This window comes from Oncorhynchus masou, unplaced genomic scaffold, assembly GCF_036934945.1.
Source record: "Oncorhynchus masou masou isolate Uvic2021 unplaced genomic scaffold, UVic_Omas_1.1 unplaced_scaffold_617, whole genome shotgun sequence".
Lineage (NCBI taxonomy): Eukaryota > Metazoa > Chordata > Actinopteri > Salmoniformes > Salmonidae > Oncorhynchus > Oncorhynchus masou.
This window is the reverse complement of record NW_027012598.1, coordinates 261347-399033: the sequence shown is the minus strand read 5'-3', so window position 1 is coordinate 399033 and position 137687 is coordinate 261347. Positions and strand designations below refer to the sequence as shown.

Genomic DNA, 137687 nt, shown 5'->3' with positions numbered 1-137687 from the left:
GAAGAGTCTGGCTGACTGGCAGATCTGGAAGAGTCTGGCTGACTGACAGATCTGGAAGAGTCTGGCTGACTGGCAGATCTGGAAGAGTCTGGCTGACTGGCAGATCTGGAAGAGTCTAGCTGACTGGCAGATCTGGAAGAGTCTGGCTGACTGGCAGATCTGGCTGACTGGCAGATCTGGAAGAGTCTGGCTGACTGGCAGATCTGGAAGAGTCTGGCTGACTGGCAGATCTGGCTGACTGGCAGATCTGGAAGAGTCTGGCTGACTGGCAGAGTCTGGCTGACTGGCGGATCTGGAAGAGTCTGGCTGACTGGCGGATCTGGAAGAGTCTGGCTGACTGGCGGATCTGGAAGAGTCTGGCTGACTGGCGGATCTGGCTAACTGGCGGATCTGGAAGAGTCTGGCTGACTGGCAGATCTGGAAGAGTCTGGCTGACTGGCAGATCTGGCTGACTGGCAGATCTGGAAGAGTCTGGCTGACTGGCAGAGTCTGGCTGACTGGCGGATCTGGAAGAGTCTGGCTGACTGGCGGATCTGGAAGAGTCTGGCTGACTGGCGGATCTGGAAGAGTCTGGCTGACTGGCAGATCTGGAAGAGTCTGGCTGACTGGCAGATCTGGAAGAGTCTGGCTGACTGGCAGATCTGGAAGAGTCTGGCTGACTGGCGGATCCTGGCTGACTGACGGCTCTGGCTGCTTCATGCTGACTGACAACTCTGGCTGCTCCATGCCTACTGGCGGCTCTGGCTGCTCCATGCAGATTGACAGCTCTGGCTGCTTCTTGCAGACTGACAGCTCTGACTGTTCCATGCAGACTAACAGCTTTGGCAGCTCCTTGCAGACTGGCAGCTCCTTGCAGACTGGCAGCTCCTTGCAGACTGGCAGCTCCTTGCAGACTGGCAACTCCATGCAGACTGGCAACTCCATGCAGACTGGCAGCTCCATGCAGACTGGCAGCTCCATGCAGACTGGCAGCTCCATGCAGACTGGCAGCTCCATGCAGACTGGCAGCTCTGGCTGCTCCAAGCAGACTGACATCTCTGGCTGCTCCATGCAGACTGGCAGCTCTGACTGCTCCATGCAGGCTGACAGCTCTGACTGCTCCATGCAGGCTGACAGCTCCTTGCAGACTGGCAGCTCCTTGCAGACTGGCATCACCTTGCAGACTGGCAGCTCTGGCTGCTTCATGCTGACTGGCAGCTCAGGCAGGAGGCTCCGGCAGCGCTGTAGAGGAGGAAGGCTCTAGAAGCGCTGAACAGGCGGGAGACTCCGGTAGCGCAGGAGAGGGAGAAAGCGCTGGCTGCGCTGAACAGGCGAGGTGCACTGAAGGCCTGGTGCGTGGTACTGGAACTGGTGGTACTGGATCGAGGACACGCACAGGAAGCCTGGTGCGGGGAGCTGCCACCGGAGGACTGGTGTGTGAAGGTGGCACAGGATGGACTGGACTGTGAAGGTGTACTGGAGAGCCTGAGAGCAGGACTGGCACAGGACGTGCAAGGCTAGGTAGGTACACAGGAGGCCTAGTGCGTGAGGCTGGCACATTTTTCACCAGCCGACTAACACGCACCTCAGGACTAGTATGGAGAGCTGACCCAGGTGCCATTAAATCCCCGACACGCTCCGTCGGACGAATCTTGTACCTAAAGCACCAAACTAGCAACTCCCTCATTACTCTCTCCTCCAATTTCCCCATTAACTCCTTCACAGTCTCTGCTTCGCTCACCTCCAACACCGGTTCTGGTCTCCTCCTTGGCGCCTCACGATAAACTGTTATTTTATTTATTTTGCTCCAGTTGTAAATGACAACTTGTTCTCAACTGTCCAACCTGGTTAAATAAAGGTGAAAAAATAATAATTTAAAACTCAGGCGAGCAGAACCTTGAGACTTCCTTAATATTAGAGATCAGTTCTTGTTAAAGAGACCCCCTCCCCCACCTGAGCTGCTCCGACACCACCGTTCTGTCCTGCCGATCTATAAAAACAACAGTTAGATATATATTTACATTAGATTTCGTCAGATCACTTTGATAGGATAGTCTCAAACAGAGTTCATCCAGTTTATTCTCCAGTGATTGCACGTTTGCCAATAGAACGAAGGGTAAAGGCGATTTAACCACTCTCCGAAGTAGTCTCTTCAGGTATCCCGCATGCCGGCCTCTATAGCACCATCCGTCTCTTCCTCCTTCGAGTGTCGGGGATGTGGGTCTGGTCCGAAATAGTCAATATGTCTTTCACCTCTGACTTATTGAAGTAGAAGTTCTCATTCAAAACTAGGTTAGGCTGTTCTGATGTACTATAAGGAAATTAGTTAATTGAAATGAATTCATTAGGCGCTAAACTATGGATTTGTCATGACAGGGTAGGGCCCACCCACTGGGGAACCAGGCCCAGCCGATCAGAAGGAGTCTTTCGCCACAAAGGGGCTTTATTACAGAAAGAAACAGTCCTCAGTTTCATCAGATGTCCGTGTGGCTGGTCTCAGACTATCTCGCAGGTGAAGAAGCCCGGATGCGGAGGTCCTGGGCTGGCGTGGATACATGTGGTCTGCGGTTGTGAGGCCGGTTGAACGTACTGCCAAATTCTCAAAAATGACGTTGGAGGCGGCTTATGGTAGAGAAAATAAATATGTAATTCTCTAGCAACAGCTCTGGTGGACATTCTTGCAGTCAGCATGCCAACGTTTTCTGGCAGATCTGCTTTAAACAAATCCTTTTTCTCACTGTGATGAGATGCTGTGACAGCGACGTTCATTCTCATTCATTTTCTGAATCAAATTTATTTATTTCTGGGATGAAACCCTTCACTTTAATCAAATCCTTTCCACACTGTGAAATTAGATGCGGTGATGGCCTACCAATGATGTATAGGCCATATACCAATTAGTGCTGGAATGGAAAGAAAAGCTGCATTGTAAATAAACAACTTGGAAAGCTTAACGAAGCCTTCATAATGCCTATAGATACTTCACGTTATTTACAACAATTTCACACGTGTGAGATCCTGAAGCCTACGTCCTGAGGCCTATGTCCTAAAGCCTACATTGTTATTTAAAAAGGAAATGCTAATTAAACATGTTTTGCACAACTGACTAAAGTTAAGGAAACGTTAAATTAAAAAATGAGGGGACATGAACATAAGGTGTTATGCAACCAGGTCCTGACACTCAGCCTGTACTGTCCCACTGTTCAGTAGCAGAGTGTCGTCTGACTGGCCTGTACTGTTCAGTAGCAGAGTGTCGTCTGACTGGCCTGTACTGTCCCACTGTTCAGTAGCAGAGTGTTGTCTGACTGGCCTGTACTGTCCCACTGTTCAGTAGCAGAGTGTCGTCTGACTGGCCTGTACTGTCCCACCGTTCAGTAGCAGAGTGTCGTCTGACTGGCCTGTACTGTCCCACTGTTCAGTAGCAGAGTGTTGTCTGACTGGCCTGTACTGTCCCACTGTTCAGTGGCAGAGTGTCGTCTGACTGGCCTGTACTGTCCCACTGTTCAGTAGCAGAGTGTTGTCTGACTGGCCTGTACTGTCCCACTGTTCAGTAGCAGAGTGTCGTCTGACTGGCCTGTACTGTCCCACTGTTCAGTAGCAGAGTGTCGTCTGACTGGCCTGTACTGTCCCACTGTTCAGTAGCAGAGTGTTGTCTGACTGGCCTGTACTGTCCCACTGTTCAGTAGCAGAGTGTTGTCTGACTGGCCTGTACTGTCCCACTGTTCAGTAGCAGAGTGTTGTCTGACTGGCCTGTACTGTCCCACTGTTCAGTAGCAGAGTGTTGTCTGACTGGCCTGTACTGTCCCACTGTTCAGTAGCAGAGTGTCGTCTGACTGGCCTGTACTGTCCCACTGTTCAGTAGCAGAGTGTCGTCTGACTGGCCTGTACTGTCCCACTGTTCAGTAGCAGAGTGTTGTCTGACTGGCCTGTACTGTCCCACTGTTCAGTAGCAGAGTGTCGTAAGACTGGCCTGTACTGTCCCACTGTTCAGTAGCAGAGTGTCGTAAGACTGGCCTGTACTGTCCCACTGTTCAGTAGCAGAGTGTCGTCTGACTGGCCTGTACTGTCCCACTGTTCAGTAGCAGAGTGTCGTCTGACTGGCCTGTACTGTCCCACTGTTCAGTAGCAGAGTGTCGACTGACTGGCATGTACTGTCCCACTGTTCAGTAGCAGAGTGTCGTCTGACTGGCCTGTACTGTCCCACTGTTCAGTAGCAGAGTGTCGACTGACTGGCCTGTACTGTCCCACTGTTCAGTAGCAGAGTGTTGTCTGACTGGCCTGTACTGTCCCACTGTTCAGTAGCAGAGTGTCGTAAGACTGGCCTGTACTGTTCAGTAGCAGAGTGTTGTCTGACTGGCCTGTACTGTTCAGTAGCAGAGTGTCGTCTGACTGGCCTGTACTGTCCCACTGTTCAGTAGCAGAGTGTCGTCTGACTGGCCTGTACTGTTCAGTAGCAGAGTGTTGTCTGACTGGCCTGTACTGTCCCACTGTTCAGTAGCAGAGTGTCGTCTGACTGGCCTGTACTGTTCAGTAGCAGAGTGTTGTCTGACTGGCCTGTACTGTCCCACTGTTCAGTAGCAGAGTGTCGTCTGACTGGCCTGTACTGTTCAGTAGCAGAGTGTCGTCTGACTGGCCTGTACTGTTCAGTAGCAGAGTGTCGTCTGACTGGCCTGTACTGTCCCACTGTTCAGTAGCAGAGTGTCGTCTGACTGGCCTGTACTGTCCCACTGTTCAGTAGCAGAGTGTTGTCTGACTGGCCTGTACTGTCCCACCGTTCAGTAGCAGAGTGTTGTCTGACTGGCCTGTACTGTTCAGTAGCAGAGTGTCGTCTGACTGGCCTGTACTGTTCAGTAGCAGAGTGTCGTCTGACTGGCCTGCACTGTTCAGTAGCAGAGTGTCGTCTGACTGGCCTGTACTGTCCCACTGTTCAGTAGCAGTGTCGTCTGACTGGCCTGTACTGTTCAGTAGCAGAGTGTCGTCTGACTGGCCTGTACTGTTCAGTAGCAGAGTGTCGTCTGACTGGCCTGTACTGTCCCACTGTTCAGTAGCAGAGTGTCGTCTGACTGGCCTGTACTGTCCCACTGTTCAGTAGCAGAGTGTCTTCTGACTGGCCTGTACTGTCCCACTGTTCAGTAGCAGAGTGTCGTCTGACTGGCCTGTACTGTTCAGTAGCAGAGTGTTGTCTGACTGGCCTGTACTGTCCCACTGTTCAGTAGCAGAGTGTTGTCTGACTGGCCTGTACTGTCCCACTGTTCAGTAGCAGAGTGTCGTCTGACTGGCCTGTACTGTCCCACTGTTCAGTAGCAGAGTGTCGTCTGACTGGCCTGTACTGTCCCACTGTTCAGTAGCAGAGTGTCGTCTGACTGGCCTGTACTGTTCAGTAGCAGAGTGTCGTCTGACTGGCCTGTACTGTTCAGTAGCAGAGTGTTGTCTGACTGGCCGGTACTGTCCCACTGTTCAGTAGCAGAGTGTTGTCTGACTGGCCTGTACTGTCCCACTGTTCAGTAGCAGAGTGTAGTCTGACTGGCCTGTACTGTTCAGTAGCAGAGTGTCGTCTGACTGGCCTGTACTGTTCAGTAGCAGAGTGTTGTCTGACTGGCCGGTACTGTCCCACTGTTCAGTAGCAGAGTGTCGTCTGACTGGCCTGTACTGTTCAGTAGCAGAGTGTCGTCTGACTGGCCTGTACTGTTCAGTAGCAGAGTGTTGTCTGACTGGCCGGTACTGTCCCACTGTTCAGTAGCAGAGTGTCATCTGACTGGCCTGTACTGTCCCACTGTTCAGTAGCAGAGTGTCGTCTGACTGGCCTGTACTGTTCAGTAGCAGAGTGTCTTCTGACTGGCCTGTACTGTTCAGTAGCAGAGTGTCGTCTGACTGGCCTGTACTGTCCCACTGTTCAGTAGCAGAGTGTCGTCTGACTGGCCTGTACTGTTCACTAGCAGAGTGTCTTCTGACTGGCCTGTACTGTTCAGTAGCAGAGTGTCGTCTGACTGGCCTGTACTGTTCAGTAGCAGAGTGTTGTCTGACTGGCCTGTACTGTCCCACTGTTCAGTAGCAGAGTGTCGTCTGACTGGCCTGTACTGTCCCACTGTTCAGTAGCAGAGTGTTGTCTGACTGGCCTGTACTGTCCCACTGTTCAGTAGCAGAGTGTCGTAAGACTGGCCTGTACTGTCCCACTGTTCAGTAGCAGAGTGTTGTCTGACTGGCCTGTACTGTCCCACTGTTCAGTAGCAGAGTGTTGTCTGACTGGCCTGTACTGTCCCACTGTTCAGTAGCAGAGTGTTGTCTGACTGGCCTGTACTGTCCCACTGTTCAGTAGCAGAGTGTCGTCTGACTGGCCTGTACTGTTCAGTAGCAGAGTGTTGTCTGACTGGCCTGTACTGTCCCACTGTTCAGTAGCAGAGTGTTGTCTGACTGGCCTGTACTGTCCCACTGTTCAGTAGCAGAGTGTTGTCTGACTGGCCTGTACTGTCCCACTGTTCAGTAGCAGAGTGTCGTCTGACTGGCCTGTACTGTCCCACTGTTCAGTAGCAGAGTGTCGTCTGACTGGCCTGTACTGTCCCACTGTTCAGTAGCAGAGTGTTGTCTGACTGGCCTGTACTGTCCCACTGTTCAGTAGCAGAGTGTCGTAAGACTGGCCTGTACTGTCCCACTGTTCAGTAGCAGAGTGTCGTAAGACTGGCCTGTACTGTCCCACTGTTCAGTAGCAGAGTGTCGTCTGACTGGCCTGTACTGTCCCACTGTTCAGTAGCAGAGTGTCGTCTGACTGGCCTGTACTGTCCCACTGTTCAGTAGCAGAGTGTCGACTGACTGGCCTGTACTGTCCCACTGTTCAGTAGCAGAGTGTCGTCTGACTGGCCTGTACTGTCCCACTGTTCAGTAGCAGAGTGTCGACTGACTGGCCTGTACTGTCCCACTGTTCAGTAGCAGAGTGTTGTCTGACTGGCCTGTACTGTCCCACTGTTCAGTAGCAGAGTGTCGTAAGACTGGCCTGTACTGTTCAGTAGCAGAGTGTTGTCTGACTGGCCTGTACTGTTCAGTAGCAGAGTGTCGTCTGACTGGCCTGTACTGTCCCACTGTTCAGTAGCAGAGTGTCGTCTGACTGGCCTGTACTGTTCAGTAGCAGAGTGTTGTCTGACTGGCCTGTACTGTCCCACTGTTCAGTAGCAGAGTGTTGTCTGACTGGCCTGTACTGTTCAGTAGCAGAGTGTTGTCTGACTGGCCTGTACTGTCCCACTGTTCAGTAGCAGAGTGTCGTCTGACTGGCCTGTACTGTTCAGTAGCAGAGTGTCGTCTGACTGGCCTGTACTGTTCAGTAGCAGAGTGTCGTCTGACTGGCCTGTACTGTCCCACTGTTCAGTAGCAGAGTGTCGTCTGACTGGCCTGTACTGTCCCACTGTTCAGTAGCAGAGTGTTGTCTGACTGGCCTGTACTGTCCCACCGTTCAGTAGCAGAGTGTTGTCTGACTGGCCTGTACTGTTCAGTAGCAGAGTGTCGTCTGACTGGCCTGTACTGTTCAGTAGCAGAGTGTCGTCTGACTGGCCTGCACTGTTCAGTAGCAGAGTGTCGTCTGACTGGCCTGTACTGTCCCACTGTTCAGTAGCAGTGTCGTCTGACTGGCCTGTACTGTTCAGTAGCAGAGTGTCGTCTGACTGGCCTGTACTGTTCAGTAGCAGAGTGTCGTCTGACTGGCCTGTACTGTCCCACTGTTCAGTAGCAGAGTGTCGTCTGACTGGCCTGTACTGTCCCACTGTTCAGTAGCAGAGTGTCTTCTGACTGGCCTGTACTGTCCCACTGTTCAGTAGCAGAGTGTCGTCTGACTGGCCTGTACTGTTCAGTAGCAGAGTGTTGTCTGACTGGCCTGTACTGTCCCACTGTTCAGTAGCAGAGTGTTGTCTGACTGGCCTGTACTGTCCCACTGTTCAGTAGCAGAGTGTCGTCTGACTGGCCTGTACTGTCCCACTGTTCAGTAGCAGAGTGTCGTCTGACTGGCCTGTACTGTCCCACTGTTCAGTAGCAGAGTGTCGTCTGACTGGCCTGTACTGTTCAGTAGCAGAGTGTCGTCTGACTGGCCTGTACTGTTCAGTAGCAGAGTGTTGTCTGACTGGCCGGTACTGTCCCACTGTTCAGTAGCAGAGTGTTGTCTGACTGGCCTGTACTGTCCCACTGTTCAGTAGCAGAGTGTCGTCTGACTGGCCTGTACTGTTCAGTAGCAGAGTGTCGCCTGACTGGCCTGTACTGTTCAGTAGCAGAGTGTTGTCTGACTGGCCGGTACTGTCCCACTGTTCAGTAGCAGAGTGTCGTCTGACTGGCCTGTACTGTTCAGTAGCAGAGTGTCGTCTGACTGGCCTGTACTGTTCAGTAGCAGAGTGTTGTCTGACTGGCCGGTACTGTCCCACTGTTCAGTAGCAGAGTGTCATCTGACTGGCCTGTACTGTCCCACTGTTCAGTAGCAGAGTGTCTTCTGACTGGCCTGTACTGTTCAGTAGCAGAGTGTCGTCTGACTGGCCTGTACTGTCCCACTGTTCAGTAGCAGAGTGTCGTCTGACTGGCCTGTACTGTTCACTAGCAGAGTGTCTTCTGACTGGCCTGTACTGTTCAGTAGCAGAGTGTCGTCTGACTGGCCTGTACTGTTCAGTAGCAGAGTGTTGTCTGACTGGCCTGTACTGTCCCACTGTTCAGTAGCAGAGTGTCGTCTGACTGGCCTGTACTGTCCCACTGTTCAGTAGCAGAGTGTTGTCTGACTGGCCTGTACTGTCCCACTGTTCAGTAGCAGAGTGTTGTCTGACTGGCCTGTACTGTCCCACTGTTCAGTAGCAGAGTGTCGTCTGACTGGCCTGTACTGTTCAGTAGCAGAGTGTCGTCTGACTGGCCTGTACTGTTCAGTAGCAGAGTGTCGTCTGACTGGCCTGTACTGTCCCACTGTTCAGTAGCAGAGTGTCGTCTGACTGGCCTGTACTGTCCCACTGTTCAGTAGCAGAGTGTCTTCTGACTGGCCTGTACTGTCCCACTGTTCAGTAGCAGAGTGTCGTCTGACTGGCCTGTACTGTTCAGTAGCAGAGTGTTGTCTGACTGGCCTGTACTGTCCCACTGTTCAGTAGCAGAGTGTTGTCTGACTGGCCTGTACTGTCCCACTGTTCAGTAGCAGAGTGTCGTCTGACTGGCCTGTACTGTCCCACTGTTCAGTAGCAGAGTGTCGTCTGACTGGCCTGTACTGTCCCACTGTTCAGTAGCAGAGTGTCGTCTGACTGGCCTGTACTGTCCCACTGTTCAGTAGCAGAGTGTCGTCTGACTGGCCTGTACTGTTCACTAGCAGAGTGTCTTCTGACTGGCCTGTACTGTTCAGTAGCAGAGTGTCGTCTGACTGGCCTGTACTGTCCCACTGTTCACAAGCAGAGTGTCGTCTGACTGGCCTGTACTGTTCACTAGCAGAGTGTCTTCTGACTGGCCTGTACTGTTCAGTAGCAGAGTGTCGTCTGACTGGCCTGTACTGTTCAGTAGCAGAGTGTCGTCTGACTGGCCTGTACTGTTCAGTAGCAGAGTGTTGTCTGACTGGCCTGTACTGTCCCACTGTTCAGTAGCAGAGTGTCGTCTGACTGGCCTGTACTGTCCCACTGTTCAGTAGCAGAGTGTTGTCTGACTGGCCTGTACTGTCCCACTGTTCAGTAGCAGAGTGTCTTCTGACTGGCCTGTACTGTCCCACTGTTCAGTAGCAGAGTGTCTTCTGACTGGCCTGTACTGTTCACTAGCAGAGTGTCTTCTGACTGGCCTGTACTGTTCAGTAGCAGAGTGTCGTCTGACTGGCCTGTACTGTTCAGTAGCAGAGTGTCTTCTGACTGGCCTGTACTGTCCCACTGTTCAGTAGCAGAGTGTTGTCTGACTGGCCTGTACTGTCCCACTGTTCAGTAGCAGAGTGTCTTCTGACTGGCCTGTACTGTCCCACTGTTCAGTAGCAGAGTGTTGTCTGACTGGCCTGTACTGTCCCACTGTTCAGTAGCAGAGTGTTGTCTGACTGGCCTGTACTGTCCCACTGTTCAGTAGCAGAGTGTCGTCTGACTGGCCTGTACTGTCCCACTGTTCAGTAGCAGAGTGTCGTCTGACTGGCCTGTACTGTTCAGTAGCAGAGTGTTGTCTGACTGGCCTGTACTGTCCCACTGTTCAGTAGCAGAGTGTCGTCTGACTGGCCTGTACTGTCCCACTGTTCAGTAGCAGAGTGTTGTCTGACTGGCCTGTACTGTCCCACTGTTCAGTAGCAGAGTGTCGTCTGACTGGCCTGTACTGTCCCACTGTTCAGTAGCAGAGTGTTGTCTGACTGGCCTGTACTGTCCCACTGTTCAGTAGCAGAGTGTCGTCCGACTGGCCGGTACTGTCCCACTGTTCAGTAGCAGAGTGTTGTCTGACTGGCCTGTACTGTCCCACTGTTCAGTAGCAGAGTGTCGTCTGACTGGCCTGTACTGTCCCACTGTTCAGTAGCAGAGTGTTGTCTGACTGGCCTGTACTGTCCCACTGTTCAGTAGCAGAGTGTCGTCTGACTGGCCGGTACTGTCCCACTGTTCAGTAGCAGAGTGTTGTCTGACTGGCCTGTACTGTCCCACTGTTCAGTAGCAGAGTGTCGTCTGACTGGCCTGTACTGTCCCACTGTTCAGTAGCAGAGTGTTGTCTGACTGGCCTGTACTGTCCCACTGTTCAGTAGCAGAGTGTCTTCTGACTGGCCTGTACTGTTCAGTAGCAGAGTGTTTTCTGACTGGCCTGTACTGTTCAGTAGCAGAGTGTCATCTGACTGGCCTGTACTGTCCCACTGTTCAGTAGCAGAGTGTTGTCTGACTGGCCTGTACTGTCCCACTGTTCAGTAGCAGAGTGTCTTCTGACTGGCCTGTACTGTTCAGTAGCAGAGTGTCGTCTGACTGGCCTGTACTGTCCCACTGTTCAGTAGCAGTGTTGTCTGACTGGCCTGTACTGTCCCACCGTTCAGTAGCAGAGTGTTGTCTGACTGGCCTGTACTGTTCAGTAGCAGAGTGTCGTCTGACTGGCCTGTACTGTTCAGTAGCAGAGTGTCGTCTGACTGGCCTGCACTGTTCAGTAGCAGAGTGTCGTCTGACTGGCCTGTACTGTCCCACTGTTCAGTAGCAGTGTCGTCTGACTGGCCTGTACTGTTCAGTAGCAGAGTGTCGTCTGACTGGCCTGTACTGTTCAGTAGCAGAGTGTCGTCTGACTGGCCTGTACTGTCCCACTGTTCAGTAGCAGAGTGTCGTCTGACTGGCCTGTACTGTCCCACTGTTCAGTAGCAGAGTGTCTTCTGACTGGCCTGTACTGTCCCACTGTTCAGTAGCAGAGTGTCGTCTGACTGGCCTGTACTGTTCAGTAGCAGAGTGTTGTCTGACTGGCCTGTACTGTCCCACTGTTCAGTAGCAGAGTGTTGTCTGACTGGCCTGTACTGTCCCACTGTTCAGTAGCAGAGTGTCGTCTGACTGGCCTGTACTGTCCCACTGTTCAGTAGCAGAGTGTCGTCTGACTGGCCTGTACTGTCCCACTGTTCAGTAGCAGAGTGTCGTCTGACTGGCCTGTACTGTTCAGTAGCAGAGTGTCGTCTGACTGGCCTGTACTGTTCAGTAGCAGAGTGTTGTCTGACTGGCCGGTACTGTCCCACTGTTCAGTAGCAGAGTGTTGTCTGACTGGCCTGTACTGTCCCACTGTTCAGTAGCAGAGTGTCTTCTGACTGGCCTGTACTGTGCAGTAGCAGAGTGTTGTCTGACTGGCCTGTACTGTCCCACTGTTCAGTAGCAGAGTGTTGTCTGACTGGCCTGTACTGTCCCACTGTTCAGTAGCAGAGTGTTGTCTGACTGGCCTGTACTGTCCCACTGTTCAGTAGCAGAGTGTCTTCTGACTGGCCTGTACTGTTCAGTAGCAGAGTGTTGTCTGACTGGCCGGTACTGTCCAACTGTTCAGTAGCAGAGTGTCGTCTGACTGGCCTGTACTGTTCAGTAGCAGAGTGTCTTCTGACTGGCCTGTACTGTTCAGTAGCAGAGTGTCGTCTGACTGGCCTGTACTGTCCCACTGTTCAGTAGCAGAGTGTCGTCTGACTGGCCTGTACTGTCCCACTGTTCAGTAGCAGAGTGTCGTCTGACTGGCCTGTACTGTTCAGTAGCAGAGTGTTGTCTGACTGGCCTGTACTGTCCCACTGTTCAGTAGCAGAGTGTTGTCTGACTGGCCTGTACTGTCCCACTGTTCAGTAGCAGAGTGTCGTCTGACTGGCCTGTACTGTCCCACTGTTCAGTAGCAGAGTGTCGTCTGACTGGCCTGTACTGTCCCACTGTTCAGTAGCAGAGTGTCGTCTGACTGGCCTGTACTGTTCAGTAGCAGAGTGTCGTCTGACTGGCCTGTACTGTTCAGTAGCAGAGTGTTGTCTGACTGGCCGGTACTGTCCCACTGTTCAGTAGCAGAGTGTTGTCTGACTGGCCTGTACTGTCCCACTGTTCAGTAGCAGAGTGTCTTCTGACTGGCCTGTACTGTGCAGTAGCAGAGTGTTGTCTGACTGGCCTGTACTGTCCCACTGTTCAGTAGCAGAGTGTTGTCTGACTGGCCTGTACTGTCCCACTGTTCAGTAGCAGAGTGTTGTCTGACTGGCCTGTACTGTCCCACTGTTCAGTAGCAGAGTGTCTTCTGACTGGCCTGTACTGTTCAGTAGCAGAGTGTTGTCTGACTGGCCGGTACTGTCCAACTGTTCAGTAGCAGAGTGTCGTCTGACTGGCCTGTACTGTTCAGTAGCAGAGTGTCTTCTGACTGGCCTGTACTGTTCAGTAGCAGAGTGTCGTCTGACTGGCCTGTACTGTCCCACTGTTCAGTAGCAGAGTGTCGTCTGACTGGCCTGTACTGTTCACTAGCAGAGTGTCTTCTGACTGGCCTGTACTGTTCAGTAGCAGAGTGTCGTCTGACTGGCCTGTACTGTTCAGTAGCAGAGTGTTGTCTGACTGGCCTGTACTGTCCCACTGTTCAGTAGCAGAGTGTCGTCTGACTGGCCTGTACTGTCCCACTGTTCAGTAGCAGAGTGTTGTCTGACTGGCCTGTACTGTCCCACTGTTCAGTAGCAGAGTGTTGTCTGACTGGCCTGTACTGTCCCACTGTTCAGTAGCCGAGTGTCGTCTGACTGGCCTGTACTGTTCACTAGCAGAGTGTCTTCTGACTGGCCTGTACTGTTCAGTAGCAGAGTGTCGTCTGACTGGCCTGTACTGTCCCACTGTTCACTAGCAGAGTGTCTTCTGACTGGCCTGTACTGTTCAGTAGCAGAGTGTCGTCTGACTGGCCTGTACTGTCCCACTGTTCAGTAGCAGAGTGTCGTCTGACTGGCCTGTACTGTTCAGTAGCAGAGTGTTGTCTGACTGGCCGGTACTGTCCCACTGTTCAGTAGCAGAGTGTTGTCTGACTGGCCTGTACTGTCCCACTGTTCAGTAGCAGAGTGTTGTCTGACTGGCCTGTACTGTTCAGTAGCAGAGTGTCGTCTGACTGGCCTGTACTGTCCCACTGTTCAGTAGCAGAGTGTTGTCTGACTGGCCTGTACTGTTCAGTAGCAGAGTGTCATCTGACTGGCCTGTACTGTTCAGTAGCAGAGTGTCGTCTGACTGGCCTGTACTGTTCACTAGCAGAGTGTCTTCTGACTGGCCTGTACTGTCCCACTGTTCAGTAGCAGAGTGTCTTCTGACTGGCCTGTACTGTTCAGTAGCAGAGTGTCGTCTGACTGGCCTGTACTGTCCCACTGTTCAGTAGCAGAGTGTCGTCTGACTGGCCTGTACTGTTCACTAGCAGAGTGTCTTCTGACTGGCCTGTACTGTTCAGTAGCAGAGTGTCGTCTGACTGGCCTGTACTGTCCCACTGTTCACAAGCAGAGTGTCGTCTGACTGGCCTGTACTGTTCACTAGCAGAGTGTCTTCTGACTGGCCTGTACTGTTCAGTAGCAGAGTGTCGTCTGACTGGCCTGTACTGTCCCACTGTTCAGTAGCAGAGTGTCGTCTGACTGGCCTGTACTGTCCCACTGTTCAGTAGCAGAGTGTCGTCTGACTGGCCTGTACTGTTCAGTAGCAGAGTGTTGTCTGACTGGCCTGTACTGTCCCACTGTTCAGTAGCAGAGTGTCGTCTGACTGGCCTGTACTGTCCCACTGTTCAGTAGCAGAGTGTTGTCTGACTGGCCTGTACTGTCCCACTGTTCAGTAGCAGAGTGTCGTCTGACTGGCCTGTACTGTCCCACTGTTCAGTAGCAGAGTGTTGTCTGACTGGCCTGTACTGTCCCACTGTTCAGTAGCAGAGTGTCGTCTGACTGGCCTGTACTGTCCCACTGTTCAGTAGCAGAGTGTCGTCTGACTGGCCTGTACTGTCCCACTGTTCAGTAGCAGAGTGTCGTCTGACTGGCCTGTACTGTTCAGTAGCAGAGTGTCGTCTGACTGGCCTGTACTGTTCAGTAGCAGAGTGTTGTCTGACTGGCCGGTACTGTCCCACTGTTCAGTAGCAGAGTGTTGTCTGACTGGCCTGTACTGTCCCACTGTTCAGTAGCAGAGTGTCGTCTGACTGGCCTGTACTGTTCAGTAGCAGAGTGTCGTCTGACTGGCCTGTACTGTTCAGTAGCAGAGTGTTGTCTGACTGGCCGGTACTGTCCCACTGTTCAGTAGCAGAGTGTCGTCTGACTGGCCTGTACTGTTCAGTAGCAGAGTGTCGTCTGACTGGCCTGTACTGTTCAGTAGCAGAGTGTTGTCTGACTGGCCGGTACTGTCCCACTGTTCAGTAGCAGAGTGTCATCTGACTGGCCTGTACTGTCCCACTGTTCAGTAGCAGAGTGTCGTCTGACTGGCCTGTACTGTTCAGTAGCAGAGTGTCTTCTGACTGGCCTGTACTGTTCAGTAGCAGAGTGTCGTCTGACTGGCCTGTACTGTCCCACTGTTCAGTAGCAGAGTGTCGTCTGACTGGCCTGTACTGTTCACTAGCAGAGTGTCTTCTGACTGGCCTGTACTGTTCAGTAGCAGAGTGTCGTCTGACTGGCCTGTACTGTTCAGTAGCAGAGTGTTGTCTGACTGGCCTGTACTGTCCCACTGTTCAGTAGCAGAGTGTCGTCTGACTGGCCTGTACTGTCCCACTGTTCAGTAGCAGAGTGTTGTCTGACTGGCCTGTACTGTCCCACTGTTCAGTAGCAGAGTGTTGTCTGACTGGCCTGTACTGTCCCACTGTTCAGTAGCAGAGTGTCGTCTGACTGGCCTGTACTGTTCACTAGCAGAGTGTCTTCTGACTGGCCTGTACTGTTCAGTAGCAGAGTGTCGTCTGACTGGCCTGTACTGTCCCACTGTTCACTAGCAGAGTGTCTTCTGACTGGCCTGTACTGTTCAGTAGCAGAGTGTCGTCTGACTGGCCTGTACTGTCCCACTGTTCAGTAGCAGAGTGTTGTCTGACTGGCCTGTACTGTTCAGTAGCAGAGTGTCATCTGACTGGCCTGTACTGTTCAGTAGCAGAGTGTCGTCTGACTGGCCTGTACTGTTCACTAGCAGAGTGTCTTCTGACTGGCCTGTACTGTTCAGTAGCAGAGTGTCGTCTGACTGGCCTGTACTGTCCCACTGTTCAGTAGCAGAGTGTCGTCTGACTGGCCTGTACTGTTCACTAGCAGAGTGTCTTCTGACTGGCCTGTACTGTTCAGTAGCAGAGTGTCTTCTGACTGGCCTGTACTGTTCAGTAGCAGAGTGTCGTCTGACTGGCCTGTACTGTCCCACTGTTCACAAGCAGAGTGTCGTCTGACTGGCCTGTACTGTTCACTAGCAGAGTGTCTTCTGACTGGCCTGTACTGTTCAGTAGCAGAGTGTCGTCTGACTGGCCTGTACTGTTCAGTAGCAGAGTGTCGTCTGACTGGCCTGTACTGTTCAGTAGCAGAGTGTTGTCTGACTGGCCTGTACTGTCCCACTGTTCAGTAGCAGAGTGTCGTCTGACTGGCCTGTACTGTCCCACTGTTCAGTAGCAGAGTGTTGTCTGACTGGCCTGTACTGTCCCACTGTTCAGTAGCAGAGTGTCTTCTGACTGGCCTGTACTGTCCCACTGTTCAGTAGCAGAGTGTCTTCTGACTGGCCTGTACTGTTCACTAGCAGAGTGTCTTCTGACTGGCCTGTACTGTTCAGTAGCAGAGTGTCGTCTGACTGGCCTGTACTGTTCAGTAGCAGAGTGTCTTCTGACTGGCCTGTACTGTCCCACTGTTCAGTAGCAGAGTGTTGTCTGACTGGCCTGTACTGTCCCACTGTTCAGTAGCAGAGTGTCTTCTGACTGGCCTGTACTGTCCCACTGTTCAGTAGCAGAGTGTTGTCTGACTGGCCTGTACTGTCCCACTGTTCAGTAGCAGAGTGTTGTCTGACTGGCCTGTACTGTCCCACTGTTCAGTAGCAGAGTGTCGTCTGACTGGCCTGTACTGTCCCACTGTTCAGTAGCAGAGTGTCGTCTGACTGGCCTGTACTGTTCAGTAGCAGAGTGTTGTCTGACTGGCCTGTACTGTCCCACTGTTCAGTAGCAGAGTGTCGTCTGACTGGCCTGTACTGTCCCACTGTTCAGTAGCAGAGTGTTGTCTGACTGGCCTGTACTGTCCCACTGTTCAGTAGCAGAGTGTCGTCCGACTGGCCGGTACTGTCCCACTGTTCAGTAGCAGAGTGTTGTCTGACTGGCCTGTACTGTCCCACTGTTCAGTAGCAGAGTGTCGTCTGACTGGCCTGTACTGTCCCACTGTTCAGTAGCAGAGTGTTGTCTGACTGGCCTGTACTGTCCCACTGTTCAGTAGCAGAGTGTCGTCTGACTGGCCGGTACTGTCCCACTGTTCAGTAGCAGAGTGTTGTCTGACTGGCCTGTACTGTCCCACTGTTCAGTAGCAGAGTGTCGTCTGACTGGCCTGTACTGTCCCACTGTTCAGTAGCAGAGTGTTGTCTGACTGGCCTTACTGTCCCACTGTTCAGTAGCAGAGTGTCTTCTGACTGGCCTGTACTGTTCAGTAGCAGAGTGTTTTCTGACTGGCCTGTACTGTTCAGTAGCAGAGTGTCATCTGACTGGCCTGTACTGTCCCACTGTTCAGTAGCAGAGTGTTGTCTGACTGGCCTGTACTGTCCCACTGTTCAGTAGCAGAGTGTCTTCTGACTGGCCTGTACTGTTCAGTAGCAGAGTGTCGTCTGACTGGCCTGTACTGTCCCACTGTTCAGTAGCAGTGTTGTCTGACTGGCCTGTACTGTCCCACCGTTCAGTAGCAGAGTGTTGTCTGACTGGCCTGTACTGTTCAGTAGCAGAGTGTCGTCTGACTGGCCTGTACTGTTCAGTAGCAGAGTGTCGTCTGACTGGCCTGCACTGTTCAGTAGCAGAGTGTCGTCTGACTGGCCTGTACTGTCCCACTGTTCAGTAGCAGTGTCGTCTGACTGGCCTGTACTGTTCAGTAGCAGAGTGTCGTCTGACTGGCCTGTACTGTTCAGTAGCAGAGTGTCGTCTGACTGGCCTGTACTGTCCCACTGTTCAGTAGCAGAGTGTCGTCTGACTGGCCTGTACTGTCCCACTGTTCAGTAGCAGAGTGTCTTCTGACTGGCCTGTACTGTCCCACTGTTCAGTAGCAGAGTGTCGTCTGACTGGCCTGTACTGTTCAGTAGCAGAGTGTTGTCTGACTGGCCTGTACTGTCCCACTGTTCAGTAGCAGAGTGTTGTCTGACTGGCCTGTACTGTCCCACTGTTCAGTAGCAGAGTGTTGTCTGACTGGCCTGTACTGTCCCACTGTTCAGTAGCAGAGTGTCGTCTGACTGGCCTGTACTGTCCCACTGTTCAGTAGCAGAGTGTCGTCTGACTGGCCTGTACTGTCCCACTGTTCAGTAGCAGAGTGTCGTCTGACTGGCCTGTACTGTTCAGTAGCAGAGTGTCGTCTGACTGGCCTGTACTGTTCAGTAGCAGAGTGTTGTCTGACTGGCCGGTACTGTCCCACTGTTCAGTAGCAGAGTGTTGTCTGACTGGCCTGTACTGTCCCACTGTTCAGTAGCAGAGTGTTGTCTGACTGGCCTGTACTGTCCCACTGTTCAGTAGCAGAGTGTTGTCTGACTGGCCTGTACTGTCCCACTGTTCAGTAGCAGAGTGTTGTCTGACTGGCCTGTACTGTCCCACTGTTCAGTAGCAGAGTGTCTTCTGACTGGCCTGTACTGTTCAGTAGCAGAGTGTTGTCTGACTGGCCGGTACTGTCCAACTGTTCAGTAGCAGAGTGTCGTCTGACTGGCCTGTACTGTTCAGTAGCAGAGTGTCTTCTGACTGGCCTGTACTGTTCAGTAGCAGAGTGTCGTCTGACTGGCCTGTACTGTCCCACTGTTCAGTAGCAGAGTGTCGTCTGACTGGCCTGTACTGTTCACTAGCAGAGTGTCTTCTGACTGGCCTGTACTGTTCAGTAGCAGAGTGTCGTCTGACTGGCCTGTACTGTTCAGTAGCAGAGTGTTGTCTGACTGGCCTGTACTGTCCCACTGTTCAGTAGCAGAGTGTCGTCTGACTGGCCTGTACTGTCCCACTGTTCAGTAGCAGAGTGTTGTCTGACTGGCCTGTACTGTCCCACTGTTCAGTAGCAGAGTGTTGTCTGACTGGCCTGTACTGTCCCACTGTTCAGTAGCAGAGTGTCGTCTGACTGGCCTGTACTGTTCACTAGCAGAGTGTCTTCTGACTGGCCTGTACTGTTCAGTAGCAGAGTGTCGTCTGACTGGCCTGTACTGTCCCACTGTTCACTAGCAGAGTGTCTTCTGACTGGCCTGTACTGTTCAGTAGCAGAGTGTCGTCTGACTGGCCTGTACTGTCCCACTGTTCAGTAGCAGAGTGTCGTCTGACTGGCCTGTACTGTTCAGTAGCAGAGTGTTGTCTGACTGGCCGGTACTGTCCCACTGTTCAGTAGCAGAGTGTTGTCTGACTGGCCTGTACTGTCCCACTGTTCAGTAGCAGAGTGTTGTCTGACTGGCCTGTACTGTCCCACTGTTCAGTAGCAGAGTGTCTTCTGACTGGCCTGTACTGTTCAGTAGCAGAGTGTTGTCTGACTGGCCGGTACTGTCACACTGTTCAGTAGCAGAGTGTTGTCTGACTGGCCTGTACTGTCCCACTGTTCAGTAGCAGAGTGTTGTCTGACTGGCCTGTACTGTCCCACTGTTCAGTAGCAGAGTGTCTTCTGACTGGCCTGTACTGTTCAGTAGCAGAGTGTTGTCTGACTGGCCGGTACTGTCCAACTGTTCAGTAGCAGAGTGTCGTCTGACTGGCCTGTACTGTTCAGTAGCAGAGTGTCTTCTGACTGGCCTGTACTGTTCAGTAGCAGAGTGTCGTCTGACTGGCCTGTACTGTCCCACTGTTCAGTAGCAGAGTGTCGTCTGACTGGCCTGTACTGTTCACTAGCAGAGTGTCTTCTGACTGGCCTGTACTGTTCAGTAGCAGAGTGTCGTCTGACTGGCCTGTACTGTTCAGTAGCAGAGTGTTGTCTGACTGGCCTGTACTGTCCCACTGTTCAGTAGCAGAGTGTCGTCTGACTGGCCTGTACTGTCCCACTGTTCAGTAGCAGAGTGTTGTCTGACTGGCCTGTACTGTCCCACTGTTCAGTAGCAGAGTGTTGTCTGACTGGCCTGTACTGTCCCACTGTTCAGTAGCAGAGTGTCGTCTGACTGGCCTGTACTGTTCACTAGCAGAGTGTCTTCTGACTGGCCTGTACTGTTCAGTAGCAGAGTGTCGTCTGACTGGCCTGTACTGTCCCACTGTTCAGTAGCAGAGTGTCTTCTGACTGGCCTGTACTGTTCAGTAGCAGAGTGTCGTCTGACTGGCCTGTACTGTCCCACTGTTCAGTAGCAGAGTGTTGTCTGACTGGCCTGTACTGTTCAGTAGCAGAGTGTCATCTGACTGGCCTGTACTGTTCAGTAGCAGAGTGTCGTCTGACTGGCCTGTACTGTTCACTAGCAGAGTGTCTTCTGACTGGCCTGTACTGTTCAGTAGCAGAGTGTCGTCTGACTGGCCTGTACTGTCCCACTGTTCAGTAGCAGAGTGTCGTCTGACTGGCCTGTACTGTTCACTAGCAGAGTGTCTTCTGACTGGCCTGTACTGTCCCACTGTTCACTAGCAGAGTGTCGTCTGACTGGCCTGTACTGTTCACTAGCAGAGTGTCTTCTGACTGGCCTGTACTGTTCAGTAGCAAAGTGTCGTCTGACTGGCCTGTACTGTTCAGTAGCAGAGTGTTGTCTGACTGGCCTGTACTGTCCCACTGTTCAGTAGCAGAGTGTCGTCTGACTGGCCTGTACTGTCCCACTGTTCAGTAGCAGAGTGTTGTCTGACTGGCCTGTACTGTCCCACTGTTCAGTAGCAGAGTGTCTTCTGACTGGCCTGTACTGTCCCACTGTTCAGTAGCAGAGTGTCTTCTGACTGGCCTGTACTGTTCACTAGCAGAGTGTCTTCTGACTGGCCTGTACTGTTCAGTAGCAGAGTGTCGTCTGACTGGCCTGTACTGTTCAGTAGCAGAGTGTCTTCTGACTGGCCTGTACTGTCCCACTGTTCAGTAGCAGAGTGTCGTCTGACTGGCCTGTACTGTCCCACTGTTCAGTAGCAGAGTGTCGTCTGACTGGCCTGTACTGTCCCACTGTTCAGTAGCAGAGTGTCGTCTGACTGGCCTGTACTGTTCAGTAGCAGAGTGTTGTCTGACTGGCCTGTACTGTCCCACTGTTCAGTAGCAGAGTGTCGTCTGACTGGCCTGTACTGTCCCACTGTTCAGTAGCAGAGTGTTGTCTGACTGGCCTGTACTGTCCCACTGTTCAGTAGCAGAGTGTCGTCCGACTGGCCGGTACTGTCCCACTGTTCAGTAGCAGAGTGTTGTCTGACTGGCCTGTACTGTCCCACTGTTCAGTAGCAGAGTGTCGTCTGACTGGCCTGTACTGTCCCACTGTTCAGTAGCAGAGTGTTGTCTGACTGGCCTGTACTGTCCCACTGTTCAGTAGCAGAGTGTCGTCTGACTGGCCGGTACTGTCCCACTGTTCAGTAGCAGAGTGTTGTCTGACTGGCCTGTACTGTCCCACTGTTCAGTAGCAGAGTGTCGTCTGACTGGCCTGTACTGTCCCACTGTTCAGTAGCAGAGTGTTGTCTGACTGGCCTGTACTGTCCCACTGTTCAGTAGCAGAGTGTCTTCTGACTGGCCTGTACTGTTCAGTAGCAGAGTGTTGTCTGACTGGCCTGTACTGTTCAGTAGCAGAGTGTCATCTGACTGGCCTGTACTGTCTTACTGTTCAGTAGCAGAGTGTTGTCTGACTGGCCTGTACTGTCCCACTGTTCAGTAGCAGAGTGTCTTCTGACTGGCCTGTACTGTTCAGTAGCAGAGTGTTGTCTGACTGGCCTGTACTGTTCAGTAGCAGAGTGTCATCTGACTGGCCTGTACTGTCCCACTGTTCAGTAGCAGAGTGTTGTCTGACTGGCCTGTACTGTCCCACTGTTCAGTAGCAGAGTGTCTTCTGACTGGCCTGTACTGTTCAGTAGCAGAGTGTTGTCTGACTGGCCTGTACTGTCCCACTGTTCAGTAGCAGAGTGTCGTCTGACTGGCCTGTACTGTTCAGTAGCAGAGTGTCTTCTGACTGGCCTGTACTGTTCAGTAGCAGAGTGTCGTCTGACTGGCCTGTACTGTTCAGTAGCAGAGTGTCGTCTGACTGGCCTGTACTGTTCAGTAGCAGAGTGTTGTCTGACTGGCCTGTACTGTCCCACTGTTCAGTAGCAGAGTGTTGTCTGACTGGCCTGTACTGTCCCACTGTTCAGTAGCAGAGTGTCGTCTGACTGGCCTGTACTGTCCCACTGTTCAGTAGCAGAGTGTTGTCTGACTGGCCTGTACTGTCCCACTGTTCAGTAGCAGAGTGTCGTCTGACTGGCCTGTACTGTCCCACTGTTCAGTAGCAGAGTGTCTTCTGACTGGCCTGTACTGTTCAGTAGCAGAGTGTCGTCTGACTGGCCTGTACTGTCCCACTGTTCAGTAGCAGAGTGTCTTCTGACTGGCCTGTACTGTCCCACTGTTCAGTAGCAGAGTGTCGTCTGACTGGCCTGTACTGTCCCACTGTTCAGTAGCAGAGTGTTGTCTGACTGGCCTGTACTGTCCCACTGTTCAGTAGCAGAGTGTCGTCTGACTGGCCTGTACTGTTCAGTAGCAGAGTGTCTTCTGACTGGCCTGTACTGTCCCACTGTTCAGTAGCAGAGTGTCTTCTGACTGGCCTGTACTGTCCCACTGTTCAGTAGCAGAGTGTCATCTGACTGGCCTGTACTGTCCCACTGTTCAGTAGCAGAGTGTTGTCTGACTGGCCTGTACTGTTCAGTAGCAGAGTGTTGTCTGACTGGCCTGTACTGTTCAGTAGCAGAGTGTCATCTGACTGGCCTGTACTGTTCAGTAGCAGAGTGTCGTCTGACTGGCCTGTACTGTTCAGTAGCAGAGTGTCATCTGACTGGCCTGTACTGTCCCACTGTTCAGTAGCAGAGTGTCATCTGACTGGCCTGTACTGTTCAGTAGCAGAGTGTCTTCTGACTGGCCTGTACTGTCCCACTGTTCAGTAGCAGAGTGTCATCTGACTGGCCTGTACTGTTCAGTAGCAGAGTGTCATCGGACTGGCCTGTACTGTCCCACTGTTCAGTAGCAGAGTGTCATCTGACTGGCCTGTACTGTCCCACTGTTCAGTAGCAGAGTGTTGTCTGACTGGCCTGTACTGTTCAGTAGCAGAGTGTTGTCTGACTGGCCTGTACTGTTCAGTAGCAGAGTGTCTTCTGACTGGCCTGTACTGTCCCACTGTTCAGTAGCAGAGTGTCATCTGACTGGCCTGTACTGTTCAGTAGCAGAGTGTCATCGGACTGGCCTGTACTGTCCCACTGTTCAGTAGCAGAGTGTCATCTGACTGGCCTGTACTGTCCCACTGTTCAGTAGCAGAGTGTTGTCTGACTGGCCTGTACTGTTCAGTAGCAGAGTGTTGTCTGACTGGCCTGTACTGTCCCACTGTTCAGTAGCAGAGTGTCGTCTGACTGGCCTGTACTGTCCCACTGTTCAGTAGCAGAGTGTTGTCTGACTGGCCTGTACTGTCCCACTGTTCAGTAGCAGAGTGTCTTCTGACTGGCCTGTACTGTTCAGTAGCAGAGTGTTGTCTGACTGGCCTGTACTGTTCAGTAGCAGAGTGTCATCTGACTGGCCTGTACTGTCTTACTGTTCAGTAGCAGAGTGTTGTCTGACTGGCCTGTACTGTCCCACTGTTCAGTAGCAGAGTGTCTTCTGACTGGCCTGTACTGTTCAGTAGCAGAGTGTTGTCTGACTGGCCTGTACTGTTCAGTAGCAGAGTGTCATCTGACTGGCCTGTACTGTCCCACTGTTCAGTAGCAGAGTGTTGTCTGACTGGCCTGTACTGTCCCACTGTTCAGTAGCAGAGTGTCTTCTGACTGGCCTGTACTGTTCAGTAGCAGAGTGTTGTCTGACTGGCCTGTACTTTCCCACTGTTCAGTAGCAGAGTGTCGTCTGACTGGCCTGTACTGTCCCACTGTTCAGTAGCAGAGTGTCTTCTGACTGGCCTGTACTGTTCAGTAGCAGAGTGTCGTCTGACTGGCCTGTACTGTCCCACTGTTCAGTAGCAGAGTGTTGTCTGACTGGCCTGTACTGTCCCACTGTTCAGTAGCAGAGTGTTGTCTGACTGGCCTGTACTGTCCCACTGTTCAGTAGCAGAGTGTCTTCTGACTGGCCTGTACTGTCCCACTGTTCAGTAGCAGAGTGTCGTCTGACTGGCCTGTACTGTCCCACTGTTCAGTAGCAGAGTGTTGTCTGACTGGCCTGTACTGTCCCACTGTTCAGTAGCAGAGTGTCGTCTGACTGGCCTGTACTGTTCAGTAGCAGAGTGTCATCTGACTGGCCTGTACTGTTCAGTAGCAGAGTGTCGTCTGACTGGCCTGTACTGTCCCACTGTTCAGTAGCAGAGTGTCTTCTGACTGGCCTGTACTGTCCCACTGTTCAGTAGCAGAGTGTCGTCTGACTGGCCTGTACTGTCCCACTGTTCAGTAGCAGAGTGTCTTCTGACTGGCCTGTACTGTTCAGTAGCAGAGTGTTGTCTGACTGGCCTGTACTGTTCAGTAGCAGAGTGTCATCTGACTGGCCTGTACTGTCCCACTGTTCAGTAGCAGAGTGTTGTCTGACTGGCCTGTACTGTCCCACTGTTCAGTAGCAGAGTGTCTTCTGACTGGCCTGTACTGTTCAGTAGCAGAGTGTTGTCTGACTGGCCTGTACTGTCCCACTGTTCAGTAGCAGAGTGTCGTCTGACTGGCCTGTACTGTTCAGTAGCAGAGTGTCTTCTGACTGGCCTGTACTGTTCAGTAGCAGAGTGTCGTCTGACTGGCCTGTACTGTCCCACTGTTCAGTAGCAGAGTGTTGTCTGACTGGCCTGTACTGTCCCACTGTTCAGTAGCAGAGTGTTGTCTGACTGGCCTGTACTGTCCCACTGTTCAGTAGCAGAGTGTTGTCTGACTGGCCTGTACTGTCCCACTGTTCAGTAGCAGAGTGTTGTCTGACTGGCCTGTACTGTCCCACTGTTCAGTAGCAGAGTGTCGTCTGACTGGCCTGTACTGTCCCACTGTTCAGTCGCAGAGTGTTGTCTGACTGGCCTGTACTGTCCCACTGTTCAGTAGCAGAGTGTCTTCTGACTGGCCTGTACTGTTCAGTAGCAGAGTGTCTTCTGACTGGTGAGTCCTCTAAAACGTGTGGTTCATTTAAAGTGCTGTCTAATTTGGGCCTTTTGTGTTCCAAATGACACCCTATTCCCTATATAGGGCACTACATGGCACCCTATTCCCTATATAGTGTACTACATGGCCCCCTATTCCCTATACAGTGCACTACATGGCACCCTATTCCCTATATAGTGCACTACATGGCACCCTACTCCCTGTATAGTGCACTACATGGCACCCTACTCCCTGTATAGTGCACTACATGACACCCTACTCCCTATATAGTTTGCTAGTGCATGCAGGATATACCGTTTGGTCCATTTGGAACATCCCTGTAGGTCTGACTTGGACCTATTGTCTCCCAGAGTGCCTCAGACAGACACCTTATCCACCATTAATACCACAACATCTATAAAGATGATCACACTAACTGAGGAGCTAAGGCCCAAGGTCTGTGCTGCTTCTCACCACCCAGGCTATATAACCACACACACACGTATCCATTTATTTCATCCACTTCCAGATGGTACCAGTAGACGAGGCTGTTGCAGGCTGTGGTATAGTCTGCCCTCTGCTGGTCAGATGTGTATTAACAACCAGAAAAACAGAAACATCCTCCAGACAAAATGTGTTTTATTGACATGCAATACAGATGGAACAGATGGGAAAGGACTTGACAGAAGCTCTGACAAGCAGTTACTATGAAGCCAGACAGGAGCACAGAGTCAGAAGGACCCTAGAACCACTAGAGTTCTCTTACAGAACCCACCCTATGGTTTAGAACCATTAGAGTAATAGAGAACCCACCCTATGGTTCAGAACCATTAGAGTAATATTATAGAACCCACCCTATGATTCAGAACCATTAGAGTTCTATTAGAGAACCCACCCTATGGTTCAGAACCATTAGAGTAATATTATAGAACCCACCCTTGGTTCAGAACCATTAGAGTTCTATTAGAGAACCCACCCTATGATTCAGAACCATTAGAGTAATATTATAGAACCCACCCTATGATTCAGAACCATTAGAGTTCTATTAGAGAACCCACCCTATGGTTCAGAACCATTAGAGTTCTATTATAGAACCCATTCTGTTTTCAGCCATCTCCGTCTCAGTGAAGGACCGTTTATTTGTGGTCGGTCTTAGAAAATTTATACATAATATATATATTAATAATGTTCTTCATGTAGTTACCCCCTTCAAACCTTCATTTGAAAGAAATGTAGACCGCATCCCAAATGTGCACTATGTAATGGCTCGGGTGCCATTTGGGAAGCGATGGTAGTAATGCCTACGTGCTTTTAAAAGATGATAGAACAGAAAGCTCAATCAAGTCCCAACCGTGTCATGACTGCCCCACCCGTTGCCCAGGACAGGACAGCATGCCGGCCATGGAACATCAAGTCCCAACCGTGTCATGACTGCCCCTCCCGTTGCCCAGGACAGGACAGCATGCCGGCCATGGAACATCAAGTCCCAACCGTGTCATGACTGCCCCACCCGTTGCCCAGGACAGGACAGCATGCCGGCCATGGAACATCAAGTCCCAACCGTGTCATGACTGCCCCTCCTGTTGCCCAGGACAGCATGCCGGCCATGGAACATCAAGTCCCAACCGTGTCATGACTGCCCCTCCCGTTGCCCAGGACAGGACAGCATGCCGGCCATGGAACATCAAGTCCCAACCGTGTCATGACTGCCCCACCCGTTGCCCAGGACAGGACAGCATGCCGGCCATGGAACATCAAGTCCCAACCGTGTCATGACTGCCCCTCCCGTTGCCCAGGACAGGACAGCATGCCGGCCATGGAACATCAAGTCCCAGACAACCTAAGATCATTCCATATCTACGTTTTATGGTTCTGTGACAGTTCAGAGGGTTCTAACAGAACATGGAACCATTGGTGCTAAGCTAACAGTTCAGAGGGTTCTAACAGAACATGGAACCATTGGTGCTAAGCTAACAGTTCAGAGGGTTCTGACAGAACATGGAACCATTGGTGCTAAGCTAACAGTTCAGAGGGTTCTGACAGAACATGGAACCATTGGTGCTAAGCTAAGAGAACCAAGTGCTGAAGAGTAGTAGAATATGGGAATTAGTTTACTATGTGCAGACTGTGTTTACGATCTTTGGAATTAGTTTACAGTCTTTGGGAATTAGTTTACTATATGTTGCCTGTGTTTACGGTCTTTGGGAATTAGTTTACTATGTGCAGACTGTGTTTACGGTCTTTGGGAATTAGTTTACTATGTGCAGACTGTGTTTACGGTCTTTGGGAATTAGTTTAATATATGTTGACTGTGTTTACGGTCTTTGGGAATTAGTTTAATATATGTTGACTGTGTTTACGGTTTTTGGAATTAGTTTACTATGTGCAGACTTCACGGCCTTTGAGATCACCTTGCATATCAAATAACTATGTATTCAAGTTATTTTCAACTATTATTTGATCAAGATGAGAGATTCTGTGCCTCGCTTTGCTCAAACTAATCCCCTGAAACACTATTCACATGCTGGGAATGCATCTGTTCTGCATGTCATTACTTTACTGTGTGTTTACCATAGATATCTGTCTCTCTCTGTCTCTCTCTGTCTCTCTCTGTCTCTCTCTGTCTCTCTCTCTCTGTCTCTCTCTCTGTCTCTCTCTGTCTCTCTCTCTCTGTCTCTCTCTCTGTCTCTCTCTGTCTCTCTCTCTCTGTCTGTCTCTCTCTCTCTCTCTCTCTCTGTCTCTCTCTCTGTCTCTCTCTCTGTCTCTCTCTGTCTCTCTCTCTCTGTCTCTCTCTCTCTGTCTCTCTCTGTCTCTCTCTCTCTCTCTGTCTCTCTCTCTCTGTCTCTCTCTCTGTCTCTCTCTCTGTCTCTCTCTCTGTCTCTCTCTCTGTCTCTCTCTCTGTCTCTCTCTCTGTCTCTCTCTCTGTCTCTCTCTCTGTCTCTCTCTGTCTCTCTCTGTCTCTCTCTGTCTCTCTCTGTCTCTCTCTCTGTCTCTCTCTGTCTCTCTCTGTCTCTCTCTCTGTCTCTCTCTCTGTCTCTCTCTCTGTCTCTCTCTCTGTCTCTCTCTCTGTCTCTCTCTGTCTCTCTCTCTGTCTCTAATAAGGCAAAGGAAAGTCATAAATAGCAGCAGCATCAACTTCATTTAATAAACCCTTGATAGTGATCATAAGACGATTAAAATCTATCGGATAAGGTTCTTTTAGAATTCATAGAAATGCCAGGGGTCACCAATTGAACAGTATTGAATATTGAACTATCTGTTGGCTGTGTGTCCCCCCCCCCTTCCTTCACTACAGAGTCATCTAGAGGAGGAGGAGATGTCTGTTACAGGGGGGAACCTCCCCTTCCTTCACTACAGAGTCATCTAGAGGAGGAGGAGATGTCTGTTACAGGGGGAACCTCCCCTTCCTTCACTACAGAGTCATCTAGAGGAGGAGGAGATGTCTGTTACAGGGGGGAACCTCCCCTTCCTTCACTACAGAGTCATCTAGAGGAGGAGGAGATGTCTGTTACAGGGGGGAACCTCCCCTTCCTTCACTACAGAGTCATCTAGAGGAGGAGGAGATGTCTGTTACAGGGGGGAACCTCCCCTTCCTTCACTACAGAGTCATCTAGAGGAGGAGGAGATGTCTGTTACAAGGGGGAACCTCCCCTTCCTTCACTACAGAGTCATCTAGAGGAGGAGGAGATGTCTGTTACAGGGGGGAACCTCCCCTTCCTTCACTACAGAGTCATCTAGAGGAGGAGATGTCTGTTACAGGGGGGAACCTCCCCTTCCTTCACTACAGAGTCATCTAGAGGAGGAGGAGATGTCTGTTAAGGGGGGAACCCCCCCCCTTCCTTCACTACAGAGTCATCTAGAGGAGGAGGAGATGTCTGTTACAGGGGGGAACCTCCCCTTCCTTCACTACAGAGTCATCTAGAGGAGGAGGAGATGTCTGTTACAGTGGGGAACCTCCCCTTCCTTCGCTACAGAGTCATCTAGAGGAGGAGGAGATGTCTGTTACAGGGGGGAACCTCCCCTTCCTTCACTACAGAGTCATCTAGAGGAGGAGGAGATGTCTGTTACAGGGGGAACCTCCCCTTCCTTCACTACAGAGTCATCTAGAGGAGGAGGAGATGTCTGTTACAGGGGGAACCTCCCCTTCCTTCACTACAGAGTCATCTAGAGGAGGAGATGTCTGTTACAGGGGGAACCTCCCCTTCCTTCACTACAGAGTCATCTAGAGGAGGAGGAGATGTCTGTTACAGGGGGAACCTCCCCTTCCTTCACTACAGAGTCATCTAGAGGAGGAGGAGATGTCTGTTACAGGGGGAACCTCCCCTTCCTTCACTACAGAGTCATCTAGAGGAGGAGGAGATGTCTGTTACAGGGGGAACCTCCCCTTCCTTCACTACAGAGTCATCTAGAGGAGGAGGAGATGTCTGTTACAGGGAGGAACCTCCCCTTCCTTCACTACAGAGTCATCTAGAGGAGGAGGAGATGTCTGTTACAGGGAGGAACCTCCCCTTCCTTCACTACAGAGTCATCTAGAGGAGGAGGAGATGTCTGTTACAGGGGGGAACCTCCCCTTCCTTCACTACAGAGTCATCTAGAGGAGGAGGAGATGTCTGTTACAGGGGAACCTCCCCTTCCTTCACTACAGAGTCATCTAGAGGAGGAGGAGATGTCTGTTACAGGGGGGAACCTCCCCTTCCTTCACTACAGAGTCATCTAGAGGAGGAGGAGATGTCTGTTACAGGGGGGAACCTCCCCTTCCTTCGCTACAGAGTCATCTAGAGGAGGAGGAGATGTCTGTTACAGGGGGGAACCTCCCCTTCCTTCACTACAGAGTCATCTAGAGGAGGAGATGTCTGTTACAGGGGGGAACCTCCCCTTCCTTCACTACAGAGTCATCTAGAGGAGGAGGAGATGTCTGTTACAGGGGGGAACCTCCCCTTCCTTCACTACAGAGTCATCTAGAGGAGGAGATGTCTGTTACAGGGGGGAACCTCCCCTTCCTTCACTACAGAGTCATCTAGAGGAGGAGGAGATGTCTGTTACAGTGGGGAACCTCCCCTTCCTTCACTACAGAGTCATCTAGAGGAGGAGGAGATGTCTGTTACAGGGGGGAACCTCCCCTTCCTTCACTACAGAGTCATCTAGAGGAGGAGGAGATGTCTGTTACAGGGGGGAACCTCCCCTTCCTTCACTACAGAGTCATCTAGAGGAGGAGGAGATGTCTGTTACAGTGGGGAACCTCCCCTTCCTTCACTACAGAGTCATCTAGAGGAGGAGATGTCTGTTACAGGGGACGTCAACAACGTGCAGCTTTGAGAGAGGAGCCAATCAAATCACTGACACGATGTGAATTTGGCGGGATCCTAGGGTTCGGAGGTTAATCAATCACTCAATCTGATCGTCATAGAAAAAAAATAGCAAAAACAGAAAGGAAATGTTTTTAAGCTCCACAGAAGAAACGCAAGAGTGAGAGAAATCCCATTTCATCTTTACAGCGATGAATCAGTAGTGTACACTATTCTTTACAGCGATAAGTATCAAACTAAAACATGAATCAGTAGTGTACACTATTCTTTACAGCGATAAGTATCAAACTAAAACATGAATCAGTAGAGTACACTATTCTTTACAGCAATAAGTATCAAACTAAAACATGAATCAGTAGAGTACACTATTCTTTACAGCGATAAGTATCAAACTAAAACATGAATCAGTAGTGTACACTATTCTTTACAGCGATAAGTATCAAACTAAAACATGAATCAGTAGTGTACACTATTCTTTACAGCAATAAGTATCAAACTAAAACATGAATCAGTAGAGTACACTATTCTTTACAGCGATAAGTATCAAACTAAAACATGAATCAGTAGTGTACACTATTCTTTACAGCGATAAGTATCAAACTAAAACATGAATCAGTAGTGTACACTATTCTTTACCTCCCCTTCCACCCCTGTAGAAACCTCTAGATTTATTATCTCCTTCCACCCCTGTAGAAACCTCTAGATTTATTATCCCCTTCCACCCCTGTAGAAACCTCTAGATTTATTATCCCCTTCCACCCCTGTAGAAACCTCTAGATTTATTATCCCCTTCCACCCCTGTAGAAACCTCTAGATTTATTATCCCCTTCCACCCCTGTAGAAACCTCTAGATTTATTATCTCCTTCCACCCCTGTAGAAACCTCTAGGTTTACCTCACCATCCACCCCTGTAGAAACCTCTAGATTTATTATCTCCTTCCACCCCTGTAGAAACCTCTAGGTTTACCTCACCATCCACCCCTGTAGAAACCTCTAGATTTATTATCCCCTTCCACCCCTGTAGAAACCTCTAGGTTGAGTTGGGAACAGATTCTCTCCAGAACCAGAAGAAGCTGTGAGAAGTCTTGAGAAGGAGGGCAGCGTTGAGTTGGGAACAGATTCTCTCCAGGCCAGAAGAAGCTGTGAGAAGTCTTGAGAAGGAGGGCAGCGTTGGAAGGAGGTTCTGGTAACATGGGGAGAAACCTGGACACCAGGAGGCTCCACCTCTCCTTCATCTCTCACCATCTCCTGTTTTCCAGTCATCAGACATCAGTGAGCCAAGGGGAAGAGTCACTATTAAACTGACGTTTTAAAATCTAATTCCATTACAAAGTGGAGATGGAAATAGTGAAGAGTAAATTGTTTATTGCAATGTGAAAATGATATACAAGCTGAAGAGAGGAAGATGATGTCTATTGACCTGCTGTGTGTTGTGTTGGAGTGTCATCTACTCCTTCACGCAGCGGCTTTACGATCCCATTCTCCTGGAACGCAGTGGCAGGTACATGCTGCTCCTCACCAGGAGGAAGTCTGGAGTCAGCAGGGAGAACAATCACCTCCTCAAACAACCCGTTCTCCCTGACACAGAGAGAGACAGAGACAGACACATAGAGACAGAGACAGACACAGAGAGAGAGAGAGACAGAGAGAGAGAGACAGAGAGACACAGACAGAGACACACAGAGAGACAGAGACAGAGAGAGAGACAGAGACAGAGACAGAGAGAGACAGAAACAGAGAGAGACAGAGACAGAGAGAGAGACAGAGAGAGAGACAGAGAGAGAGACAGAGAGAGAGACAGAGAGAGAGACAGAGAGAGAGACAGAGAGAGAGACAGAGAGAGAGACAGAGACAGAGACAGAGAGAGAGAGAGAGAGAGAGAGAGACAGAGACAGAAACAGAGAGACAGACACACAGAGAGAGAGGCAGAGACAGAAACAGAGAGAGAGAGTGAGAGACACACAGAGAGACACACAGACAAACAGAGAGACAGACACACAGACACACAGAGAGACAGACACACAGACACACAGAGAGACAGACACACAGACACACAGAGAGAGAGGAATATCCTTTATTAGATGTTCTAGTTGCAGTGTATTATTAGTAGTAGTGTGTCCTACCTCTCGTCAGCAGGTGGCAGCAGTGCTGTGCTGGGGTCAGTGTTGAGGCTGGGGTCAGTGTTGAGGCTGGGGTCAGTGTTGAGGCTGGGGTCAGTGTTGAGGCTGGGGTCAGTGTTGAGGCTGGAGGCTCCATTGCGGTCGCTGTGCTCGGCCCCGACAGGCTCACTGAGGGGCCCGGAGAATCACAGTTTGACGCTGGAGAAAAACACACGCAACAGATCACAAAAACACAGAGATACTCATTATAAAAAGAACAGTGAATATGGGACTGAACCTATACTATGGTATTATAAGAATTGACCACTTAGAGGACAGATGTGTAAGGAGTTACCTGATTCGTCTATGTTCTTTTGAGGGGTGGCTTTCTAGAGAGAGGAGAGAGAGAGAGATCATTTGAATCCTGGTGAAACACATACCCTATCCAGTTATATAGCAATAGTGGTTCCTACCTTCTCCACTTTATCTGAGCGACGCGTCCTCTTCATGATCTCCTCCAGCCGCTGGGAGATGAGAGGTAGGAGAGAAATGACACTCAATACACCATAATGAACAGCTTTGGGTAGAATCGTAAACACAGGGTACCTGCATTTGGAAGTAAACACAGGGTACCTGCGTTTGGAAGTAAACACAGGGTACCTACATTTGGAAGTAAACACAGGGTACCTACATTTGGATTTAAATACAGGGTACCTACATTTGGAAGTAAACACAGGGTACCTGCATTTGGAAGTAAACACAGGGTACCTGCATTTGGAAGTAAACACAGGGTACCTGCATTGCTCATATTATCACGTCGCTGTGCTATTTTAGCATTAAGCATTCTGATGTAGCCTGATGTAGCCTGATGTAGCATAGTGGCTAGGCTGTAGACGTCTGAAGCATGGGGATAATCCATCGGCATTTATTTAGGCTACTAATCATTAGCTGGATCACAAATTATTGTCGATACCAATAACAGCTCAGTATAATAATATTGAGTATCATAACGATACCACAGAGAGAGAGAAAAAAAATGCCCGAAAGTCAAATATACAGAAGTGTTACTGTATAAAATATGGTGGTTCATCCTCCATGTGGAGAGCAACTGGGTCAGCCCTGCTCAAAACACACCAGCTTCAGGCCCTGCTCAAAACACACCAGCTTCAGGCCCTGCCCAAACACACCAGCTTCAGGCCCTGCTCAAAACACACCAGCTTCAGGCCCTGCTCAAAACACACCAGCTTCAGGCCCTGCTCAAAACACACCAGCTTCAGGCCCTGCTCAAAACACACAAGCTTCAGGCCCTGCTCAAAACACACAAGCTTCAGGCCCTGCTCAAAACACACCAGCTTCAGGCCCTGCTCAAAACACACCAGCTTCAGGCCCTGCTCAAAACACACCAGCTTCAGGCCCTGCTCAAAACACACCAGCTTCAGGCCCTGCTCAAAACACACCAGCTTCAGGCCCTGCTCAAAACACACCAGCTTCAGGCCCTGCTCAAAACACACCAGTCTGATGCGTACAGTCTGATCTGAGTGTTTGAACAACAGTAACACCCAGCAGCGCTCCAGAAAGGGGAATATTAGATGTTGTAGCCTCTTTCATGACCCTGCAACAAGAACATGGTATAAACCAGTGTCCTCCTTCAGTGTCCTCCTTCAGTGTCCTCCTTCAGTGTCCTCCTTCAGTATTACACATCTATACTGTTGGCTGCATGGGAGGCATGTGTCCATTATGTTCCGATAAAAATATCTCTCTGGTTATCAGAAAGACAGGTTTTAAACGGTGCCAAATGCATTTCTGAAATCACAATATTGATCGATCAAAAGAAGCGATTCACAAACAGAGTAAGCATGGTTTAAAAAGGCACCCGTTCATGAGTGTCGGCCATTCGTGGATATGAGTGTGTCGGCCATTCGCGAGAACCGCTGAGAAGTTTTTTTTAGGACATGACATTAATTCATGCTAATAATAGCTGGCTAAAAAGTTAACTAGACAAGCTACAAGCTGTTTTGAATTGGCTATGTACTCTAGCATCTCTAAAGCGTAGATACCGTAGCTCTAGCATCTCTAAAGCGTAGATACCGTAGCTCTAGCATCATGAAAGCGTAGATACCGTAGCTCTAGCATCTCTAAAGCGTAGATACCATAGCTCTAGCATCATGAAAGCGTAGATACCGTAGCTCTAGCATCATGAAAGCGTAGATACCGTAGCTCTAGCATCCCTAAAGCGTAGATACCGTAGCTCTACCATCTCTAAAGCGTAGATACCGTAACTCTACCATCTCTAAAGCGTAGATACCGTAGCTCTACCATCTCTAAAGCGTAGATACCGTAACTCTAGCATCTCTAAAGCGTAGATACCGTAGCTCTACCATCTCTAAAGCGTAGATACCGTAGCTCTACCATCTCTAAAGCATAGATACCGTAGCTCTACCATCTCTAAAGCGTAGATACCGTAGCTCTAGCATCATGAAAGCGTAGATACCGTAGCTCTAGCATCTCTAAAGCGTAGATACCATAGCTCTAGCATCTTGAAAGCGTAGATACCGTAGCTCTACCATCTCTAAAGCGTAGATACCGTAACTCTAGCATCTCTAAAGCATAGATACCATAACTCTACCATCTCTAAAGCGTAGATACCGTAGCTCTACCATCTCTAAAGCGTAGATACCGTAGCTCTAGCATCATGAAAGCGTAGATACCGTAGCTCTAGCATCTCTAAAGCGTAGATACCATAGCTCTAGCATCTTGAAAGCGTAGATACCGTAGCTCTACCATCTCTAAAGCGTAGATACCGTAGCTCTAGCATCTCTAAAGTGTAGATACCGTAACTCTAGCATCTCTAAAGCGTAGATACCGTAGCTCTACCATCTCTAAAGTGTAGATACCGTAGCTCTAGCATCTCTAAAGCGTAGATACCGTAACTCTAGCATCTTGAAAGTGTGCCTCGGTAGGAGTATCTTTTGACGTTTTAGCAGTCGCCATGGTAACAACTTAGCAGCGGCACAATATAACGGAAACACCAAACACCATCTCCGGTTTTAGTTGTCGCCATGGAAACACCATCTCCGGTCGCATTCTGTTAAGATGGGAAGCCCTGTAACGCGTTACCTTCTTCCTCTCCAACCTTTCTGTTAAGATGGGAAGCCCTGTAACGCGTTACCTTCTTCCTCTCCAACCTTTCTGTTAAGATGGGAAGCCCTGTAACGTGTTACCTTCTTCCTCTCCAACCTTTCTGTTAAGATGGGAAGCCCTGTAACGCGTTACCTTCTTCCTCTCCAACCTTTCTGTTAAGATGGGAAGCCCTGTAACGTGTTACCTTCTTCCTCTCCAACCTTTCTGTTAAGATGGGAAGCCCTGTAACGTGTTACCTTCTTCCTCTCCAACCTTTCTGTTAAGATGGGAAACCCTGTAACGTGTTACCTTCTTCCTCTCCAACCTTTCTGTTAAGATGGGAAGCCCTGTAACGTGTTACCTTCTTCCTCTCCAACCTTTCTGTTAAGATGGGAAGCCCTGTAACGTGTTTCCTTCTTCCTCTCCAACCTTTCTGTTAAGATGGGAAGCCCTGTAACGTGTTACCTTCTTCCTCTCCAACCTTTCAGCCTCTTCTTTCTGAAAATGTTTCTCTCTCTCCTTCCTCAGTCTGTCTGCATCCTCCCTCTGACGACATTCCTCCTCCTCTCTCTGAGAACACAGAGAGACAGAAATATGGGAGTATGAGTAAAGATCATAACGTCAACAGGCCGGGCGACCCCTCTACAGGCCGGGCAGAGTGTGTCTGACCTGTTTCTGCTGTCGCTCTGCCTCCTCTCTCTCCTGCTGGGCTCTCTCCTCCTCCTCCTCCTCCCTCCTTCTCTCCTCCTCCTCCTCTCTCCTCTGTCTCTCCTCGGCCTTACCACACCTGGATACACACAGAGTAGTTACACACACACACAATACGCACACACACACACACACACAGTACACACACAGTACACGAACAGTACGCACACACACACAGTACGCACACACACACAGTACGCACACACACACAGTACGCACACACACACAGTACGCACACACACACAGTACGCACACACACACAGTACGCACAGACAGTACGCACAGACAGTACGCACAGACAGTACGCACACACTGTACGCACACACAGTACGCACACACAGTACGCACACACTGTACGCACACACAGTACGCACACACAGTACGCACACACAGTACGCACACACAGTACGCACAGACAGTACGCACACACAGACAGAACACACAGTTGTACCTCTCTGCCTCCTCCTGTATCCCTCTCCTCTCCTCCCCTCTCTCCCTCTGTTCCCGGGCTTGTCTGCGTTTCTCTGCCAGGACCCGTGTGGCCTCCTCTGGGTCTGTGGTGCCTGCAGTAGACCTATGGGCTGGGGAACTGCCCACACTCTCTAAACACGCACACACACACACACACGTCATGTGGCTGTACAATGCTGCAGTAACAGACCAGACCAGCTGCAGTAACAGACCAGACCAGCTGCAGTAACAGACCAGACAAGCTGCAGTAACAGACCAGACCAGCTGCAGTAACAGACCAGACCAGCTGCAGTACCAGACCAGACCAGCTGCAGTAACAGACCAGACCAGCTGCAGTAACAGACCAGACCAGCTGCAGTAACAGACCAGACCAGCTGCAGTAACAGACCAGACCAGCTGCAGTAACAGACCAGACCAGCTGCAGTAACAGACCAGACCAGATGCAGTAACAGACCAGACCAGCTGCAGTAACAGACCAGACCAGCTGCAGTAACAGACCAGCTGCAGTAACAGACCAGACCAGCTGCAGTAACAGACCAGACCAGCTGCAGTAACAGACCAGACCAGCTGCAGTAACAGACCAGACCAGCAGCAGTAACAGACCAGCTGCAGTAACAGACTAGACCAGCTGCAGTAACATACCAGCTGCAGTAACAGACCAGACCAGCTGCAGTAACAGACCAGACCAGCAGCAGTAACAGACCAGCTGCAGTAACAGACCAGACCAGCTGCAGTAACAGACCAGACCAGCTGCAGTAACAGACCAGACCAGCTGCAGTAACAGACCAGCTGCAGTAACAGACCAGCTGCAGTAACAGACCAGCTGCAGTAACAGACCAGCTGCAGTAACAGACCAGCTGCAGTAACAGACCAGACCAGCTGCAGTAACAGACCAGACCAGCTGCAGTAACAGACCAGACCAGCTGCAGTAACAGACCAGCTGCAGTAACAGACCAGACCAGCTGCAGTAACAGACCAGACCAGCTGCAGTAACAGACCAGCAGCAGTAACAGACCAGCTGCAGTAACAGACCAGACCAGCTGCAGTAACAGACCAGCTGCAGTAACAGACCAGCTGCAGTAACAGACCAGACCAGCTGCAGTAACAGACCAGACCAGCTGCAGTAACAGACCAGACCAGCTGCAGTAACAGACCAGACCAGCTGCAGTAACAGACCAGCTGCAGTAACAGACCATCAGCAGTAACAGACCAGCTGCAGTAACAGACCAGCTGCAGTAACAGACCAGCAGCAGTAACAGACCAGACCAGCTGCAGTAACAGACCAGCTGCAGTAACAGACCAGACCAGCTGCAGTAACAGACCAGCTGCAGTAACAGACCAGCTGCAGTAACAGACCAGACCAGCTGCAGTACCAGACCAGCTGCAGTAACAGACCAGACCAGCTGCAGTAACAGACCAGACCAGCTGCAGTAACAGACCAGACCAGCTGCAGTAACAGACCAGACCAGCAGCAGTAACAGACCAGACCAGCTGCAGTAACAGACCAGCTGCAGTAACAGACCAGCTGCAGTAACAGACCAGCTGCAGTAACAGACCAGACCAGCTGCAGTAACAGACCAGCTGCAGTAACAGACCAGACCAGCTGCAGTAACAGACCAGCTGCAGTAACAGACCAGCTGCAGTAACAGACCAGCTGCAGTAACAGACCAGACCAGCTGCAGTAACAGACCAGACCAGCTGCAGTAACAGACCAGCTGCAGTAACAGACCAGACCAGCTGCAGTAACAGACCAGCTGCAGTAACAGACCAGACCAGCTGCAGTAACAGACCAGCTGCAGTAACAGACCAGCTGCAGTAACAGACCAGACCAGCTGCAGTAACAGACCAGACCAGCTGCAGTAACAGACCAGACCAGCTGCAGTAACAGACCAGCAGCAGTAACAGACCAGACCAGCTGCAGTAACAGACCAGCTGCAGTAACAGACCAGACCAGCAGCAGTAACAGACCAGACCAGCTGCAGTAACAGACCAGACCAGCTGCAGTAACAGACCAGACCAGCTGCAGTAACAGACCAGACCAGCAGCAGTAACAGACCAGACCAGCTGCAGTAACAGACCAGACCAGCTGCAGTAACAGACCAGACCAGCTGTAGTAACAGACCAGACCAGCTGCAGTAACAGACCAGCAGCAGTAACAGACCAGACCAGCTGCAGTACCAGACCAGACCAGCTGCAGTACCAGACCAGACCAGCTGCAGTACCAGACCAGCTGCAGTAACAGACCAGACCAGCTGCAGTACCAGACCAGCAGCAGTAACAGACCAGACCAGCTGCAGTACCAGACCAGCTGCAGTAACAGACCAGACCAGCTGCAGTAACAGACCAGACCAGCTGCAGTACCAGACCAGCAGCAGTAACAGACCAGACCAGCTGCAGTACCAGACCAGCTGCAGTAACAGACCAGACCAGCAGCAGTAACAGACCAGACCAGCAGCAGTAACAGACCAGACCAGCAGCAGTAACAGACCAGACCAGCTGCAGTAACAGACCAGCTGCAGTAACAGACCAGACCAGCTGCAGTACCAGACCAGCTGCAGTAACAGACCAGCTGCAGTAACAGACCAGCTGCAGTAACAGACCAGCTGCAGTAACAGACCAGACCAGCTGCAGTACCAGACCAGCTGCAGTAACAGACCAGCTGCAGTAACAGACCAGACCAGCTGCAGTAACAGAACAGACCAGCTGCAGTAACAGACCAGACCAGCTGCAGTAACAGACCAGACCAGCTGCAGTAACAGACCAGCTGCAGTAACAGACCAGACCAGCTGCAGTAACAGACCAGACCAGCTGCAGTAACAGACCAGCAGCAGTAACAGACCAGCTGCAGTAACAGACCAGACCAGCTGCAGTAACAGACCAGACCAGCTGCAGTAACAGACCAGACCAGCAGCAGTAACAGACCAGCTGCAGTAACAGACCAGACCAGCTGCAGTAACAGACCAGCAGCAGTAACAGACCAGCTGCAGTAACAGACCAGACCAGCTGCAGTAACAGACCAGACCAGCTGCAGTAACAGACCAGACCAGCTGCAGTAACAGACCAGACCAGCTACAGTAACAGACCAGACCAGCTGCAGTAACAGACCAGCTGCAGTAACAGACCAGCTGCAGTAACAGACCAGCTGCAGTAACAGACCAGCTGCAGTAACAGACCAGACCAGCTGCAGTAACAGACCAGACCAGCTGCAGTAACAGACCAGACCAGCTGCAGTAACAGACCAGCTGCAGTAACAGACCAGACCAGCTGCAGTAACAGACCAGACCAGCTGCAGTAACAGACCAGCTGCAGTAACAGACCAGCTGCAGTAACAGACCAGCAGCAGTAACAGACCAGCTGCAGTAACAGACCAGACCAGCTGCAGTAACAGACCAGCTGCAGTAACAGACCAGACCAGCTGCAGTAACAGACCAGCTGCAGTAACAGACCAGACCAGCTGCAGTAACAGACCAGACCAGCTGCAGTAACAGACCAGCTGCAGTAACAGACCAGACCAGCTGCAGTAACAGACCAGCTGCAGTAACAGACCAGACCAGCTGCAGTAACAGACCAGCTGCAGTAACAGACCAGACCAGCTGCAGTAACAGACCAGCTGCAGTAACAGACCAGACCAGCTGCAGTAACAGACCAGACCAGCTGCAGTAACAGACCAGACCAGCTGCAGTAACAGACCAGCAGCAGTAACAGACCAGACCAGCTGCAGTAACAGACCAGCTGCAGTAACAGACCAGACCAGCAGCAGTAACAGACCAGACCAGCTGCAGTAACAAACCAGACCAGCTGCAGTAACAGACCAGACCAGCTGCAGTAACAGACCAGACCAGCTGCAGTAACAGACCAGCAGCAGTAACAGACCAGACCAGCTGCAGTACCAGACCAGACCAGCTGCAGTACCAGACCAGCTGCAGTAACAGACCAGACCAGCTGCAGTACCAGACCAGCAGCAGTAACAGACCAGACCAGCTGCAGTAACAGACCAGACCAGCTGCAGTACCAGACCAGCAGCAGTAACAGACCAGACCAGCTGCAGTACCAGACCAGCTGCAGTAACAGACCAGACCAGCTGCAGTAACAGACCAGACCAGCAGCAGTAACAGACCAGACCAGCAGCAGTAACAGACCAGACCAGCAGCAGTAACAGACCAGACCAGCTGCAGTACCAGACCAGCTGCAGTAACAGACCAGACCAGCTGCAGTACCAGACCAGCAGCAGTAACAGACCAGACCAGCTGCAGTAACAGACCAGACCAGCTGCAGTACCAGACCAGCAGCAGTAACAGACCAGACCAGCTGCAGTACCAGACCAGCTGCAGTAACAGACCAGACCAGCTGCAGTAACAGACCAGACCAGCAGCAGTAACAGACCAGACCAGCAGCAGTAACAGACCAGACCAGCAGCAGTAACAGACCAGACCAGCTGCAGTAACAGACCAGCTGCAGTAACAGACCAGACCAGCTGCAGTACCAGACCAGCTGCAGTAACAGACCAGCTGCAGTAACAGACCAGCTGCAGTAACAGACCAGCTGCAGTAACAGACCAGACCAGCTGCAGTACCAGACCAGCTGCAGTAACAGACCAGCTGCAGTAACAGACCAGACCAGCTGCAGTAACAGACCAGACCAGCTGCAGTAACAGACCAGACCAGCTGCAGTAACAGACCAGCTGCAGTAACAGACCAGACCAGCTGCAGTAACAGACCAGACCAGCTGCAGTAACAGACCAGACCAGCTGCAGTAACAGACCAGCAGCAGTAACAGACCAGCTGCAGTAACAGACCAGACCAGCTGCAGTAACAGACCAGACCAGCTGCAGTAACAGACCAGACCAGCAGCAGTAACAGACCAGCTGCAGTAACAGACCAGACCAGCTGCAGTAACAGACCAGCAGCAGTAACAGACCAGCTGCAGTAACAGACCAGACCAGCTGCAGTAACAGACCAGACCAGCTGCAGTAACAGACCAGACCAGCTGCAGTAACAGACCAGACCAGCTGCAGTACCAGACCAGCTGCAGTAACAGACCAGCTGCAGTAACAGACCAGCTGCAGTAACAGACCAGACCAGCTGCAGTAACAGACCAGACCAGCTGCAGTAACAGACCAGACCAGCTGCAGTAACAGACCAGACCAGCTGCAGTACCAGACCAGCAGCAGTAACAGACCAGACCAGCTGCAGTACCAGACCAGCTGCAGTAACAGACCAGCTGCAGTAACAGACCAGACCAGCTGCAGTAACAGACCAGACCAGCTGCAGTAACAGACCAGCAGCAGTAACAGACCAGCTGCAGTAACAGACCAGACCAGCTGCAGTAACAGACCAGACCAGCTGCAGTAACAGACCAGACCAGCAGCAGTAACAGACCAGCTGCAGTAACAGACCAGACCAGCTGCAGTAACAGACCAGCAGCAGTAACAGACCAGCTGCAGTAACAGACCAGACCAGCTGCAGTAACAGACCAGACCAGCTGCAGTAACAGACTAGACCAGCTGCAGTAACAGACCAGACCAGCTGCAGTAACAGACCAGCTGCAGTAACAGACCAGCTGCAGTAACAGACCAGACCAGCTGCAGTAACAGACCAGACCAGCTGCAGTAACAGACCAGCAGCAGTAACAGACCAGACCAGCTGCAGTAACAGACCAGCTGCAGTAACAGACCAGACCAGCAGCAGTAACAGACCAGACCAGCTGCAGTAACAGACCAGACCAGCTGCAGTAACAGACCAGACCAGCTGCAGTAACAGACCAGACCAGCTGCAGTAACAGACCAGCAGCAGTAACAGACCAGACCAGCTGCAGTACCAGACCAGACCAGCTGCAGTACCAGACCAGCTGCAGTAACAGACCAGACCAGCTGCAGTACCAGACCAGCAGCAGTAACAGACCAGACCAGCTGCAGTACCAGACCAGCTGCAGTAACAGACCAGACCAGCTGCAGTAACAGACCAGACCAGCTGCAGTACCAGACCAGCAGCAGTAACAGACCAGACCAGCTGCAGTACCAGACCAGCTGCAGTAACAGACCAGACCAGCTGCAGTAACAGACCAGACCAGCAGCAGTAACAGACCAGACCAGCAGCAGTAACAGACCAGACCAGCTGCAGTAACAGACCAGCTGCAGTAACAGACCAGACCAGCTGCAGTACCAGACCAGCTGCAGTAACAGACCAGCTGCAGTAACAGACCAGCTGCAGTAACAGACCAGCTGCAGTAACAGACCAGACCAGCTGCAGTACCAGACCAGCTGCAGTAACAGACCAGCTGCAGTAACAGACCAGACCAGCTGCAGTAACAGACCAGACCAGCTGCAGTAACAGACCAGACCAGCTGCAGTAACAGACCAGCTGCAGTAACAGACCAGCTGCAGTAACAGACCAGACCAGCTGCAGTAACAGACCAGACCAGCTGCAGTAACAGACCAGCTGCAGTAACAGACCAGACCAGCTGCAGTAACAGACCAGACCAGCTGCAGTAACAGACCAGACCAGCAGCAGTAACAGACCAGCTGCAGTAACAGACCAGACCAGCTGCAGTAACAGACCAGCAGCAGTAACAGACCAGCTGCAGTAACAGACCAGACCAGCTGCAGTAACAGACCAGACCAGCTGCAGTAACAGACCAGACCAGCTGCAGTAACAGACCAGACCAGCTGCAGTAACAGACCAGCTGCAGTAACAGACCAGCTGCAGTAACAGACCAGCTGCAGTAACAGACCAGACCAGCTGCAGTAACAGACCAGACCAGCTGCAGTAACAGACCAGACCAGCTGCAGTAACAGACCAGCTGCAGTAACAGACCAGACCAGCTGCAGTAACAGACCAGACCAGCTGCAGTAACAGACCAGACCAGCTGCAGTAACAGACCAGCTGCAGTAACAGACCAGCTGCAGTAACAGACCAGCAGCAGTAACAGACCAGCTGCAGTAACAGACCAGACCAGCTGCAGTAACAGACCAGCTGCAGTAACAGACCAGACCAGCTGCAGTAACAGACCAGCTGCAGTAACAGACCAGACCAGCTGCAGTAACAGACCAGACCAGCTGCAGTAACAGACCAGACCAGCTGCAGTAACAGACCAGCTGCAGTAACAGACCAGACCAGCTGCAGTAACAGACCAGACCAGCTGCAGTAACAGACCAGACCAGCTGCAGTAACAGACCAGCTGCAGTAACAGACCAGACCAGCTGCAGTAACAGACCAGCTGCAGTAACAGACCAGACCAGCTGCAGTAACAGACCAGCTGCAGTAACAGACCAGCTGCAGTAACAGACCAGACCAGCTGCAGTAACAGACCAGACCAGCTGCAGTAACAGACCAGACCAGCTGCAGTAACAGACCAGCAGCAGTAACAGACCAGCTGCAGTAACAGACCAGCTGCAGTAACAGACCAGACCAGCAGCAGTAACAGACCAGACCAGCTGCAGTAACAGACCAGACCAGCTGCAGTAACAGACCAGACCAGCTGCAGTAACAGACCAGACCAGCTGCAGTAACAGACCAGCTGCAGTAACAGACCAGCAGCAGTAACAGACCAGACCAGCTGCAGTACCAGACCAGACCAGCTGCAGTACCAGACCAGCTGCAGTAACAGACCAGACCAGCTGCAGTACCAGACCAGCAGCAGTAACAGACCAGACCAGCTGCAGTACCAGACCAGCTGCAGTAACAGACCAGACCAGCTGCAGTAACAGACCAGACCAGCTGCAGTACCAGACCAGCAGCAGTAACAGACCAGACCAGCTGCAGTACCAGACCAGCTGCAGTAACAGACCAGACCAGCTGCAGTAACAGACCAGACCAGCAGCAGTAACAGACCAGACCAGCAGCAGTAACAGACCAGACCAGCAGCAGTAACAGACCAGACCAGCTGCAGTAACAGACCAGCTGCAGTAACAGACCAGACCAGCTGCAGTACCAGACCAGCTGCAGTAACAGACCAGCTGCAGTAACAGACCAGCTGCAGTAACAGACCAGACCAGCTGCAGTACCAGACCAGCTGCAGTAACAGACCAGCTGCAGTAACAGACCAGACCAGCTGCAGTAACAGACCAGACCAGCTGCAGTAACAGACCAGACCAGCTGCAGTAACAGACCAGACCAGCTGCAGTAACAGACCAGCTGCAGTAACAGACCAGACCAGCTGCAGTAACAGACCAGACCAGCTGCAGTAACAGACCAGACCAGCAGTAACAGACCAGCTGCAGTAACAGACCAGACCAGCTGCAGTAACAGACCAGACCAGCTGCAGTAACAGACCAGACCAGCAGCAGTAACAGACCAGCTGCAGTAACAGACCAGACCAGCTGCAGTAACAGACCAGCAGCAGTAACAGACCAGCTGCAGTAACAGACCAGACCAGCTGCAGTAACAGACCAGACCAGCTGCAGTAACAGACCAGACCAGCTGCAGTACCAGACCAGCTGCAGTAACAGACCAGCTGCAGTAACAGACCAGCTGCAGTAACAGACCAGACCAGCTGCAGTAACAGACCAGACCAGCTGCAGTAACAGACCAGACCAGCTGCAGTACCAGACCAGCTGCAGTAACAGACCAGACCAGCTGCAGTAACAGACCAGACCAGCTGCAGTAACAGACCAGCAGCAGTAACAGACCAGCTGCAGTAACAGACCAGACCAGCTGCAGTAACAGACCAGACCAGCTGCAGTAACAGACCAGACCAGCAGCAGTAACAGACCAGCTGCAGTAACAGACCAGACCAGCTGCAGTAACAGACCAGCAGCAGTAACAGACCAGCTGCAGTAACAGACCAGCTGCAGTAACAGACCAGACCAGCTGCAGTAACAGACCAGACCAGCTGCAGTAACAGACTAGACCAGCTGCAGTAACAGACCAGACCAGCTGCAGTAACAGACCAGCTGCAGTAACAGACCAGACCAGCTGCAGTAACAGACCAGCTGCAGTAACAGACCAGCTGCAGTAACAGACCAGCTGCAGTAACAGACCAGACCAGCTGCAGTAACAGACCAGCTGCAGTAACAGACCAGACCAGCTGCAGTAACAGACCAGACCAGCTGCAGTAACAGACCAGCTGCAGTAACAGACCAGAACGCTAGCTGTCGATGTGTGTGTGGCCTCCACTCACCGCTGACTGCTGACAGTGTGTCCTTTGTGTCTGTGCAGGGGCAGGCTTTGGGTTGGCCCAGGCTCTGGGGGCGTGGCTGGGAGGGGGTCACAGCCCCCTGGTCTCCCTCAGGTCCTCCTGCCTGTAGTCCAATCAGAGACAGGCTCTCTGGCACTGTCCTACTGGGCCTGAGGTTCCCCAAGTCCTCTCCAATGGGAGACCGTAGCTGCTTGGGGGTGGAGGGGCGAGGGGGCAGCTTCTGGGGGGGTCTGGAGGGAGGTAGGGGAGAGCGTATTTGGCTGCTCTGAAATGGCACTCTATTCCCTATATAGTGCACTACTTTTATTTATATTTAACCTTTAAGTCAGTTAAGAACACATTGTAATTTACAATGACAGCCTAGGAATAGTGGGTTATCTGCCAGAATGACAGATAGTTACCTTGTCAGTTCAGTTATCAGATCTAGCAACCTTCTGGTTACAGTCCCAACGCTCTAACCACTAGGCTACCTGCCACCCCTATACTCTAACCACTAGGCTACCTGCCACCTCTACACTCTAACCACTAGGCTACCTGCCACCACTACACTCTAACCACTAGGCTACCTGCCACCTCTACACTCTAACCACTAGGCTACCTGCCACCACTACACTCTAACCACTAGGCTACCTGCCACCACTACACTCTAACCACTAGGCTACCTGCCACCTCTACACTCTAACCACTAGGCTACCTGCCACCACTACACTCTAACCACTAGGCTACCTGCCAACACTACACTCTAACCACTAGGCTACCTGCCTCCCCTACACTCTAACCACTAGGCTACCTGCCTCCTCTACACTCTAACCACTAGGCTACCTGCCACCCCTACACTCTAACCACTAGGCTACCTGCCACCCCTACACTCTAACCACTAGGCTACCTGCCACCACTACACTCTAACCACTAGGCTACCTGCCACCTCTACATTCTAACCACTATGCTACCTGCCTCCCCTACACTCTAACCACTAGTCTACCTGCCAACACTACACTCTAACCACTAGGCTACCTGCCTCCCCTACACTCTAACCACTAGGCTACCTGCCTCCTCTACACTCTAACCACTAGGCTACCTGCCACCCCTACACTCTAACCACTAGGCTACCTGCCACCCCTACACTCTAACCACTAGGCTACCTGCCACCAATACACTCTAACCACTAGGCTACCCTGCCACCACTACACTCTAACCACTAGGCTACCCTGCCACCCCTACACTCTAACCACTAGGCTACCCTGCCACCCCTACACTCTAACCACTAGGCTACCTGCCACCACTACACTCTAACCACTAGGCTACCTGCCACCACTACACTCTGACCACTAGGCTACCTGCCACCACTATACTCTGACCACTAGGCTACCTGCCACCCCTACACTCTAACCACTAGGCTACCTGCCACCCCTACACTCTAACCACTAGGCTACCTGCCACCCCTACACTCTAACCACTAGGCTACCTGCCACCACTACACTCTAACCACTAGGCTACCTGCCACCCCTACACTCTAACCACTAGGCTACCTGCCACCACTACACTCTAACCACTAGGCTACCTGCCACCTCTACACTCTAACCACTAGGCTACCTGCCACCCCTACACTCTAACCACTAGGCTACCTGCCACCTCTACACTCTAACCACTAGGCTACCTGCCAACACTACACTCTAACCACTAGGCTACCTGCTACCCCAACACTCTAACCACTAGGCTACCTGCCACCTCTACACTCTAACCACTAGGCTACCTGCCACCCCTACACTCTAACCACTAGGCGACCTGCCACCTCTACACTCTAACCACTAGGCTACCTGCCGCCCCTACACTCTAACCACTAGGCTACCTGCTACCCCAACACTCTAACCACTAGGCTACCTGCCACCTCTACACTCTAACCACTAGGCTACCTGCCACCCCTACACTCTAACCACTAGGCGACCTGCCACCTCTACACTCTAACCACTAGGCTACCTGCCGCCCCTACACTCTAACCACTAGGCTACCTGCCGCCCCTACACTCTAACCACTAGGTTACCTGCCACCGCTACACTCTAACCACTAGGCTACCTGCCGCCCCTACACTCTAACCACTAGGCTACCTGCCACCTCTACACTCTAACCACTAGGCTACCTGCCACCCCTACACTCTAACCACTAGGCTACCTGCCGCCCCTACACTCTAACCACTAGGTTACCTGCCGCCCCTACACTCTAACCACTAGGCTACCTGCCGCCCCTACACTCTAACCACTAGGTTACCTGCCACCGCTACACTCTAACCACTAGGCTACCTGCCGCCCCTACACTATAACCACTAGGTTACCTGCCACCGCTACACTCTAACCACTAGGCTACCTGCCGCCCCTACACTCTAACCACTAGGCTACCTGCAGGGCCTTTAACCAGGGCCTTTAACCAGGGCCTTTAACCAGTCTTAGAGCAATGTTAGTGGGTCAGAACCTAACAGTTACTAACACTAGAGATGAGCTAGTTCAGGAGACGGTCCATAGAATGACATACAAAGTCATAGTATAGATAGAGGACAACTCTAGGATCTCTATGAGCTGCTATTCCACCAACCTGCCAGGTGAGGGCGCTGTCACTCTACTCTGCTGTTTCCCTGGTGACCGGAACCTCTTGGTAGTAGGCGTGGTCAGAGGAGGTGTGGTCAGAGGCAGGGAGAGGTTGCTCCAAGACTTCCTGACAAAATCCTTATGTTTATCCTTAAACACACACAGACGGATGGAACGATCTTCAATTAATGTGGAACTGCCTCCTCTTCCTCTGACACCACATGACTGAAGGGGGTCCAAACTGACTGACGGTAGCGTATTGATGCTAACATGGGACAGTGGGGGGGGTCCTGACGGTAGCGTATTGATGCTAACATGGGACAGTGGGGGTCCTGACGGTAGCGTATTGATGCTAACATGGGACAGTGGGGGTCCTGACGCAGCGTATTGATGCTAACATGGGACAGTGGGGTCCTGACGGTAGCGTATTGATGCTAACATGGGACAGTGGGGGTCCTGACGGTAGCGTATTGATGCTAACATGGGACAGTGTGGGGGTCCTGACGGTAGCGTATTGATGCTAACATGGGACAGTGGGGGTCCTGACGGTAGCGTATTGATGCTAACATGGGACAGTGGGGGTCCTGGACGGTAGCGTATTGATGCTAACATGGGACAGTGGGGGTCCTGACGGTAGCGTATTGATGCTAACATGGGACAGTGGGGGTCCTGACGGTAGCGTATTGATGCTAACATGGGACAGTGTGGGGGTCCTGACGGTAGCGTATTGATGCTAACATGGGACAGTGGGGGTCCTGACGGTAGCGTATTGATGCTAACATGGGACAGTGTGGGGGTCCTGACGGTAGCGTATTGATGCTAACATGGGACAGTGTGGGGGTCCTGACGGTAGCGTATTGATGCTAACATGGGACAGTGTGGGGGTCCTGACGGTAGCGTATTGATGCTAACATGGGACAGTGGGGGGTCCTGACGGTAGCGTATTGATGCTAACATGGGACAGTGGGGGGTCCTGACGATAGCGTATTGATGCTAACATGGGACAGTGGGGGGGGTCCTGACGATAGCGTATTGATGCTAACATGGGACAGTGGGGGGTCCTGACGATAGCGTATTGATGCTAACATGGGACAGTGGGGGGGTCCTGACGGTAGCGTATTGATGCTAACATGGGACAGTGGGGGTCCTGACGGTAGCGTATTGATGCTAACATGGGACAGTGGGGGTCCTGACGTATTGATGCTAACATGGGACAGTGTGGGGGTCCTGACGGTAGCGTATTGATGCTAACATGGGACAGTGGGGGGGTCCTGACGGTAGCGTATTGATGCTAACATGGGACAGTGTGGGGGTCCTGACGGTAGCGTATTGATGCTAACATGGGACAGTGGGGGTCCTGACGATAGCGTATTGATGCTAACATGGGACAGTGGGGGGGTCCTGACGGTAGCGTATTGATGCTAACATGGGACAGTGGGGGTCCTGACGGTAGCGTATTGATGCTAACATGGGACAGTGGGGGTCCTGACGGTAGCGTATTGATGCTAACATGGGACAGTGGGGGGGTCCTGACGGTAGCGTATTGATGCTAACATGGGACAGTGGGGGTCCTGACGGTAGCGTATTGATGCTAACATGGGACAGTGGGGGTCCTGACGGTAGCGTATTGATGCTAACATGGGACAGTGTGGGGGTCCTGACGGTAGCGTATTGATGCTAACATGGGACAGTGTGGGGGTCCTGACGGTAGTGTATTGATGCTAACATGGGACAGTTGTCGTCATCACGGGATATCTTACCGGCGCGGGTTGTTGTCATCACGGGATATCTTACCGGCGCGGGTTGTTGTCATCACGGGATATCTTACCGGCGCGGGTTGTTGTCATCACGGGATATCTTACCGGCGCGGGTTGTTGTCATCACGGGATATCTTACCGGCGCGGGTTGTCATCATCACGGGATATCTTACCGGCGCGGGTTGTTGTCATCACGGGATATCTTACCGGCGCGGGTTGTTGTCATCACGGGATATCTTACCGGCGCGGGTTGTTGTCATCACAGGATATCTTACCGGTGCGTTGCAGGTGGTCCTCCTGCGGTTGGTCATGTCCCCGGGGAGGCGTGGCTCTTGGCTGCGGCAGACGGTCAGAGGCTGGGACTGGATGGACTTGAAGGACATAGATCCCATAGGGTGGCAGGACACCGAGCGAGGACATACAGGCATGGCTCCTGTCACACGGTCACCACCAATCAGGGGTTAGACATGGACAGGATGGGTGACAGGAGCGATGGATCGGGTGGAGCAGAGGGAGAGAGGCGTCGAGGGGAGAGGGAGGCGGTGAGGGGGAGAGAGAGGCGGTGAGGGGGAGAGAGAGGCGGTGAGGGGGAGAGAGAGGCGGTGAGGGGGAGAGAGAGGCGTCGAGGGGGAGAGAGAGGCGTCGAGGGGGAGAGAGAGGCGGTGAGGGGAGAGGGAGGCGGTGAGGGGAGAGGGAGGCGGTGAGGGGGAGAGAGAGGCGTCGAGGGGAGAGAGAGGCGTCGAGGGGGAGAGAGAGGCGTCGAGGGGGGAGAGAGGCGTCGGGGAGGGGGAGGGGAGGCGCGAGGGGGAGAGAGAGGCGTCGAGGGGGAGAGAGAGCGTCGAGGGGGAGAGAGAGCGTCGAGGGGGGGAGAGAGGCGTCGAGGGGGAGAGAGAGGCGTCGAGGGGGAGAGAGAGGCGTCGAGGGGGAGAGAGAGGCGTCGAGGGGGAGAGAGAGGCGTCGAGGGGGGAGAGGCGGCGAGGGGGAGAGAGAGGCGGCGAGGGAAGAGAGAGGCGGCGAGGGGGAGAGAGAGGCGCGAGGGGGAGAGAGAGGCGGCGAGGGGGAGAGAGAGGCGGCGAGGGGGAGAGAGAGGCGGCGAGGGGGGAGAGAGCGGCGAGGGGGAGAGAGGCGGCGAGGGGGAGAGAGAGGCGGCGAGGGGGAGAGAGGCGGTGAGGGGAGAGAGGCGGTGAGGGGGAGAGAGAGGCGGTGAGGGATGGAGCAGAGGGAGAGAGAATAAGAGAAGGAAAATTTGTTGATACTGGTCAGGACCTAAACCCATCAGTAGATCAGACAGGTTAGTGATGTAACCAATCAGAGCTCACTGCACCCATCAGTGAGATATAGTTGGTGTGTGTGTGTTCAGGTGTGTTACCTGTGTCTCCAGACAGGCTCATGGCGCTGCGGCTGCGTGCCAGGTAGGAGTGTGTGGGCTGGAGCAGACGATTGACCACTGTGTTCTCCCATGGGGTCAATGGCATACAACGCATGCCTGGAACGAACACACACACAGATCGTTAGTTGAGATGCAAATGCAGTAAGGGGAGGATCACCATAGTAACGTGCGGTAAGGGGGGAATCGCCATAGTAACACGCGGTAAGGGGGGAATCGCCATAGTAACGTGCTGTAAGGGGAGGATAGCCATAGTAATGTACAGTAAGGGGGGAATCGCCATAGTAACGTGCAGTAAGGGGGGATCGCCATAGTAACGTGCGGTAAGGGGGGAATTGCCATATTAACGTGAGGTAAGTGGAGGATCGCCATAGTAACGTGCAGTAAGGGGGATCGCCATAGTAACATGCAGTAAGGGGGATCGCCATAGTAACGTGCAGTAAGGGGGGGATCGCCATAGTAACGTGCAGTAAGGGGGGGATCGCCATAGTAACGTGCAGTAAGGGAAGGATCGCCATAGTAACATGCAGTAAGGGGAGGATCGCCATAGTAACTGAGAAAACGTGCAAAAGAACATGGTGAATTAAGTGAACCGTTCTGTGCTTTAACCAGTGTGACAGGATCCGTGTCCTTATGGGTTTCATTTGAGATGCAGACATCATGGGGGATAGATCCACTTCCCAGAGTCCCTTTCATTCATTATCCAATTACTCAATACATGATTTACTGAAAGACAGAGCTGGTGTGAGTGATCTGGTGTGTGCACAAGGTGATGCCAACAAGCCATGCTGAAGCTCTTAGCGGCGCGTCTGGGACAGACGGGACCTGGGGGTCTGGGGACAGACGGGACCTTGGGGTCTGGGGACAGACGGGACCTGGGGGTCTGGGGACAGACGGGACCTTGGGGTCTGGGGACAGACGGGACCTGGGGGTCTGGGGACAGACGGGACCTTGGGGGTCTGGGGACAGACGGGACCTTGGGGGTCTGGGGACAGACGGGACCTTGGGGGTCTGGGGACAGACGGGACCTTGGGGGTCTGGGGACAGACGGGACCTTGGGGACAGACGGGGGGGTCTGGGGACAGACGGGACCTTGGGGGTCTGGGGACAGACGGGACCTTGGGGGTCTGGGGACAGACGGGACCTTGGGGGTCTGGGGACAGACGGGACCTTGGGGGTCTGGGGACAGACGGGACCTTGGGGTCTGGGGACAGACGGGACCTTGGGGGTCTGGGGACAGACGGGACCTTGGGGGTCTGGGGACAGACGGGACCTTGGGGTCTGGGGACAGACGGGACCTTGGGGGTCTGGGGACAGACGGGACCTTGGGGGTCTGGGGACAGACGGGACCTTGGGGGTCTGGGGACAGACGGGACCTTGGGGGTCTGGGGACAGACGGGACCTTGGGGGTCTGGGGACAGACGGGACCTTGGGGGTCTGGGGACAGACGGGACCTTGGGGGTCTGGGGACAGACGGGACCTTGGGGGTCTGGGGACAGACGGGACCTTGGGGGTCTGGGGACAGACGGGACCTTGGGGGTCTGGGGACAGACGGGACCGGGGGGGTCTGGGGACAGACGGGACCTTGGGGGTCTGGGGACAGACGGGACCTTGGGGTCTGGGGACAGACGGGACCTTGGGGGTCTGGGGACAGACGGGACCTTGGGGGACTGGGGACAGACGGGACCTTGGGGGCCTGGGGACAGACGGGACCTTGGGGGCCTGGGGACAGACGGGACCTTGGGGGCCTGGGGACAGACGGGACCTTGGGGGCCTGGGGACAGACGGGACCTTGGGGGCCTGGGGACAGACGGGACCTTGGGGGCCTGGGGACAGACGGGACCTTGGGGTCCGGGGACAGACGGGACCTTGGGGTCCGGGGACAGACGGGACCTTGGGGTCCGGGGACAGACGGGACCTTGGGGTCCGGGGACAGACGGGACCTTGGGGTCCGGGGACAGACGGGACCTTGGGGTCCGGGGACAGACGGGACCTTGGGGTCCGGGGACAGACGGGACCTTGGGGTCCGGGGACAGACGGGACCTTGGGGTCCGGGGACAGACGGGACCTTGGGGTCCGGGGACAGACGGGACCTTGGGGTCCGGGGACAGACGGGACCTTGGGGTCCGGGGGACAGACGGGACCTTGGGGTCCGGGGACAGACGGGACCTTGGGGTCCGGGGACAGACGGGACCTTGGGGTCCGGGGACAGACGGGACCTTGGGGTCCGGGGACAGACGGGACCTTGGGGTCCGGGGACAGACGGGACCTTGGGGTCCGGGGACAGACGGGACCTTGGGGTCCGGGGACAGACGGGACCTTGGGGTCCGGGGACAGACGGGACCTTGGGGTCCGGGGACAGACGGGACCTTGGGGTCCGGGGACAGACGGGACCTTGGGGTCCGGGGACAGACGGGACCTTAGGGTCTGGGACAGACGGGACCTTAGGGTCTGGGACAGACGGGACCTTAGGGTCTGGGACAGACGGGACCTTAGGGTCTGGGACAGACGGGACCTTAGGGTCTGGGACAGACGGGACCTTAGGGTCTGGGACAGACGGGACCTTAGGGTCTGGGACAGACGGGACCTTAGGGTCTGGGACAGACGGGACCTTAGGGTCTGGGACAGACGGGACCTTAGGTCTGGGACAGACGGGACCTTAGGGTCTGGGACAGACGGGACCTTAGGGTCTGGGACAGACGGGACCTTAGGGTCTGGGACAGACGGGACCTTAGGGTCTGGGACAGACGGGACCTTAGGGTCTGGGACAGACGGGACCTTAGGGTCTGGGACAGACGGGACCTTAGGGTCTGGGACAGACGGGACCTTAGGGTCTGGGACAGACGGGACCTTAGGGTCTGGGACAGACGGGACCTTAGGGTCTGGGACAGACGGGACCTTAGGGTCTGGGACAGACGGGACCTTAGCGGGGCGCCTGGGGACAGACGGGACCTTGGGGTCTGGGGACAGACGGGACCTTGGGGTCTGGGGACAGACGGGACCTGGGGGTCTGGGGACAGACGGGACCTTGGGGTCTGGGGACAGACGGGACCTGGGGGTCTGGGGACAGACGGGACCTTAGCGGGGCGTCTGGGGACAAGACAGGATCAGTGGACATAACAGGGATAACAGTCTGACATGCAGGATTCAGAACAAGCTTCCCAGACAAAACACCTCTGAACAGATGCACACAGGCTGGAAACTATCCAGTCAACTGTATAGGCCTGCTTCCCCCGATGATCCAGGCCCGGTCTCAACTGCATAGGCCTGCTTCCCCTGATGATCCAGGCCCGGTCTCAACTACATAGGCCTGCTTCCCCTGATGATCCAGGCCCGGTCTCAACTACATAGGCCTGCTTCCCCCGATGATCCAGGCCCGGTCTCAACTGCATAGGCCTGCTTCCCCTGATGATCCAGGCCCGGTCTCAACTACATAGGCCTGCTTCCCCTGATGATCCAGGCCCGGTCTCAACTACATAGGCCTGCTTCCCCTGATGATCCAGGCCCGGTCTCAACTGCATAGGCCTGCATCGTCAGTATCCTAGACCACCTAGAACTACATTATCATCTATCTCCTAGAACTACCTTATCGTCCGTCTCATAGAACTATATTATCGCCAGTCTCCTAGAACTACATTATCGCCAGTCTCCTAGAACTACATTATCGTCAGTCTCATAGACCACCTAGAACTACATTATAGTCTGTCTCCTAGATCACCTGGAACTACATTATCGCCTGTTTCCGAGACCACCTAAAATTACATTATCGCCTGTATCCTCAACCACCTAGAACTACATTATCATCAGTCTCCAAGACCTCCTTGAACTACATTATCAGCTGTCTCCTAGACCACCAAGAACTACATTGTCAGTCTCCTAGACCATCTTGTGTGTAAATGATAATAAATGCAACAGATTGATTTTCATATAAACACAGTAGCAAAAAGGAGCTTTAAAAATGTTTCAAGAACATGTAATGTGGTCTGTATTAAAAACCTCTAACGGAATAATGACTGAGAACTAATGTGTTGGTAGAATGTGTTGGGATAACGGATTTTAATGATTGAAAAATGTCCATCCTCAGATAAATAAATGTAAATAATAATAAATAAATTACAATAAAGTTATATTGTAATTTGAAGAGATCAGTTTCCAGCCTGTGATGTGATAGGTGGGAGTGAGGGTGATAAGAGTAAAAATTCCCTATTTTTCCCAGAACCACCTTGGGGTTTGTAGTGGGCGGTCTTTCCCCCTGGTAGGCGGAGTTTGGACTGTGATTTGTTAAGTAAGGGTGAAGAGGAGGTCCTTTTCTGTAACACTGAGAGGAGCAATGACAAATCACCACACTTTCTATAATATATACATTAAAACACACCACACAGCTGAAATTAGAATATCAAATATCATGCCACAACACGGCAGGAAGCCTACATGTAAACACCACACTGTGAACATGCAACATTTAGTCAGATTATGGCACATTTACACAACAATTTTTACAACGATGTTAGCCAATGTAAACTTTACTCGACAAACCAACCAATGAGAACTTAGAGATGAAACAAACACTGTAGTAACAGCAATAGTTTATTAATACCTTCTTCTGTACAATATGATCATCTGTGTGCACACCTAAAATATAAACGCAACACGCAACAATTAAACATATTTTACTGAGTTACAATTCATATAAGGAAATCAGTTAATTAAATGAGATTCATTAAGTCTTTATCTATGGATTTCACATGACTGGGCAGGGGTTCCTCAGCCCCCCTGCTTCCAAATTCACTAAAATTATATTGGAGGCGGCTTATGGTAGAGAAATTAACAATTCTCAATTCTCTGGCAACAGCTCTGGTTGACATTCCTGCAGTCATCATGCCAATAGCACGCTCCCTCAAAACTAGAGACATCTGTGGCATTGAGTTGTGTGACAAAACTGCACATTTTAAAGTGGCCTTTTATTGTCCCTAGCACAAGGTGCATCTGTGTAATGAACATGCCGTTTAATCAACTTCTTGATATGCCACACCTGTCAGGTGGATGGGTTATCTTGGCAAAGGAGAAATGCTCAGGGATGTGAACACATTTTTTTGTACAATTTCCGGGATTTTTTTTTTGAGATCATGAAACTTGGGACCAACACGTTACATGTTGCGTTTATATTTTTGTTTAGTGTATACACACGTGTGTGTGTGTTTACCTCTGTCTGGAGAATTTAAGAGGGTGGCAGAGGAGTAGGACAGTCTCTTGGTTATAACTGGATCAGCTGCATGCTTAGAAAGGTTCATGGTCGACACAGACCGTCTGTCAGCATCTACAGACACAGACACACAGACAGAACAGATATCAGATAACAAACTGACAGAGAGAGAGGGGGGAGAGCTGACAGAGAGAGGAGGGAGAGCTGACAGAGAGAGGGGGGAGAGCTGACAGAGAGAGGGGGAGAGCTGACAGAGAGAGAGGGGGGAGAGCTGACAGAGAGAGGGGGAGAGCTGTCAGAGAGAGGGGGAGAGCTGAGAGAGAGAGGGGGGAGAGCCGACAGAGAGAGAGGGGGAGAGCCGACAGAGAGAGAGGGGGAGAGCCGACAGAGAGAGGGGGAGAGCCGAGAGAGAGAGGGGGAGAGCTGACAGAGAGAGGGGGAGAGCTGACAGAGGGGGAGAGCTGAGAGAGAGAGGGGTGAGAGCTGAGAGAGAGGGGGAGAGCTGAGAGAGAGAGGGGGAGAGCTGAGAGAGAGAGGGAGAGCTGACAGAGAGAGAGGGAGAGCTGACAGAGAGAGGGGGAGAGCTGACAGAGGGGGAGAGCTGAGAGAGAGAGGGGTGAGAGCTGAGAGAAAGGGAGGGGGAGAGCTGAGAGAGAGAGGGGGAGAGCTGAGAGAGAGGGGGGAGAGCTGACAGAGAGAGGGGAGAGCTGACAGAGAGAGAGGGGAGAGCTGAGAGAGAGAGGGGTGAGAGCTGAGAGAGAGAGGGGGAGAGCTGAGAGAGAGAGGGGGAGAGCTGAGAGAGAGAGGGAGAGCTGACAGAGAGAGAGGGGAGAGCTGACAGAGAGAGGGGGGAGAGCTGACAGAGAGGGGGGAGAGCTGAGAGAGAGAGGGGTGAGAGCTGAGAGAAAGGGAGGGGGAGAGCTGAGAGAGAGAGGGGGAGAGCTGAGAGAGGAGAGCTGAGAGAGAGGGGGAGAGCTGACAGAGAGAGGGGGAGAGCTGACAGAGAGAGGGGGAGAGCTGACAGAGAGAGGGGGAGAGCTGACAGAGAGAGGGGGAGAGCTGACAGAGAGAGGGGGGAGAGCTGACAGAGAGAGGGGGAGAGCTGACAGAGAGAGGGGAGAGCTGACAGAGAGAGGGGGAGAGAGAGAGAGAGAGGGGGAGAGCTGACAGAGAGAGGGGAGAGCTGACAGAGAGAGGGGAGAGCTGACAGAGAGAGGGGGAGAGCTGACAGAGAGAGGGGGAGAGCTGACAGAGAGAGGGGGAGAGCTGACAGAGAGAGGGGGAGAGCTGACAGAGAGAGGGGAGAGCTGACAGAGAGAGGGGGAGAGCTGTCAGAGAGAGGGGAGAGCTGACAGAGAGAGGGGGAGAGCTGACAGAGAGAGGGGGGAGAGCTGACAGAGAGAGGGGGAGAGCTGACAGAGAGAGGAGGAGAGCTGACAGAGAGAGGAGGGAGAAAGTGAAAACGAGAAAACAAAGGGAGCGCAAGAGAGCTTTCCAGCCAACACACTCTAGAGGTGCTACTGCTCTATTCTATGACAAAACCAGGTCTGTTAGCATACTGGAACCAACAGCATTATGGTGCTAGCATCTGGGGGCTAGCTCAGAGGAAAGGGCACCCATACCTAATGATGGTAGCTAGCTTTAGTCAGATATCTGCCATTGTTTAGCAGTTTTGTAATGACTTGTGAATCAACTTGGAGCTCATTGGTGAAGTCCTGGTGACCTGGACCTGGACCGGCCTTCTCGTGACTTGTAACCACTCGTACTGGACAGGCTACTATGACAAGCAGAATATTAGTAGCACTGAGCAGCGTAGGTTCTGTTCTCTAGCAGTGGGAAGAACGTGCCACACAGACTCCACCAGGGGGACTTCCTCCACCAGGGGGACTTCCTCCACCAGGGGGACTTCCTCCACCAGGGGGACTTCCTCCACCAGGGGGACTTCCTCCACCAGGGGGACTTCCTCCACCAGGGGGACTTCCTCCACCAGGGGGACTTGGGAATCCATTCGGACTCAAGGTGTAGTGATTACTACAACACTGATGTTTAGCGCTAATGATGAGGGAACTAGCTACTGTTCTCTACCGCTAACCAATAGGGATACATACTCACATAACACACCGACATGCTAATGCTAATTCATTATCATTTTGCTCACGCTAATCAAGCAGAACATTCACATTCAGTTCAACTAGCTACCAAGCTAATGCTAACTAGCTAATGCTAGGTAGCAGGCTAGTGCTAGCTGAGAGTGATATATTCACATTGGTGGCTCAGGCCGTATCTGCGGTAGACACTGAATGCACCTTGGAGATGGTGCTCCAGCCCTGCTAGGTCGAGGGGATAGAGGAACGACGACTCGACAAAACCTGCAACAGGACAAAACAACCAGAGAGCAGAGAGAGGTAGAGACAGGGGGAAGTGGGGAGGAGGGCAGCGAGCGATAGAGTGTTTGTGTGTGTGTACAGTGTGGGGAGAGAGAGAGAGAGCATGGTATGAGTCAGCATAAACACCAGCCAACAAATAGGATGAACATGCAACAGACTCAACTTAATAAAAATAAAACACACAAACACAAAGAGGCACACTCTCCGGGAACAGAAAGGTAATGGAATTGAATGAATGTAGATATGTATTCCACCCATGGGGTGCAACAGGTGTTTACGCCCCAGGGTGTGGTGGGTGTTTACGCCCCAGGGTGTGGTGGGTGTTTACGCCCCAGGGTGTGGTGGGTGATTACGCCCCAGGGTGTGGTGGGTGATTACGCCCCAGGGTGTGGTGGGTGATTACGCCCCAGGGTGTGGTGGGTGATTACGCCCCAGGGTGTGGTGGGTGATTACGCCCCAGGGTGTGGTGGGTGATTACGCCCCAGGGTGTGGTGCGTGTTTACGCCCCAGGGTGTGGTGCGTGTTTACGCCCCAGGGTGTGGTGGGTGATTACGCCCCAGGGTGTGGTGCGTGTTTACGCCCCAGGGTGTGGTGCGTGTTTACCCCCGGGTGTGGTGCGTGTTTACCCCCGGGTGTGGTGGGTGATTACGCCCCAGGGTGTGGTGTGTGTTTACCCCCGGGTGTGGTGCGTGTTTACGCCCCAGGGTGTGGTGGGTGTTTACGCCCCAGGGTGTGGTGCGTGTTTACGCCCCAGGGTGTGGTGGGTGATTACGCCCCAGGGTGTGGTGCGTGTTTACCCCAGGGTGTGGTGCGTGTTTACCCCCGGGTGTGGTGTGTGTTTACCCCCGGGTGTGGTGCGTGTTTACGCCCCAGGGTGTGGTGCGTGTTTACCCCCGGGTGTGGTGGGTGATTACGCCCCAGGGTGTGGTGTGTGTTTACCCCCGGGTGTGGTGGGTGATTACGCCCCAGGGTGTGGTGTGTGTTTACCCCCGGGTGTGGTGGGTGATTACGCCCCAGGGTGTGGTGGGTGTTTACCCCCAGGGTGTGGTGTGTGTTTACCCCCGGGTGTGGTGTGTGTTTACCCCCGGGTGTGGTGTGTGATTACGCCCCAGGGTGTGGTGGGTGTTTACCCCCGGGTGTGGTGGGTGATTACGCCCCAGGGTGTGGTGTGTGTTTACCCCCGGGTGTGGTGGGTGATTACGCCCCAGGGTGTGGTGCGTGTTTACCCCCGGGTGTGGTGGGTGATTACGCCCCAGGGTGTGGTGTGTGTTTACCCCCGGGTGTGGTGGGTGATTACGCCCCAGGGTGTGGTGTGTGTTTACCCCCGGGTGTGGTGTGTGTTTACCCCCGGGTGTGGTGGGTGATTACGCCCGGGTGTGGTGGGTGATTACGCCCCAGGGTGTGGTGCGTGTTTACCCCCGGGTGTGGTGGGTGATTACGCCCCAGGGTGTGGTGGGTGATTACGCCCCAGGGTGTGGTGGGTGATTACGCCCGGGTGTGGTGGGTGTTTACCCCCGGGTGTGGTGGGTGTTTACCCCCGGGTGTGGTGGGTGTTTACGCCCCAGGGTGTGGTGTGTGTTTACCCCCGGGTGTGGTGGGTGATTACGCCCCAGGGTGTGGTGTGTGTTTACCCCCGGGTGTGGTGGGTGTGTTTCCAGGCAGTGCTCCGCCCCAGGACCAGTGGTTGGGTGTGTGTTTGGCTCTCTGACTTCTCTCCACCGTCCGACGCATCACCGCCTCATGACGGGCCTACACAACAACAACCATCGCAGTCAACCAACCAGAACATGTCAACAACGTCAACAGGAAATCTGTGTCACGTTCAGATTGTGTCCCTCTTCCTGAATGAGTTCTCATTGCTACAATCAACATTCAGGTATTCCAGTGATGTGTGTGTGTGTGTGTGTGTGTGTGTGTGTGTGTGTGCTGGCCAACATAAAACAGCCAGATAGGTAGAAGCAGCCACAACACAGGTGAACAGTGAAACGCCAACAGAGATGAAAGTGGGAGTGGGTCTACTGTAGACTAGTAGGGATCTTCTCTCTATTAGAAACGCCTCTCTCCCACCAGCATTCTTCACCCTCGTAGCATTTTTACACCTAAAGCAGGTGTGTATGTGTTACAGTGTTTGTCTGTGCGTACAGTGTCTGTGTGTGTGTGTGTGTGTGTATACACACGTGTACACAGTTTTCCCACGACTTCAACACCATCATTAAGTTTGTTGACTAAACGACAGTGGTAGGGCCTGATCACCGACAACAACGAGACAGCCTGTTTACTGTCAGAGACCTGGCCGTGTGGTGCCAGAAAAACATCCTCTCCATCAACGTAACCAAGACTACGGAGATGATTGTGGACTACAGGAAAAGGAGCACCGAGCCACGCCCCCATTCTCATCGATGGGGCTGCAGTGGAGCAGGTTGAGAGCTTCAAATTCCTTGGTGTCCACATCACCAACAAACTAACATGGTCCAAACACACCAAGACAGTCATGAAGAGGGAACGACAAAACCTATTCCCCTCAGGAGACTGAAAAGACTTGTCAGGGGTCCTCAGATCCTCAAAAAGGCACCGTCGACCCACCACTTTACCTACAACAGCCTAACCTCCACTACCATTCAAAAGTTTGGGGTCACTTAGAAGTATTCTTGTTTTTGAAAGAAAAGCACATTTTGGTACCTTAAAATAACATCAAATTTATCAGTGTAGACATTGTTAATGTTGTAAATGACTGTTGTAGCTGGAAACGGCTGATTTTTAATGGAATATCTACATAGGTGAACAGAGGCCCATTATCAGCAACCATCACTCCTGTGTTCCCAATGGCACGTTGTGTTAGCTAATCCAAGTTTATCATTTTAAAAGGCTAATTGATCATTAGAAAACCCTTTTGCAATTATGTTAGCACAGCTGAAAACTGTTGTTCTGATTAAAGAAGCAATAAAACTGGCCTTTAGAATAGTTGAGTATCTGGAGCATCAGCATTTGAGTTCGATTACAGGCTCAAAATGGCCAGAAACAAAGACCTTTCTTCTGAAACTCATCAGTCTATTCTTGTTCTGAGAAATTAAGTCTATTCCATGCGAGAAAATGCCAAGAAACTGAAGATCTCATACAACGCTGTGTACTACTCCCGTCACAGAACAGCGCAAACTGGCTCTAACCAGAATAGAAAGAGGAGTGGGAGGCCCCGGTGCACAACTGAGCAAGAGGATAAGTACATTAGAGTGTATGAGAAACAGACGCCTCACAAGTCCTCAACTGGCAGCTTCATTAAATAGTACCCTCAAAACACCAGTCTCAATGTCAGCAGTGAAGAGGCGACTCTGGGATGCTGGTTTTTGAGGCAGAGTTGCAAAGAAAAAGCCATCTCTCAGACTGGCCAATAAAAATAAAAGGTTAAGATGGGCAAAAGAACACAGACACTGGACAGAGGAACTCTGGCTAGAAGGCCAGCATCCCAGAGTCTCCTCTTCACTGTTGACGTTGAGACTGGACAGAGGAACTCTGCCTAGAAGACCAGCATCCCGGAGTCACCTCTTCACTGTTAACGTATTGTCAAAGGTCACTTTGGAGTTCCTTTGTCCAGTCTTTTGCACATCTTAATCTGATCTGAGTTTCTTTGCAACCAGAGTCGTCTCTTCACTGTTGAGACACCACAGTGTGTGTCCAGTGTATTCAGTGTGTGTAGTGTGTGTGTCCAGTGTATTCAGTGTGTGTGTGTAGAGTGAGGGTGTGTAGTGTGTACAGTGTGTGTATAGAGTGAGTGTACAGTGTATCCAGTGTGTAGAGTGTGTGTGTGTGTGTGTGTGTACAGTGTGTGTAGTGTGTGTGTACAGTGTATCCAGTGTGTAGAGTGTGTGTGTGTGTGTGTGTGTGTACAGTGTGTGTAGTGTGTGTGTACAGTGTGTGTAATGTGTGTGTATAGAGTGTGTAGTGTGTGTGTATAGAGTGTGTAGTGTAGTGTGTATAGAGTGTGTAGTGTAGTGTGTGTGTACAGTGTGTGTAGTGTGTGTGTATAGAGTGTGTAGTGTGTGTATAGAGTGTGTAGTGTGTGTATAGAGTGTGTAGTGTAGTGTGTGTGTACAGTGTGTGTAGTGTGTGTGTATAGAGTGTGTAGTGTGTGTATAGAGTGTGTAGTGTGTGTGTGTGTGTGTGTGTGTGTACAGTGTGTGTGTGTGTGTGTGTGTGTGTGTGTAATGTGTGTGTAGTGTGTCCCTCACCTTCTCCTCCTCCAGGTTCTGTCTTCTCTTCTCCTCCACAGCAGATCGTCTCCTGTCCTCCTTCCTCCTCTGTTCCTCCATCTTCCTCTTCCTCTCCTCCAGGTGTTTGTCATAGTAGTGTCTGGCCCTCTCCTCCCTCTCCTGCCACACAGCCTCCCTGGCAGCTGACACACAGTAAGGCTTGGTGTTGGGGGTCAGGTAGTAGACAACAGTCTGATGTAGTAGTGTAGCTCCTCTCTCTACATGACTAAGGGAATGTGGTATGTAGTAGTGTAGCTCCTCTCTCTACATGACTAAGGGAATGTGGTATGTAGTAGTGTAGCTCCTCTCTCTACATGACTAAGGGAATGTGGTATGTAGTAGTGTAGCTCCTCTCTCTACATGACTAAGGGAATGTGGTATGTAGGAGTGTAGCTCCTCTCTCTACATGACTAAGGGAATGTGGTATGTAGTAGTGTAGCTCCTCTCTCTCAACATGACTAAGGGAATGTGGTATGTAGTAGTGTAGCTCCTCTCTCTACATGACTAAGGGAATGTGGTATGTAGTAGTGTAGCTCCTCTCTCTCAACATGACTAAGGGAATGTGGTATGTAGTAGTGTAGCTCCTCTCTCTACATGACTAAGGGAATGTGGTATGTAGTAGTGTAGCTCCTCTCTCTACATGACTAAGGGAATGTGGTATGTAGGAGTGTAGCTCCTCTCTCTACATGACTAAGGGAATGTGGTATGTAGTAGTGTAGCTCCTCTCTCTACATGACTAAGGGAATGTGGTATGTAGTAGTGTAGCTCCTCTCTCTCTACATGACTAAGGGAATGTGGTATGTAGTAGTGTAGCTCCTCTCTCTCTACATGACTAAGGGAATGCGGTATGTAGTAGTGTAGCTCCTCTCTCTCTACATGACTAAGGGAATGTGGTATGTAGTAGTGTAGCTCCTCTCTCTACATGACTAAGGGAATGTGGTATGTAGGAGTGTAGCTCCTCTCTCTACATGACTAAGGGAATGTGGTATGTAGTAGTGTAGCTCCTCTCTCTCTACATGACTAAGGGAATGTGGTATGTAGTAGTGTAGCTCCTCTCTCTCTCTACATGACTAAGGGAATGTGGTATGTAGTAGTGTAGCTCCTCTCTCTCTACATGACTAAGGGAATGTGGTATGTAGTAGTGTAGCTCCTCTCTCTCAACATGACTAAGGGAATGTGGTATGTAGTAGTGAAGGTTCACTGCCCCGTTACCATGGTACCCAGGTTACATAAAGGGGGACATGGGGTTGTGTGTGGGGGGCGACGACTGTGAACGGGATGCTTTGGCGTGCGTGTGTGCACCTAGCAGAGAGGGATTGTCTTTGTGTTGTTCAGGACTAAAGCCTCGTCACATGACCCACAGCTGGCGATTCAGAAAGCTGCTCCAGGCCTCTGGGTGTGTTTATAGCCTCCCCATCCCCCAAAAGACAATCACACACAGTTTGCAGTATACACACCGGTCTGTTTCTCCCGCTCCTCTCGACGCTCCCGGGCCAGCCTCTGTCGCTCGTCGATCTTGAGGACCAACGGCTCTGTAACATAAACACAACGTTTAGAGAGTGGAACACGCACACTCTAGATCTAAGTTTCCAACTGTACACACACACAGAAAGAGGGATAGACACACAGACAGACAGACAGACAGACAGACAGACAAGGAAGAGGGGCAGGCAGGCAGACAGATCAGGAAGAGGGGCAGACAGATCAGGAGGAGGGGCAGACAGATCAGGAGGAGGGGCAGACAGATCAGGAGGAGGGGCAGACAGATCAGGAGGAGGGGCAGACAGATCAGGAAGAGAGGCAGACAGATCAGGAAGAGAGGCAGACAGATCAGGAAGAGAGGCAGACAGATCAGGAGGAGGGGCAGACAGATCAGGAGGAGGGGCAGAAAGATCAGGAAGAGGGGCAGACAGATCAGGAAGAGGGGCAGACAGATCAGGAGGAGGGGCAGACAGATCAGGAGGAGGGGCAGACAGATCAGGAAGAGAGGCAGACAGATCAGGAGGGGCAGACAGATCAGGAGGAGGGGCAGACAGATCAGGAAGAGAGGCAGACAGATCAGGAAGAGGGGCAGACAGATCAGGAAGAGGGGCAGACAGATCAGGAAGAGGGGCAGACAGACAGACAGAGAGAGAGATAAGGAAGAGGTGATAAAAGGCGGATAGAAAAGGAGGTTAAAGGTCACCTGGTTTGTTAGCAGCATTGTTGCTGTCAGTAGGTGATAATGTTACGGTCGGGGTGGAGGACTGGGTCTGACCCGACCATCTCCTCTCCTCTGCTTTGGTCTGAGAGTCAGAGACTGAGGACAGACAGAAACACAGCGGTCAGCTGACTATGACAGGGAGGTGTATTGATCAGCTGACTGGTTGACTATCGGAGGGCAGTGTATTGATCGGCTCGTAGAGTGCTCCATGACTTCAACCACTGTCATGACTCTCCTGTGGGGATCCAGAGGATCAGCTCTACTCTCGCGCAGAGAGGGACAGGGGGTTTTATGAATGATGAAATATGGAAAATGTATGCATATTTTGTGATGTCATTAAAAAGTTGCTTGAAGGAAAAAAAACATTGTAACTTAAGAGAGTTTTCATACAATGTTTATCAGGTTGACTTTCCGTTGAAATTATTGATTAGGCGTCCTCAGAAGAACCCTCTCCCAGAAAGAGTGCAAGTAAACAGACAACTCAGAGAAAGGACATTGTGACACCTTGGAGACAATCAGAGACAAACATCGAGGAAAAGGCCCTTTCTCACCAAGCGGAACTCTGCCTACGAAGGCTTCAACACGTAAATATACGGATTACATCTTACCCAAAAGAGCGGCAGTTCGGAGCAAGGTATTAGGGTTATTGTGAGCGTAGTCTGTATGTATGAATGACTCTCTCTCTCCCGCCCCTCTCCAAGTGTCATATTGTGGTAATACAACGACAACAAGTCCCGAGTGGACTAAGTATCTAACCAATAGCTGACACTGTGTGTGTATCCCATGTTATCTTATCATTTAGCATTGTTAGTAAATAAATAATGTGTAGTACTGAATATTCAGAAGGGTTCTTGCGGATCCAACGATGATGTGACGTTCAGAATGAGACCGATGAGGTAATATTGATTTATTGAAGATCTGTTCAATTCAGGAGACGGCAACTCTTCTCCCCAGATTCCTAATAAGTTAATTGTTACATGATTGATAAATTTAAACAATAAAAAAATGCATTTACATTAAAAAAATAATAATTTAACGTAGGTCATTATTTGATCAAATTAAAGTCATGACATTAACGTCAGGACAACACACAGAGCAGCCAGCCAGCCAGCCACGCAGAGCAGCCAGCCAGCCACGCAGAGCAGCCAGCCAGCCACCCACGCAGAGCAGCCAGCCACCCACGCAGAGCAGCCAGCCAGTCACGCAGAGCAGCCAGCCACCCACGCAGAGCAGCCAGCCACCCACCCACGCAGAGCAGCCAGCCACCCACCCACGCAGAGCAGCCACCCACCCACGCAGAGCAGCCAGCCACCCACCCACGCAGAGCAGCCAGCCACCCACCCACGCAGAGCAGCCAGCCACCCACCCACGCAGAGCAGCCAGCCACCCACCCACGCAGAGCAGCCAGCCACCCACGCAGAGCAGCCAGCCAGCCACGCAGAGCAGCCAGCCAGCCACGCAGAGCAGCCAGCCACCCACGCAGAGCAGCCAGCCACCCACGCAGAGCAGCCAGCCACCCACGCAGAGCAGCCAGCCACCCACGCAGAGCAGCCAGCCACCCACGCAGAGCAGCCAGCCACCCACGCAGAGCAGCCAGCCAGCCACGCAGAGCAGCCAGCCAGCCACGCAGAGCAGCCAGCCACCCACACAGAGCAGCCAGCCAGCCACGCAGAGCAGCCAGCCAGCCACGCAGAGCAGCCAGCCAGCCACGCAGAGCAGCCAGCCACCCACACAGAGCAGCCAGCCAGCCACGCAGAGCAGCCAGTCACCCACACAGAGCAGCCAGCCAGCCACGCAGAGCAGCCAGCCAGCCACACAGAGCAGCCAGCCACCCACACAGAGCAGCCAGTCACCCACACAGAGCAGCCAGCCAGCCACGCAGAGCAGCCAGCCAGCCACACAGAGCAGCCAGCCAGCCACGCAGAGCAGCCAGCCAGCCACGCAGAGCAGCCAGCCACCCACACAGAGCAGCCAGCCACCCACACAGAGCAGCCAGCCACCCACGCAGAGCAGCCAATCTTCCCTGTGAACAGCCAGCCACCCACGCAGAGCAGCCAGCCACCCACGCAGAGCAGCCAGCCACCCACACAGAGCAGCCAGCCACCCACGCAGAGCAGCCAGCCACCCACGCAGAGCAGCCAGCCACCCACACAGAGCAGCCAGTCACCCACACAGAGCAGCCAGCCAGCCATGCAGAGCAGCCAGCCACCCACGCAGAGCAGCCAGCCACCCACACAGAGCAGCCAGCCACCCACGCAGAGCAGCCAGCCACCCACGCAGAGCAGCCAATCTTCCCTGTGAACAGCCAGCCACCCACGCAGAGCAGCCAGCCACCCACGCAGAGCAGCCAGCCACCCACACAGAGCAGCCAGCCACCCACGCAGAGCAGCCAGCCAGCCACACAGAGCAGCCAGCCACCCACACAGAGCAGCCAGCCAGCCACGCAGAGCAGCCAGCCACCCACACAGAGCAGCCAGCCAGCCACGCAGAGCAGCCAGCCAGCCACGCAGAGCAGCCAGCCACCCACACAGAGCAGCCAGCCACCCACACAGAGCAGCCAGCCACCCACACAGAGCAGCCAGCCACCCACACAGAGCAGCCAGTCTTCCCTGTGAACAGCCCTGTCTGGAACTGTGAGGAGTAACAGCCTAACCTACACTAACGTTCAAAAGTTTGGGGTCAATTAGAAATGTCCTTGTTATTGAAAGAAAAGCTAATTTTTTTGTCCATTAAAATAACATCAAATTGATCAGGAATACAGTGTAGACATTGTTAATGTTGTAAATGACTATTGTAGCAAGAAACAGCAGATTTTTTATGGAATATCTACATAGGCGTACCGAGGCCCATTATCAGCAACCATCACTCCTGTGTTCCAATGACACGTTGTGTTAGCTAATCCAAGTTGATCCTTTTAAAAGGCTAATTGATCATTAGAAAACCCTTTTGCAATTATGTTAGCACAGCTGAAAAATGTTGTCCTGATTAAAGAAGCAATAAAACTGGCCTTCTTTAGACTAGTTGAGTATCTGGAGCATCAGCATTTGTGGGTTCGATTACAGGCTCAAAATGGCCGGAAACAAAGACCTTTCTTCTGAAACTCGTCAGTCTAGTCTTGTTCTGACAAATGAAGTCTATTCCATGTGAGAAAATGCCAAGAAACTGAAGATCTCATACAACGCTGTGTACGACTCCCTTCACAGAACAGCGCAAACTGGCTCTAACCAGAATAGAAAGAAGAGTGGGAGGCCCCGGTGCACAACTGAACAAGAGGACAAGTACATTAGAGTGTCTAGTTTGAGAAACAGACGCCTCACAAGTCCTCAACTGGCAGCTTCATTAAATAGTACCCTCAAAACACCAGTCTCAATGTCAGCAGTGAAGAGGCGACTCCGGGATGCTGGTTTTCTAGGCAGAGTTCCTCTGTCCAGTGTCTGTGTTCTTTTACCATCTTAATCTGTTATTTTTATTGGCCAGTCTGAGATATGGCTTTTTCTTTGCAACTCTGCCTAGAAGGTCAGCATCCTGGAGTCGCCTCTTCACTGTTGACGTTGAGACTGGTGTTTTGCGGATACTATTGAAGCTGCCAGTTGAAACCTCTTGGCGCACCCATCCCATTAGCGGGATCATTTTCATCAACACCCTCTGAATTGCAGAGCGCCAAATTAAATTACAAAAATATTTAATTTTCATGAAATCACAAGTGCAATATACCAAAACACAGCTGAGCTTGTTGTTAATCCATCTGGCGTCTAGGATTTCAAAAAAGCTTTACACACGAAAGCAAACCAAGCGTTTATGTCTCTCTCAGCAGACAAAACATTACAAGCAGCTAGCAGCAAAGTAGATTGGTCACGAAAGTCAGAAAAGTAATAAAAATTAATAGTATCCGTAAAGTTCGTAGAAACATGTCAAACGTTTTTTATAATCAACCCTCAGGTTATTTTTACAATGAATAATCGATAATATTTCAACCGGACGGTAGCTTTTTCAATAGGAGAGAGAGAGAAAAGGTCTGCTCCAAGCTGCTCGTGCATGCAAAACTCTGGGGACACACAGCTATCAACTGACACAATGTGATCATTCTCGATCATTCTTCAGAATAAAAGCCTGAAACGATGTCTAAAGACTGTTCACACCATGTGGAAGCCACAGGGAAAGGAATCTGGTTGATATCCCTTTAAATGGAGGGAAGGCATGCAATGGAGCAGAGAGGTTTCAGGAAAACAGCACTTCCTGGTTGGATTTTCCTCAGGTTTTCACCTGCACTATCAGTTCAGTCTTTGGTCTGTTGTGTGTGTGTGTGTGTGTGTGTGTGTGTATGTTCAGTCTTCAGTCTGTTGTGTGTGTGCATGTGTGTGTGTTCAGTCTGTTGTGTGTGTGTGTGTGTTCAGTCTTTGGCCTGTTGTGTGTGTGTGTGTGTGTTCAGTCTTCGGTCTGTTGTGTGTGTGTGTGTGTGTGTGTGTGTTCAGTCTTCGGTCTGTTGTGTGTGTGTGTGTGTGTGTTCAGTCTTCGGTCTGTTGTGTGTGTGTGTGTTCAGTCTTCAGTCTGTTGTGTGTGTGCATGTGTGTGTGTTCAGTCTGTTGTGTGTGTGTGTGTGTGTTCAGTCCTCGGTCTGTTGTGTGTGTGCATGTGTGTGTGTTCAGTCTGTTGTGTGTGTGTGTGTGTGTGTTCAGTCTTCGGTCTGTTGTGTGTGTGTGTGTTCAGTCTTCGGTCTGTTGTGTGTGTGTGTGTGTGTTCAGTCTTCGGTCTGTTGTGTGTGTGTGTGTGTGTTCAGTCCTCGGTCTGTTGTGTGTGTGTGTGTGTTCAGTCTGTTGTGTGTGTGTGTGTGTGTTCAGTCTTCGGTCTGTTGTGTGTGTGTGTGTTCAGTCCTCAGTCTGTTGTGAGTAGAATAGCCTAGCCTGGTCTATCTGGTCCGTCTTAGTAGCCTACTATATGTTGCTGAGTGGGTGGAAGTGTTTTTGTCTAAATATGGAAAGACAGTTTACCGGTAGCCTGTATCGATTATTATCGATTACCTTCTAAGACATAATGGAATGCGGCACCTTGAAAGCACAGCATTTCTTTTTTTAAATGACGAAACCTTCTTTGGAGAAAGGACATTTTACATGAGCATGAGCGAGAGAACGAGAACGAGAGAGAGAGAGCGAGAGAACGAGAGGACGAGAGAGTACGAGAGAGAACGAGAGAGAACGAGAGAGAACGAGAGGACGAGAGAGAACGAGAGAGAACGAGAGAGAACGAGAGAGAACGAGAGCGAGCGTTACATAGGTAAAGGAATGACACTTCTGACGTGCGACTAACGTCCATCACCAGGCAACGAGAACTGTTAAATTAAATCAAGTTGCCTGCGTGCAGACCAATCTACCCTAAAACAGTACTTCAGTGTGTTAAATACTGTTACTGTTAGGAAGATACATTACTGTAGCACTGTAGTACTTCAGAGTTCTGTCTGTAGAGGGTTGTGGTAGATATCACTACATTACTGTAGCTGTGTCCTGTCTGTAAAGGGTTGTGGTAGATATCACTACATTACTGTAGCTGTGTTCTATCTGTAAAGGGTTGTGGTAGATATCACTACATTACTGTAGCTGTGTTCTATCTGTAAAGGGTTGTGGTAGATATCACTACATTACTGTAGCTGTGTTCTGTAAAGGGTTGTGGTAGATATCACTACATTACTGTAGCTGTGTTCTGTAAAGGGTTGTGGTAGATATCACTACATTACTGTAGCTGTGTCCTGTCTGTAAAGGGTTGTGGTGATATCACTACATTACTGTAGCTGTGTTCTGTAAAGGGTTGTGGTAGATATCACTACATTACTGTAGCTGTGTTCTGTAAAGGGTTGTGGTAGATATCACTACATTACTGTAGCTGTGTTCTGTAAAGGGTTGTGGTGATATCACTACATTACTGTAGCTGTGTTCTGTAAAGGGTTGTGGTAGATATCACTACATTACTGTAGCTGTGTTCTATCTGTAAAGGGTTGTGGTGATATCACTACATTACTGTAGCTGTGTTCTGTAGAGGGTTGTGGTAGATATCACTACATTACTGTAGCTGTGTTCTATCTGTAAAGGGTTGTGGTAGATATCACTACATTACTGTAGCTGTGTTCTATCTGTAAAGGGTTGTGGTAGATATCACTACATTACTGTAGCTGTGTTCTATCTGTAAAGGGTTGTGGTAGATATCACTACATTACTGTAGCTGTGTTCTGTAAAGGGTTGTGGTAGATATCACTACATTACTGTAGCTGTGTTCTGTAAAGGGTTGTGGTAGATATCACTACATTACTGTAGCTGTGTCCTGTCTGTAAAGGGTTGTGGTGATATCACTACATTACTGTAGCTGTGTTCTGTAAAGGGTTGTGGTGATATCACTACATTACTGTAGCTGTGTTCTGTAAAGGGTTGTGGTAGATATCACTACATTACTGTAGCTGTGTTCTATCTGTAAAGGGTTGTGGTAGATATCACTACATTACTGTAGCTGTGTTCTGTAAAGGGTTGTGGTGATATCACTACATTACTGTAGCTGTGTTCTGTAAAGGGTTGTGGTAGATATCACTACATTACTGTAGCTGTGTCCTGTCTGTAAAGGGTTGTGGTGATTTCACTACATTACTGTAGCTGTGTTCTGTAAAGGGTTGTGGTGATATCACTACATTACTGTAGCTGTGTCCTGTCTGTAAAGGGTTGTGGTAGATATCACTACATTACTGTAGCTGTGTCCTGTCTGTAAAGGGTTGTGGTGATATCACTACATTACTGTAGCTGTGTTCTGTAAAGGGTTGTGGTAGATATCACTACATTACTGTAGCTGTGTTCTATCTGTAAAGGGTTGTGGTAGATATCACTACATTACTGTAGCTGTGTTCTGTAAAGGGTTGTGGTAGATATCACTACATTACTGTAGCTGTGTCCTGTCTGTAAAGGGTTGTGGTGATATCACTACATTACTGTAGCTGTGTTCTGTAAAGGGTTGTGGTGATATCACTACATTACTGTAGCTGTGTTCTGTAAAGGGTTGTGGTGATATCACTACATTACTGTAGCTGTGTCCTGTCTGTAAAGGGTTGTGGTAGATATCACTACATTACTGTAGCTGTGTTCTGTAAAGGGTTGTGGTAGATATCACTACATTACTGTAGCTGTGTTCTGTAAAGGGTTGTGGTGATATCACTACATTACTGTAGCTGTGTTCTGTAAAGGGTTGTGGTGATATCACTACATTACTGTAGCTGTGTTCTGTAAAGGGTTGTGGTAGATATCACTACATTACTGTAGCTGTGTTCTGTAAAGGGTTGTGGTGATATCACTACATTACTGTAGCTGTGTTCTGTAAAGGGTTGTGGTGATATCACTACATTACTGTAGCTGTGTTCTGTAAAGGGTTGTGGTAGATATCACTACATTACTGTAGCTGTGTTCTGTAAAGGGTTGTGGTAGATATCACTACATTACTGTAGCTGTGTCCTGTCTGTAAAGGGTTGTGGTAGATATCACTACATTACTGTAGCTGTGTTCTGTAAAGGGTTGTGGTAGATATCACTACATTACTGTAGCTGTGTCCTGTCTGTAAAGGGTTGTGGTAGATATCACTACATTACTGTAGCTGTGTTCTATCTGTAAAGGGTTGTGGTAGATATCACTACATTACTGTAGCTGTGTTCTGTAAAGGGTTGTGGTAGATATCACTACATTACTGTAGCTGTGTTCTGTAAAGGGTTGTGGTAGATATCACTTCCAGTAGTAACATGTTGGTTAATCACTGACTACTGTGTCCAACAGACTCATCCTGTAGCTGACCTTGAACCCCAGCTTTAGTTGTACAGAGCCTGTAGACACATTGGATGAAAGCTTTCAGCCTGGAATGAACAGAGTTTATAAACCAGACATACCGTACTGTCTCATCACAGAGTTTATAAACCAGACATACCGTACTGTCTCATCACAGAGTTTATAAACCAGACATACCGTACTGTCTCATCACAGAGTTTATAAACCAGACATACCGTACTGTCTCATCACAGAGTTTATAAACCAGACATACCGTACTGTCTCATCACAGAGTTTATAAACCAGACATACCGTACTGTCTCATCACAGAGTTTATAAACCAGACATACCGTACTGTCTCATCACAGAGTTTATAAACCAGACATACCGTACTGTCTCATCACAGAGTTTATAAACCAGACATACCGTACTGTCTCATCACAGAGTTTATAAACCAGACATACTGTACTGTCTCATCACAGAGTTTATAAACCAGACATACCGTACTGTCTCATCACAGAGTTTATAAACCAGACATACCGTACTGTCTCATCACAGAGTTTATAAACCAGACATACTGTACTGTCTCATCACAGAGTTTATAAACCAGACATACTGTACTGTCTCATCACAGAGTTTATAAACCAGACATACCGTACTGTCTCATCACAGAGTTTATAAACCAGACATACCGTACTGTCTCATCACAGAGTTTATAAACCAGACATACCGTACTGTCTCATCACAGAGTTTATAAACCAGACATACCGTACTGTCTCATCACAGAGTTTATAAACCAGACATACCGTACTGTCTCATCACATAGTTTATAAACCAGACATACTGTACTGTCTCATCACAGAGTTTATAAACCAGACATACTGTACTGTCTCACCACAGAGTTTATAAACCAGACATACTGTACTGTCTCATCACAGAGTTTATAAACCAGACATACTGTACTGTCTGATCACAGAGTTTATAAACCAGACATACTGTACTGTCTCATCACAGAGTTTATAAACCAGACATACTGTCTCATCACAGAGTTTATAAACCAGACATACTGTACTGTCTCATCACAGAGTTTATACACCAGACATACCGTACTGTCTCATCACAGAGTTTATACACCAGACATACCGTACTGTCTCATCACAGAGTTTATACACCAGACATACCGTACTGTCTCATCACAGAGTTTATAAACCAGACATACCGTACTGTCTCATCACAGAGTTTATAAACCAGACATACCGTACTGTCTCATCACAGAGTTTATAAACCAGACATACCGTACTGTCTGATCACAGAGTTTATAAACCAGACATACCGTACTGTCTCATCACAGAGTTTCTAAACCAGACATACCGTACTGTCTCATCACAGAGTTTCTAAACCAGACATACCGTACTGTCTCATCACAGAGTTTCTAAACCAGACATACCGTACTGTCTCATCACAGAGTTTCTAAACCAGACATACCGTACTGTCTCATCACAGAGTTTCTAAACCAGACATACCGTACTGTCTCATCACAGAGTTTCTAAACCAGACATACCGTACTGTCTCATCACAGAGTTTCTAAACCAGACATACCGTACTGTCTCATCACAGAGTTTATAAACCAGACATACTGTACTGTCTCATCACAGAGTTTCTAAACCAGACATACCGTACTGTCTCATCACAGAGTTTCTAAACCAGACATACCGTACTGTCTCATCACAGAGTTTATAAACCAGACATACTGTACTGTCTCATCACAGAGTTTATAAACCAGACATACTGTACTGTCTCATCACAGAGTTTATAAACCAGACATACCGTACTGTCTCATCACAGAGTTTATAAACCAGACATACCGTACTGTCTCATCACAGAGTTTATAAACCAGACATACCGTACTGTCTCATCACAGTTTATAAACCAGACATACCGTACTGTCTCATTACAGAGTTTCTAAACCAGACATACCGTACTGTCTGATCACAAGAGTTTATAAACCAGACATACTGTACTGTCTCATCACAGAGTTTCTAAACCAGACATACTGTACTGTCTCATCACAGAGTTTCTAAACCAGACATACCGTACTGTCTCATCACAGAGTTTCTAAACCAGACATACCGTACTGTCTGATTACAGAGTTTATAAACCAGACATACCGTACTGTCTCATTACAGAGTTTATAAACCAGACATACTGTACTGTCTCATCACAGAGTTTCTAAACCAGACATACCGTACTGTCTCATCACAGAGTTTATAAACCAGACATACCGTACTGTCTCATCACAGAGTTTATAAACCAGACATACTGTACTGTCTCATCACAGAGTTTATAAACCAGACATACTGTACTGTCTCATCACAGAGTTTATAAACCAGACATACCGTACTGTCTCATCACAGAGTTTATAAACCAGACATACCGTACTGTCTCATCACAGAGTTTATAAACCAGACATGCTGTACAGTCTTTGATCATTGCAATGAATGCACGTCCTCGTCACCAACCTGATGTTTTTAAAGAGACAGTGTATTTTTAAATGTAATGTGTAAAATGTTCTCAACAGGAACGTTTTCTTTTTTGCAGTGTAGAAACCTCATGTTCCACAAATGACTCATGACCATGTCAGGTACTCATATAAACAATGAATCTTTTATAATAAACAGTTTTCAGTAAGTGCTTCAAAAGTAACTTGAATTCATGTCGGCTGTCTCTCTCTTTTCCCCTGGTGCACCTAAATGGAATGTACCTTTTAATGTTGGTCCGGTCCGATCATGATCAGTCTTTATGTCTCACATCCTCGTGATCAGTCTTTATGTCTCACATCCTCGTGATCAGTCTTTATGTCTCACATCCTCGTGATCAGTCTGTCTTTCACATCCTCGTGATCAGTCTGTCTTTCACATCCTCGTGATCAGTCTGTCTTTCACATCCTCGTGATCACTCTTTATGTCTCACATCCTCGTGATCAGTCTGTCTTTCACATCCTCGTGATCAGTCTATGTCTCACATCCTCGTGATCAGTCTATGTCTCACATCCTCGTGATCAGTCTTTATGTCTCACATCCTCGTGATCAGTCTTTATGTCTCACATCCTCGTGATCAGTCTTTATGTCTCACATCCTCGTGATCAGTCTTTATGTCTCACATCCTCGTGATCAGTCTTTATGTCTCACATCCTCGTGATCAGTCTTTATGTCTCACATCCTCGTGATCAGTCTTTATGTCTGACATCCTCGTGATCAGTCTTTATGTCTGACATCCTCGTGATCAGTCTTTGTCTCACATCCTCGTGATCAGTCTTTTTGTCTCACATCCTCGTGATCAGTCCGTCTTTCACATCCTCGTGATCAGTCTTTATGTCTCACATCCTCGTGATCAGTCTTTATGTCTCACATCCTCGTGATCAGTCTTTATGTCTCACATCCTCGTGATCAGTCTTTATGTCTCACATCCTCGTGATCAGTCTTTATGTCTCACATCCTCGTGATCAGTCTTTATGTCTCACATCCTCGTGATCAGTCTTTATGTCTCACATCCTCGTGATCAGTCTTTTTGTCTCACATCCTCGTGATCAGTCTTTATGTCTGACATCCTCGTGATCAGTCTTTGTCTCACATCCTCGTGATCAGTCTTTTTGTCTCACATCCTCGTGATCAGTCCGTCTTTCACATCCTCGTGATCAGTCTTTATGTCTCACATCCTCGTGATCAGTCTTTATGTCTCACATCCTCGTGATCAGTCTTTATGTCTCACATCCTCGTGATCAGTCTATGTCTCACATCCTCGTGATCAGTCTTTATGTCTCACATCCTCGTGATCAGTCTTTATGTCTCACATCCTCGTGATCAGTCTTTATGTCTCACATCCTCGTGATCAGTCTTTATGTCTCACATCCTCGTGATCAGTCTTTATGTCTCACATCCTCGTGATCAGTCTTTTTGTCTCACATCCTCGTGATCAGTCTTTATGTCTGACATCCTCGTGATCAGTCTTTGTCTCACATCCTCGTGATCAGTCTTTTTGTCTCACATCCTCGTGATCAGTCCGTCTTTCACATCCTCGTGATCAGTCCATCTTTCACATCCTCGTGATCAGTCTTCATGTCTTTCACATCCTCGTGGTCAGTCATCATGTCCTCGTGACCAGTCCGTCTTTCACGTCCTCGTGATCAGTCTTTATGTCTCACATCCTCACGATCGGTCTGTCTTTCACATCCTCGTGATCGGTCCATCTTTCACATCCTCGTGATCAGTCTGTCTTTCACATCCTCGCGATCGGTCCGTCTTTCACATCCTCGTGATCAGTCTGTCTTTCACATCCTCGTGAACAGTCCGTCTTTCACATCCTCGCGATCGGTCCGTCTTTCACATCCTCGCGATCGGTCCGTCTTTCACATCCTCGCGATCGGTCCGTCTTTCACATCCTCGCGATCGGTCCGTCTTTCACATCCTCGCGATCGGTCCGTCTTTCACATCCTCGCGATCGGTCTGTCTTTCACATCCTCGCGATCGGTCTGTCTTTCACATCCTCGTGATCGGTCTGTCTTTCACATCCTCGTGATCGGTCTGTCTTTCACATCCTCATGAACAGTCCGTGTTTCCAGGAGACTTGCAGCACAAACTAATCTAAGTAAACCCCCACTACTTCAGGGAGAGGATTATCCACTGGGCTGTGGAGCAAGATGGTCGGCTAATATACAGTAGAAGACAAATATATATTACTACATGTTGCTAAGTTTACTTTCCCTGGTAGGTCACTCTAAAATGGTAAAAACGATAAATAAAATGGTTTTAAGGCGACAATGTGGAAACAGGTGCAGAAAAGATTGCGCTGCAGAGAAGGATAGACCAAGCACTTTTGTTTGTACATAATATTTCTGCCATAATTTCCCATCAACAAAATTAGCTTCTGGAGATCAGTACAGTGAGTCGGCAGCAGTGGCTGTACTGTGGCTGTACTGCTCAACTTGGACCAGGAGCGTCATAATCCCGCTATGATTGCTGGCGAGCCATCAAACAGGTTAACATTCACAGGGCCAGACAGATTTCCAGGATGTGTAATCAGAGCATGAACCTGACCAGCTGGCAACTGTCTACACTGACATTCTCAACCGGTCCCTGACCCAGTCTGTACTACCAGCATGTTTCAAGCAGACCGCCCTCGTGCCTGTGCCCAAGAACACTAAGGTAACCTGCCTAAATAACTACCAACCCGTAGCACTCACGTCTGTAGCTATGAAGTGCTTTGAAAGACTGGTCATGGCTCACATCAACACCATTTATCCCAGAAACCATAGACCCACTCCAATTTGCATACCGACCAAACAGATCCACAGATGATGCAATCTCCATTGCAATCCACACTGCCCTTTCCCACCTGGACAAAAGGAACACCTATGTGAGAATGCCATTCATTGACTACAGCTCAGCATTCAACACCATAGTACCCTCAAAGCTCATCACTAGGATAGGGACCCTGGGACTAAACACCTCCCTCTGCAACTGGATCCTGGACTTCCTGACAGGCCACCCCCAGGTGGTGAGGGTAGGCAACAACACACACACACACCACCCTGACCCTCAACACGGGGGCCCCGCAGGGGTGCGTGCTTTGTCCCCTTCTGTACTACATCACATAAGCCTGTGGGGCAACGCGCAACTCCAACAGCATCATTAAGATTGCTAACGACCTGAGGGTGATTAGTCTCATTGTCAGTGATCAGGTCATAGGGAGGTGGTCAGTACGGTGCCAGGACAACCACTCCCGCAACTGAGGCAAGACGAAGTGTGTGATCGTGGACTACAAGAAACATCCCCATAACACAGTGGACCTCATATATATATACCCCCATAACACAGTGGACCTCATATATATATATATATATACACACACCACCATAACACAGTAGACCTCATATACCCCCATAACACAGTAGACCTCATATATATATATACCCCCATAACACAGTAGACCTCATATATATATATACCCCCATAACACAGTAGACCTCATATATATATATATATACCCCCATAACACAGTAGACCTCATATATATATATATATATATATACCCCCATAACACAGTAGACCTCATATATATATACCCCCATAACACAGTAGACCTCATATATATATACCCCCATAACACAGTAGACCTCATATATATACCCCCATAACACAGTAGACCTCATATATATATACCCCCATAACACAGTAGACCTCATATATATATACCCCCATAACACAGTAGACCTCATATATATATATATATACCACCATAACACAGTAGACCTCATATATATACCCCCATAACACAGTAGACCTCATATATATATATATATATATATATATACACACACCACCATAACACAGTAGACCTCATATATATATATATATATATACCCCCATAACACAGTAGACCTCATATATATACCACCATAACACAGTAGACCTCATATATATACCACCATAACACAGTAGACCTCATATATATACCACCATAACACAGTAGACCTCATATATATACCACCATAACACAGTAGACCTCATATATATACCACCATAACACAGTAGACCTCATATATATACCACCATAACACAGTAGACCTCATATATATACCACCATAACACAGTAGACCTCATATATATACCCCCATAACACAGTAGACCTCATATATACACCACCATAACACAGTAGACCTCATATATACACCACCATAACACAGTAGACCTCATATATATACCCCCATAACACAGTGGACCTCATATATATATATATATACCCCCATAACACAGTAGACCTCATATATATACCCCATATATACACCCCCATAACACAGTAGACCTCATATATATACCACCATAACACAGTAGACCTCATATATATACCACCATAACACAGTAGACCTCATATATATATATATATACCCCCATAACACAGTAGACCTCATATATAGTGGGGCAAAAAAGTATTTAGTCAGCCACCAACTGTGCAAGTTCTCCCACTTAAAAAGATGAGGCCTGTAATTTTCATCATAGGTACACTTCAACTATGACAGACAAAATGAGAAAAAAAAAGAAAATCACATTGTAGGATTTATGAATTTATTTGCAAATTATGGTGGAAAATAAGTATTTGGTCACCTAAAAACACAGTAAACACATACCCCCATAACACAGTAGACCTCATATAATAGCACCATAACACAGTAGACCTCGTATATACCCCCATAACACAGTAGACCTCATATAATAGCACCATAACACAGTAGACCTCATATAATAGCACCATAACACTGCAGACCTCATATAATAGCACCATAACATGGTAGACCTCATATATAGCACCAAAGGACAATGGCGCTGTCTGTCTCTGCCAGGCCGGTTCCCCTCTCTCCACTGGGATCTCTGCCTCTAACCCTATTACAGGGGCTGAGTCACTGGCTTACTGGTGCTCTTCCATGCAGTCCCTAGGAGAGGTGCGTCACTTGAGTGGGTGGAGTCACTGCCGTGGTTTTTCTGTCCGGGTTGGCGCCCCCCTCATGCCGTGGCAGAGATCTTTGTGGGCTATACTCGGCCTTGTCTCAGGATGGTAAGTTGGTGGATGAAGATATCCCTCTAGTGGTGTGGGGGCTGTGCTTTGGCAACGTGGGTGGGGTTATATCCTTCCTGTTTGGCCCTGTCCGGGGGTGTCCTCGGATGGGGCACAGTGTCTCCCGACCCCTACTGTCTCAGCCTCCAGTATTTATGCTGCAGTAGTTTGTGTGTCAGGGGGCTAGGGTCAGTTTGTTATATCTGGTGTACTTCCTGTCCTATTCGGTGTCCTGTGTGAATTTAAGTGGGCTCTCTCTAATTCTCTCTTTCTCTCTCTCGGAGGACCTGAGCCCTAGGACCATGCCTCAGGACTATCTGGCCTGATGACTCCTTGCTGTCCCCAGTCCACCTGGCCGTGCTGCTGCTCCAGTTTCAACTGTTCTGCCTGTGGATATGGAATCCTGACCTGTTCACCGGACGTGCTACCTGTCCCAGACCGGCTGTTTTCAACTCTCTAGAGACAGCAGGAGTGGTAGAGATACACTGAATGATCGGCTATGAAAAGCCAACTGACATTTACTCCTGAGTTACTGACCTGTTGCACCCTCTTCAACCACTGTGATTATTATTATTTGACCATGCTGGTCATTTATGAACATTTGAACATCTTGGCCATGTTCTGTTATAATCTCCACCTGGCACAGCCAGAAGAGGACTGGCCACCCCACATAGCCTGGTTCCTCTAGGTTTCTTCCTAGGTTTTGGCCTTTCTAGGGAGTTTTTCCTAGCCACCGTGCTTCCACACCTGCATTGCTTGCTGTTTGGGGTTTTAGGCTGGGTTTCTGTACAGCACTTCGAGATATCAGCTGAGGTAAAAAGGGCTTTATAAATACATTTGATTGATTGATTGGCGACTCGCCCCTGCTGCGCTGGTGTCAGCACACACCTAGTCACATACAGGGCAGTCGCTCCCCAAGAACAAACAGGAACCACACACACCAGCCACGCAACGTTCTACTGCAATACGACATAGTCACCGCTACTCCACCACTAAACACAGTCCCAGTATCATCACTAGCCTGTTGATAGGGGGAAGTTGTTGTGACAGACTGAATTAACAGGACTCTGGTGACTGATGGACTATATCATCCCTTCTCTCTCCACAGTTCTCTGCCCCAGATACAGCCTGGCACACCCCCCCCCCAGCATCACACACCCCCCGGTGTCATCTCCTCTGCATCACACACCCCCCGGTGTCATCTCCTCTGCATCACACACCCCCCAGGTGTCATCTCCTCAGCATCACACACCCCCCGGTGTCATCTCCTCTGCATCACACACCCCCCGGTGTCATCTCCTCTGCATCACACACCCCCCGGTGTCATCTCCTCTGCACCACACACCCCGGTGTCATCTCCTCAGCATCACACACCCCCGGTGTCATCTCCTCTGCATCACACACCCCCGGTGTCATCTCCTCTGCATCACACACCCCCGGTGTCATCTCCTCTGCATCACACACCCCGGTGTCATCTCCTCTGCATCACACCACACCCCCGGTGTCATCTCCTCAGCATTACACCACACCCCCCCCCCCGGTGTCATCTCCTCTGCATCACACCACACCCCCCCGGTGTCATCTCCTCTGCATCACACCACACCCCCGGTGTCATCTCCTCTGCATCACACCACACCCCCCGGTGTCATCTCCTCTGCATCACACCACACCCCCCCGGTGTCATCTCCTCAGCATTACACCACAACCCCCCCCCCCCCGGTGTCATCTCCTCTGCATCACACCACACCCCCCCCGGTGTCATCTCCTCTGCATCACACCACACCCCCCCGGTGTCATCTCCTCTGCATCACACCACACCCCCCCGGTGTCATCTCCTCTGCATCACACCACACCCCCGGTGTCATCTCCTCTGCATCACACCACACCCCCCGGTGTCATCTCCTCAGCATCACACCACACCCCCCGGTGTCATCTCCTCAGCATCACACCACACCCCCCCGGTGTCATCTCCTCAGCATCACACCACAGACACCCCCGGTGTCATCTCCTCAGCATCACACCACACCCCCCGGTGTCATCTCCTCTGCATCACACCACACCCCCCCGGTGTCATCTCCTCAGCATCACACACCCCCGGTGTCATCTCCTCAGCATCACACACCCCCGGTGTCATCTCCTCAGCATCACACCACAGACACCCCCCGGTGTCATCTCCTCAGCATCACACCACAGACACCCCCCGGTGTCATCTCCTCAGCATCACACACCCCCGGTGTCATCTCCTCAGCATCACACACCCCCGGTGTCATCTCCTCAGCATCACACACCCCCGGTGTCATCTCCACAGCATCACACACCCCCCGGTGTCATCTCCTCAGCATCACACACCCCCCGGTGTCATCTCCTCTGCATCACACCACAGACACCCCCCGGTGTCATCTCCTCTGCATCACACCACACCCCCCCCGGTGTCATCTCCTCAGCATCACACCACAGACACCCCCCGGTGTCATCTCCTCTGCATCACACCACAGACACCCCCGGTGTCATCTCCTCAGCATCACACCACAGACACCCCCCGGTGTCATCTCCTCAGCATCACACACCCCCCGGTGTCATCTCCTCAGCATCACACCACAGACACCCCCCGGTGTCATCTCCTCAGCATCACACACCCCCCGGTGTCATCTCCTCAGCATCACACACCCCCCGGTGTCATCTCCTCAGCATCACACACCCCCCGGTGTCATCTCCTCAGCATCACACACCCCCCGGTGTCATCTCCTCTGCATCACACCACAGACACCCCCCGGTGTCATCTCCTCAGCATCACACCACACCCCCCCCCCCGGTGTCATCTCCTCTGCATCACACCACAGAAACCCCCGGTGTCATCTCCTCTGCATCACACCACACCCCCCCCGGTGTCATCTCCTCTGCATCACACCACACCCCCCCGGTGTCATCTCCTCAGCATCACACACCCCCGGTGTCATCTCCCTCAGCATCACACACCCCCGGTGTCATCTCCTCAGCATCACACACCCCCGGTGTCATCTCCTCAGCATCACACACCCCCGGTGTCATCTCCCTCAGCATCACACACCCCCGGTGTCATCTCCCTCAGCATCACACACCCCCGGTGTCATCTCCTCAGCATCACACACCCCCGGTGTCATCTCCTCAGCATCACACCCCCGGTGTCATCTCCTCAGCATCACACACCCCCGGTGTCATCTCCCTCAGCATCACACACCCCCGGTGTCATCTCCTCAGCATCACACCCCCGGTGTCATCTCCTCAGCATCACACACCCCCGGTGTCATCTCCTCAGCATCACACCCCCGGTGTCATCTCCTCAGCATCACACACCCCCGGTGTCATCTCCTCAGCATCACACACCCCCGGTGTCATCTCCCTCAGCATCACACACCCCCGGTGTCATCTCCTCTGCATCACACCACAGACACCCCCGGTGTCATCTCCTCTGCATCACACCACAGAAACCCCCCGGTGTCATCTCCTCAGCATCACACACCCCCGGTGTCATCTCCTCAGCATCACACACCCCCGGTGTCATCTCCTCAGCATCACACACCCCCGGTGTCATCTCCTCAGCATCACACACCCCCGGTGTCATCTCCTCAGCATCACACACCCCCGGTGTCATCTCCTCAGCATCACACACCCCCGGTGTCATCTCCTCAGCATCACACACCCCGGTGTCATCTCCTCTGCATCACACCACAGACACCCCCGGTGTCATCTCCTCAACATCACACCACAGAAACCCCCGGTGTCATCTCCTCTGCATCACCACACCCCCCGGTGTCATCTCCTCTGCATCACACCACACCCCGGTGTCATCTCCTCAGCATCACACACCCCCGGTGTCATCTCCTCAGCATCACACACCCCCGGTGTCATCTCCTCAGCATCACACACCCCGGTGTCATCTCCTCAGCATCACACACCCCCGGTGTCATCTCCTCTGCATCACACCACAGACACCCCCAGTGTCATCTCCTCTGCATCACACCACACCCCCCCGGTGTCATCTCCTCAGCATCACCACCCCCCCCGGTGTCATCTCCTCAGCATCACACCACACCCCCGGTGTCATCTCCTCTGCATCACACCACACCCCCCCGGTGTCATCTCCTCAGCATCGCACCACAGACACCCCCCGGTGTCATCTCCTCAGCATCACACACCGCCCGGTGTCATCTCCTCAGCATCACACACCCCCCGGTGTCATCTCCTCAGCATCACACCCCCCGGTGTCATCTCCTCAGCATCACACCCCCCGGTGTCATCTCCTCAGCATCACACCCCCCGGTGTCATCTCCTCAGCATTACACCACACCCCCCCCGGTGTCATCTCCTCTGCATCACACCACACCCCCACCGGTGTCATCTCCTCTGCATCACACCACACCCCCGGTGTCATCTCCTCTGCATCACACCACACACCCCGGTGTCATCTCCTCAGCATCACACCACACCCCCGGTGTCATCTCCTCTGCATCACACCACACCCCCGGTGTCATCTCCTCAGCATCACACCACAGACACCCCCGGTGTCATCTCCTCAACATCACACCACAGACACCCCCGGTGTCATCTCCTCAACATCACACCACAGACACCCCCGGTGTCATCTCCTCAACATCACACACCCCCGGTGTCATCTCCCTCAGCATCACACACCCCGGTGTCATCTCCTCAGCATCACACACCCCCGGTGTCATCTCCTCAGCATCACACACCCCCGGTGTCATCTCCTCAGCATCACACCCCCGGTGTCATCTCCTCAGCATTACACCACACCCCCGGTGTCATCTCCTCAGCATCACACACCCCCGGTGTCATCTCCTCAGCATTACACCAGACTCTTCCCCCCACTGTCACCCCCCACAAAAACAACTAAAGCAGACAAATAAAAATTCCAATATAATGATTTTTAACTTCTTCACTGATGGAAACACCAGTCGATGGAAGTATATTTGAACCGGTCATGCTTAGTCTCTAGGTTGCATTATTAACGTGGAATTAAATTGGCGTGCGTATTTTTCGATAATCTTTACGCATCTTATTTATCACAAGCGCACAGCATACAGGTACAGAGCCTGTGTTTGAGCCAAACATCAGACAGAATCTATCAGTACTGCTGCATTTTAAATAAATAGGAGATTAAATGGGCATTATTTAGAGCCCCCCAAAATGTTACCTTTATTGCATTCAATATGTCTGACAGCCCCCCTGGACCTCTTGTAATACACACTCATTCTACATTCCTAAAAGAGACATTTTCATCTGTCAAATGAAACAGACAATGTACAGACAACAGTGTTATTTATCCAAGCTAATTGCATTACGGAACAAACATTGATGCGGTGCCCTACTGCCTTGTGGACATTGCTTTATGTGAAGAAATAGTTTAACATGTTATGCTAAACTGTTCTGATCTGTTGCATCAGACTCATGTTTTTATTTATTTTATGTAGCCTAGGCTTACTGGTTGTATGTTTCCTTCTCAACAAGCTGACCAATAGTAGAAAGGTTGGATCTATTCTATTGGGGATAGTAGACTGACATAGGCTAGTGATGATGCCGTTTATTACTCGTCTTGTTGGCAGAGGAAAAGTCAAATGTGGAAAGTCTTCAAAGTTCAGAATTGAGTAAAAACGTTACACTGTTGCATCCTGGAGTTGCATGTTCTGTTAAGATGAATTACCAGAATGTAAATGTGGTCTCCCATCACCGGGGGTGGGCGCCCTAGCCGGGTCTCAGTCACAGGGGCTGGGGGCCCTAGCCGGGTCTCCGTCACCGGGGGTGGGGGCCCTAGCCGGGTTAAGCACCCAATGCATATGGGTCTGGTGGTTTTTCAGTTATTTAATATGTTGCCTGTCAAACGTCCGAAACCCTGACACACACCAGTCTTCTATTTTCCTGTTGATACCCCACCAGTGACCCCTGAACACCCCAGCCCTCCCCTCCTCTCCATCCCCACAACATACCTCTTTTCCTCCTCTGTGACCCCTGAACACCCCAGCCCTCCCCTCTATCCCCTCCATCCCCACAACATACCTCTTTTCCTCCTCTGTAACCCCTGAACACCCCAGCCCTCCCCTCTATCCTCTCCTTCCCCACAACATACCTCTTTTCCTCCTCTGTGACCCCTGAACACCCCAGCCCTCCCCTCTATCCCCTCCATCCCCACAACATACCTCTTTTCCTCCTCTGTGACCCCTGAACACCCCAGCCCTCCCCTCTATCCTCTCCATCCCCACAACATACCTCTTTTCCTCCTCTGTGACCCCTGAACACCCCAGCCCTCCCCTCTATCCCCTCCATCCCCACAACATACCTCTTTTCCTCCTCTGTGCTCCTATTCCTTTCTGTCCTTCCTCTTCCTCATTGATGGTAAAGAGGGCAGGGATGACAGACCGGCTGCCCCCCTTCCTCAGCTTCTCCTTGCGCACTGGTCCCCTTACACAGCCCCCTGGCATCCCTCTGTCCCAGCACCCAGTCTGGCTAACCCTGGGAGCAGGAAACAACACCCCTCCGCAAGCTGCTGGAGGGGTGGAGATAAAGTCCCCCCACACCACCACAACTGAAGTCCTGCCAGGCTAAAGGCTAACAGACAATGCTAGCTAGCTGCAGGCTAACCTCCTCTGTCGGAGGCACATCTCAGCTGTTCTCCTCCGAGTGCGTCAGGTAGGTAGGGCGAGAGAGAGCGAGCGAGAGGCAGTCTGCAACAGTAGTGGCGAGAGAGAGCGAGAGGCAGTCTGCAACAGTAGTGGCAGGAGAGAGAGAGAGAGGCAGTCTGCAACAGTAGTGGCAGGAGAGAGAGAGAGAGGCAGTCTGCAACAGTAGTGGCAGGAGGAGAGAGAGAGAGAGAGAGAGAGAGAGAGAGAGAGAGAGAGAGAGGCAGTCTGCAACAGTAGTGGCAGGAGAGAGAGAGAGAGAGAGGCAGTCTGCAACAGTAGTGGCGAGAGAGAGAGAGAGAGAGAGGCAGTCTGCAACAGTAGTGGCAGAAGAGAGAGCGAGGGAGAGCGAGCGAGAGAGCGAGGCAGTCTGCAACAGCAGTGGCAGGAGAGAGAGAGCGTGCGAGTGAGCGAGAGAGAGGCTATGTGCTCACTGCCCACAAAATGAGGTGGAAACTGAGCTGCACTTCCTAACCTCCTGCCCAATGTATGACCATATTAGAGAGACATATTTCCCTCAGATTACACAGATACACAAAAAATTTTTAAACAAATCCAATTTTGATAAACTCCCATATCTACTGGGTGAAACTGTGTGCCATCAGAGCAGCAAGATTTGTGACCTGTTGCCACAAGAAAAGGGCAACCAGTGAAGAACACACACCATTGTAAATACAACCCATATTTATGCTTATTTATTTTATCTTGTGTCCTTCACCATTTGTACATTGTTAAAACACTATGTATGTATGTATGTATGTATGTATGTATGTATGTATGTATGCATGTATGCATGTATGCATGTATATGACATTTGCAATGTCTTTATTGTTTTGAAACTTCTGTATGTGTAATGTTTGCTGTTAATTTTGTTTATTTCACTTTATATATTATCTACCTCACTTGCTTTGGCAATGTTAACACGTTTCCCATGCCAATAAAGCCCTTGAATTGAATTGAGAGAGAGAGAGAGGCAGTCTGCAACAGCAGTGGCAGGTGATATGAGAGAGAGAGAGAGAGGCAATCTGCAACAGTAGTGGCAGGTGATGAGAGAGAGAGAGAGAGAGAGAGAGGCAGTCTGCAACAGCAGTGTCAGGTGATATGAGAGAGAGAGAGGCAGTCTGTGACAGCAGTGGCAGGTGATATGAGAGAGAGAGAGGCAGTCTGTGACAGCAGTGGCAGGTGATATTGGTGATAGTGGCAGCCCAGGAGAGCAGAGCAGAGCAGGCCAGAGCAGGAGAGCAGAGCAGGCCAGAGCAGGCCAGCAGAGCAGAGCAGGCCAGCAGAGCAGAGCAGGCCAGCAGAGCAGAGCAGGCCAGGAGAGCAGAGCAGAGCAGGCCAGGAGAGCAGAGCAGGCCAGGAGAGCAGAGCAGAGCAGGCCAGGAGAGCAGAGCAGAGCAGGCCAGGAGAGCAGAGCAGCCCAGGAGAGCAGAGCAGAGCAGCCCAGGAGAGCAGAGCAGACCAGCCCAGGAGAGCAGAGCAGACCAGCCCAGGAGAGCAGAGCAGACCAGCCCAGGAGAGCAGAGCAGAGCAGCCCAGGAGAGCAGAGCAGAGCAGGCCAGGAGAGCAGAGCAGAGCAGGCCAGGAGAGCAGAGCAGAGCAGGCCAGGAGAGCAGAGCAGAGCAGAGCAGGCCAGGAGAGCAGAGCAGAGCAGAGCAGGCCAGGAGAGCAGAGCAGAGCAGGCCAGGAGAGCAGAGCAGAGCAGGCCAGGAGAGCAGAGCAGAGCAGGCCACGAGAGCAGAGCAGAGCAGGCCACGAGAGCAGAGCAGAGCAGGCCACGAGAGCAGAGCAGAGCAGGCCACGAGAGCAGAGCAGAACAGGCCACGAGAGCAGAGCAGAGCAGGCCACGAGAGCAGAGCAGGCCACGAGAGCAGAGCAGACCACGAGAGCAGAGCAGACAAGGAGAGCAGAGCAGACAAGGAGAGCAGAGCAGACCAGATTGTAGAGTTTTAACCCTGCTTCTAAACCTGTCCTGTACACACCCCTTGTTACTGTGTCTCTCCCATTCAACTCTCACAGTTCAATCTGATCTTTGTCCCCATGCAGAAAACAATGTAACCCTGTACTGACACGTGAACCCTGCTCACACACCAAGCCCATTCAGACCGCAGACCTTAAGCCTCTATTCAGGAAGTGATCTTCTGACCAATAAACCTTTGTTAAGAGCCCCAGCGCTCCTCCTGAACATTAACGCAGTACGGTTTTAGAAACATATGGAACGTATCTGTCATATCAGTGAGAAACAATTTTAATAAAGACAGTGACACTCCACCTGGGGGGCTAGACAAGGTGACACTCCACCTGGGGGGGGCTAGACAAGGTGACACTCCACCTGCCTGGGGGGGGGGGGGGGGCTAGACAAGGTGACACTCCACCTGCCTGGGGGGGGGGCTAGACAAGGTGACACTCCACCTGCCTGGGGGGGGGGCTAGACAAGGTGACACTCCACCTGCCTGGGGGGGGGGCTAGGCAAGGTGGAACTTTTTGTGTCAGTAATAAGAGACATGGTGCTGGAAACCTTAACGTGCAAATATTGATATAAAACCATCCTATAGGTAGTAAGTCATGGAGTCATGTGATGACGTGGTCCTCCCACTATGACTCAGGAAAGCATGCAGTTTATTAGGCTACAGATTAAATCAATTAATGCTGAACTTCACAGGGTGGTGAAAGTGCACAGTGATACATATCGACGGTCTTATTCTGGTGACGTGATCAGAGACGCTTGGCTGCCGTTTGCCAAATAAAAATAATCTCGCTCTTTGGTCCGTAATAATCTCATCTATACCCAGCTGTTGGCTAGAGAGCACATACCAGAGTATTGTGACAAAAATATGTTTTCATCGCATTTTCAACTGATGGTTAACATTTTTTTAGGGGGAACAGTGCGTTAACTGCCTCGCTCAGGGGGAACAGTGTGTTAACAGTGCGTTAACTGCCTCGCTCAGGGGGAACAGTGTGTTAACAGTGCGTTAACTGCCTCGCTCAGGGGGAACAGTGTGTTAACAGTGCGTTAACTGCCTCGCTCAGGGGGAACAGTGGGTTAACTGCCTCGCTCAGGGGGAACAGTGTGTTAACAGTGCGTTAACTGCCTCGCTCAGGGGGAACAGTGTGTTAACAGTGCGTTAACTGGCTCGCTCAGGGGGAACAGTGCGTTAACTGCCTCGCTCAGGGGGAACAGTGCGTTAACTGCCTCGCTCAGGGGGAACAGTGTGTTAACAGTGCGTTAACTGCCTCGCTCAGGGGGAACAGTGCGTTAACTGCCTCGCTCAGGGGAACAGTTAACCTTCAAAAATGGAAGGCAGTTAGCCTGGGTATGGGGCTCTTTAGCTAATCCACTCTCTGTACTCCATGCCATCTGCCAAAGAAAAACACCACCTGCTAGACAAAACAGATTTAGGGCCCAGTTATCCCTCTCTCTTCACCTCTTCCTCTCTGGTGTAAACTCAAGACGTTTCAGGGCATTACCATAGATCCCGTCTTGGGACAATCAGTGTAATTTAGTAAATACCGCATCTCTACGGCAACCAAGATGCCACTGTAGCTCGCTTAAGGCTAGGTTGAAGAAGCCACTGTAGCTAGCTTAAGGCTAGGTTGAAGAAGCCACTGTAGCTAGCTTAAGGCTAGGCTAGGTTGAAGAAGCCACTGTAGCTAGCTTAAGGCTAGGTTGAAGAAGCCACTGTAGCTAGCTTAAGGCTAGGCTAGGTTGAAGAAGCCACTGTAGCTAGCTTAAGGCTAGGTTGAAGAAGCCACTGTAGCTAGCTTAAGGCTAGGCTAGGTTGAAGAAGCCACTGTAGCTAGCTTAAGGCTAGGTTGAAGAAGCCACTGTAGCTAGCTTAAGGCTAGGTTGAAGAAGCCACTGTAGCTAGCTTAAGGCTAGGCTAGGTTGAAGAAGCCACTGTAGCTCGCTACCTACACCTAATAATTATCATCAAAAACAAAACTTCATTACCAACATAAAACGGGAGGAAACAGTCATATTATAATTGTCTTAACAGCCAATGTATTACGTAGCATTGACCAATAGAAACAGGGGGATTTAGCCGTCACCGAACACCACATCTCCATCTTCCCGGTTTGGTAAAATCCTATTCTTTGATGGACTCTGGCTGGACTGAATATATGGAGCCAGATAGCTGCCAAAAGGTTGAAGCTACGTATCGTTAGGATCATAAGAAAAGCCATGCGTTAAACGTAAATGTGACATTTAATCTGTGAACATATACAAACGTGACCATTACGGACTAACATTTTAGGCTTGTTGACGTACAATAATTACCGTTCAGAGTTTTGACAGTTTCATCTCACCAACAAATAAAATGAAGTACACAAAAGGAGTGCTAACACTAACAAGCGTAAACACAGTATATAAAAAAAAACAGAGGTCAGGGAAACAGGGAAACAGGTACCCTGCACGTTTTCAAGTTAAAAGTCTTCATTCTCTATTACTCCTCAGTTGAGTTTACTTCACATTTCGGTAGCTAATGTCATGGATTAGCTACCAACCTTTGTTTGCCAGCCAAAGTCTACATAGTACTAGTTGGTCTGTTAGGTGTCTCACTGCAGCATGGGCATATCTCTGGGTGACGTGGACATCCCCATGCACCTTAACAACAAAGAAATGACTCATTCAATATTGCGCCATCCCATTCTCTGGGCTCTGTCTGCAATCATAACCAGTAGTATATACCAGGAATATTGAATCATAATAATAGATGTTTGAAGAATCTATGAATTATGTATGACCACAAGTGTCTTCGACACTCAAAATATTTTCGTATAATAAAAAAAATGTATTTCATCACTCAATCTTGCCAAAGCACATTCTGAAGGAGGGGTTAATATGAATTCAAACTAATTAGACATGACTTATATGAATCGGGTCATGTGACTCACCTCAGGAAACAAGGCGTATGTCACTACTAGGAGAGCCATTTGAGCGCAAACCTATTTTTTTTAGGGGGGGGCAGAAATGTCTTCTGGAACATGTGAGCTTTCATGTGCCTTAATAACAAACTTGTATGTCATCTGTAAATACAAATGATATGTTAAATTAAGAGCCTAGTTGGTTTAGCCACAGAAAAAGTCAGGAACCTTCCCGCTAGTCATGATTGGATGAGATAATGAGTGGGCTGGATATGCCGAGAGATGGGTTCGGATTGGTCTGCCATGTAGCACGCTTCTGTCTATTTGAGCTGGTCAGTATGTGTAGGTAATCTAACGCAGCTTTTTATTTTATGTATTGCTTAGTAGAACTGCATAAGTGTTTATCTCCACTTTCTGGACAACCGAGTTTTGAAATCAGTGGAATTAAAGTATGATGACTAAGGACATGGAGAAAACACCTGTCTCCGGATTACATCTTCAAACTAAGGGCAACAGTGGCATCTGCAACAGTGCCAGAGAGGGAGAAGCGTTCATCCATGGATACGGGTAAGAGAGTCTAGCTAGCTACATTCAGAAATTAGACGTTTCTAATTTTGTCAGAAAGTCATTTTCATTAAGTTAGTGTACTGTTAAAGTATACAAGCTAGCTAGCTACGTCTTAACAAAAGACTCCATGGTCTGTCTACATGCGTTGAATTTGGACTTGCAGCGCGATGTGCATCACAAATAGAACTGACTTCTATTTTAGTCCTTGGCAACGCAGACGCTCGTTGTCGCACACGAGAGCAATGTGGGTGCAATAATTGAATAATATATAGATTTCTACATTTATTTTGCACCGCTGGTACACGCGACGCGAGCATTGTAGTCAGCCAGTTAGGCCTACAGTCCGTGCTCCCAAATACTGGGGAAAAAGTATGATTCATTAGGTTACATCATTACCCCCACAGTAGCCCCACATGGCTATAAAAATGTATTACGCAACCAGATGGCCATTAAACACACAACAGCATGGCATATTTAGATAGTGGAATAGGCCTAGACTAAATCATATTTACTTTCTATTTTACAGCTCAGGCGGTTATTCTCGACAAGGCTCTTCTTTGTCTTCAGAGTATCATTCTCACACAAGTCATTTGCTGATGGCCCCAAGCCTATACTACGCCATCTACTGGTATAACGTCATTATCAAATGCCGTTCTAAAACAAGCTTGCAAAGCAACTAACATCTGGGCTAGAGTTGAGTGATTAGTTAACTTTGACTAGCTACATTCACTTCCTGTCCTTTGCAGATGCCACATTCGTGACAAAAGTTTGTACGTATAGAGAAGATCTGTAACTACTGAGTAAAGGGAGACAAATTAAGACTTGAATATGTAAATCTTAAATAATAGTCGTAACACAGGGTTTGTACGTTTACAGATCTAATTTTACGTGGTTACGTTTCATGCATGGCTTCTCTTACAATCCTAACAATTTACGTATAGATTTCCTTACGATTCTAACAATACATACGTTCAACTTTTTGGCAGGTATTTGGCTCCATATGAACGCAGCCCAAAGTTTGGAAAATGTCAAAGTATGCAGCGTGAGTCTCACAACGGAGCCTTCAACCACAAGGGGGCGCTGCGATTCCACGCCAACGGAGCCTTCAACCACAAGGGGGCGCTGCGATTCCACGCCAACGGAGCCTTCAACCGCAAGGGGGCGCTGCGATTCCACGCCAACGGAGCCTTCAACCGCAAGGGGGCGCTGCGATTCCACGCCATTGTGGGCATCCACATTGAAATAAATGACATCCGGTGCAACACAAAGTGCTTATGGGTAATGTAAGGCTTCAACATAAATGAGACGGACAGAGAGGATCCATAGTTTAATCTCAAAATGGAGTACAAAAATGTCATACTATTTCATCACCAGACGCAGAGAACGATTTGAGATTGATTAGGACTGGGGAGGTATAGGTTAGTGGGTCTGGGCCCCCATCGAACCGCCACGCTGGGCCTGGGCCCCATCGAACCGCCACTCCGGGCCCCATCGAACCGCCACTCCGGGCCCCATCGAACCACCACGCTGGGCCTGGGCCCCATCGTACTAGGCATATACTCCTTATTCCTGGGAACAATATAATACATCAAATGGCCAAAAACTAGATTCTAGGCCATGATGCAAAACACATAGCCTAATACTGAAACCAAATCTCTTCCACAGTAGGCTAAACCTCTTCATCCTATCAGCAGGCAGTGCTTGGATTTGGTCACTACACTGCCTGGAATTCAACTCGGGCACAAATGAGCGTTTGAGTCAGGACGCGTTCCTCTCAAGACCTCAACAAGTCAGAATGTTGAATACAATGATATATTTTTAAATATCCTAGTAGAGGTCGGGAGAGTAGTTTCCTTATTCTAACGCTAATTTCTATTTGACGTAGAATAGAATGCAACGTCGTGTTTCCAGGCAAGGCACGACAGTGCAACAAAGCCATAATCCCTTTATGTAATCTATAGCCACCCATTTGATAGCCTGGGCGCAACATTAGTTCCCTTGTCTGGGTTGGAACAATTCAGTAGTGTGCCGAACATGACAGGGATACTGTGTAATAGAGATTCAACATTAACGATATATGCGGGTTACAAAATCCGGGGCTGTTCCCACCCGCTACACCTGTCATATCAACTCAGCGGGGAACACCGGGAATTCTACCGCAACAGGCATTCCGAACTGCGCGGTGTAACATCCCCAGCCAACAGGTGTATCTAGTCTCGTGCCCCAATTCGTGTGGAGAACGACCAAACAGCTCGTTAAAAAGTAGTAGTATTAAAAGTAGTTTTCCGTTTGAAACACAGTTGCATAATAACCGGCGGGTTCAGTGATCTATGGGTTGATAGTTAATCCGGTCCCCGTGACCCGACGGCTCTCGCTACTTCCAATCACATATTCTCATCGACAGAAGAGAATAGTGGGGTTCAAAAGCCCCTCCGTACGGTCAACGGACACCCCAAGTTAATGGACACGTTAAACGAGAGAAGTTGTCGAGGGCAGCTCACCTTGTGTCTCTGGAGATGCGTCGCTGCTGTCCTGGTCGGCCATTCCTGACGTCGACTGAGGGATTAGCCTGGAGACGGTGGAACGGGGGAAACCGGTCCCCTGGCGGACAGGTGGAGGACAACACACACTTCTGTTTTAATCACATCTTTGATCGCCGTTCAGGCACCTGTTCCCTTCCCTAAAGAATAGGCTAATCATACTGGTAAATAAGGGGTTCTGAACGATGTGTACGCATTCCTTGGCTTTATCAACGACAGCATGGGCACAAGTTCAGAGTCCGCAGCTCAGGTGAAATGAATACACCGTGGGGTTCAATACTGTGTAACTCTTTCCGCGGGTTCACTTCATGTGAAACATTAACCTAGATGATTCAGATAAGTGTTGATATAACTCGTCTAAAAAAAGGTACAGATCTAGGATCAGCTTCCCCTGCCCAATATCCTAACCATTAGTGAGGGGAAATGCTGAAATGATCCCAGATCAGCGTTTAGGGCCAACTTCACGCTACACCGTAGATAGACTACAGTATATGTAAATATACTGCCACCTACTGGTAAAACGTGGATAATGATCATAACGATCATGGTATTGCTTTGGCTGCACTCAGACAGACGTAACAATGTATTACGTTTTAATAGCTAAAAACTGTCTTCATCAGGGTATCATGACTATTTCAAATGTATCTTTATTAAAAAGTAATTTCAGAATATTTTGGCAAGCTGGCTAACTCATTGACCCTGCTTTGTAGTTGGCCCCTGTGGTGTTGGTCTTAGTGGTGACTGTTTTACAAACATGATTTCACTGCAACATGGATAAATGAGACACAATGCGGAACATATTTAGACAAAGTTGTCAAACGTTTCTAATATTCTCTATTAACTGAGTTTGAGTTCTTGTGTATTTAATTTATGCTGTTTTGCTCTTCATTTGAGTTCTTTTGGTGATTGTGGTTTGTTGAAATTATTTTCTTTTGGGATCATTTATTTCAGAAATAGGAAACACATTGAAGGCAGTTTTTACAAGCGTTTTAGTCACCTCAGGGGCAACGAGTTAAAAAAATACATACATAAAATATGAGGGGGTACTTTGGACCATAAAACAGGATCAACAACTTGATTTCTGGTTTATTAAGAAAGCACTTGCTCCCAGGTATCTTTTGTAACATTTCATCAGGCATCCATACAGATCCCCTGGGAGCAGCTGCGGTGTCCTTTGTCGTGAATTCATCAGGCATCCATACAGATCCCCTGGGAGCAGCTGCGGTGTCCTTTGTCGTGAATTCATCAGGCATCCATACAGATCCCCTGGGAGCAGCTGCGGTGTCCTTTGTCGTGAATTCATCAGGCATCCATACAGATCCCCTGGGAGCAGCTGCGGTGTCCTTTGTCGTGAATTCATCAGGCATCCATACAGATCCCCTGGGAGCAGCTGCGGTGTCCTTTGTCGTGAATTCATCAGGCATCCATACAGATCCCCTGGGAGCAGCTGCAGTGTCCTTTGTCGTGAATTCACCTACAACTCCAGCACCTGCATGTGCCTATGTTCTTCAGCTTTTGTCATTAACAAGCCTAAAACTTAGATATTTGTTTTGGGTTGTCGAGTAAGACAATTACCATTTCAAGCTTATCTTTACCCCCCAAAAATAAACAAAAGTTATTTCAGAAAATTTAATATTTAGGCAAGCTAACACACCGATCCTGCTTTGTAGTAACGCCCTCAGAACATAAAGGTAAACAATAATGAAATATTCCAACAGGCGCAGAGACCAACAGCAAACACAGTGAATAGTGAACACAGATAAATAGACCCGATTGAAGTGTTGGATAACATGTACATTCATCCCAATGTATTACCTGAAAGCAGTGAGCAGGGCTGCAACACAAATCAACAGATAAGACCTTTCTCTAGCAGCAGCAGCCTATTGTACCATCCGAACCTTCCTAAGACATGATTTGTTTTGTAGGGTGACCACATGTTCCGGATTGGGCAGGATAGTCACACATTTTGGCCCTTTGTCCCCACAACCAATCATGTCCTGTATTTTATCCACAAATTCAAACAACAAATTTGCCAATAAAAGCAGGACGCTTCTGATACAATGTCCCACAAAATCATCCCATATTTGGTTATTTTAAATGTGGTCACCCTAGTCAGTGGCAGTGGTGTAAAGTACTTTAAAATACAACTTAAGTTTTTTTTACTTAAGTCCTTTTTTGGGGGTATCTGTACTTTACAATTCGTATTTTTGTCAACTTTTACTTAACTACAGTTGAAGTCGGAAGTTTACTTACACTGAGGTTGGAGTCATTAAAACTCGCTTTTCAACCACTCCAGAAATTTCTTGTTAACAAACTATAGTTTTGGCAAGTCGGTTAGGACATCTACTTTGTGGATGACACATGTCATTTTTCCAACAATTGTTAACAGACAGAATATTTTACTTATAATTCACTGTATCACAATTCCAGTGGGTCAGAAGTTTACATACACTAAGCTGACTGTGCCTTTAAACAGCTTGGAAAAGCCCAGAAAATGATGTCATTGCTTTAGAAGCTTCTGATAGGCTAATTGACATAATTTGAGTCAATTGGGGGTGTACCTGTGGATGTATTTCAAGGCCTACCTTCAAACTCAGTGCCTCTTTGTTTGACATCATGGGAAAATCAAAGGAAATCAGCCAATATCTCTGAAAATAATTTGTAAATCTCCATAAATCTGGTTCATCCTTGGGAGCAATTTCCAAACACCTGAAGGTACCACATTCATCTGTACAAACAATAGTACGCAAGTATGAACACCATGGGACCACGCAGTCGTCATACTGCTCAGGAAGGAGACGCGTTCTGTCTCCTAGAGATGAAGGTACTTTGGTGTGAAATGTGCAAATTAATCCCAGAACAACAGCAAAGGAACCTTGTGAAGATGCTGGACGAAACGGGTACAAAAGTATCTATAACCACAGTAAAACGAGTCCTATATCGACATAACCTGAAAGGCTGCTCAGCAAGGAAGAAGCCACTGCTCCAAAACCGCCATAAAAAAGCCAGACTACGGTTTGCAACTGCACATGGGGACAAAGACCTTACTTTTTAGAGAAATGTCATCGGGTCTGATGAAACAAACCTAGAACTGTTTAGCCATAATGACCATCGTTATGTTTAGAGGAAAAAGGGTGAGGTTTGCAAGCCGAAGAACACCATCCCAACTGTGAAGCACAGGGGTGGCAGCATCATGTTATGGGGGTGATTTACTGCAGGAGGGACTGGTCCACTTCAAACTAGAAAGCATCATGAGGAAAGAAAATGTGGAAATATTGAAGCAACATCAAGACATTAGTCAGGAAGTTAAATCTTGGTCACAAATGGGTCTTCCAAATAGACAATGACCTCAAGCATATTTCCAAAGTTGTGGCAAAATGGCTTAAGGACAACAAAGTCAAGGTATTTGAGTGGCCATCACAAAGCCCTGACCTCAATCCTATAGAACATTTGTGGGCAGAACTGAAAAAGCGAATGCGAGCAAGGAGGCCAACAAACCTGACTCAGTTACACCAGCTCTGTCAGGAGGAATGGGCCAATATTCACCCAACTTATTGTGGAAGGCTACATGAAACGTTAACCCAAGTTAAACAAGTTAAATGCTACCAAATACTAATTGAGTGTATGTAAACTTCTGACCCACTGGGAATGTGATGAAAGAAATAAAAGCTGAAATAAATCACTCTACTATTATTCTAACATTTCACATTCTTAAAATAAAGTGGTGATTCTAACTGACCTAAGACAGGGAATGTTTTTATTTTTTTATTTTACCTTTATTTAATCAGGCAAGTCAGTTAAGAACAAATTCTTATTTTCAATGACAGTCTAGGAACAGTGGGTTAACTGCCTGTTCAGGGGCAGAACGACAGATTTTGTACCTTGTCAGCTCAGGGATTTGAACTTGCAACCTTTCGGTTACTAGTCCAACGCTCTAACCACTAGGCTACACTGACAGGACTCAGATTAAATGTCAGGAATGGTGAAAAACTGAGTTTAAATGTATTTGGCTAATGTGTATGTAAACTTCCGACTTCAACTGTACATTCATAAAGAAAATAATGTACTTTTTACTCCCTACATTTTCCCTGACACCCAAAAGTACAAGTTACATTTTGAAGGGTTAGCAGGACAGGAAAATGGTCCAATTCACACACTAATCAAGAGAACATCTCTGGTCATCCCTACTGCCTCTGATCTGGAGGACTCACTAAACAGAGAACATCCCTGGTCATCCCTACTGCCTCTGATCTGGAGGACTCACTAATCAAGAGAACATCTCTGGTCATCCCTACTGCCTCGGATCTGGAGGACTCACTAATCAAGAGAACATCTCTGGTCATCCCTACTGCCTCTGATCTGGAGGACTCACTAAACAGAGAACATCGCTGGTCATCCCTACTGCCTCTGACCTGGAGGACTCACTAAACAGAGAACATCCCTGGTCATCCCTACTGCCTCTGATCTGGAGGACTCACTAAACAGAGAACATCCCTGGTCATCCCTACTGCCTCTGATCTGGAGGACTCACTAAGCAGAGAACATCCCTGGTCATCTACTGCCTCTGATCTGGAGGACTCACTAAACAGAGAACATCCCTGGTCATCCCTACTGCCTCTGATCTGGAGGACTCACTAATCAAGAGAACATCTCTGGGCATCCCTACTGCCTCGGATCTGGAGGACTCACTAATCAAGAGAACATCTCTGGTCATCCCTACTGCCTCTGATCTGGAGGACTCACTAAACAGAGAACATCTCTGGTCATCTCTACTGCCTCTGATCTGGAGGACTCACTAAACAGAGAACATCCCTGGTCATCCCTACTGCCTCTGATCTGGAGGACTCACTAATCAAGAGAACATCTCTGGTCATCCCTACTGCCTCGGATCTGGAGGACTCACTAATCAAGAGAACATCTCTGGTCATCCCTACTGCCTCTGATCTGGAGGACTCACTAAACAGAGAACATCTCTGGTCATCTCTACTGCCTCTGATCTGGAGGACTCACTAAACAGAGAACATCCCTGGTCATCCCTACTGCCTCTGATCTGGAGGACTCACTAAACAGAGAACATCCCTACTGCCTCTGATCTGGAGGACTCACTAAACAGAGAACATCCCTGGTCATCACTACTGCCTCTGATCTGGAGGACTCACTAAACAGAGAACATCCTGGTCATCACTACTGCCTCTGATCTGGAGGACTCACAAAGCTTTGTTTGTAAATGATGTCTGAGTGTTGGAGCACCCTTGGCTATCTGTAAATTAAAATGTCAAAAGCAAATATTGCCGTCTGATTTGCTTAATATAAGGAATTTGAAGTATTTCATTATTTTATTTTTGAAACTTAAGTATATGGGGTGGCAGGGTAGCCTAGTGGTTAGAGCGTTGAACTAGTGACCGGAAGGTTGCAAGTTCAAACCCCGAGCTGACAAGGTACAAATCTGTCATTCTGCCCCTGAACAGACAGTTAACCCATTGTTCCTAGGCCGTCATTGAAAATAAGAATTTGTTCTTAACTGACTTGCCTGGTTAAATAAAGGTAAATATATATTTAAAACCAAATACTTTGACGTTTACTCAAGTAGTATTTTACTGACTTTTACTTGAGTCATTTTCTATTAAACTATCTTTACTTTTTACACCACTGGTCACATCCTGTTTCGCTCTGTCCCCTCGTTTACACCTACAGCCAATATTTACACCTACAGCCAATGTTTACACCTACAGCCAATGTTTACACCTACAGCCAATATTTACACCTACAGCCAATGTTTACACCTACAGCCAATGTTTACACCTACAGCCAATGTTTACACCTACAGCCAATATTTACACCTACAGCCAATGTTTACACCTACAGCCAATGTTTACACCTAGAGCCAATGTTTACACCTACAGCCAATATTTACACCTACAGCCAATGTTTACACCTACAGCCAATGTTTACACCTACAGCCAATATTTACACCTACAGCCAATGTTTACACCTACAGCCAATGTTTACAGCCAATGTTTACACCTACAGCCAATGTTTACAGCCAATGTTTACACCTACAGCCAATGTTTACACCTACAGCCAATGTTTACACCTACAGCCAATGTTTACAGCCAATGTTTACACCTACAGCCAATGTTTACACCTACAGCCAATGTTTACACCTACAGCCAATGTTTACAGCCAATGTTTACACCTACAGCCAATGTTTACAGCCAATGTTTACACCTACAGCCAATGTTTACACCTACAGCCAATGTTTACAGCCAATGTTTACACCTACAGCCAATGTTTACACCTACAGCCAATGTTTACACCTACAGCCAATGTTTACACCTACAGCCAATGCTTTTAAATCCATGACGGGGAGTGACACTTCAGGAGATGTGTTGAGAATTAGGATGCAGCCATAGTGTACACTTCAGGAGATGTGTTGTAGAATTAGGATGCAGCCATAGTGTACACTTCAGGAGATGTGTTGAGAATTGGGATGCAGCCACACGGGGGCAGTTCCGCTGTGTTCCCAGTTCAGGTTTCCCCTGTGAGAACAGCCATGCCGGCTCCTGAGGGCCCAGTTTCACCAGTAGAAGGATCTGCTGAGGAAAGTGGCTGCTGAGCCGAGCCAGCTGCCAGAGGTGTTGTCCTTGGCTGCGGTACGGGACACGGCGCGGTCCATCTCGCTCTCGGGACTCTCGTCCTCTGGGAGGTAGTCTGGTATTGATACGTTCTCCTCCCTCACATTACCACCACACACACTGAGGGGGAGCAGGACCTGGGAGGAGGAGAGAAGATAGGTGAGAAGAGGAGGGAGAAGAAAAGAGGAGGGAGGAGAAAAGAGGAGGGAGGAGAAAAGAGGAGGGAGGAGAAAAGAGGAGGGAGGAGAAAAGAGGGGGAGGAGAAAAGAGGAGGGAGGAGAAAAGAGGAGGGAGGAGAAAAGAGGAGGGAGGAGAAAGAGGGGGGAGGAGAAAGAGGAGCGAGGAGAAAAGAGGAGCGAGAAGAAAAGAGGAGGGAGAAGAAAAGAGGAGGGAGGAGAAAAGAGGGGGGAGGAGAAAAGAGGAGCGAGAAGAAAAGAGGGGGGAGAAGAAAAGAGGAGGGAGGAGAAAAGAGGGGGGAGGAGAAAAGAGGAGGTAGAAGAAAAGAGGGAGAAGAAAAGAGGATGGAGAAGAAAAGAGGATGGAGAAGAAAAGAGGGGGGAGGAGAAAAGAGGAGCGAGGAGAAAAGAGGAGGGAGAAGAAAAGAGGGGGGAGGAGAAAAGAGGAGCGAGGAGAAAGAGGGGGAGGAGAAAGAGGGGGAGGAGAAGAGAGGGGGAGGAGAAAGAGGAGCGAGAAGAAAAGAGGGGGAGAAGAAAGAGGAGGAGGAGAAAGAGGGGGAGGAGAAAAGAGGGGGAGGAGAAAGAGGAGGTAGAAGAAAAGGGAGAAGAAAAGAGGATGGAGAAGAAAAGAGGATGGAGAAGAAAAGAGGGCGAGAAGAAAGAGGGGAGAAGAAAAGAGGGGGAGGAGAAAGAGGAGGGAGGAGAAAGAGGGAGGGAGGAGAAAAGAGGAGGAGGAGAAAAGAGGAGGGAGAAGAAAGAGGGGGAGGAGAAAGAGAGGAGGGAGGAGAAAGAGGAGGGAGAAGAAAAGAGGAGGGAGAAGAAAAGAGGAGCGAGAAGAAAAGGGGGGGAGGAGAAAAGGAGGGAGGAGAAAGAGGAGGGAGAAGAAAGGGAGGAGAAGAGAAAAGGAGGGAGGAGAAAGGAGAGAAGAAAGAGAGGGGGGAGGAGAAAAGAGGAGGTAGAAGAAAAGAGGAGGGAGGAGAAAAGAGGGGGGAGGAGAAAAGAGGAGGTAGAAGAAAAGAGGAGGTAGAAGAAAAGAGGGAGAAGAAAAGAGGATGGAGAAGAAAAGAGGATGGAGAAGAAAAGAGGAGCGAGAAGAAAAGAGGGGGGAGAAGAAAAGAGGGGGGAGGAGAAAAGAGGAGGGAGGAGAAAAGAGGAGGGAGGAGAAAAGAGGAGGGAGGAGAAAAGAGGAGGGAGGAGAAAAGAGGAGGGAGGAGAAAAGAGGAGGGAGAAGAAAAGAGGAGGGAGAAGAAAGAGGGCGAGAAGAAAAGAGGGGGAGGAGAAAAGGAGGGAGGAGGAGAAAGAGGAGGGAGAAGAAAAGAGGAGGGAGAAGAAAAGAGGAGGGAGGAGAAAAGAGGAGGGAGAAGAAAAGAGGGGGGAGGAGAAAAGAGGAGGTAGAAGAAAAGAGGAGGGAGAAGAAAAGAGAGAGAGAGAAGAGAGGGGGAGGAGAAAAGGGGGAGGAGAAAGAGGGAGGGAGAAGAAAGAGGAGGGAGGAGAGATGGGGGGAGAAGAAAAGAGGGGGGAGAAGAAAAGAGGAGGGAGGAGAAAAGAGGAGGGAGGAGAGATGGGGAGGGAGGAGAAAGAGAGGGGGAGGAGAAAAGAGGGAGGAGAAAGAGGGGGAGGAGAGATGGGAGGGAGGAGAAAAGAGGGGGGGGAGGAGAGATGGGGAGGGAGGAGGAGAAAGAGGGGGGGGGGGAGGGAGGAGAGAGGAGAAGAGAGGAGGGAGGAGAGAATAGGAAGGAGGATAGAAGAGGGAGAGAAGGGGAGGGGGATAGAAGAGGAGGGAGGAGAGAAGGGGACGGGGGAGAAGAGAGAGGGGGGAGGGGAGAGAAGGGGAAGGAGGAGAAGAGAAGGGGAAGGAGGAGAAGAGAGAAGGGAGGGAGGAGAGAAGGGAGGAGAGAAGGGAGGGAGGGAGGAGAGAAGGGAGGAGAGGAGAGAGGGGAGAAGAGAGGGAAGGAGAGGAGAAGAGGAGAGAAAAGAGGGGGAGGAGAGAAGGGGGGAGGAGAGAAGAGGGGGGGAGGAGAGAAGAGGGGGGGAAAGGAGGGAGGAGAGGGAGAAAAGGCACACAGAAATTAACATGGAAGCTCAGGCCATTGTTCTTTCATTCTTTCCTGAGCCAAGTGTCTCACCTCCTCCCCAACTTCATTCCTCACCACCTGTTGGGCTGACAGCACCTTGGTAGCAGCGATGGCCGACGCCAGACTCTACAGGGAGAGATGGACACTATTAAATTACAACACTTTAACCAATGGGCTAATCTGTGTGTCTAGCTGTGCAGGCAGGGTGTGTGTGTGTGTGTGTGTGTGTGTGTGTGTGTGTGTGTGTGTGTGTGTGTGTGTGTGTGTGTGTGTAATAGAGACAGATGTCGGGACAGACGGACGGGGAGAGAGAGAGAGACGGGGAGAGAGAGAGACGGGGAGAGAGAGACGGGGAGAGAGAGAGAGAGGCAGACGGGGAGAGAGAGAGAGAGAGAGAGGCAGATGGAGAGAGAGAGAGAGAGGCAGACGGAGAGAGAGAGAGAGAGAGAGAGAGGCAGACGGAGAGAGAGAGAGGCAGACGGAGAGAGAGAGGCAGACGGAGAGAGAGAGGCAGACGGAGAGAGAGAGGCAGACGGAGAGAGAGAGGCAGACGGAGAGAGAGAGGCAGAGAGAGAGAGAGAGACGGCGAGAGAGACAGACAGACAGAGAGAGACAGACAGAGAGACAGACAGAGAGACAGAGACAGAGAGACAGACAGATGGAGTTACTTCAGTGGGCAGGTCAGAGCGGATGCGAACGGTGCATCTCTTTGAAGCCATCTGGAAGGTGAAGCTGATCACTCCTTTCACCTTCAGCAGAGCCTCCTCACACACCTCGCTGGGCCTGGACAACACACAGTCAGTTGGTGTACAGCAGGGTTTCTGGAAGCCGGTAAACCATGGCTTTTATAACCGATAAACTCCATGAAAATCCAATAAATAAAATTGTTGCCGGAAAAATTGTCTGGGAGAAGAAAAAAGTTCACTGCAAAATAATGATTTTTTAATTGATGGAAATACCCATCGAAGTCAAAGGCAAATATACTTCATAAGCTAATAAATCCTTGGACATTAGTGTTGGGTGTGTGTTTCTATTCCTACTCACGCAGCAGACAGAGGTTCTCATAAGGGACTTCAGCTAAGTGAACCCTGACTGGACAGAAGACTTCAGCTAAGTGAACCCTGACTGGACAGAAGACTTCAGCTAAGTGAACCCTGACTGGCCAGAAGACAGAGGTCTTCAGCTAAGTGAACCCTGACTGGACAGAAGACAGAGGACTTCAGCTAAGTGAACCCTGACTGGACAGAAGACTTCAGCTAAGTGAACCCTGACTGGACAGAAGACTTCAGCTAAGTGAACCCTGACTGGCCAGAAGACAGAGGTCTTCAGCTAAATGAACCCTGACTGGCCAGAAGACAGAAGACTTCAGCTACGTGAACCCTGATTGGCCAGAAGACAGAAGACTTCAGCTAAGTGAACCCTGACCAATCACAAGTCAGCCCACTGTCTATAGTAGGAAACAGTTATCAATCACTAGTCAGCCCACTGTCTATAGTAGGACACAGTTACCAATCACTAGTCAGCCCACTGTCTATAGTAGGACAGTTATCAATCACTAGTCAGCCCACTGTCTATAGTAGAAAACAGTTATCAATCACTAGTCAGCCCACTGTCTATAGTAGGACACAGAGTGGTTATCAATCACTAGTCAGCCCACTGTCTATAGTAGGACAGTTATCAATCACTAGTCAGCCCACAGTCTATAGTAGGACACAGAGTGGTTATCAATCACTAGTCAGCCCACTGTCTATAGTAGGACACAGAGTGGTTATCAATCACTAGTCAGCCCACTGTCTATAGTAGGACACAGAGTGGTTATCAATCACTAGTCAGCCCACTGTCTATAGTAGGACACAGAGTGGTTATCAATCACTAGTCAGCCCACAGTCTATAGTAGGACACAGAGTGGTTATCAATCACTAGTCAGCCCACTGTCTATAGTAGGACACAGTTATCAATCACTAGTCAGCCCACTGTCTATAGTAGAAAACAGTTATCAATCACTAGTCAGCCCACTGTCTATAGTAGGACAGTTATCAATCACTAGTCAGCACACTGTCTATAGTAGGAAACAGTTATCAATCACTAGTCCGCCCACAGTCTATAGTAGGAAACAGTTATCAATCACTAGTCAGCCCACTGTCTATAGTAGGACACAGAGTGGTTATCAATCACTAGTCAGCCCACTGTCTATAGTAGGACACAGAGTGGTTATCAATCACTAGTCAGCCCACTGTCTATAGTAGGACACAGTTATCAATCACTAGTCAGCCCACTGTCTATAGTAGGACAGTTATCAATCACTAGTCAGCCCACTGTCTATAGTAGGACAGTTATCAATCACTAGTCAGCCCACTGTCTATAGTAGAAAACAGTTATCAATCACTCCGCCCAGTCTATAGTAGGACACAGTTATCAATCACTATTCAGCCCACAGTCTATAGTAGGACACAGAGTGGTTATCAATCACTAGTCAGCCCACTGTCTATAGTAGGACACAGTTATCAATCACTAGTCAGCCCACTGTCTATAGTAGGACAGTTATCAATCACTAGTCAGCCCACTGTCTATAGTAGGACAGTTATCAATCACTAGTCAGCCCACTGTCTATAGTAGAAAACAGTTATCAATCACTAGTCCGCCCAGTCTATAGTAGGACACAGTTATCAATCACTATTCAGCCCACAGTCTATAGTAGGACACAGAGTGGTTATCAATCACTAGTCAGCCCACTGTCTATAGTAGGACACAGTTATCAATCACTATTCAGCCCACTGTCTATAGTAGGACACAGAGTGGTTATCAATCACTAGTCAGCCCACTGTCTATAGTAGGACACAGTTATCAATCACTAGTCAGCCCACTGTCTATAGTAGAAAACAGTTATCAATCACTAGTCAGCCCACTGTCTATAGTAGGACAGTTATCAATCACTAGTCAGCACACTGTCTATAGTAGGAAACAGTTATCAATCACTAGTCCGCCCACAGTCTATAGTAGGAAACAGTTATCAATCACTAGTCAGCCCACTGTCTATAGTAGGACACAGAGTGGTTATCAATCACTAGTCAGCCCACTGTCTATAGTAGGACACAGAGTGGTTATCAATCACTAGTCAGCCCACTGTCTATAGTAGGACACAGTTATCAATCACTAGTCAGCCCACTGTCTATAGTAGGACAGTTATCAATCACTAGTCAGCCCACTGTCTATAGTAGGACAGTTATCAATCACTAGTCAGCCCACTGTCTATAGTAGAAAACAGTTATCAATCACTAGTCCGCCCAGTCTATAGTAGGACACAGTTATCAATCACTATTCAGCCCACAGTCTATAGTAGGACACAGAGTGGTTATCAATCACTAGTCAGCCCACTGTCTATAGTAGGACACAGTTATCAATCACTATTCAGCCCACAGTCTATAGTAGGACACAGAGTGGTTATCAATCACTAGTCAGCCCACTGTCTATAGTAGGACACAGAGTGGTTATCAATCACTAGTCAGCCCACTGTCTATAGTAGGACACAGAGTGGTTATCAATCACTAGTCAGCCCACTGTCTATAGTAGGACACAGAGTGGTTATCAATCACTAGTCAGCCCACTGTCTATAGTAGGACACAGAGTGGTTATCAATCACTAGTCAGCCCACTGTCTATAGTAGGACACAGAGTGGTTATCAATCACTAGTCAGCCCACAGTCTATAGTAGGACACAGAGTGGTTATCAATCACTAGTCAGCCCACTGTCTATAGTAGGACACAGTTATCAATCACTAGTCAGCCCACTGTCTATAGTAGGACACAGTTATCAATCACTAGTCAGCCCACTGTCTATAGTAGGACACAGTTATCAATCACTAGTCAGCCCACTGTCTATAGTAGGACAGTTATCAATCACTAGTCAGCCCACTGTCTATAGTAGGATACAGTTATCAATCACTAGTCAGCCCACTGTCTATAGTAGGACACAGTTACCAATCACTAGTCAGCCCACTGTCTATAGTAGGACACAGAGTGGTTATCAATCACTAGTCAGCCCACAGTCTATAGTAGGACACAGAGTGGTTATCAATCACTAGTCAGCCCACTGTCTATAGTAGGACACAGAGTGGTTATCAATCACTAGTCAGCCCACTGTCTATAGTAGGACACAGAGTGGTTATCAATCACTAGTCAGCCCACAGTCTATAGTAGGACACAGAGTGGTTATCAATCACTAGTCAGCCCACTGTCTATAGTAGGACACAGAGTGGTTATCAATCACTAGTCAGCCCACTGTCTATAGTAGGACACAGAGTGGTTATCAATCACTAGTCAGCCCACTGTCTATAGTAGGACACAGAGTGGTTATCAATCACTAGTCAGCCCACTGTCTATAGTAGGACACAGAGTGGTTATCAATCACTAGTCAGCCCACTGTCTATAGTAGGACACAGTTATCAATCACTAGTCAGCCCACAGTCTATAGTAGAAAACAGTTATCAATCACTAGTCAGCCCACTGTCTATAGTAGGATACAGTTATCAATCACTATTCAGCCCACTGTCTATAGTAGGACACAGTTATCAATCACTAGTCAGCCCACAGTCTATAGTAGAAAACAGTTATCAATCACTAGTCAGCCCACTGTCTATAGTAGGACACAGTTACCAATCACTAGTCAGCCCACTGTCTATAGTAGGACACAGAGTGGTTATCAATCACTAGTCAGCCCACAGTCTATAGTAGGACACAGAGTGGTTATCAATCACTAGTCAGCCCACTGTCTATAGTAGGACACAGTTATCAATCACTAGTCAGCCCACTGTCTATAGTAGGACACAGTTATCAATCACTAGTCAGCCCACTGTCTATAGTAGGACACAGTTATCAATCACTAGTCAGCCCACTGTCTATAGTAGGACAGTTATCAATCACTAGTCAGCCCACTGTCTATAGTAGGATACAGTTATCAATCACTAGTCAGCCCACTGTCTATAGTAGGACACAGTTACCAATCACTAGTCAGCCCACTGTCTATAGTAGGACACAGAGTGGTTATCAATCACTAGTCAGCCCACAGTCTATAGTAGGACACAGAGTGGTTATCAATCACTAGTCAGCCCACTGTCTATAGTAGGACACAGAGTGGTTATCAATCACTAGTCAGCCCACTGTCTATAGTAGGACACAGAGTGGTTATCAATCACTAGTCAGCCCACAGTCTATAGTAGGACACAGAGTGGTTATCAATCACTAGTCAGCCCACTGTCTATAGTAGGACACAGAGTGGTTATCAATCACTAGTCAGCCCACTGTCTATAGTAGGACACAGAGTGGTTATCAATCACTAGTCAGCCCACTGTCTATAGTAGGACACAGAGTGGTTATCAATCACTAGTCAGCCCACTGTCTATAGTAGGACACAGAGTGGTTATCAATCACTAGTCAGCCCACTGTCTATAGTAGGACACAGTTATCAATCACTAGTCAGCCCACAGTCTATAGTAGAAAACAGTTATCAATCACTAGTCAGCCCACTGTCTATAGTAGGATACAGTTATCAATCACTATTCAGCCCACTGTCTATAGTAGGACACAGTTATCAATCACTAGTCAGCCCACAGTCTATAGTAGAAAACAGTTATCAATCACTAGTCAGCCCACTGTCTATAGTAGAAAACAGTTATCAATCACTAGTCAGCCCACTGTCTATAGTAGGACACAGTTATCAATCACTAGTCAGCCCACTGTCTATAGTAGGACACAGAGTGGTTATCAATCACTAGTCAGCCCACAGTCTATAGTAGGACACAGTTATCAATCACTAGTCAGCCCACTGTCTATAGTAGGACACAGAGTGGTTATCAATAACCCACGTATATCACAATTGACAGGTAGGGGGGCTCCTGTTTGGAGCTCCACTCACACAAAACATTTGATTGGTTTGATAGTAACAATCGTCACTCGTTTCTATTTAGACTCCATCACTAGACCCCTTTTTAGCATTTGATGTCTTCACTATTATTCTACAATGTAGAAAATAGTCAAAATAAAGAAAAACCCTGGAAGGAGTAGGTGCGTTTCAAACTTTTGACTGGAACGGTATATATACACTCACAGTGCTGTCCAGGCCTTGGATGTGCAGAGTGACAGACTTGTTCTTCCCTTTGGAGGAGTTGAGGAAGAACTGGGGTTTGTTTCTCCTCCTCTCTTTCTCTGGGCTGGGCGGGGCTGGGGTGGGCGGGGCACTCAGGATTCCATACACCTCCCGCGACAGGGTATTGATGTCATCACACAAACCACTCCTACAAGAGACAGGGCCAGGATGTCAGATGACCTGGCTATATACAGGAAGTACCAGATAATACCATGGCTATATACAGGAAGTACCAGATAATAACATGGCTATATACAGGAAGTACCAGATAATAACATGACTATTTACAGGGAGTACCAGGTAATAACATGGCTATATACAGGAAGTACCAGATAATAACATGACTATTTACAGGAAGTACCAGATAATAATGTGACTATTTACAGGGAGTACCAGGTAATAACATGGCTATATACAGGAGTACCAGTACCGAGCTGATGTGCAGGGGTACAAGGTAATTGCGGTAGCTATGTACATATAGGTAGGGTTAAAGTTACTAGGCAACAGGATAGATAAGACAATAGCAGCAGCGTATGTTATGTGTGTGTGTTGTCGGTGTAAGTATGTGAGAGTGTGTACAGTCCAGTGCGTGTGTTTAGAGTCAGTGCCAGAGAGTTACTACAAAAAGAAACAGGACCAAGAGAGGAGTAGGATTCATTGAAAACATTAATTTGCCCAGTTGATTGATGCACATTGTTGCAATTCACAATTGTGATGCCAAAGCCATAGGTAGACAGTTTTTTTTACACACATACACACTGTTAAACAGGGACCTGAGAGAGTGGACTGACCTCTCCATCAGGTTCACCAGGCTGACCATCATGCCCAGTTCATTCTTCATAGTGGTGACGTTCAGGGCCACTCTGCCAGGTAGCGCATAGTCTGAGAGGAGAGATTACAAATCAGAAAGAGACACTACTACATCCTGTTCCCAAGTTTCAGGGGGATGTTGAGTGTCACCTTCATGTTGGCATTGTTTTTGAATGTGTATTGTCTGGTTAGATTTAGCCTCGGTCATCCAGGCTTCCTTTCCTCAAAGAGACAAGACTTGGAAGGATGGCCAGCGTGAGACAATTATATTAGAAGGAACTGCTTTGTATACTGTTGTGTTTTTTGTTTGTTTCTTCTTGTGGATTTTTTTTTTACCGTTTCCAAGGAGCTTTAAAACAAATCCAGCTCATTCTGCAGCTGTAACCTATTAGTCATATAGTGATTTATGGGATCTCTGTTTTTGTCTGTTCTGTAGCTCGGGGCCAGTAGCAGGTTAAACCGACCTGCAGGGTGGCGAACAGCACTTGCGGGTCCTGGTGGTCCAGGAAGAGAACCAGGCCGGGGGAGACAGCCCTGGTCCTGAACTATTGCCTCCCGGTTCTGGGGCTCCGACGCCAGGTCCCGGAGCTGGGTCACCACAGACAGAGCATCCATCATCTTAGTTCATCTAACTTACCGAGTCTCTACAGGCAGAGAAAGGCGTAGTGAGATAAGATGTATAATTAGACACAGTAGATGTATTGAAAAGGGCAGGTGGATGATGCTAACAACACACACACTCTCGTCACTGCCTTGCTTGGCCTCACTAACGATACTGTGTATGTCGAGCTAGCTAACGTTATCTAGGGTTTGTTGCTAGCCAGCTAAGCTAACGTTATCTAGGGTTTATTGCTGGCCAGCTAAGCTAACGTTATCCAGGGTTTGTTGCTAGCCAGCTAAGCTAACGTTATCCAGGGTTTGTTGCTAGCCAGCTAAGCTAACGTTATCCAGGGTTTGTTGCTACCCAGCTAGCTAAACGTAAAATACGTAAAAACGACGAAAAAATACAATGAATGAATTGAGTAGTTAACGTTAATGTCATGAAACACATATCTATATAGATTAGCAAAACAAGTTAGTTAACTTAGCTAGCTAATAACTTATTTGGCTGAAAACTAACTTCACTAATATCCATGTTTTTTTTGTTGCTGAAATTAAGGTAAGTTAGTTTTTAACTTTTCTTTTACCTCAATATATATTTCGATCAACTATTACAAATTCCGTTAAAAGTCGGGAACTAAAACCGCCAAGATTTGAAACGTCTTACCGCGAGACAAACCGGCTCGTGCACACAGACAAAACAACGATTTTGTGGAAAGAGGGAAGCCTCATTAGTCGAACAGCTTCTGTCACGTTGCATGGTGAGCCCTTCTGATTGGCGTATATTTTTTTTATTCCAATTGAAATGTCCAATCACGGCACGTTTTGCTGAGCACGGGCTATTTCAGTTCGCCTGGATAATTTTATTTCACGATTTCTTTGCTACGTTTTGGTCACATTTCTAAATTAACCATGTGGTAAGAGAAGATGATCAACCTTATTCATAGTATACAGTTTATACATCTAATATTTGCCAATATTGAGTCCATACTAGCTGACTAGTTTATCAGTCTACCTACCGCCATCTGATAAATGTGTTTTGATGATGCAGTGTTTTAGAATACTGCAATAGGCGAATTTGTTTTGTATGGGCCGGTACCCCGGTTCAGTGGCGATAATATTTAAGGAGCAATAGAATGGTCTAAATTCTAAAATGTATTAACTCCGCTCACCCATGGCACCGGAACATGGAAAACGAACTCGCGTGATGCTTCAGTCGTCACCTTTTTTATTTGATTATTAAAATATATTTTGTGCAAGATTTTAAAGTTAATTTATTTTACTTTATTTGATATACAAAATGTGTGAGTGAGCAACCAAGCGTTCTTCCATCCAATTTCAGTAATATATGCATTCCAGAGGAATTTCCCTCTTGGAGGGATCTTGTTGTTGGAGTTAAAGTTATTTTATTAATGTGTTATTACATTTCTTATCCAGCAGGGGACAACCTTCTAACAAATTGTGCATCTATCTTGACATGTTCTCAAAAATCATTAATTTAGTAGTTTAATTGAGTAAGTCCTGGAGGTATTGTTTTGGATATAGTATCACATTCTTTATCATGTATTGGGAAGTTGTGCTTCTAAGAACTTTCTCTAAGAGAATATATTTTATTCTTTATCAAATAATTGAAGCACAAATATAATATTTCTTTCAAACCACTTAGGGAAGAACAAAGACTTGTTTTTAACAACAATATATTTGTTGTTCCACAGAAGTGTTTTGTGTTGGGAGAAGTTATGGACATAATATAGTTTCCAGGCTAAAAGGGCTTGTTCATGAAATTGGGACAGTTTGATAGGTAATTTTGATGGAGAATATAACACAATTTCCTAAAAAATATGACAGGGAATGAAGTACCATAAAGATCCAGAGTTAAACATATTCTTTTTATCCAGTTTACTTTAAAGTTATTATTGATATCAATGAACTCTAGTACGTCTATCCCACCATCAGCTATGTGGTTTGATATCACAGACTTCTTCAATTTGTGTTGTATATTTTCCCATATAAAGTCTAGGAAAGTGTTGTTGATATCCTTGCTGGTTTGATCAGCTACACATAGGGATGGAGCAGGGTAGACAAAATGTGACAGACAGTTAAAACCCTTCCAATAATAGAGAGGTCACACTAGAGACAGTTATTAAAGATGTTTTCTGCTTACTTTCATCTCTGAGTGAAATTTAGATGTTGACGGACAATATCTTTTTTTCGCCATGTGCACCTCTAAATATGTCACATGATCTTTCACTGGAATATTCTCAATAGATTGGTCATTTGAGTTACATATTGGCAATATTTCTCACTTATTTAAGTTCCAGACCAGAAACAGAAGACATTGATTGGGTAATATTATGTCCAATAGCAACTTGATCCTTGTCTTTTAGAAACAGAAATGTATCGTCTGTTATCTGAGATATCTTTATTTATTTTCCAAATATTGAAATACCTCTTTTATGCAGGGCTGAAAGCTGAAATAGGGCAATCCTGGCGTACTCTACAATGAATGTATTAGGAACATGTGTTGTATCAAAGGCTTTACAAAAGTGGAGGAATAAATGAATAGCCTTGGATTCAATTGAATCAGCGTTATCAATCAAGTCTAAAACGAAACCTAATGTCACAGCTGATGTGGCGACCTTACATGAAACCAGTTTGGGGTTCATTAATAAGGTGGGTTAGGCCCATTTTAACTCTGTGAGCATATGGTAAAGTTTATAATCTGTATTTAATAATCTAATAGGTCTCTGTATTTGTATTTATTGTGGATCCCCATTAGTTCCTGCCAAGGCAGCAGCTACTCTTCCTGGGGTTTATTATTAATCCCCATTAGTTCCTGCCAAGGCAGCAGCTACTCTTCCTGGGGTTTATTATGGATCCCCATTAGTTCCTGCCAAGGCAGCAGCTACTCTTCCTGGGGTTTATTATGGATCCCCATTAGTTCCTGCCAAGGCAGCAGCTACTCTTCCTGGGGTTTATTATGGATCCCCATTAGTTCCTGCCAAGGCAACAGCTACTCTTCCTGGGGGTTATTGTGGATCCCCATTAGTTCCTGCCAAGGCAGCAGCTATTCTTCCTGGGGTCCATCAAAATTAAGGCAGTTATAAATTTTTTTTTAAATTATAATATATTCATATATAATACATATTTTACAACATATTAAGTGTGTGCCCTCAGGCCCCTACTCTACTACCACATATCTACAACACAAAATCCATGTGTGTACATGTCTATGTTATCGTGTGTTTGAATGCATGTGTCTGTGCCTATGTGTGTGTCTCTTCACAGTCCATGCTGTTCCATGAGGTGTATTTCTGACCTGTTTTTAAATCTGATTCTACTGCTGCATCAGTTACCTGATGTGGAATAGAGTTCCATGTAGTGATGGCTCTATGTAGTACTGTGGAATAGAGTTCCATGTAGTCATGTCTCTATGTAGTACTGTGGAATAGAGTTCCATGTAGTCATGGCTCTATGTAGTACTGTGGAATAGAGTTCCATGTAGTCATGGCTCTATGTAGTACTGTGGAATAGAGTTCCATGTAGTCATGTCTCTATGTAGTACTGTGGAATATAGTTCCATGTAGTCATGGCTCTATGTAGTACTGTGGAATAGAGTTCCATGTAGTCATGGCTATATGTAGTACTGTACACCTCCCATAGTCTGTTCTGGACTTGGGGACTGTGAAGAGACCTCTGGTGGCATGTCTAGTGGGGTATGTATGGGTGTCTGAGCTGTGTGTTAGTAGTTTAAACAGACTTCTGGTGGCATGTCTTGTGGGGTATGTATGGGTGTCTGAGCTGTGTGCTAGTAGTTTAAACAGACCTCTGGTGACATGTCTTGTGGGGTATGTATGGGTGTCTGAGCTGTGTGCTAGTAGTTTAAACAGACCTCTGGTGGCATGTCTTGTGGGGTATGTATGGGTGTTTGAGCTGTGTGTTAGTAGTTTAAACAGACCTCTGGTGACATGTCTTGTGGGGTATGTATGGGTGTCGGAGCTGTGTGCCAAAAGTTCAAACATAACTTTTGATAGTAAAGAAATAACCCCTTGTTTCATTGTAGTAATAATCTCACCGTTAGCTCGTCATTCTTGGAACATGTTGAATACTGGTCCCTCTAAATGTTCCCAAAACTGTAAATACAATTCCACAGAAAGACCATCTGTCCCAGGTCCTTCTTCATAGATTTAAGAGCATCTCTGATCTCTACCACAGAAAACTCATCTTCCCATATGGACTTGAACTCATCAGAAATATTTTGAACATCAACATGGACATAGGGGGAGGTCCAACATGGACATAAGGGGAGGTCCAACATGGACATAAGGGGTTCCAACATGGACATAGGGGGAGGTCCAACATGGACATAGGGGGAGGTCCAACATGGACATAAGGGGGTTCCAACATGGACATAGGGGGAGGTCCAACATGGACATAGGGGGAGGTCCAACATGGACATAGGGGGAGGTCCAACATGGACATAAGGGGAGGTCCAACATGGACATAAGGGGAGGTCCAACATGGACATAGGGGAGGTCCAACATGGACATAGGGGAGGTCCAACATGGACATAAGGGGGTTCCAACATGGACATAGGGGAGGTCCAACATGGACATAAGGGGAGGTCCAACATGGACATAAGGGGGTTCCAACATGGACATAGGGGGAGGTCCAACATGGACATAGGGGGAGGTCCAACATGGACATAAGGGGGTTCCAACATGGACATAGGGGGAGGTCCAACATGGACATAAGGGGAGGTCCAACATGGACATAAGGGGGTTCCAACATGGACATAGGGGGAGGTCCAACATGGACATAGGGGAGGTCCAACATGGACATAAGGGGGTTCCAACATGGACATAGGGGAGGTCCAACATGGACATGGGGAGGTCCAACATGGACATAAGGGGTTCAACATGGACATAGGGGAGGTCCAACATGGACATAAGGGGAGGTCCAACATGGACATAAGGGAGGTCCAACATGGACATAAGGGAGGTCAACATCATAACATGTTCCCACCAGACATGCGTCGGAGCAGTAGGATTTGGTCCTGTACTGATGTTTCCGTCTATAATTAAAGTATCTATTCACTGCGCTGTGGTCCTGTACTGATGTTTCCGTCTATAATTAAAGTATCTATTCACTGTGCTGTGGTCCTGTGCAGATGTTTCCGTCTATAATTAAAATATTCACTGTGCTGTGGCCCTGTGCTGATGTTTCCGTCTATAATTAAAATATTCACTGTGCTGTGGTCTCCGCCACAGACGCTTTGCCTGTTTGATGGTTCGTAGTATTTTGTTTTAAACCGTCTGGATTTGTGTCCCTCTCCTTGAAAGGCGGCAGCACTAGCCTTAATCTCAGTGCTGATGTTGCCTGTAATCCATGGCTTCTGGTTGGGATATAAAAAATCCTACAATGTGATTTTCTGGATTTTTTTTCTCATTTTGTCTGTCATAGTTGAAGTGTACCTATGATGAAAATTACAGGCCTCTCTCATCTGGGGGTTGTGTGTGGGTTGTGTGTGTGGGTTGTGTGTGTGGGGGGTTGTGTGTGGGTTGTGTGTATGGGTTGTGTGTGTGGGTTGTGTTTGTCCAAAACAAATGGAAATTACTGCAGCTGTATATTTCACTTCTACCTCCTCTCTTCATCTTTCTCTTCTTTCTCTGTGTTTTTAGCGAAGTGACCACTAGATGTTGGTAGTACTGAGGTAAAGGACTGAGCTATGACACACAGTGACCACTAGATGGTGTACTGAGGTAAAGGACTGAGCTATGACACACAGTGACCACTAGATGGTGGTAGTACTGAGGTAAAGGACTGAGCTATGACACACAGTGACCACTAGATGGTGGTAGTACTGAGGTAAAGGACTGAGCTATGACACACAGTGACCACTAGATGTTGGTAGTACTGAGGTAAAGGACTGAGCTATGACACACAGTGACCACTAGATGGTGTTAGTACTGAGGTAAAGGACTGAGCTATGACACACAGTGACCACTAGATGGTGGTAGTACTGAGGTAAAGGAATGAGCTATGACACACAGTGACCACTAGATGGTGGTAGTACTGAGGTAAAGGACTGAGCTATGACACACAGTGACCACTAGATGGTGGTAGTACTGAGGTAAGGACTGAGCTATGAGACCATGAGATGGTGTACTGAGGTAAAGGACTGAGCTATGACACACAGTGACCACTAGATGGTGGTAGTACTGAGGTAAAGGACTGAGCTATGACACACAGTGACCACTAGATGGTGGTAGTACTGAGGTAAAGGACTGAGCTATGACACACAGTGACCACTAGATGGTGGTAGTATTGAGGTAAAGGACTGAGCTATGACACACAGTGAACACTAGATGGTGGTTGTACTGAGGTAAAGGACTGAGCTATGACACACAGTGACCACTAGATGGTGTACTGAGGTAAAGGACTGAGCTATGACACACAGTGACCACTAGATGGTGGTAGTACTGAGGTAAAGGACTGAGCTATGACACAAAGTGACCACTAGATGGTGGTAGTACTGAGGTAAAGGACTGAGCTATGAGACCACTAGATGGTGTACTGAGGTAAAGGACTGAGCTATGACACACAGTGACCACTAGATGGTGGTGTACTGAGGTAAAGGACTGAGCTATGACACACAGTGACCACTAGATGGTGGTGTACTGAGGTAAAGGACTGAGCTATGACACACAGTGACCACTAGATGGTGTTAGTACTGAGGTAAAGGACTGAGCTATGACACAAAGTGACCACTAGATGGTGGTAGTACTGAGGTAAAGGACTGAGCTATGACACACAGTGACCACTAGGTGGTGGTAGTACTGAGGTAAAGGACTGAGCTATGACACACAGTGACCACTAGGTGGTGGTAGTACTGAGGTAAAGGACTGAGCTATGACACACAGTGACCACTAGATGTTGGTAGTACTGAGGTAAAGGACTGAGCTATGACACACAGTGACCACTAGATGGTGTTAGTACTGGGGTAAAGGACTGAGCTATGACACACAGTGACCACCAGATGGTGGTAGTACTGAGGTAAAGGACTGAGCTATGACACACAGTGACCACTAGATGGTGGTAGTACTGAGGTAAAGGACTGAGCTATGACACACAGTGACCACTAGGTGGTGGTAGTACTGAGGTAAAGGACTGAGCTATGACACACAGTGACCACTAGATGGTGGTAGTACTGAGGTAAGGACTGAGCTATGAGACCATGAGATGGTGTACTGAGGTAAAGGACTGAGCTATGACACAAAGTGACCACTAGTTGGTGGTAGTACTGAGGTAAAGGACTGAGCTATGACACACAGTGACCACTAGATGGTGGTAGTACTGAGGTAAAGGACTGAGCTATGAGACCACTAGATGGTGTTATTACTGAGGTAAAGGACTGAGCTATGACACACAGTGACCACTAGATGGTGGTAGTATTGAGGTAAAGGACTGAGCTATGACACACAGTGAACACTAGATGGTGGTAGTACTGAGTTAAAGGACTGAGCTTTGAGACCACTAGATGGTGTTAGTACTGAGGTAAAGGACTGAGCTATGAGACCACTAGATGGTGTACTGAGGTAAAGGACTGAGCTATGACACACAGTGACCACTAGATGGTGGTACTACTGAGGTAAAGGACTGAGCTATGACACACAGTGACCACCAGCTGGTGGTAGTACTGAGGTAAAGGACTGAGCTATGACACACAGTGACCACCAGCTGGTGGTAGTACTGAGGTAAAGGACTGAGCTATGACACACAGTGACCACCAGATGGTGGTAGTACTGAGGTAAAGGACTGAGCTATGACACACAGTGACCACTAGATGGTGGTAGTACTGAGGTAAAGGACTGAGCTATGACACACAGTGACCACTAGATGGTGTTAGTACTGAGGTAAACGACTGAGCTATGACACACAGTGACCACTAGGTGGTGGTAGTACTGAGGTAAAGGACTGAGCTATGACACAAAGTGACCACTAGATGGTGGTAGTACTGAGGTAAAGGACTGAGCTATGACACAAAGTGACCACTAGATGGTGGTGTACTGAGGTAAGGACTGAGCTATGAGACCATGAGATGGTGTACTGAGGTAAAGGACTGAGCTATGACACAAAGTGACCACTAGTTGGTGGTAGTACTGAGGTAAAGGACTGAGCTATGACACACAGTGACCACTAGATGGTGGTAGTACTGAGGTAAAGGACTGAGCTATGACACACAGTGACCACTAGATGGTGGTAGTATTGAGGTAAAGGACTGAGCTATGACACACAGTGAACACTAGATGGTGTTAGTACTGAGGTAAAGGACTGAGCTATGACACACAGTGACCACTAGATGGTGGTAGTATTGAGGTAAAGGACTGAGCTATGACACACAGTGACCACTAGATGGTGTACTGAGGTAAAGGACTGAGCTATGAGACCACTAGATGGTGGTAGTACTGAGGTAAAGGACTGAGCTATGAGACCACTAGATGGTGGTAGTACTGAGGTAAAGGACTGAGCTATGACACAAAGTGACCACTAGATGGTGGTGTACTGAGGTAAAGGACTGAGCTATGACACAAAGTGACCACTAGATGGTGGTAGTACTGAGGTAAAGGACTGAGCTATGAGACCACTAGATGGTGTACTGAGGTAAAGGACTGAGCTATGACACACAGTGACCACTAGATGGTGTTAGTACTGAGGTAAAGGACTGAGCTATGACACAAAGTGACCACTAGATGGTGGTAGTACTGAGGTAAAGGACTGAGCTATGAGACCACTAGATGGTGTACTGAGGTAAAGGACTGAGCTATGACACAAAGTGACCACTAGATGGTGTTAGTACTGAGGTAAAGGACTGAGCTATGACACACAGTGACCACCAGATGGTGGTAGTACTGAGGTAAAGGACTGAGCTATGACACACAGTGACCACTAGATGGTGGTAGTACTGAGGTAAAGGACTGAGCTATGACACACAGTGACCACTAGATGTTGGTAGTACTGAGGTAAAGGACTGAGCTATGACACACAGTGACCACTAGATGGTGTTAGTACTGGGGTAAAGGACTGAGCTATGACACACAGTGACCACCAGATGGTGGTAGTACTGAGGTAAAGGACTGAGCTATGACACACAGTGACCACTAGATGGTGGTAGTACTGAGGTAAAGGACTGAGCTATGACACACAGTGACCACTAGGTGGTGGTAGTACTGAGGTAAAGGACTGAGCTATGACACACAGTGACCACTAGATGGTGGTAGTACTGAGGTAAGGACTGAGCTATGAGACCATGAGATGGTGTACTGAGGTAAAGGACTGAGCTATGACACAAAGTGACCACTAGTTGGTGGTAGTACTGAGGTAAAGGACTGAGCTATGACACACAGTGACCACTAGATGGTGGTAGTACTGAGGTAAAGGACTGAGCTATGAGACCACTAGATGGTGTTATTACTGAGGTAAAGTACTGAGCTATGACACACAGTGACCACTAGATGGTGGTAGTATTGAGGTAAAGGACTGAGCTATGACACACAGTGAACACTAGATGGTGGTAGTACTGAGTTAAAGGACTGAGCTTTGAGACCACTAGATGGTGTTAGTACTGAGGTAAAGGACTGAGCTATGACACACAGTGACCACTAGATGGTGGTAGTATTGAGGTAAAGGACTGAGCTATGACACACAGTGACCACTAGATGGTGTACTGAGGTAAAGGACTGAGCTATGACACACAGTGACCACTAGATGGTGGTAGTACTGAGGTAAGGACTGAGCTATGACACACAGTGACCACTAGATGGTGTTAGTACTGAGGTAAACGACTGAGCTATGACACACAGTGACCACTAGGTGGTGGTAGTACTGAGGTAAAGGACTGAGCTATGACACAAAGTGACCACTAGATGGTGGTAGTACTGAGGTAAAGGACTGAGCTATGACACAAAAGTGACCACTAGATGGTGGTGTACTGAGGTAAAGGACTGAGCTATGACACACAGTGACCACTAGGTGGTGGTAGTACTGAGGTAAAGGACTGAGCTATGACACACAGTGACCACCAGATGGTGGTAGTACTGAGGTAAAGGACTGAGCTATGACACACAGTGACCACTAGATGGTGGTAGTACTGAGGTAAAGGACTGAGCTATGACACACAGTGACCACTAGATGGTGTTAGTACTGAGGTAAACGACTGAGCTATGACACACAGTGACCACTAGGTGGTGGTAGTACTGAGGTAAAGGACTGAGCTATGACACAAAGTGACCACTAGATGGTGGTAGTACTGAGGTAAAGGACTGAGCTATGACACAAAGTGACCACTAGATGGTGGTGTACTGAGGTAAAGGACTGAGCTATGACACACAGTGACCACTAGGTGGTGGTAGTACTGAGGTAAAGGACTGAGCTATGACACACAGTGACCACTAGATGATGTTAGTACTGAGGTAAAGGACTGAGCTATGACACACAGTGACCATTAGGTGGTGGTAGTACTGAGGTAAAGGACTGAGCTATGACACACAGTGACCACTAGATGGTGGTAGTACTGAGGTAAAGGACTGAGCTATGACACACAGTGACCATTAGGTGGTGGTAGTACTGAGGTAAAGGACTGAGCTATGACACAAAGTGACCACTAGATGGTGGTAGTACTGAGGTAAAGGACTGAGCTTTGAGACCACTAGATGGTGTTAGTACTGAGGTAAAGGACTGAGCTATGACACACAGTGACCACCAGATGGTGGTAGTGCTGCATTTGATCATAGAAGACCCATTCGCTGCAGTATAGGTCCGCTCCATTGTCTGTCTGTGTGTGCCTGTCAGTGTGTGTGTGTACCTGTGTGTGTGTATGTGTGTGTGAGTATGCGTGTGTGTGTGTGGTAGGATATAATAATACTGGTTTTCCAGTATTACCCTGAATGGGGTTTTCCAGTACTACTCTGTTTTGGTAGGATGCTACTGGTTTTCCAGTACTACTCTGTTTTGGTAGGATGTAATGGGGTTTTCCAGTACTACCCTGTTTTGGTAGGATGTAATGGGGTTTTCCAGTACTACTCTCTTTTTGGTAAGATGTAATGGGGTTTTCCAGTACTACCCTGTTTTGTAGGATTCAATGGGGTTTTCAGTACTAATCTGTTTTGGTAGGATGTAATGGGGTTTTCCAGTACTACCCTGTTTTGGTAGGATGTAATGGGGTTTTCCAGTACTACTCTGTTTGGTAGGATGTAATGGGGTTTTCCAGTACTACCCTGTTTTGGTAGGATGTAATGGGGTTTTCCAGTACTACCCTGTTTTGGTAGGATGTAATGGGGTTTTCCAGTACTACCCTGTTTTGGTAGGATGTAATGGGGTTTTCCAGTACTACTCTTTTTGGTAAGATGTAATGGGGTTTTCCAGTACTACCCTGTTTTGGTAGGATTCAATGGGGTTTTCCAGTACTAATCTGTTTTGGTAGGATGTAATGGGCTTTTCCAGTACTACCCTGTTTTGGTAGGATGTAATTGGGTTTTCCAGTACTACTCTGTTTTGGTAGGATGTAATGGGGTTTTCCAGTACTACTCTGGGGTTACAACAATACACAAACAAATAAATTGTCTCTCTCCATTCCCCCCCCTCTCTCTCTCTCTCTCTCTCTCTCTCTCTCTCTCTCTCTCTCTCTCTACCCTCTCCCTCTCTGTCTGTCTGTCTGTCTGTCTGTCTGTCTGTCTGTCTGTCTGTCTCTCTATCTCTATAGTCCCCCCCTCTCTCTCTCTCTCTCTCTCTCTCTCTCTATAGTCTCTCTCTTCCTCTACTCTCTCTCTACTCTCTCCCTCTCTCTACTCTCTCCCTCCCTCTCTCTCTCTCCCTCTCCCTCTCTCTATTGTATCTCTACTCCCATTCTCTCTATACTCTCTCCCTCTCTCTCTCCTCTCTCTCCCTCTCTCTCTACTCTCTCCCTCTCTCTATTGTATCTCTACTCCCACTCTCTCTATACTCTCTCCCTCTCTCTCTCTCCTCTCTCTCTCTACCCTCTCCCTCTCTCTCTCTCTGTCTGTCTCTCTATCTCTATAGTCTCCCCCTCTCTCTCTACTCTCTCTCTATAGTCTCTCTCTCCCTCTCTCTCACTCTCCCTCTACTCTCTCTCTCTCTACTCTCTCCCTCTCTCTCTACTCTCTCCCTCCCCTCTCTCTCTCTCCCTCTCCCTCTCTCTATAGTATCTCTACTCCCCTCTCTCTATACTCTCTCCCTCTCTCTCTCCCTCTCTTCCTTTCTCTCTCTCTCTCCCTCTCTCTTTCTTTACTCTCTCTCTATAGTCTCTCTCCCTCTCTAGTCTCTCTCCCTCTCTCTCTCTACTCTCTCCCTCTCCCTCTCTCTCTCTCTCTCTCTCTATAGTATCTCTACTCTCTCTCTATAGTCTCTCTCCCCTCTCTCTATACTCTCTCTCGTTTTTCCCTCTCTACTCTCTATAGTCTCTCTCTCACTCTACTCTCTCTATAGTCTCTCTCTCCCTCTCTCTCTATAGTCTCTCTCCCTCTCTCTCTCGCTCCCTCTCTCTCCCTCTCTCTATGGTATCTCTACTCTCTCTCTCTATAGTCTCTCCCTCTCTCTATACTCTCTCCCTCTCTCTCTCTACTCTCTCTCTCTAATCTCTCTCTCTCGTCTTTCCCTCTCTCTCTACTCTCTCTCTATAGTCTCTCTCTCCCTCTTTCCCTCTCTCTCTACTCTCCCTCTCTCTCTCGTTTCTCTCTCTCTCTCTCCTCTCTCTCTTTATCTCTATAGTCTCTCTCTCTCTATAGTCTCTCTCTCCCTCTCTCTACTCTCTTTCTACTCTCTCCCTCTCTCTATATAGTCTCTCTCTACTCTCTCCCTCTCTCTCTCTATAGTCTCTCTCTCCCCCTCTCTCTCTACTCTCTCCCCCCTCTCTCTCTCTCTCTCTATAGTCTCCCTCTGTCTCTCTCTCTCTCTTTAACAGGGCCTGACCCTGTCTGCCTATCTTCTCCTGTTGCTTGTAGGCAGATAGAAGCTGGTATCAGGTGGTAATGGAGTAGGGGGAGTTAGGGCTTTAATGGATTTCTAGTTTACATTACAAACATTGAACCTGTCGGAGTAGGAACAGTGAGTAATGGGTTTAAATTATTACTCTGGGGTTATACCCTTATCAGATAAAGAGGGGGAGGGGGTAGAAGGAGAAGAAGGAGAGAAAATAAAAGAGAGAAATCTAGTTATAGGACAGAATGTAAAGAGGAGGAGAAAGAGAGGGCGGGGAGAGAGGGGGGGAGAGAGAGGGTAAGGAGAGAGAGTGAGGGGAGGGAGAGAGAGTGAGGGGAGGGAGAGAGGGGGAGGGAGAGTGAGGGGAGGGAGAAAGAGGGGGAGGGAGGAGGGGAGGGGAGGGGGAGGAGGGAGAGAGGGGAGAGAGAGTGAGGGGATGGAGAGTGAGGGGAGGAGAGTAAGGGGGAGGGAGAGAGAGAGTGAGGGGGATGGAGAGAGGGGGGAGAGGGTGGGGGAGAGAGAGAGAGTGAGGGGGGAGTGAGAGAGTGAGGGGAGAGAGAGGAAGAGGAGAGAGAGAGGGTGGGGAGAGGGGAGGGAGAGAGATGAGGAGGAGGAGAGAGAGAGGAGGAGGAGAGAGTGGGGAGGGAGAGGGAGAGAAAGAGAGAGGGGGGAGGAGAGAGAGAGTGGGGGTGAGAGAGAGAGAGGAGGATAGAGAGAGTGGGGTGAGGAGGGAGGGAGAGAGAGAGAGAGAGAGGAGGGGGAGGGAGAGAGCAGGGTGAGGGGAGAGAGGAGGAGGAGAGGGAGAAGAGACAAAAGGAAGGAGAGGGAGAGTTCAGGATTTGCTGTATTAACACACCCTGTTCTCCAGAGCTGTTATATTCAGTCATTTGCAAGTCAAACAAGGCTTTCTGCCCTGTAGACAGTGGGGGATCTCTCCTTTCTGATTGGCTGGTCCTCTGATCACCTGACAACGTCATTGTTCACCTTTTCACTCACAGCCCCTGGTGCTGTCTGGGGTTACTGTAGGCCAAGGATGTGTCATACAGCACCCTATTCCCTACCTAGTGCACTACTTTAGACCAGGGCCCATAACCACCCTATTCCTACCTAGTGCACTACTTTTGACCAGGGCCCAAAACCACCCTATTCCCTACCTAGTGCACTACTTTAGACCAGGACCCATAACCACCCTATTCCCTACCGAGTGCACTACTTTAGACCAGGGCCCATAACCACCCTATTCCCTACCGAGTGCACTACTTTAGACCAGGGCCCATAACCACCCTATTCCCTACCTAGTGCACTACTTTAGACCGGGACCCATAACCACCCTATTCCCTATATAGAGCTGTTCTGTAGGTAAACACCATGGTATTGTAGTGGTGGGGGGGCGGGGCAGGTCCTCCTACTGTTCTGTAGAGAAGCTATACTGTTACAGTAGCACCATGGTATTGTAGTGGTGGGGGGGCGGGGGCAGGTCCTCCTGCTGTTCTGTAGGTAAACACCATGGTATTGTAGTGGTAGGGGGGGGGGGGGTGGGTCCTCTTGCTGTTCTGTAGAGAAGCAATACTGTTACAGTAGCACTATGGTCTTGTAGTGGAGCTTCAACTGAAAATCAGTGTCTGGAGGAGCAGGGTGAGAGAATCAGTGTCTGGAGGAGCAGGGTGAGAGAATCAGTGTCTGGAGGAGCAGGGTGAGAGAATCAGTGTCTGGAGGAGCAGGGTGAGAGAATCAGTGTCTGGAGGAGCAGGGTGAGAGAATCAGTGTCTGGAGGAGCAGGGTGAGAGAATCAGTGTCTGGAGGAGCAGGGTGAGAGAATCAGTGTCTGGAGGAGCAGGGTGAGAGAATCAGTGTCTGGAGGAGCAGGGTGAGAGAATCAGTGTCTGGAGGAGCAGGGTGAGAGAATCAGTGTCTGGAGGAGCAGGGTGAGAGAATCAGTGTCTGGAGGAGCAGGGTGAGAGAATCAGTGTCTGGAGGAGCAGGGTGAGAGAATCCGTGTCTGGAGGAGCAGGGTGAGAGAATCAGTGTCTGGAGGAGCAGGGTGAGAGAATCCGTGTCTGGAGGAGCAGGGTGAGAGAATCAGTGTCTGGAGGAGCAGGGTGAGAGAATCAGTGTCTGGAGGAGCAGGGTGAGAGACCTTCGGAAGGTTGAAGTGGCTGCGGAGTTCTGGATAAGTTGCACAAGCAGAGACCCAACAGAGGCTTTTACTGTACTATATATTACTTACTAAATGGTGTTATATTACTTACTAAATGGTGTTATATTACTGTTATATTACTGTTATATTACTGTTATATTACTGTCATCTTACTGTTATATTACTGTTATATTACTGTCATATTACTGTTATATTACTGTTATATTACTGTTATATTACTGTTATATTACTGTTATATTACTGTTATATTACTGTTATATTACTGTTATATTACTGATATATTACTGATATATTACTGTTATATTACTGTTATATTACTGTTATATTACTGTTATATTACTGATATATTACTGTTATATTACTGTTATATTACTTACTAAATGGTGTCATCTTACTGTTATATTACTGTTATATTACTGTTATATTACTGTTATATTACTGATATATTACTGTTATATTACTGTTATATTACTGTTATATTACTGTTATATTACTGATATATTACTGTTATATTACTGTTATATTACTGTTATATTACTTACTAAATGGTGTCATCTTACTGTTATATTACTGTTATATTACTGTTATATTACTGTTATATTACTGATATATTACTGTTATATTACTGTTATATTACTGTTATATTACTGTTATATTACTGATATATTACTTACTAAATGGTGTTATATTACTGTTATATTACTGTTATATTACTGTTATATTACTTACTAAATGGTGTCATCTTACTGTTATATTACTGTTATATTACTGATATATTACTTACTAAATGGTGTTATATTACTGATATATTACTGTTATATTACTGTTATATTACTTACTAAATGGTGTCATCTTACTGTTATATTACTGTTATATTACTGTTATATTACTGTTATATTACTGATATATTACTGTTATATTACTGTTATATTACTGTTATATTACTGTTATATTACTGATATATTACTTACTAAATGGTGTTATATTACTGTTATATTACTGTTATATTACTGTTATATTACTGTTATATTACTGTTATATTACTGATATATTACTGTTATATTACTGTTATATTACTGTTATATTACTGTTATATTACTGTTATATTACTGTTATATTACTGATATATTACTGTTATATTACTGTTATATTACTGTTATATTACTGTTATATTACTGTCATATTACTGTTATATTACTGTTATATTACTGTTATATTACTTACTAAATGGTGTTATATTACTGTTATATTACTGTTATATTACTGTTATATTACTGTTATATTACTTACTAAATGGTGTTATATTACTGTTATATTACTGTTATATTACTGTTATATTACTGTTATATTACTGATATATTACTGACATATTACTGTTATATTACTTACTATATGGTGTTATATTACTGTTATATTACTGTTATATTACTTACTATATGGTGTTATATTACTGTTATATTACTGTTATATTACTTACTAAATGGTGTTATATTACTGTTATATTACTGTTATATTACTTACTAAATGGTGTTATATTACTTACTATATGGTGTTATATTACTGTTATATTACTGTTATATTACTGTTATATTACTGTTATATTACTGTTATATTACTGTTATATTACTTACTATATGGTGTTATATTACTGTTATATTACTGTTATATTACTTACTATATGGTGTTATATTACTGTTATATTACTGTTATATTACTTACTAAATGGTGTTATATTACTGTTATATTACTGTTATATTACTGTTATATTACTGTTATATTACTGTTATATTACTTACTATATGGTGTTATATTACTGTTATATTACTGTTATATTACTGTTATATTACTGTTATATTACTGTCATATTACTGTTATATTACTGTTATATTACTGTTATATTACTGTTATATTACTGTTATATTACTTACTAAATGGTGTTATATTACTGTTATATTACTGTTATATTACTGTTATATTACTGTCATATTACATACTAAATGGTGTTATATTACTTACTATATGGTGTTATACTACTAGCAGGGCGACTGACGGCAGACTGGCCATGACTGACTGACACCAAACCGTTAGCTAGTGTTGTCATCCTGCTGATCTGTGTAGCTGATGAGGAGAAGGGACCAACGGTCGGCCCATCTGTACATGACTAGGACACCATCCAGGGCTGGAAACTTCAGGTGGTTTTTATGATAAAACCTCCCGGATCTCAAAGCTTTAGTCCTCCTCCATGTGTTCTCAGTGGCCTCTCTTTTCTTTAAGAGACAAACACAAACAGTCTGACATTATTTTTTTGGTGACAGTAAGCTGATTTGTGATTCACTCTAGGTGAAAAGTCTGAAGATCAGGTTTAAGTAGTATGTAATCTACTCATCTGAGCATGAATACACACACACACACACACACACACACACACACACACACACACACACACTGTAAATATTGACACACCAAACAGAGCCCCCTAAATGATTGTCGTCACCCCACACACCCCCTCCTCCTCAGAGACATCTTGTCTTCTGTCGTGTAGAGAAAGTGTTTCGAGTCACAAACTCAAGGAGGATAGTTTTAGTGTTTCCTGAAGCTCATTCTGTCGCTGTTTTTCAAATGTTGTTATTGTTTTAGGACTTTTGCTTGTTTACTGTTCATTTTTATTGTTAATTATAGATTTCTCTTGCTTTGGCACTATAAACATATTTTTCCCAGTAAAGCCCTTGAATAGAGAGATATTTTGACCTTGGTTCTTTTTATTTAACCAGGCAAGTCGGTTAAGAACAAATTCTTATTTTCAATGACGGCCTAGGAATGGTGGGTTAACTACCTGTTCAGGGGCAGAACAACACATTTTAACCTTGTCAGCTCAGGGATTCGATCCAGCAACCTTTTGTTTACTAGTCCAACGCTCTAACCACTAGGCTACCTCCACCCCTACACTCTAACCACTAGGCTACCTGCCTCCTCTACACTCTAACCACTAGACTACCTACCACCTCTACACTCTAACCACTAGGCTACCTGCCACCCCTACACTCTAACCACTAGGCTACCTGCCACCCCTACACTCTAACCACTAGGCTACCTACCACCTTTACACTCTAACCACTAGACTACCTGCCTCCCCTACACTCTAACCACTAGACCTGCCACCCCTACACTCTAACCACTAGGCTACCTACCACCTCTACACTCTAACCACTAGGCTACCTGCCGCCCCTACATTCTAACCACTAGGCTACCTGCCTCCTCTACACTCTAACCACTAGGCTACCTGCCGCCCCTACATTCTAACCACTAGGCTACCTGCCTCCTCTACACTCTAACCACTAGGCTACCCTGCCGCCCCTACACTCTAACCACTAGGCTACCTGCCGCCCCTACACTCTAACCACTAGGCTACCTGCGCCCCTACACTCTAACCACTAGGCTACCTGCCACCCCTACACTCTAACCACTAGGCTACCCTGCCGCCTCTACACTCTAACCACTAGGCTACCTGAAGCCTCTACACTCTAACCACTAGGCTACCTGCCGCCCCTACACTCTAACCACTAGGCTACCTGCCACCCCTACACTCTAACCACTAGGCTACCTGCCACCCCTACACTCTAACCACTAGGCTACCTACCACCTCTACACTCTAACCACTAGACTACCTGCCTCCCCTACACTCTAACCACTAGGCTACCTGCCACCTCTACACTCTAACCACTAGACTACCTGCCTCCCTCCACTCTAACCACTAGGCGACCTGCCTCCCTACACTCTAACCACTAGGCTACCTGCCACCTCTACACTCTAACCACTAGACTACCTGCCTCCCCTACACTCTAACCACTAGGCGACCTGCCTCCCCTACACTCTAACCACTAGGCTACCTGCCACCCCTACACTCTAACCACTAGGCTACCCTGCCCCCTCTACACTCTAACCACTAGACTACCTGCCTCCCCCTACACTCTAACCACTAGGCTACCTGCCACCTCTACACTCTAACCACTAGGCGACCTGCCTCCTCTACACTCTAACCACTAGGCTACCTGCCTCCCCTACACTCTAACCACTAGGCTACCTGCCTCCCCTACACTCTAACCACTAGACTACCTGCCGCCCCTACACTCTAACCACTAGGCTACCCTGCCGCCTCTACACTCTAACCACTAGACTACCTGCCACCTCTACACTCTAACCACTAGGCTACCTGCCACCTCTACACTCTAACCACTAGGCTACCTGCCACCCCTACACTCTAACCACTAGGCTACCTACCACCTCTACACTCTAACCACTAGGCTACCTACCACCTCTACACTCTAACCACTAGACTACCTACCTCCTCTACACTCTAACCACTAGGCTACCTACCACCTCTACACTCTAACCACTAGACTACCTGCCACCTCTACACTCTAACCACTAGGCTACCTACCACCTCTACACTCTAACCACTAGGCTACCTGCCGCCCCTACACTCTAACCACTAGGCTACCTGCCACCCCAACACTCTAACCACTAGGCTACCTACCACCCCTACACTCTAACCACTAGGCTACTTGCCACCTCTACACTCTAACCACTAGACTACCTGCCACCTCTACACTCTAACCACTAGGCTACCTGCCACCCCTACACTCTAACCACTAGGCTACCTGCGACCCCTACACTCTAACCACTAGGCTACCTGCCACCCCTACACTCTAACCACTAGGCTACCTACCACCTCTACACTCTAACCACTAGGCTACCTGCCTCCCCCTACACTCTAACCACTAGGCTACCTACCACCTCTACACTCTAACCACTAGACTACCTGCCTCCCCTACACTCTAACCACTAGGCTACCTGCCACCTCTACACTCTAACCACTAGGCTACCTGCCACCTCTACACTCTAACCACTAGGCTACCTACCTCCTCTACACTCTAACCGCTAGTCTACCTGCCACCTCTACACTCTAACCACTAGGCTACCTGCCACCTCTACACTCTAACCACTAGGCTACCTGCCACCTCTACACTCTAACCACTAGGCTACCTACCTCCTCTACACTCTAACCACTAGGCTACCTGCCACCTCTACACTCTAACCACTAGGCTACCTGCCACCTCTACACTCTAACCACTAGGCGACCTGCCATCCATATTATTGGGAGTAGAAGCTTATTGTTGTTTCTGTTGTCTCGTTGACAATATAGATCATTATTATTATTAATTATGTTAATGTTGTAAATCTTCAAAGTAAGCTTTGGCAATATGTACATTGTTACATCATGCCAATAAAGCAATGGACTTGAGAGAGACACTCAATCAAATTCAATCAAATATATTTATACAGCCCTTTTTAGACACGGCACCAAATGCCTCCTAATGACCCATACGTCTCTGAAGACTCCAGTCGGAAGAACTTAAGAGTTTTATTATCAAAATATTTTGAACCTTGATTATTGTTGTTACAGGCAGACAGATATGGTTATCAATTCAATTCAAGGGTCTTTATTGGCATGGGAAACATGTGTTAACATTGCCAAAGCAAGTGAGGTAGATTATATACAAAAGTGAAATAAACAATAAAAATTAACAGATTCTCTCTGTCTCTCTCTGTCTCTCTCTCCGTGTCTCTGCCTCTGTCTCTCTCTCTGTCTCTCCCCCTCTCTCTGTCTCTCTCTCTCTCTCTGTCTCTCTGTCCCCCCTCTCTCTCTCTCTCTCTCTCTCTCCCCCCCTCTCTCTGTCTCTCTCTCTGTCTCTGTCTCTCCCCCCCCCTCTCTCTCTAAAGAAGCCTAAAGAATTAGTCATATTGTTACTTGTTGTCATTCAGTCCACAGTCCAAAGAATTATAATAGCTGAAATAGTCAATCATATTGTACTCCCTGTTTTAGTAATCTCTCTCTCTGTCTCCATCTCTGTCTCTCTCTCTCTGTCTCTCTCTCTGTCTCTCTCTCTGTCTCCATCTCTCTCTCTCTGTCTCTCTCTTTCTCTCTGTCTCTCTCTGTCTCTCTCTCTTTCTTTTTCTCTCTCTCTCTCTGTCTCTCTCTTTCTTTCTCTTTCTTTCTCTCTCTCTCTCCCTCTCTCTCTCTTTCTCTTTCTCTTTCTTTCTGAGTATTGTCTCTGTATATTAAAGAAAGAGAATATCTGGAGAGTCATGATTATCACTAGCAATCAGACACAAACACACACACATCCTGCACACACAGCTAGTTTAGTGAGTGTTAACCCTTGGTTCTCTGTCTCTTTCAGCAGCAGGTGTTTTCCAGGCTGTAAGTAACACACACTCCTCCTATGACTATGAGCAGGGAAACTGAGGGGTTAATCTGTTCTGCAGAGATATAACACGGTCAATAAACTCCTACACAGATAGACTCACTGACAGACACACAGACAGGCAGACAGACAGTGTGTGTGTACTGTGCACTGTGTGTACTGTGTGCTGTGTACTGTGCGTACTCTGTATACTGTGTGTATTGTGAACTGTGTGTACTCTGTATACTGTGTGTATTGTGAACTGTGTGTACTGTGTGCTGTGTACTGTGTGTACTCTGTATACTGTGTGTATTGTGAACTGTGTGTACTCTGTATACTGTGTGTATTGTGAACTGTGTGTACTGTGTGCTGTGTACTGTGTGTACTCTGTATACTGTGTGTATTGTGAACTGTGTGTACTCTGTATACTGTGTGTATTGTGAACTGTGTGTACTGTGTGCTGTGTACTGTGTGTACTCTGTATACTGTGTGTATTGTGAACTGTGTGTACTGTGTGTACTCTGTATACTGTGTGTATTGTGAACTGTGTGTACTGTGTGCTGTGTACTGTGTGTACTCTGTATACTGTGTGTATTGTGAACTGTGTGTACTGTGTGTACTCTGTATACTGTGTGTATTGTGAACTGTGTGTACTGTGTGTTTTGTATGTTTTCTGATCCCTAATAAAGGAGCAGACTAAAATTCATAATTTATTTATTTATTTTTGAATACATTATTTGTATTAGATTAAAAAAAACACCAGACAGCTGCAAATACTTTAAATCAGGTTATTGTAACGGATGTCGTCTGGAGATAGAGAGGAGGACCAAGGTGCAGCGTGGTAAGTGTTCATGTCTTTTTAAAACAAACTGAACACTGGAACAAAACAATAAACGATGTGAACAAAACAAAACAGTACCGTGTGGCCCAAACACTCACACTGAAACAAACACCCACCAACCAACAGTGAAACCCAGGCTACCTAAGTATGATTCTCAATCAGAGACAATTACCGACACCTGCCTCTGATTGAGAACCATACTAGGCCAAACACAAAAACCAACATAGAAAAACAAACATAGACTGCCCACCCCAACTCACGCTCTGACCATACAAAAACAAAGACAAAACAAAGGAACTAAGGTCAGAACATGACAGTACCCCCCCCCCCACCCCAAAGGTGCGGACTCCGGCCTCAAATTCTGAACCTATAGGGGAGGGTCTGGGTGGGCATCTGTCCGCGGTGGCGGCTCTGGCGTGGGACCTGGACCCCACTTCACCATAGTTTTTGTCCGCCTCCTCAACCGCCCCCGTGGCCTCTTCTGAGCGGTGACCCTCGCCGCCAACCTCGGACTGGGGACCCACACCCCGAATGGATGGGAGACTCCGGCAGCTCCGGAGTGAAGAGCGAGTCTAGCATCGACTGGCTGGCTGACGGCTCTGGCAGCTCCTGGCTGACTGGCGACTCCTGGCTGACTGGCGGCTCCTGGCTGGCTGGCGGCTCTGCAGGCTCCTGGCTAAATGAAGGCTCTGGCAGCTCCTGGCTGACTGGCGACTCCTGGCTGACTGGCGGCTCTGCAGGCTCCTGGCTGAATGAAGGCTCTGGCAGCTCCTGGCTGACTGGCGACTCCTGGCTGACTGGCGGCTCCTGGCTGGCTGGTGGCTCTGCAGGCTCCTGGCTAAATGAAGGCTCTGGCGGCTCCTGGCTGACTGGCGGCTCCTGGCTGGCTGGCGGCTCTGCAGGCTCCTGGCTGAATGAAGGCTCTGGCAGCTCCTGGCTGACTGGCGACTCCTGGCTGACTGGCGGCTCCTGGCTGACTGGCGGCTCTGCAGGCTCCTGGCTGAATGAAGGCTCTGGCAGCTCCGGGCTGACTGGCGACTCCTGGCTGACTGGCGGCTCCTGGCTGGCTGGTGGCTCTGCAGGCTCCTGGCTGAATGAAGGTTCTGGCGGCTCCTGGCTGACTGGCGGCTCCTGGCTGACTGGCGGCTCCTGGCTGGCTGGCGGCTCTGGCAGCTCAGGACAGACTGCCGGCTCTGGCGGCTCAGGACAGATGGGAGACTCTGGCGGCTCAGGACAGATGGGAGACTCTGGCGGCTCAGGATAGACGGGAGACTCTGGCGGCTCAGGACAGACGGGAGACTCTGGCGGCTCAGGACAGACGGGAGACTCTGGCGGCACAGGACAGACGGGAGACTCTGGCGGCACAGGACAGACGGGAAACTCTGGCGGCACAGGACAGACGGGAGACTGGCGGCTCAGGACAGATGGGAGACTCTGGCGGCTCAGGATAGACGGGAGACTCTGGCGGCTCAGAACAGACGGGAGCACCTTTTGGGAGAAGAGGGAGAGACAGCCTGGTGCGGGGAGGCTGCCACCGGATAGACCGAGCCTGCCCAAACTAACCTGGTTGAATGCTCCCCGTAGCCAGGCCAGTGCGGCGAGGTGGAATAGCCCGCACTGGCTGTGCTGACAAACCGAGGACACCATGCGTAAGGCTGGTGCCATGTACGCCGGCCCGAGGAGACGCAGTGGTGCTTCATGGCACCTGGCTTGATGCCACTCTGGCCGATACGAGGAGCTGGAATGTACCGAACCAGGCTATGCGCATGCACCGGGGCCACCGCATAACACCGTGCCTCCCTCCCTCTCGGTCTCCTACCTGCCTTCGCCACACTCCCCGTGTGCCACCCCCCAAGACATTTTTGGGGCTGCCTCTCGGGCTGCCGTGCTGACTCCATTCGCCGGTATCCCTCCTCACACTGCTCCAGAGAATCCCAGGCGGGCTCCGGCACTCTCCCTGGGTTGACCGACCACCTGTCTATCTTCTCCCAAGTAGTGACATAGTTCAGAGCTCGCTCCCACGTCCAGGAGTCCTGCGATTGCTGCTGCTGCCCGTTACCACGCTGCTTGGTCCTTTTGTGGTGGGTTTTTCTGTAACGGATGTCGTCTGGAAATAGAGAGGAAGACCAAGGTGCAGCGTGTTCTTGTCTTTAATAAACAAAAAAAACATCTGGTGATTTTGCAGAGAAATACTCATTATGTTGATGAAAATACAAGTGTTATACATGGAAATATAGATTAACTTCTCCTTAACCTCTCTGGCCCACCCGGGACGCAACCGCACCCCCTGCCAACAATAAATGCAAATGCGCTACGCCAAATGCTAATAGCACTCGTTAAAACTCAAACGTTCATTAAAATTCACATGCAGAGTACTCAATTCAAGCTACACTCGTTGTGAATCTAGCCAACGAGTCAGATTTGTAAAATGCTTTTCAGCGAAAGCATGTGAAGCTTTTATCTGATAGCGGGGACGTAAACAAAGGAATTAGCGTAGCCGGCGCTACACAAAACGCAGAAATAAAATATAAAACATTCATTACCTTTGATGAGATTCTTTGTTGGCACTCCTATATGTCCCATAAACATCACAATTACGTCTTTTTCGATTAAATCGGTCCTTGTGTACCCAAAATGTCAATTTATGAACACCGTCAGATCCAGTAAAAACACATTTTTTTAAACGCGACGTTATTTTTTTAATTAAAAAAGTTACCTATAAACTTTGACAAAACACTTCAAACTACTTCTGTAATCCAACTTTAGGTATTACTAAACGTTAATAAACGTTCAAATTGATCACGGAGCGATCTGTATTCAATAAGCACGAGTTTGGGAAACGTAACCAACTTTTCCGGTTCCATTGTTTACAGCTGTGGACTTGACAACCGGATGTGGCTATTACTCAGATGACCAACGATTTAGTTGAATAGAAATCACAACACTGGCGACATCGTGTGGAAGCTATAGGAACTGTATTCTCAGCCTTAACTATTATTCCTTCCAATAGACAATACATGGACTGGCGGATTGATTTTTTCTTCGTCGATTTAGTGACCAGGTTTTCTGGCGATTTTGACCACGGAACTCGTTCTGTTATAGTCACAGACACCATTGAACCAGTTCTAGAAACTTCAGAGTGTTTTCTATGCACACATACTAATCATATGCATATACTATATTCCTGGCATGAGTAGCAGGACGTTGAAATGTTGCGCGATTTTTAACAGAATGTTGAAAAAAGTAGCCCGATCTCTATGCAACCTCTGTGTCAGATTTCAAAAAAGCTTTATGGAAAAAGCAAACCATGCAATAATCTGAGTACGGCGCTCAGAGACCAAACAAGTCAAAAAGATATCCGCCATATTGGGTAGTCAACAGAAGTCAGAAATAACATTATTAACATTCACTTACCTTTGATGATCTTCATCAGAATGCACTCCCAGGAATCCCAGTTCTACAATAAATGTTTGATTTGTTCGATAATGTCCATCATTTATGTCCAAATAGCTCCTTTTGTAAACGCGTTTGGTAAACAAATCAAAACTCACGAAGCGTGTTCACTAGTTGCAGACGAAATGTCGAAAAGTTCCGTTACAGTCCAAATAAACATTTCAAACGATGTATAGAATCAATCTTTAGGATGCTTTTAACATAAAACTTCAATAAGGTTCCAACCAGAGAATTCCTTTGTCTTCAGAAAAGC

The 137687-nt window shown here is 48.9% G+C and overlaps 1 protein-coding gene, 1 long non-coding RNA gene and 1 pseudogene across 8 annotated transcripts; all 3 read right to left on the bottom strand.

The window, feature by feature from the left end:
• Positions 1–25294: 25294 nt before the first annotated feature.
• Positions 25295–29297, bottom strand: LOC135536431 (uncharacterized). Of its 4 annotated transcripts, XR_010454993.1 has the most exons (3): positions 29052–29297; positions 28071–28688; positions 25295–28009 (listed from the first exon to the last, which is right to left on the bottom strand). It is a non-coding gene; the product is annotated as an uncharacterized LOC135536431 (long non-coding RNA). The 4 variants fall into 4 exon arrangements; XR_010454990.1 differs by having other exon boundaries at positions 25295–28688; XR_010454991.1 differs by having other exon boundaries at positions 25295–28688; positions 29176–29297.
• Positions 29298–31403: 2106 nt separating this feature from the next.
• LOC135536430 (ensconsin-like) lies at positions 31404–95517 on the bottom strand. 4 transcript variants are annotated; one of them, XM_064962767.1, is made up of 19 exons: positions 95266–95517; positions 65254–65367; positions 64526–64600; positions 63048–63211; positions 60456–60573; positions 58702–58806; positions 56438–56551; positions 55457–55552; positions 51217–51333; positions 50123–50280; positions 48098–48240; positions 45494–45741; positions 36357–36507; positions 35867–35984; positions 35663–35767; positions 32551–32601; positions 32433–32466; positions 32102–32296; positions 31404–31556 (listed from the first exon to the last, which is right to left on the bottom strand). In XM_064962767.1, the coding sequence occupies exons 1-19, from the start codon at positions 95306–95308 to the stop codon at positions 31531–31533; spliced, it is 2175 nt and encodes a 724-aa protein (XP_064818839.1). In that variant the 5' UTR covers positions 95309–95517; the 3' UTR covers positions 31404–31530. The 4 variants fall into 4 exon arrangements, with proteins under 4 accessions (XP_064818839.1, XP_064818840.1, XP_064818841.1 ...); XM_064962768.1 differs by lacking the exon at positions 55457–55552; XM_064962769.1 differs by lacking the exon at positions 58702–58806.
• A 5253-nt stretch (positions 95518–100770) lies between these two features.
• On the bottom strand, positions 100771–112483 carry LOC135536432 (armadillo repeat-containing protein 1-like; annotated as a pseudogene).
• Between the last annotated feature and the right edge of the window lie 25204 nt (positions 112484–137687).

Coding starts and splice junctions, on each gene's coding strand:
- LOC135536430 (XM_064962767.1), bottom strand. CDS start 95,308: ATGGCCGACCAGGACAGCAGCGACGCATCTCCAGAGACACAAG. Junction 64,601..65,253: donor CAATGCTGCTAACAAACCAG/GTGACCTTTAAC, acceptor TTTATGTTACAG/AGCCGTTGGTCCTCAAGATC. Junction 32,297..32,432: donor AAAGAACATAGACGAATCAG/GTAACTCCTTAC, acceptor GTTTTTCTCCAG/CGTCAAACTGTGATTCTCCG.